General features: G+C 44.8%; 4 protein-coding genes and 1 long non-coding RNA gene across 12 annotated transcripts; 3 read left to right on the top strand and 2 right to left on the bottom strand.

The window, feature by feature from the left end:
- The first annotated feature begins 214 nt into the window (after window positions 1-214).
- Window positions 215-555, top strand: LOC117649849. Its single transcript, XR_004588009.1, has 3 exons — window positions 215-261; window positions 336-419; window positions 492-555. It is a non-coding gene; the product is annotated as an uncharacterized LOC117649849 (long non-coding RNA).
- A 2,276-nt stretch (window positions 556-2,831) lies between these two features.
- LOC117649706 lies at window positions 2,832-16,045 on the top strand. 2 transcript variants are annotated; one of them, XM_034392678.1, is made up of 9 exons: window positions 2,832-3,280; window positions 3,350-3,515; window positions 3,924-4,109; window positions 5,914-6,041; window positions 6,989-7,139; window positions 7,350-7,471; window positions 8,563-8,733; window positions 13,761-13,917; window positions 14,894-16,045. In XM_034392678.1, the coding sequence occupies exons 1-9, from the start codon at window positions 3,230-3,232 to the stop codon at window positions 15,418-15,420; spliced, it is 1,659 nt and encodes a 552-aa protein (XP_034248569.1). In that variant the 5' UTR covers window positions 2,832-3,229; the 3' UTR covers window positions 15,421-16,045. The 2 variants fall into 2 exon arrangements, with proteins under 2 accessions (XP_034248569.1, XP_034248568.1); XM_034392677.1 differs by having other exon boundaries at window positions 2,833-3,280; window positions 6,980-7,139.
- An 11,363-nt stretch (window positions 16,046-27,408) lies between these two features.
- Window positions 27,409-116,212, top strand: LOC117649170. 6 transcript variants are annotated; one of them, XM_034391657.1, is made up of 28 exons: window positions 27,409-27,528; window positions 48,183-48,401; window positions 48,988-49,149; window positions 49,866-49,996; window positions 61,081-61,248; window positions 63,923-64,076; window positions 64,143-64,318; window positions 64,549-64,723; window positions 65,579-65,877; window positions 74,346-74,460; window positions 76,484-76,683; window positions 89,610-89,751; window positions 89,932-90,050; window positions 91,597-91,761; window positions 92,195-92,348; window positions 92,423-92,596; window positions 92,992-93,059; window positions 93,935-94,112; window positions 102,950-103,068; window positions 104,017-104,178; window positions 105,867-106,032; window positions 106,835-107,020; window positions 107,537-107,664; window positions 108,966-109,125; window positions 109,584-109,705; window positions 109,780-109,950; window positions 114,332-114,482; window positions 114,556-116,211. In XM_034391657.1, the coding sequence occupies exons 1-28, from the start codon at window positions 27,456-27,458 to the stop codon at window positions 115,077-115,079; spliced, it is 4,761 nt and encodes a 1,586-aa protein (XP_034247548.1). In that variant the 5' UTR covers window positions 27,409-27,455; the 3' UTR covers window positions 115,080-116,211. The 6 variants fall into 6 exon arrangements, 5 of the variants coding, with proteins under 5 accessions (XP_034247548.1, XP_034247547.1, XP_034247546.1 ...); XM_034391656.1 differs by lacking the exon at window positions 27,409-27,528 and adding an exon at window positions 47,512-47,656 and having other exon boundaries at window positions 107,540-107,664; XM_034391655.1 differs by lacking the exon at window positions 27,409-27,528 and adding an exon at window positions 47,512-47,656.
- On the bottom strand, window positions 55,347-56,487 carry LOC117649172. Its single transcript, XM_034391663.1, has one exon. The coding sequence runs from the start codon at window positions 56,335-56,337 to the stop codon at window positions 55,606-55,608; it is 732 nt and encodes a 243-aa protein (XP_034247554.1). The 5' UTR covers window positions 56,338-56,487; the 3' UTR covers window positions 55,347-55,605.
- A 114-nt stretch (window positions 116,213-116,326) lies between the features above and the next one.
- On the bottom strand, window positions 116,327-123,483 carry LOC117649171. 2 transcript variants are annotated; one of them, XM_034391662.1, is made up of 8 exons: window positions 123,332-123,480; window positions 122,387-122,429; window positions 119,286-119,423; window positions 118,759-119,037; window positions 118,539-118,676; window positions 117,768-118,046; window positions 116,808-116,999; window positions 116,327-116,540 (listed from the first exon to the last, which is right to left on the bottom strand). In XM_034391662.1, the coding sequence occupies exons 1-8, from the start codon at window positions 123,350-123,352 to the stop codon at window positions 116,380-116,382; spliced, it is 1,251 nt and encodes a 416-aa protein (XP_034247553.1). In that variant the 5' UTR covers window positions 123,353-123,480; the 3' UTR covers window positions 116,327-116,379. The 2 variants fall into 2 exon arrangements, with proteins under 2 accessions (XP_034247553.1, XP_034247552.1); XM_034391661.1 differs by lacking the exon at window positions 122,387-122,429 and having other exon boundaries at window positions 123,332-123,483.
- Window positions 123,484-127,075: the final 3,592 nt, after the last annotated feature.

Here is a 127,075-nt window from a genome sequence, read left to right as displayed (position 1 = left end):
ACAAATACCTAGTACAAAGTTTTTCTTTATATATCCATGTATATTTCTTTTGCAGTGAGTCAAATGAACCAGAAGCAGAAGCCGAGCCAAAGAGGAAACGGGCGAAGAAAAACCAAAGCAGGTAAGAAATGTCTTTTTTCATTTCCCAAATGCATATAGTTTTTCTTCTTTAATGCATATGTATTTCTTTTGCAGTGAGTCAAATGAACCAGAATCAGAAGCCAAGCCAAAGAGGAAAAGAGCGAAGAAAAACCAAAGCGGGTAAGAAATATCTTTTCTCATTTCCAAAATGCATTTAGTTTTTCTTCATTTATGCATATGCATTTCTTTTGCAGTGAGTCAGATGAACTGCCACCCAAAACTACCAACTCCTGCAAGCTCCAGAAAACAAAGAGCTGCCCAAGAATCAGCAGAGACTAGTAAGATGCTTTTGTATTTAACAAAATTATAACAAGGACTTCTTTGTCTTGACAATCTTTTCTTCTGTTCAGGTCAGCCCAAAAAGTCAAGAGGCAGCAAGAAGAAGTAAAACTGTTCAAAATCATTGAATTTAAGGGGGCAGTAGCGTCTTTTGCACGTGTTTTGACGATTTTCGAACCTCCTGTTTAGACGTTAATATAAAGATAAGTATGAATGCCAGAGGCAAACGGCAGGCACCATTTGAAAGATAAAAGTTTTTACAACATTTTCAAAAAAAAATATTTTGTTTTAGCATTGAATTAGGATGTTTTGTGTTATATGCAAAAATGGTCTGCAAAATTACATGGTTTCACTGCGCGCACGATTGCAGCCAAAGTTTTTAACTTTTTACCAATCGGTAAAATGCATCTGAAAAAGCATGAAATTGCCCATAAAATGACCCTTGGGTTTTAATATTGGGCCAGAAAAAATGTGGTTCGTTTCCATCTTAAGTTGAAGATGAGCGTTTCAATAGTTTTTCTTGCCCAATGTTGAAACCCAAGGGTCATTTTATGGGCAATTTCATGCTTTTTCAGATGCAGTTTACCGATTGGTAAAAAGTTAAAAACTTTGGCTGCAATCGTGCGCGCAGTGACACCATGTAATTTTGCAGACCATTTTTGCATAGAACACAAAACATCCTAATTCAATGCTAAAACAAAATATTTTTTTTTGAAAATGTTGTAAAAACTTTTATCTTTCAAATGGTTCCTGCCGTTTGTCTCTGGCATTCATACTTATCTTTATATTAACGTCTAAACAGGAGGTTCGAAAATCGTCAAAACACGTGCAAATGACGCTACTGCCCCCTTAAACTCAAAATAAAAAATTATTTGCATGCTAGTATTTTTTTGAAGTTCTTCTGCTGTGTACTAGTTGACATCACTCTTGAATGTTTGAGTGAGCTGCAGAGTAATTTGAATGGCTGTATGTATCTAAGAAATTGAGTGATTTAGGCTATAAAATAACATTTGAGAGTGATCTACAGATATATCTGTTGAACAGAGTTCTTAAAATACTTCAGCTTTGATGTTAAGTGAGTAATAACATACAAAGATGATTTGGTTTGACTCATTGAACCATCCTGCAGTGCCTGGGGGGGGGGGGGGGGGGGGGGGCACGGCCTGGACGTACCCCCGTCGGGACGTTCCCCCCTGTTTTATTAGTATTTCCTACAATATATTTATTGAATATTTTTATTCGATGGATATTGTTATTAATTCTTTTCGAGTTGACAGAAATAATTACCCGTCGTCCCAGGAATATTTTTTACCTATGTTTATAATAATCATAATATTCTCTTCTCTCCTCGAGCTGCATGCGGAATTTCTAATGGTGGTGCGGGGTAGATGCGCATGCGGACCGACGGATGGCTTCCCTAAAACTCTGACACTAAAGGGTCCAACCTGTCTTAACCAAACCTAACGGGCTAGCGACAGATCTTACGCTACTCGCAACAGATCTTACGTCGTGACGGATCTTACTCTACTCGCGACAGATCTTAATCTATTCGTGATAGATCTCATCTCGCGATTGATTTTAGTCTACTTACAACAGATCTGAAGTCGTGACAGGTCCTTCTCTACTCGCGACAGATCTTCTCGTCGAGTAGACTAGTCTACTCGTCTATACTCTTAGTCTACTCGTAACAGATCTTACACTGCTCGCGCCAGCTCTTCGTCTACTTGTGGCAGACCTTTCGAGAAACTCCGCATGTAGCTCATAAGAGAGAGGAAAATATTTTTACTTTCTAAAAAATATTCTTAAATATTTTTGGGACGACGGACGATTATTTCTGTTTATTCCAGAGTGAATTAAAATAATATCCACCCAATATATTTATTCATTAAATATATTGCAAGAAATACTATAAAACAGGGGGGGGGGGGGGGAACGTCCCGACGTTTCCCCCTGGGGGTACACTTTAGTCGAAAAGCGAAGACTGAAAATAGGTTTTGGGCTGCGGTATTTAGAATGAGTTTCATCCGTAAACTTTTTATTTTTCCCAAAATTAGGGACCATAAAAAGACACCGTTTAAGGCTCAGAGAAGTGAAAAAAAAATATACGTATTAGTTTTTCTCAAATAAATCCACTTTTTTAAATTTTAAAACTTTGTAAAAAATTGGAAAAATTGTTTGAAAATTCCGTTCTGGTATGGAAAAAACTCAACTTTTTATGCTCTTTTCAAAAAAATTTAGACGGGGAAGTTTCGATGAAAAATTAAAAATGTGGAATTTTTCCTAGGTTTGAAACATAAAAACCCCAAAATCTCGGCTCCTATCAGACATAAAAGTCTGAAAATTTTTTTGGGGACTCTCTACTACTAGGGCATCTTAAAAAACCATCGGAAGCAGGATCTGAGACATTAAGGTTTTGGGCCTGGTTGCCTTGGGAAAGAATTGCTCATGGGGGAGTTTCCAGAATATGCTTCATTTCAAGCGTTACGTCTACAAGCGTAACTCAATGCTTGACTCAAGCAAAGAGTAGTTACGCTTTACTTTTACCAGAGCGGCAATATCAGTATAGTTAGCAAGTGCTAAGTGACACTGACAAAAAATACTAAGAATTATGGTAGATTACAGAAATGCGTCTGCTAATGAGAATCAGTCAGTAGAAGGCTGAGAGTGTGAGGTGTTACTTTATGCCTAACCCCAGGTGCACCGAATCCACGTACGAGCGCGCCCTGGAGCCAGGCGGCAGGACTTCGCGTACGACCTAGCCCTGCTCGTGCTGAAGACCGCCGTCCACCTTACGCCCGTGTGCTTGCCCATGCCGGGTGGCGGCGCGCTGCAGCGGCTGGCACCGGGATCGATTGGCCTGGTGGGTTCTATTGCCGGCAGAGCGAGCGGCTCTATGTGAAACGTATTCTGACTATTTTGATATCACCAGGTTGAGTACAATGGCAAGATCATCGATCCGGCGAGCACAAACTTCTTGGTGCCTGTCCATTACCGCACCACCAGCGAGTGCGAGGGGCTCGTCAGTGGCACCAGCTCGACTCAATGGGCCGAGGATGAGTTCTGCGCTGAGACCACGGTCATGGACTTGGAGGAAGGTTAGGGTGCCTCACTGCCTCAGGCTATTCCCGAAAAGCAGATGACGAAAATAACATTCCTTTTGACCCAGATCCGTTAAAATTCACACTGCAAAGCCAGTGGTAAGTTTGCTTGCCACAAAATTTGTCACCCGTTTTGAATGCCACAAATTGGCAAGCTTGGCCCATAAATGGTCCTCAGCTTGCCAAAATTAGGCAAGCTTATGAAGATTGCAGGTCAAAGCTCGCCAAATTTATGAATTCGAAATGGCTTGCCAAAATGTTGGCGAGCAAACTTACCGCTGCTTTTGCAGTGCAACTGGCGAGATTCCTGAATTTCTAAATGTTCGGGAACGGGGCAATGTTGCCGGTGTATGTATCGCCACTTTTCCTGTAATGTGAGTCGTAACAGCGCAAGCCGTGATTCAGGTGGCGCAGCCGGGACCGCGCCAATGGGCTACGCGCTTTCCGTCATGACTGACGGCCTGTGGTATCTCCGCGGCGTGTTGAGCGGCTCGCGGCAGAGCGACGTCCTTACCTTCGCCAGCCTGGACGACCCCGAAGCGCTCGAGTGGGTGGTCAACATGACTCGCCTCGACACCCAGGGCGACAAAGGTATTACAGCAGACTGAAAATAGAAAGGTCAGACTTTTGACTGTGTAAGGGGGCGGGGGGATACTGAAACGTATGACCAAAAAAGGATCATATTTTTTATCGTACCACTGATAGAGGTTAGTAGGGTAAAGTACACTGTCAAAAAAATTAAGTACAATCGACCAATTGGTTTTGGTCATTCGAACTAAAACTAATTCTTAGTCGAGTCAACTAAAATTTAGTTGAGTGTAGTCGCTGCCCACCCTGCGAGGTCCGTCAAGATGCTGCGCTCGGCCAGACAGCCTCCATCAAGTCGGTGGCGCAGTGGTTAGCGTTGTCGCACGACGTGTCAGGGTATGCGTGTTCGACACCCGCCAGAGGCTCCGATTTTTCGACACTTTAATTAAGTGTCAGTGCCTCTGGGACGCTGACGTCACATTTAGAAGGAGGTCGTGTGGTCACGTGATTCTCTCCAACCAATAGGAGAGGAGGCAGTTCTTAGTAATCTCAAAAGGATCTCGAGGAGATCGAATCAACTAAAACTAAGAAAATCGTCATCAAGTCTCCAAATCGTGTGACGTCACCGCTGCTTACATCACAAGAGCCGACTAAAGGGAACTGACTAAATATTTTGGTCAAAATTTCGACTAAGTTTTGTTTGATTCGACTAATATTTGGTCGTTTTTATCGTCCACTCATGCTCGATTGGCGTGTTCTTAATTCTACTAATTCTTAGTCGCCCTGAAAAACGACTAAATTTCTTAGTACAATCCACTAAATTTTAGTCGATTGAACTTTATTTTTTTGACAGTGTATACAGTTACCGTCAGTTGAAGAGCATCGCTTTCTTTTCGAGGGCCGCTAGGGTAGGTTATTACCTTTATTACCCGCGCGACTAGTTCCAGACACCTCAGAAGGATCTAGACAACGGAGTGGCTGACAAAGATTTCACGAAAAACTTTTTGTGTCGCTCTTATGTAACCTGAGAAAATGGTTACCAAAAACACAATTATCGGCAGTCAAAAGACAGTTATCGGCACCCAGTTAAAAAGGCAACACATGACCGAAAGTGAAGAAAATTTCTAACAGTCGCCCCTCGACATGTCACGAACCCCCTCCTGTCAAGCCTCTAAAAGAACTAGAACCATGAACATCGAGCAACCGCAAGTACAAAATTTCGTCCAAAAGCAATTTTGGAGGGTTTTGCCAAAATGATCAAAACAGTTTTTTTCGTAAAATGTTGTACTTTCGATTGCTCGATGTTCATGGTTTTAGTTCACGCGATAGCCGCTTCAATTACCTACATTTTGGCGCACATGGGGTTGAGATATCTTCATTTTTGTGGAATGAGAGACTTCCACCAGTTCGATTTTTGACGAAAATTTGATTGGTAGCTGCTCCGCTCCCTGACGTTCGATCGACGCCATTCTGGGCTGAAAATGCTTCTTTTCGTAGGGCCTTGGCACATGAAAAATCTCAATTACGTACCACAGCGCGTATGGAAGCAATCGCAAAGTCAGTTTTGGGACATTTTCAGTGTATTGCCCCCTTAAGCCCGTGCTTGCGGCATTTGAAGTGAAATATGGGGTGTTCAGCCCCCCCCCCCCCGACCAGTTTTCCCCCGCACTCCCAGACGGTTCAGAATTTTCTTGTTATTCATCGCCAATGACCTGCAACCAAGATTCAACATCCCCTCTCCCTCTCTAGGAGCCGCCCTAGTGAACTGGTGTGCATATCCATTTGGGAGCTTCTTAGAAAGTTTTTGTGACACTTGTGTCGCTTGCCCACACCCCATTTTCACCCAATGCCTTTTGTATCATTGTAGCAGGTTGGAGACCGGCCCAAGAGACGTCTGGCACAAGCCCGACTACTCCATCTGCAACGAAAATGAGTATCACGACGCCAGCGGCCAACCTGCCCACCACACTGCCCACCGATTCACCGCTACAAAAGGTACACCCGTTGGTACATCCAGGCAAAAATATTCTTGTGACAGTGTGTGTCTTCTGGAAATAAGGAGAGATGCTTTCACTGAAGTACTCTGTACTCTGCGAACACTGCAAATGCAAAGGCGATACTTAAGTACATTTTTTGGTGATACAATTGAGTATTGCCAACAAACAGCATTACGGAAAAGTATTGCCCTCAGAACGGCGATACACGGAAGTATCGCCAAAATTTGGCGATACTTTCGCCAAAACCGCGTCATTAAGCTTAGGACTTGTCCCCTGGATTTGTTCAACGTTTAATGCCAAATCGTGGCAATACTCCGAAGTATCGCCAAATTTTGGCGATACTTTTGTGTATTGCCGTTTTAAAGGCAATACTTTTCCGTAAGGCCGTTTATTGGCGATACTCAATTGTACCGCCAAAAAAGGTACCATAAGTATTGCCTTTGGATTTGCAGTTAACTCAAGTGTCGACATAGTAAACTCCACCTGGAGTCAACCTGGCATGTACATTCATTCCACCTGGAGTCAACCGGGCATGTACACTCCACCTGGCATCAACATGGCATGTACACTGTTGCTGAAGTCCCCTACCCTTTGAACGTAAAGCAGAGCAACAGTGTACTTGCAGGTAAACGCCACCCGGCCTGGCGTGTACTTGGCAAGCATGCTCCAGCCTGGAGTGTATACATGCCAGGCTGAGTCCAGGTGGAGTGTACATGCTAGGTTGACTCCAGGCGGAGTGTACTATGTCGACACTTGAGTTTGTAGAGTAGGTTTTTGCGAGATTAACCACGCATATACATTTCTGCGCGACATCGCACGATTTTGTGCGCTACAAATGTTCTCTACGTGTTCTCCAAATAAAGGCTTTGTAAGCCTTCGCACGTTGCCCTAGGCAACCTTCGCGATATTTTTCTGTTATTTGCTTCGTTGCCGCAGTGCGGCCAGACGACGCTGCCACTGGCCTCCCTGAGCGCCAATCAGAGCCTGCCTGGCCACCTACCCTGGACCGTGGGCGTGTACGTCCAATCGGATCGGAGTGACAACGACTACGATGTGTACGCTGGGGCCCTGGTGGCAGACAACGTTGTGATGACTGGTCAGTGCCGGACTTACACCACCGTCATGGAGGGGGAGGGAGAGATGAGGCACTGAGGTCAAATTACCTCAATTTGAGGGTCATTAGTACAAAATGAAGTCTGCGCGCTGAAAGCTTAACCATTCCGCAATAACAGAAACTAAGTGCCTTTTAGGGTTTTCTCGAAAGTCGGTGCTCCACGGCGGGCCCTAACTCTGATCTCATTTGCAGACGGTAACGGTGTGGTGGTTCCTTATGGGCGGAGGAACGACACTGGAGATGTCCGTCTTGTGGCCCCAGGAAAGCTGCATGTGGTGTGGATGAGCCCCAACGGAAAGAAGAGACGGGTTGAGGTAAGAGCGACCTCGTAGCGACCACGAGGGAAACTTTTCAGAAGATCCGATCGGGTCATTTCCATGTAAAGAAACTTATCGTGAACGAAAGGGAATTAGTCCAAGTTGGATCATTTGGGCGGGATAGGCAATGTTGGTGAAATTCACGTGTGCATTGAATATAAGATTCTATGTAGGTGATTTGCATCGAAACATACATTTTTGGGCCCTGAATTCCGTGAAAATATGAAGTTTGTCCAAACTACCTTTTTTTGGTAAATTTATGTTTTAGTCCGCCTAAAAAAGAAATCCTTAAGCCTGCAACGCTTAGTCTAAGGAAGTCACCAACATATCAAGAGCATTTTTGATCGGAGTCAATTAACCTCTCCTGTGGCTCTGCTGAGCCACGTAAAGAGAGGAACAAAAGATGCACGTTTTGACAGTGGCGGATCCAGAGGCGGTCTATTGGTGGTGGTGGTGGTGGTGGTGGCAAAGTAGCGCCTTTTGCCTACTTACAGGGGCAAAGTAGCACTTTTTGCCTACCTTTCAGGCGGCTATCTAGGGCAAAAAACCCTTTGCGCTCCCCCCCCCCCAAAAAAAAAAAAAAAAAAAAAAACAATCCGCGCCTGCGCTTTGATGCAAACCGCACCCACGAAAACGGACAAGGTACACTGTGGCAAAAAGCTACGGAGAATTCTGTAAACAGCTTGTGGTAATTCTCCGTAGCCCCCTTATCAATATTCTCCATAGGCTCTTACAGTATTTTCCGTAGAACCGCACAGTATTCTCCGTAGGACCTTACAGTGATCTCCGTAAGACTATACAGTCTTCTAGGTCCTACGGAGAAGACTGTGCGGACTTACAGAGAATACTGTGCGGCCCTACGGAGAATACTGTAAGAGCCTACGGAGAATATTGATAGAGGGCTACGGAGAATCCTGGCAAAAAAATTAACAGAATTTTCCGTACCTTTTTGCCACAGTGTACGACCTTCTGATTCGGACCACGGTGATTATGACCGTAGGTTGTCATTTGTTTTTCCCCCGAGTATTGACCCACACGTAGGACTTGAGGTTCCATGCGCTTTAATATTTGCCTCGCTTTGCTACTAGGTGGCCTCCCTGCACGTGCATGAGCGCGACCGCGGAGCGGCCCGCGACCATGCCTGGAACGTGGCGCTGCTGGTGCTCAAGACCCCCATCAAGAATGGAACCTTGGCCTGCCTCGACCTGGCCGGCCGCGCACCAGCTCAGCCACCTCTTGTCCCAGAAAACGTAGGCGTGGTCAGTATTCCTACATCTGAAGAGCGCAATTTTCAACATACACTCTACCAAAAATGTCCTGTAAATGCCGTTAATTTATTACCAGTTTTCACTGTAGGTCAATTCACAGCGTTTACTGTGAACTGCTCACGGGATTCACTGTGATCTTGTTCGCGGTGTTCACTGTGATCTGGTCCCCAGTAAACACTGTGAGTTTGACGCCGCTGAGCACCGAAGGACTGCAAATCAGGCTCCAATTCACGGCGTTTTCTGTGGCCAGATCACAGTGAACACTGTAACCGAGATCACAGTGAACGCCGTGAACTAGTTCACAGCAAACGCCGTGAATTGCATAACAGCAAACATTGGTAATAAATTAACGGCGTTGACCGGACATTTTTTGTAGAGTGTAGTGTAGGGTAACGGCACCCTGGACATTTTCAAAATAGTTTCTACGTCCTAAACACCGTTAGAAATGAGCTCGGAACTTTTATGGAGAAAAACTCTATAATCACGTTCATGGAGACTCCGTTCCAATTCCATCATTTTTTCGGAGAGATTTTCTTAGGGCTTAAGGGAGGACCCTGGTGAAAAAATGGCCAAAATTGCCAAAAATAGTATTTTTAAAGTTCATAGATAAAAATGTGCATAGACGGTTTCAGATTCAACTGGTTGAACACCTTTAAGCTAAGTGGGTAGTTTTTGGAAAGAAATAACATTAAGATCAGTTGTCGTTGGCTTATACGCTCAACTTCACAGCTTTGCTCAGCCGACAAAAAATTTTGTCGTAGAAAGACTTCCTGCGTTCCTGGTTGACACCTACATGAGTCGTCTTGCATGGACTCTATTCATTGATGAATTGTCGACAAATTTTAAAGACGGAATCTTGATATAAGCCCAACTTTATTTTACAAACCCAGAAAAGTTAAAAGAATAGGAGAAAACCTCACCTTTTTGAAATGTTAAAACTAGAAACTTTGTATCTCAGGACAGAAGTTGAATTAGAAAATTCCGTAACTAAAATCTGTTCTATACATCTTTAGGACAACCCAAGAACAATTTCAAGACTTTCCGCCCCAATAAAAGACACAGGAAGATTTTTAACCAACGCTCTAACAAACATCAAAGTGGCACTTTTTTTAGAGACCGTTGAACATTTTGGATTGAATTTTGTTTTGGGAACTCACCATAATGTACCTAATAATGTAAGCAAAGTTGCAGCTTTCTTATCTAATCCAGGCTACACGTTTTGATCAACAATGTAGATTTTTTTACGGAAATAACTGTGCACTGCAAGAAAAAGTGTGAATAGTACAACAAAAACTGTATAAGAAAAGTACACCATGGATTGTGATTGTTTAAAGTAAAACGAGAATTGTACAAGGTTGAAATTCAAGGGGATTGACACGACCTGAACCTCATGTCGTCAGAACTTGATGAAAGTTGGCTCAAATGTTACCCCCATAGGGGTAAGTAAGCCCACAAAATTTGAACCCTCTAGCTCAACTAACATGGGCGCAGTGAGCAATCTAATTTTCGCCTGAAATTCATTTTCACCTTTTTCAGCAAAATGCACATTTTTGGAAAAGTCGTCGCGCTGGCCGCCTCGACGGCCTTTCTTCCGCCTGATCGACGTTCCTAGACTCAAAGTTGTCTGGGGAATCCGAATCTGGCGTCGGTTTTCCGCTAGCGTTCCGATAAAATTCCGAAAATGGCACTTTTTTACGGAAATTTAGTTATTTCAGGGGTTTACGCGACAGGCCGTATCCACTAGCCCCCAATCCAAACATGCCCGTTTCAACTTTTTTTCAGTTAGGGGACACCATAAGCTTAATTTTAAGTTGGGCCCCGATATTGTGTATGGGTCTCGTTTAGGAGCTAGCCCTATGCCCAACTTTTGACTTTTTCCCTAAAATTTGTTTTTCTGTGAAACCTTTAAAAAGGCATGGCATCCTCAAAAATCGTCCTAGGCGGCCAATAAAGTAGTCTAACGGACGCAGAATTTCCCGAGGATCACGATGCTGCACGTGCATTTGAGTTTTGGGGCCTCAAACACAGTCAAAACTCCAAAAAAAAAAAAACAAATTTATGTCAAATGCCACAAAATGTTAAATGGCAATTTCGACCCTTTTCCCCGTCGCAAGGCCGCTTTGCCGTTGCCTAATCGGACTCCTTGGAGTTTCCACTTTGAGAATAAGCAGGAAAGGGTCAGCAGCCCAGCGGCGGCCAACGTGTGGCCGCCGCTAGAGAGACCAAATGAGCGGACACTGCTGTCGGTGGCTGTTGGGACGTGTTGCGAGCCGAAGCTTTTTTCGGCTTCCGAAGATACCCGAACTCGTTGCCGAACGCTCGTTGAAACCTCTCTTTCCGAGTCGACGCCCGCCTGTTTCGGAAGCAGACCAACAGAAACCACCGCCTCACCCCTCGCCCGCTATCTGTCACAAACCGTCCCGACAGGTGCTGCCCTCTGGTAGGCAAGGGTTCAATCAAGCGGCTGTCGTTCAGCTCCGAGCGACCCGTCGGCTGCTCTTCGGGTCGCTTCGGCATCCGAGCCTGGCGAGCTTTGCCGGATCCGCCCGCCCGGCTCGGCGCTGAACGGAGCCGAAGCTCGCACCTTCGTTTGTTTCCGGACAAACGGACAGCCAAGTCCACTCGTTTGGTCTCTCTAGCCACCGCCACACTGGAAACTGCGGACTTCCCCGTAAGGACGAGGCACCGCGCCGCCCAGGTAGGCAACCAGTTTGACGCACCCCTCGGCCACGGGCGGTGGAGGTCGCACGCGCCGCCCGGGTAGGCAACCAGTCTGACGCGCTAGGCCCGAGATTAAGTGGGGGTGGGGAGGGGGAGGGGAAGGGACGGTAGCGGGGGGGTGGAGGGTGAGACAACCGTCGACTGCACTGTTAAAAAAAGTGCTGTAAATTAACAGCACTTATGCTGTTAAGTTTGATAGCAGCACAACTTGTTTTATTACAAGCATGTTGTAGCCCTCGGTGCTGTTTTCTGACAGTCCGATTGTAATAAAACAATACTTCTTAGGAGTCTTCGACGATGTCTTCCCAACATTTGTAGTGATTTCATCGTGCTGTTATTAAACAAGACACTTGTAACCTGACAACAAAATATGTTTTAAGATTGCAAAAGGCTGTTTCTAAACATGAAACCTGTTCAACGACAACACAACTATTTTGAATGACGATTACATTCTTGTTACTTGACAAGGAAATTGTTATGAAACGAAAGTGCTGTTTCTGGATGGGTTTCCCGTTCAGACACAAAACAATACTGTTGTTTTATAACAGCATTACTGTAGGTGATTGTGTTGTAATATTACAGTGGATTTTTGACGGTGTGTTAGTGTTGTTAGTGTGTTGTTGTTGTTGGTGGTGGTGTATTGTGTTTTTGTGGCTGCTGCTATGTAGGTTATCACTTTTCGGCTTGAGGCCATAAGAAAGGAGCTCTCTCTGTGTGCGTTCGGGCTCGCCTGAAAAGAAACATGAGGATTTAACTTCAGTTGAGGTTAAAAGAACTAGTACATTTATCAAGGTGGAACAACATACCCCCTACCGGCTTCCGCATCCTGAACCGATATGTAGATAAAACCTTCAACGGGATTAACAGGCGAGCCCGAACGCACACAGAGAGAGTTCCTTTCTTATGGCCTCAAGCCGAAAAGCGATCAACTACAAAGCAGCAGCCACAAAAACACAATACACCACCACCAACAACAACACACTAACAACACTAACAGTCCACGGTTGTCTCACCCTCCACCCCCACCCCCCGCTACCGTCCCTTCCCCTCCCCCACCCTACCCCCACTTAATCTCGGGCCTAGCGCGTCAGACTGGTTGCCTACCCGTGCGGCGCGTACGACCTCCACCGCCCGTGGCCGAGGGGTGCGTCAAACTGGTTGCCTACCTGGGCGGCGCGGTGCCTCGTCCTTACGGGGAAGTCCGCAGTTTCCAGTGTGGCGGCGGCCACACGTTGGCCGCCGCTGGGCTGCTGACCCTTTCCTGCTTATTCTCAAAGTGGAAACTCCAAGGAGTCCGATTAGGCAACGGCAAAGCGGCCTTGCGAGGGGGAAAAAGGGTCGAAATTGCCGTTCAACATTTTGTGGCATTTGACATAAATTTTGTTGTTTTTTGGAGTTTTGACTGTGTTTGAGGCCCCAAAACTCAAATGCACGTGCAGCATCGTGATCCTCGGGAAATTCTGCGTCCGTTAGACTACTTTATTGGCCGCCTAGGACGATTTTTGAGGATGCCATGCCTTTTTAAAGGTTTCACAGAAAAACAAATTTTAGGGAAAAAGTCAAAAGTTGGGCATAGGGCTAGCTCCTAAACGAGACCCATACACAATATCGGGGCCCAACTTAAAATTAAGCTTATGGTGTCCCCTAACTGAAAAAAAGTTGAAACGGGCATGTTTGGATTGGGGGCTAGTGGATACGGCCTGTCGCGTAAACCCCTAAAATAACTAAATTTCCGTAAAAAAGTGCCATTTTCGGAATTTTATCGGAACGCTAGCGGAAAACCGACGCCAGATTCGGATTCCCCAGACAATTTTGAGTCTAGGAACGTCGATCAGGCGGAAGAAAGGCCGTCGGGGCGGCCAGCGCGACGACTTTTCCAAAAATGTGCATTTTGCTGAAAAAGGTGAAAATGAATTTCAGGCGAAAATTAGATTGCTCACTGCGCCCATGTTAGTTGAGCTAGAGGGTTCAAATTTTGTGGGCTTACTTACCCCTATGGGGGTAACATTTGAGCCAACTTTCATCAAGTTCTGACGACATGAGGTTCAGGTCGTGTCAATCCCCTTGAATTTTACCCACAAACCACAACGAGGCCTGGACTGCCCAGCACTCGTCATGCCGGTTCCATTGTACAATAATTGTTGTACTTTGGAAGTACAGTAAATTCCTGATAAAAAATTGTCAATAATTTGCGTACTTTTGTTGTGGTTTTTTCATGCAGTGTACCGCCCCAAATAGCAGGGTTACTGCAAACTGTTCCTTGTTTGGAGGGGTAAGGTTGGCCTGGCCGTTTGCAGACGGAGACATGGCGCGGAAACTTCGTCTCAGACCGCCGCGTCCTGGTCGCGCTGTCCACCCTCGGCTTGGAGGACTGTCATGCCAGACTGCTTGGTCGGTGGGAGTCAGAAGGGCGCTCCCTCACGGACGACAGAATCTGCACGGCGAAGGCCAGCGGTACGCCTGGTTTCACTACAAACTGAAGTGTGTACTGTACTCAGTATCAGTATGAGCAGGGGGTGGCAACGCTGTACACGCATTCTGAGGCCATGTTTGACCCCCCCCCCCCCAAAAATCGTGCATTGCAAGAAAAAGTGTGCATAGTACAACAAAAGTGCAACAAAAACTGTACAATTCAAGTACAACAAGGATTGTACAAAGTACAACTAGAATTGTACAAACCACAACCAGCCCTGCACTGCCTAGCACTCGTCATGCCGGTTCCGTTGTACTTTGTACAACAATTGTTGTACTTGAAAAGTACACTAAATTCCTGATAAAAAATTTGCCAGAAATTTGTGTACTTTTGTTATGGTTATTTTCTGCAGTGTGGCACTTTTCAAGGAGATTCTCTCTGAGCCCCGCAAAGGAATCGGATGAAACTTGAGTGCAGCATCTAGTTAAAAGGTCATTTTAAAGTAATAATTAAACATAAGCGCACATACAATCAATTCACCCCTCAAAACCGCATCACAAAAACAAGAGAAAAGTGGGGTTTCACTAAAAACGCTGCAAGAAAACTGTCTACTTATATTTTCAAAACGTTAATCTTGGAAAGTTTTGGAGTCTTTGAGTTGAAACCGGGCCTAAACACTTTATCAATTCACATGTTATCGTAATAACAAAATAGCTCAGCTTTACTGGACTTGGTACTTTAGACTCGTCGAAGTAGACTTATGTTCCGGCGGGAGGGGAAGGGGGGGGGGGTCCGACATGGCGTCAAGAAAGATGGAGGGCGTTGCCACCCCCTACAGATGTATACTCAGCTAAGTACGCAGATGCATACTTGGAAGAGTTAGGTATTCGTTTGTAGATGTGTAAGCTGAGAATGCACTGCACTTGTACAAGTTTAACTTGGTACCCACTTTAGTTTGTAGAGTTCCTGACCGTATTCCGGCCGAGTCGCATAGCTTGTGACTCCTGTTGCTTGCAGAGGAGGTGTGGAAAGGTGCGGCCTTGCTGGCGCGTCGGGGCGACTCTTGGTTCCTGCGCGGCATCCTTTGCTTCAGTTTCGCGGACGGACACGTCTTCACGGACTTGAATGGAGACAGCGTCAGGAACTGGCTGCGCGAGAAGCTACACTCCTCGTGGAACAATGACCTACCGGAAGTCAAAACAATCTCGCCACTGCCCGGCGCAAGGCACTTCTTCTTCGATGGCCTCGCGCTGGACCTGGGGCTCATCTCGCTCTTCGTGGTCATTGCTGCAGCGGGGGCTTACTTCTTGCTGATCACGTTCTGGCCGAACAGAAGCCATCATGTCATGGCTTCACGCTGCCAATGCTTCGCAGCCTGCAAGCGCCTGGTGCCAACGCCTGCTGCGAGGCACGCGAACACGGTCGCCACGGACCAGGACAGTTACGTCGACCAGCATGGCAACAGCGACGACGAAGAGACCAGACCAGCTCTCGCCGTAATCTTCAACAACGAGGCGGGTGCGCAAATCCAAGCACGCGAGTGATGTTAGACCGGCGACGCGGTTGGGATACTGCCACGGCTACCTACACTTAGAATCTAAACGTTATGAATATAGCGTCAATGAAAAAGCATTGCACATAAAGTGCATAATGCATTCCCATCCCCATGCATTAGCATAGGGCATTTTCGGGACGCATTGCACGAAAGGTGCAGTATGGTTGAGGCATCGCACGCATAGGGGTCATTCTACAGAAATGTTACAATTTGATGTCCCTGCCCCTTTGTGACGAAACGGTTCGTCCTAGAAAGACGCGGTTTGCGCGGTGAGATGGTGCTTTTTCTGCTTCAAAATGATCCACTATTGGGTTTGAAAGTTTCTGAGGTTTTCAGATGGCTGTGGCCTCCGGAAGGTGCAAAATGTAAACACTGAAAAAAGTTGTCGTAATTTTATGACATATTGGCGATGAATGCTTCATAATTTTAAGAATGGCTCGTTTTATGCTCACTATGAAAAAATCATAAATGAACAATTATGAACCTTTCATATTTTGGTTGAAAAAAGTGCCTGAAAATGCCCGAAAGGTATTCAGATTTTACGAACCATTCATAAAATAATGAACCATTCATCGTTCAATTGTTCCTAAATTTACGATTTTTTAATGGGAAAATAGTGTACAAGAATGGCTCATATAAAACTTTACGAAACATTCATAATTTTATGAACGATTCGTAAAATTATGAATTATTCATACAACATTATGAAGCATTCGTACAATTACGAATGGCTGGTGATGCTGTTACGTTAAAATTGGGGAATGAAACATTCATTTTGGGGTGTTTATGAATTATTCATTTTTTGAATGAAGCATTCATAAAATAATGAGTGTTTCATAAAAATAATGAATCATTCGTCGTGAAATTATTCGTAAAATTATGAATTTTATGTGGGAAAATACTATACAAGAATGGTTCGTAATATTACGACTTTTTTTCTCTCAGTGAACTCCGTGGCTGTCCCGATGCGTAGTTAACTAAGTTTGCGCCTCTCGTACGTCTAAACGAGACGCAGGACAATCATTCCCGACGGCTCTATTTGCTAAGGCACTTTCATACTTTAACTTAATCCCACTGACTTTAGTAAAAAGTTTGAAGCTTTGTGCCTGCACAGAATTAACTTTCGTCCCGAAGTTTTTACTTCCCTAAAATCCACATGTGCACTGTAACGAGTATGGCACTACAGGAGACAAACGGGAAGTCGCAGCTTCAATCTGAAGACTGCAATGGATTCCGGATGAAAAAACACATCTAGCCACCAAGTTTGAAGGATGTGAGTCCAATGGCTAGCATCTGATTGGTACCCAAATTTCAAAAAGGGGGTCGCGTATTTTTTTTTTTTGTATGTAAACTCCGTACCCGATTTGCCACGGATCCCCTGTGCGTCAAACTTTCGAAATGTGGATAAAAACAATGCTTTGGTGGTCCTTTAGTCAGCTGTGTATGCGCGTTCTACTGTTCCAACTCATACGGCTGCAATCGAGGGGTTACCCACTCGGTACTTGGGCGTACACACGATTCCGGATTCCCGCGATTCCTGAACAAATCTTGCATAAAAGCAGAGGTTTTTGAAGTTTTTTCTTAGCTTTTGAGTGTTTTGTGTAGGTTTTGAGTGTTTTGTGTCTATTACATATCCCTCTCCATTGAAAGTTTTAAGATTTTCGATAAAATTTTGAGCAAATAACGAACGATTCCCGGACTGAGTGTACACACGATTCCCGGAGTGGGTAACCCCTCGGCTGCAATCCAGGTACTTGCTTCAAATTGTAAACTCCGTAGGCGTCAATTTATGTAAACTCCGTAGACAGTTCCTCTATGATTTCTGGGGGGAAAATTTTTTTTCTCGAAAAGTGTGACGCTTGAAATCGTTTCGCATTCTGCATGCCGAAACAAGAAAAACAAGCCCAATATGAATGAAATCGGACAACTTTTATTTTTTTTCGCGGTTCTAACTGCGAAATTGTAACATTTCTGTAGAATGACCCATAGTGCATTATCTCAATGCATTGCACCATACGTGCTACTCATAGCGTTTGGAATCTCAGTGTAATCTACTAAAAAAAAAAGAAGAACGCCCTGTTTCCAGAGATGGCAACCCAAAAACGAAGTTCATTCCCATATTTTCTGAAATATCTCCGGAATGCGCTGTCCAATCTAAATATTTAATGCCTTGAGGTTGATGATCAGTAATGCTTGTCCGACAATCGCATCGGTCAGGCTCTTCGTCAAATTTTAACTCTTTGCCATTTTTATCAAAGTTTTCCGTTTAGTTGTCAAAATTTCAATTCCGTTATTGCTATTGTGACCAAACTGAAAAAACGTGGTGAGGAGTCCGCATACGCTAAGCAGTCACTTAACAACCCATTTTGGGAAAGGACTGTTCCACCTTGTGCTTTAAACAGGACCTGATCCGACACGCGTTCTGGAGATGAAGACAAAATTTCGAAAGCACTTTCGTTAGTTCCAAATATTTTTTGCCAAGGGAAGTAAAATTATTTGTTAACATATCTCCCAGAAACCGCTCACTTAACTTCTTACGGATACATCTATATGCATTCCGGACATTTTTGTGCAATCGTAATGATGGACGGATTTTGCTTGTAATACGGATGATTTCATCCCTGCATGGTGTCCGTTAGGAGTTTTGAGTGGCGGGCTCGCTTGCTACTGCCTTTCTTCCCGGCGTCCGGTTTTGTTCTTTCCTCTTGTTCTTCGATCGCCAGAATGCTCTATTAACGACAGCCTGTTTGTTAATTTGGTTGGTGACATAATCGGTCTGATACGATTTTTTCGCAATTAAATGAACGGCTTAGTATGAGAATATCGTAAAAATATAATATTTACTTCTATCAGAATTTTTTTAACTCAATCAATGGACACGTTTTCTCACGCACAATACAACAGTTTTTAAACCCATTTTTTATGTTTTAAAACGCAGTTTCTATCGCAGCAACCAAAAGGACATGACGTACTTTACTCATAGGAAAAGGAGAATTATCACTCCTAAAAGTATCATACACGAGAAATAAATAGTTAGAGAGAAAAATAATGGTTTTGCAGCACTCCAGGGTTTGTACTCTCCTGAACACTCTTTGAGTGAGGTAAATATACAGTGTTGTAGAAATTTATCGATTTTTACTAAGTTTTAACTTTTGGGAATCTTAACAGATCAGCTTTGTTTTTATATCCAAAACGTTCCTTCTCTGTAGAAGGAGCGCCCCTTGGGAAAGGACGGGTGTGCTTTGTTGCAATAAAGTCCTGTTCCACTGCAACAGTTCCCTCGCGTGCCGTCAACTCCAGTACACTCGCCGTCGAAAGGTCTGCCGCACTGCTAGTTGGCGAGCGATAGCGAGCCCTTGCCGTGTTTGGGCGCTCCAAAAAGTGACTGGTCGTGCGTCTGTCTGTCTGTCTGTAGCGTACACGCTCACGTTTCTCAGCAACAACAACACTATTAGTTCCCAAATTTTGCACCGAACATCTCCTAAAGCTCCCACAGGGGGAGTTTATCTTCTATTTACGATTACTACCGTTTGAAATATTCAAAACATCTTTTTGAATTAGGTTCTTAGCGTGGTCAGGTTGGCAGCATTTATGAATTTTTCATACTTGCGGCCGCGGCTCTCAAATACGGGACTGGCAGAACATTGGCAAATAAAACAAAATAGAGAGCAGAAGGGCTTAGAAGTGAGTTCGGTCATAGTTTTTCGATATTCTAGAATGATTGAAACCCCTCCGGAGTGTCAACACAGTGAAATACGGAAAATGAAAGTGTCAATTATTACGCGTTTCGTCGGTCTGTCCGCCCCTTCCCCTCCCCCGCTACAGGGGAAATGTTTTGTATACTATATGGGGAGTGAGTGTAGCGCATACAAGGTTTGACATTGACATCTGATTCAATGAGACGATTCAGTGTCTTGGTCATATGATTTCATGAGACGATTCTTCTAACTTCATCATATATTGTCTGCGACAACTGGTAATTTGTGTCGGTCATGGTTTTAGTTTTTAATTTACTCAGAATGTTAAGTAAATACTTATGCTATACTGTTTCAGAAATTAAATATCACATCATGACTATCATTATGAATAAGATTAACTTGCGTTTAGCAATAAGTGGGCTCGACATTGGATTCTATGAAACGATCCATTGGATCTGACAGAAGGTCTTCTCCGCAAAGTAGTTGCAATCAGCCTGCCTGTAAATGTGTCTCTTTTTAATTAATTGAGATAAATCAATATATTTTCATCCACTAGTTTAACATAAAAGGGAGATAAAAGGCTTTTTTGGTATTACAAATAACATTGCGTATTCATAAGTTCAATAACAAGGAGATATCGAAGGTAATTGAAGCATTTGTGAATCGTACTAAGTAATTCAATGCTGGCTGTTTAATGTTACTCGACTGCGTAACAGTGTCAGGGTTCATGTTACAACACCATGAACCGGAAACACAATTAGAAATTGCGTTCATGTTAACAGCTGCAGACCCATACTTTCAACTAGAATTACATGATTTCCTTAGTACCAAAATTTCCTCAGTGAGTCATTGTTTCCTGCAGTATTTGGTGTGCTGATCACAAAAATGACTTTTATTTTCACCCCAGGCCTTTACTTTTCCAAATATTTACCAATTTTGGACCAAAATTTTTAAGTCGAGTTTTACATAGTTCCCTGCAGTTTTTGGTGTGCTGATCACGAAAATGACTTCCAATTTCATCCCAGACCTTTACTTCTCCCAAAATTTACCAATTTCAGACCAAAATTTTCAAGTCGAGTTTTACATAGTTTCCTGCAGTTTTTGGTGTGCTGATCACGAAAATGACTTCGAATTTCACCCCAGACCTTTACTTTTCCAAATATTTAGCAATTTTGGACCAAAATTTTTAAGTCGAGATTTACATAGTTTCCTGCAGTTTTTGGTGTGCTGACCACGAAAATGACTTCCAATTTCATCCCAGACCTTTACTTTTCCCGGAATTTACCAATTTGTGACCAAAATTACAAAGTTGAGTTCCTCATTGTTTCCCGCAGTTTTCAGTAAGATAATCACGAACACTTTTATCCAAGTTGCAATACTTTCAACACAAAAACGTGCGATAATATCCAAAATGTGATTCCCTCGATTCATTGCTCCCCAGATGCAATGACTTTTGTACAACGAAATTTTTGCAATGATCATCGCACATTTCTGCAATGAAATTAGGAATTATTGCATAAAAATGCGATGATGGCAACACAAAATCTGCATTCAATACAGTTTTTTGCAATGATCATTGCAAAATTCTGCGATGCAGCAGCTCATCTCTCCTTTTTGCAATGACCATCACAGAAAAGAGCGATGAAATTTGTATCGCGCTAAAAGTGCGGTCTGCATCGCAAGTGAAATAACCGTGAAAATGACATGAATTCCGGCCCTTTCGTTACGTAAGACACTGCATTGGCCTTATTCTGCACATATTCTTCGCCATCTCCTATAAGAATGTGTTCAGACGCATCGCTCGCCTACTACGCGCCCAAACTAAACGGCGCGTACCCCTAGTTACTTGCCCGCATTAAAAAGAAGCGCCTCAACGTTAGTACTTCGTTAGTAGATGTTAGTACTGCAGCAAACGTTCAATAGTACCAAATGCATACCAATTTTTTTTTCTTCAAAAAAACATATACAATGCACATTTGCAAACTAGTCTAGTTTGCGAATGTGCATTGTATATGTTTTAAGACGGTGTGATATTCAGCAATTTCACCCAAAACAACTCTGACACAATAAAACACGTAAGAACAGGTAAGTACCGAGCTAAAATCGAAGCTGCCGCACTGTCACGTACCGTAATCGATCTAAGGTAAACACTTGACGGTGCAGCTATCGTTTTATTTAAAAAACGGACCCAGCCAAATCATACTTCTACAATTTGGATGAACTTTGTTAGTAGACGTTAGAACCGAGCATAAGACAGAGCTGCGACACCGTCACCGTATTGTTATCAAACCTCAAGTAGACAAGTGACAGTGCAGCTATCGTTTCGTCTAAAAAACGTCCGCAGCCCAATCAAACTTCTATTTTCGTATGAACTTTGTTAGTAGACATTAGTACCGGGCAGCATGGAGTGCTGCGACAGCGTCACCGTATCGTTATCAAGCGTCACGCAGACAAGTGACAGTGCAGTTATCGTTTCATCTCAAAAACAGACCCAGCCCAATCAAACTTCTATTTTCGGATGAACAATGTAAGTAGACATTAGTACCGATCAAAAGGGAGGGCTACGACACCGTCACCTTATTGTTATCAAGCGTGACGCAAACAAGTGACAGTGCAGCTATTGTTTCATTTCAAAAACAGACCCAGCCCAATCTAACTTTTTTTTTCGGATGAACTTTTGTTAGTACACGTTAGTACCGTGCAGAATGCAAAGCTGCGATACCGTCACTGTATCGTTACCAAGCGTGACGCAAACGAGTGACAGTGCAGCTATTGTTTCATTTCAAAAACAGACCCAGCCCAATCAAACTTTTTTTTTCGGATAAACTTTTGTTAGTAGATGTTAGTACCGTGCAGAAGGCAGAGCTGCGATACCGTCACCGTATCGTTCTCAAGCGTCACGCTGACAAGTGACAGTGCAGTTATCGTTTCATCTCAAAAACAGACCCAGCCCAAACAAACTTCTATTTTCGGATGAACAATGTAAGTAGACATTAGTACCAATCAAAATGGAGAGCTACGACACCGTCACCGTATTGTTACCATGCGTGACGCAAACAAGTGACAGTGCAGCTATCATTTCGTCTAAGAATCGTACTGGGCAAAATCATACCTCTATTTTTTGGATTTTCTTTGTTAGTAGACGTTAGTACCGAGCATGGAGACGGAGCTGCAACAACGTCACCGTATTGTTTTCAAGCGTCAGGTCGGCAAGTAACAGTGCAGCTTTCGATTTATTTCAAAAACAGACCCAGCTCAATCAAGAACCTATATAGCCCCAATCCGACTGACTGACTCACTGACTGACTGACTCACTCACTCATAGAAATGTTTGGGGTCAAGGAGTGGTCGTAGAGACTTGCGGTTTTTTCCATTCGATTCCAAATTTTATGGGAAAATGGGGGAAAATCCCAAAAGTTCAAAATTCCTCACCGTTTCCGAGCAAACCTACTTAATCTTCAAAAAAGGGGACCAAATTCGTCACTGTTTCCGAGCAAACCCACTCAATCTTCGAAAAAGGGGACCGACCGACTAAAATTTTTTATTCGCCCTATCGGTAGGTCTGGTCGAGACATTTCCAAAACTGTGCCGCAATCGGGTCCCCGTCACCGGCAACGTCCTCAAAACGATTAAATAGGCCTAAATTTAACAAAATCCACTCAATCTTCAAAAAAGGGGACCGACCGACTAAAAATTTTTTTTCGCTCCATCGGTAGGTCTGGTTGAGACATGTCCAAAACTGTGCCGCAATCGGGTCCCCGTCACCGGCCACATCATCAAAATCTATCGTCAATCATCATCAAGAATCTATATAGCCCCAATCCGACTGACTGACTGACTGACTCACTCACTCACTCACTCACTCATAGAAATGTTTGGGGTAAGGAGTGGTCGTAGAGACTTGCGGTTTTTTCCATTCACCTCTATCCTTGTCAAAGCAGTCTTCAATATTTTCCGGACCTTGTATGCACCCATTGACTGCCACAATAGCCAATGCAATACAAGCTATCTAAAAGTATCCTTATTACATGGTCAAAAGCGGATGAATGGACCTTTCAAAGGAGCAGGACATTTACTTCCTTAGAAAATTTGCCTTTGGTCACCACGGACTTACAGAAAATACTTCGGCACGCGCTCCACACATGCCGGTGTCTGGGGGCGGAGCCCCCAGCGAGCAGCGCGAGTTAAACTTCTATTTTTCGGATTAACTTTGTTATTAGACGTTAGTACCGAGCATGAGACGGAGCTGCGACAACGTCACCCACTGTTAAAAAAATTCTTAAATCTAATGCGTAATGACATTTTAATTTTAATAACCTTTTGAGGGGATGTGAAAAGTCATAAGGGTTTGTGAAGTTCAAGATAATTTCTTACATTTAAGGGAGTATGGGGCGATTTGTAACAGGGGCGATTCTTAACAAATGCGTTTATTAATGTAAGTGGAGGGAGTAGAGGAAAATCTGAGTATGGCCCCTCTTTCGCTTCAAGTACAGGGTCCTTGAACAATCGAAGCGGATGTGATCGGTGCTCAGGTATAGTTTTGGAGGGCGTCTGAAATATAGGGTACACCGAAATTTCGGCAAACAGGCAAATCTTTTATTTTGAGTTCTAGGAAGTTTCTGTCTGAGGCTATCCAGGTATGAATCACCATCGAAGTACCGTTGGGGCCTTGAAGCGTGACCCCTTTACAATGTAAACACGTGGCATAAGTTGCTTTTACTTTGTCCAGTGATAGTTAGGGACGGATTTCTTGCGTAACAGGCATTTGGGGTGATTCGTAACAGACCCGTATAAAAACAAGAATTTAAGTAGTTTTTGCTGTTAAATGCTTGAATTATTTCTCAAATCATCTGCTGTTTTATTCCAATACATTTTCACAGCTCGAAATGCATTTTAAAGCGAGTTATTCTACCCTTTCCTCTAAAATTGAAAAAAGTGAGGTTAGGATTGACATAGCTTATCAGTTAATGCTGAGTCGGTCAACGTCAGCTTGTAATGTAGATTTTTAGACGTCTGCACACTGTGGCAAAAAGCTACGGAGAATTCTGTAAACAGCTTGTGGTAATTCTCCGTAGCCCCCTTATCAATATTCTCCGTAGGCTCTTACAGTATTTTCCGTAGAACCGCACAGTATTCTCCGTAGGACCTTACAGTGATCTCCGTAAGACTATACAGTCTTCTAGGTCCTACGGAGAAGACTGTGCGGACTTACAGAGAATACTGTGCGGCCCTACGGAGAATACTGTAAGAGCCTACGCAGAATATTGATAGAGGGCTACGGAGAATCCTGGCAAAAAAATTAACAGAATTTTCCGTACCTTTTTGCCACAGTGCAGGACACCCGAAGAACAACTGGTGGAGGAGATAACATTCCCGACGATGTTTCATTTAATGTGTAGGATGTTATGAAAAGCCCCATGGCTGTTACAAATCACCCCATGCTAGGGCGATTCGTAACAGCATGCAAGGGTTTCGAAAACGTCTCAGATTTCAAAGATTACGGACTCCAGATTGGTCCAATGGAGCCGCACAGTCTAGATGAAGGGCCAGACTGCTCAACTGGCACACGTTTGACACCGATATGCAGAATGCTCTTAATTTTGCATAGAGAATTCCGAAATCTGTTACAAGTCGCCCCATACTCCCTTACCAAAACATTTCTGACGTTATGAAAATATTGGTAACTTTCAAAAACTTTATTAAAATTAAAAAAAAAACAGGATTATAAAATTTGAGATTGTTTGACAAATGCAATAATTTGTTTCTTAAAATTCAAAATTTATATATTCTCATCCTGCTCGTTGAAATTGTGATCATTGGACGCTTCACTACCAGTGTCCGTACTTAAAGTACAAATTCGGATGATCTTCGTCATGTGAAGTCGTGTTTGGAGGCCCTTAGATGAGCGCTTCCGCTGCCTAGCGGAGTCTCCGCCGAGAGGCTTGGTGTCATCCACATCCTAGAGCCCGCCTCGCAGAGCTCACTCGTGGCGCAGTTGGTAGCGTCGCGGTGCAGCAATTCGGGAATCATGAATCATACCCTGCAGGGTCCGAGACCGAGTCCCAACCACACTTCCAAGCAATTTCGGCAGTGATATCGATGTCTACTAACAAAAGTTCATCCGAAAAAAAAAAGTTTGATTGGGCTGGGTCTGTTTTTAAAATGAACCTATAGCTGCACTGTAACTTGTTTGCGTCACGCTTGGTAACAATACGGTGACGGTATCGCAGCTCTGCATTCTGCACGGTAGCGTCTACTAACAAAAGTTTATCCGAAAAAAAAAAGTTAGATTGGGCTGGGTCTGTTTTGAAAATGAAACTATAGCTGCACTGTTACTTGTTTGCGTCACGCTTGGTAACAATACGTTGACGGTATCGCAGCTCTGCCTTCTTCACGGTACTAACGTCTACGAACAAAAGTTCATCCGAAAAAAATTTTTTAATTGGGCTGGGTCTGTTTTTGAAATGAAACGATAACTGCACTGTCACTTGTCTGCGTGACGCTTGATAACGATACGGTGACGGTGTCGCAGGTCTCCCATCTGATCGGTACTAACGTCTACTAACAAAAGTTCATCCGAAAAAAAAAGTTTGATTGGGCTGGGTTTGTTTTGAGATAAAAATATAGCTGCACTGTCACATGTTTGCGTCACGCTTGTTAACAATACGGTAACTGTGTCGCAGCTCTCCCTTTTGATCGGTACTAACCTCTACTAACAAAAGTTCATCCGAAAAAAGAAGTTTAATTTGGCTGGGTCCGTTTTTTAGATGAAACTGTTGCTGCACTGTCACTGCACTGTCACTTGCGTCACGCTTGATAACGATACGGTGACGCTGTCGCAGCACTCCATGCTGCTCGGTACTAACGTCTACTAACAAAGTTCATACGAAAATAGAAGTTTGATTGGGCTGCGGACGTTTTTTAGACGAAACGATAGCTGCACTGTCACTTGCCTACTTGAGGTTTGATAACAATACGGTGACGGTGTCGCAGCTCCGTCTTATGCTCGGTTCTAACGTCTACTAACAAAGTTCATCCAAATTGTTAAGTATGATCTGGCTGGGTCCGTTTTTTAAATAAAACGATAGCTGCACCGTCAAGTGTTTACCTTAGATCGATTACGGTACGTGACAGTGCGGCAGCTTCGATTTTAGCTCGGTACTTACCTGTTCTTACGTGTTTTATTGTGTCAGAGTTGTTTTGGGTGAAATTGCTGAATATCACAGTGTCTAGTTTGCAAATATGCACTGTATATGTTTTTTGAAAAAAAAAAAAAAATGGAATGCATTTGGTACTATTGAACGTTTGCTGCAGTACTAACATCTACTAACGAAGTACTAACGTTGAGGCGCTTCTTTTTAATGCGGGCAAGTAACTAGCTGTGCCGCGGTTGAGACCTGTTCTTAGGGTCACCCAAGGTGGCCAAATTTGGTCAAGATCGGACCACGGGAAGTCCTCGGACGGACGCACGCACAGCTTCCATCTTACTATATGCCCGTCCCTCCAATATTTATTTTTTTTTACAAAAAGTACACGGTACGGGCCAAAAACTGCGCTAGGTAATTGAAATACCGCGTGTCACCTGAGCCAAGAACATACCTAATGAGCCTGCAAAATCTTAGCCAGATCGGCCGAGTCGTGAAGGAGGAGTAGTGCACCACGCGCAGACAGACGAAACTTTTCAACCCCGCTGGAGTAACGGGCTTCGTTATCGCTCAGCCAATTATATGTTGTGAATTTACGACGGAATAATTTCCAATCGTTTTTGGGATTGTATTGGTAAAATTAACAGAGCTGCTCCAATAAATTTACGAAGGTTTTATAAATATACGACGAGCTTCGTTCATTAACGAAAGAACCGTCGGCAACTTTTTTTGCCGAAGGATCCGTTGTTCATTCCGAGCATTAATTTTTACAGTGCACCACTTAAGAGGGCCGCATAAACTCTTCTCGATCGCCACAGGATTTTGGCACACAATTAAACAGAACAGTAGACTGTAACAGCTACAGTGCGGATAGTAACCGATCATGTTCACACACTGTCCCAAGAACCGGTTCAGTCAAACACCTTCAATCACAAAATGCTCGCACCAAAAAGAAACGCGTCACTCCTCCATGAGAGAGAAAAAGGGGGGGGAGAGGCGTTTGCCTCATGACGTCAGGCGTGTTGTTTGTACCTGCGGAGGAGGGGGACTTGGCTGGACAGATGGTTCCACGGGGAAGTGGGCAGGAGGGGGGGTTAGTGCTCTGTCGCACACTCACGGCCACGGCGAGACTTCTCTGGGTTGTCTTGCCGGTCCGGTTTAGTCGACGATCTTGTCTCAACATGGTCGGATTGGCAGCCCTCTTGGGCGTGTTGGTCGCCACTCTTGCCGTCCCGTCACTACAGCAAGAAGCAGGTAAGAGCGTGTCTGCTGCAAACTCAACACGGCTGGACTTCGCGAATCCTCAGGGCCTTAGGGTACGTTTTATGTGCCGAGGGGTCTGATTTTTCACTTCTGCAACCCGGAGATAAACAAATTTTGACTCATGGGTCAGATCGTAATGGCCACGGACCCGTGATGGATGCAACATTTTGTGTGCCCGTGGATTCGGTACTATTGATGCCAAACCTTCATGTCGCTGTTTTCTACGGCCCTCGACGCAACATTTTCAAACCCATGTGAACTAAACTTCGGCCCCTAGGGCGTGCGCGTGGGTAGAGAAATCACAGACCACAGACCCCTCTGCGGCGCGGCTGCTCTGTGGCCCATCCCGGAGATTTGCACACCCACGACGGGTCACAAACTTCCTTTCGTGTAGGGGGGGGGGGGGGGGGGGGCAGTCGGCAGGAGCGCGTCGGGCGAGGCCAAATTGGCCAAGTTGCAGACAGCGCATTACACTTTTTCTGTATGCATACAGTCAAGAAATTTATAAAACCAATCTGAAAGTTTAAACGAATACAGCACAAACATATGAGTAACAGCCAGGTCATTTCCTAAGAGAAAGTTTACTTACATCATTGTAAAATTCTGATAGATGCCAAATGTTACTTTTGGACGAATCTTCAGCACTGCGTTGGGGTGCTCCTTGGCTACCGGGAACCCGTCAGGGGTCGCCGTCGGACCACCGGTGTTCCCAGGATGCCGACGAACGTCAGGCTCGCCGGAACGCCGTGTGCCTGTACGATTGATTGGTAAAATGGAAAAAAAAATGAGAAAGCTCAATTGAATAGCACTTAACAAGTTGCAAGTGAATAAATATAGTAAACAAATTTTGGTGAAAATATCAAACGGCTGGCTTAGTAGTAGGTTCCTTGTACGAATCAATTGATTCTGAGTCCGAGGCCTCCGCAGACGTGATTCTGTTGCATGGCTCATTCCTCAGTTCGTAGCCAATGTTGACAAGATCTGGAAAAAAAAGGAAAAACAGATATGTTTAAACCATGATTTTTTTTAGCAGATGATACCTTTAGTAACGACTTAAACATTAACGTACCTAGAACACTACAAGACACTTAAAGGTGTCAGCTAGCTTTTACTCGAGAGTCCAGAAACCAAGGCTGTATCCTAACAATAATAGGGGCTGGCTGGTGGGGCGGGCTGGTGAGTGAATGCGTGAAGCTCAGCCTTCGCGACGCATCGACAAGCCCTTCCCCGGGTACAGCGGCACCGGGCGTAAACAATGGCACTTCCTTCTCGCGCGCGACGGAACATTGACAATCCCTCCCCGGTACAGCACCAGCGGCACCGCGCCTAAACAATGACACCCCCTCACGGTCTATCTACACGATACGCCAGCCACACCGCCTTCCTCGCGAGGCGAAGGAGGAAGGGAGAGGGGCCAAAACTAGACACACGACACCACCAGACAAGTGTCATCTGCTTTCATTAACGTTCGTTGAATGAGATTTTTGTTGCAAAAGTGATAAGAATAAGAATGCTACGAGGGGGTATTCACTGCTGTAATAGTCTGTTCACCTTGGCCGTAATAATGCCTGTAATAATGGGTAATAACGCGTAATAATGTGTAATAATGTAAAATAATGTAAAATAATGTAGAATAATGTAAAATAATGTGTAATAATGTGCAATAACGTGTAATAACACGTAATAATGCGTAATGTACGCATTTTGTACTGAAATTTTGGCACATATTGGCTACAAAATGGAAGTGGTCTTAATTTGCTACTCTGTGCAGCAATATTTTCTACCCTTCCGGTGGTCCCGCCATCCTTTCTGTCTTCCCCCGTCTTCCCCTACCCTTCCCTACCCCTTCCCCCCACTCCCCGATGTTCATGTTGGCGGGAAACGGCACGGTGGAGTGGCTGATTTCATGAGGCTGCGCACACTTGGATCAGAGCAAGAAAGGTTGCCAAGAATATTTGCCGCTGCGGGAAAGCTAAAAAAAAAAAAAAAAAAAAAAAACTTCTCAAGGAAACAAAGAGAAAGCTCATAGAAAAGCTGAGTGAGGGGTTTACTGGGCATGGCTCACATGATATACGCACACTTGGCCGAAATTACCCCACAATTACTAATTCCTCATTTTTCTACCAAATGTGCCAAAATAGACGTATTTTCAGCTGATTTAACACGCTTGACCGAAATATTTCGATGAACTGTGCACAATAGGCTCAGAGCTAGATGAAATTTGCGCTCGTTTGACCGAAAATGAACCTGCTTCACACTTTCGTACTTAGAGTTTCTTTTAAATTCCAATTACATGTCGATGAGACGTGCAAAACTACCAAGTTAATATCAGTGTTTAATTTTAAATGAAAAATGTTACTTTATGTTCATTGTGTCAGACATGTAAAAAGCCAGGGACTATCCTGCTCGATTGACCGAAATTAAATCATTTAATAAATAAATAAAATAGAGAATTTAAAAAAATGTATTTTAAAATATTGTATTTTATTAAATATTTTATTTTGGAATGCGTGCTATTTTATCCAGGAGCACACCTAGAGTGCTTGGAGTGGCTCTCTAGGCACACCCCACTGGAAGTACCTCTGCAGGATGCTCATTTTCGCATACCACCGTGTGGGGTGTATGAGAAGTTTACTGCACCGCTACACGGTGCGCGTAATCTCTCGTAGAAGCCACCGTAGCCTCGCTAAAGGTGAGCCACTTCAATTCTACAATTTGGCATAGACTATTAACTGTGAAACCGTCCACCTTGCGGGGGCTGAGGGGGTTGGTGCGGGTGTAGTGGGACAGAGCACAGTTTCAGAAGCAGCAAAACGTTAGGAGAAAACGCCTCTACTTTTTTAGTCGCTTCATTGCCTCCAAAGAATTCACGTCCAAACTTGGAGGTAGTTCCAAACCGTGCAAACGGCGCCGCCCTTCTCGGGGAGAGTCGGCGGGTGGTGGCCGACGGCCGGCAGTTGGCAGCGAATGGCATGGGTGCCCCATGGCATAGCTTTTACGCCGAGGCAAAGGGACTTGGCAAAAGTGTGACGGAAATCCAGTGCGACGGAGTGCGACAGCCGAGAAACCCAAGAAAGATGACCGCGCGCGGGGGAAGTCCGGCAGTAAGGCAGCGCGGCTTGCCGTCCGCCCGAGGACGCGCACGTGGTAAAGTCGCAAAGCCCGAGTGCACTCCAAATCCAGTGGCAAGTTTCCTCGCCACTGGAGTGGCGTCTTTTCCAAAGCGCCAAGATTTGGCGTTCCCATCCCTGGTTTCCGGATTCCACGCCAAATTTTGGCGCTCCACAGAGAGCGCCAAAATTTGGCGTTCCATTCCCCAGGGCACCACAGACCAGAACGCCAAAATTTGGCGCTGCAAAAGAAATGGAATAATTTGGCTTGGAAAGCAATACCCGTTCACAGAAAAATAAATGTGCATACAATAGTTTTCAGTGCTTAGGATCCCTAGTTCAAATCACAGCAATTATACTATGAAAAGTAGAACTGGACCAGTAAAATACAAGACCTGCATCTGTATTTTCAGGTTACGTGTCAATGCCGCTGACCAATTATTGAATCACTTTGGTTTGGCCAGCGATTCCTGAGACACTGGGAAAATGGTACTCACATCAACACAAAACGCTGGATATCACTGAGTCACTCTCTCTTGATAAGGGGTTGACACAGCAAGGGGTCTCAGTCCATTCTCAAACCAGGAAGACTTGAGCTAGCCTCAGAGCCCTAGCCTGGCCCTGGCCCTGCCTCGCCACGCCGCTCCCTCTTCAAGATCTTCCACAGCACAACACTTGAATAGTTTTGAAATGGCCCGAGAGCACTCAGGCCTTTTGAAAGTACTGCGACACGATAAAACATGACAGACATAGACTATCGTTGACCGTAGCGAACGAAATGCACACAAAAGTAACAATTTGAATGTTTCGTTTGTCTAAGAGGAGTAGCCATGTTTACTGTTTTTATTGTTAAGCTTTTGTTGATTGCATATGCGCACCAACCTGTTGAGTGCGAATAACATTGGAGTGCAAATAACATTTCGAGTGCAAATAACATGTTATTCGCACCGTCGAGTGCAAATAACATATTGAGTGCGAATAACATGTTATTCGCACTCAACAGGTTGGTGCGCATAAGCAATCAACAAAAGCTTAACAATAAAAACAGTAAACATGGCTACTCCTCTTAGACAAACGAAACATTCAAATTGTTACTTTTGTGTGCATTTCGTTCGCTACGGTCAACGATAGTCTATGTCTGTCATGTTTTATCGTGTCGCAGTACTTTCAAAAGGCCTGAGTGCTCTCGGGCCATTTCAAAACTATTCAAGTGTTGTGCTGTGGAAGATCTTGAAGAGGGAGCGGCGTGGCGAGGCAGGGCCAGGGCCAGGCTAGGGCTCTGAGGCTAGCTCAAGTCTTCCTGGTTTGAGAATGGACTGAGACCCCTTGCTGTGTCAACCCCTTATCAAGAGAGAGTGACTCAGTGATATCCAGCGTTTTGTGTTGATGTGAGTACCATTTTCCCAGTGTCTCAGGAATCGCTGGCCAAACCAAAGTGATTCAATAATTGGTCAGCGGCATTGACACGTAACCTGAAAATACAGATGCAGGTCTTGTATTTTACTGGTCCAGTTCTACTTTTCATAGTATAATTGCTGTGATTTGATCTAGGGATCCTAAGCACTGAAAACTATTGTATGCACATTTATTTTTCTGTGAACGGGTATTGCTTTCCAAGCCAAATTATTCCATTTCTTTTGCAGCGCCAAATTTTGGCGTTCTGGTCTGTGGTGCTCTGGGGAATGGAACGCCAAATTTTGGCGCTCTCTGTGGAGCGCCAAAATTTGGCGTGGAATCCGGAAACCAGGGATGGGAACGCCAAATCTTGGCGCTTTGGAAAAGACGCCACTCCAGTGGCGAGGAAACTTGCCACTGGATTTGGAGTGTGTCTCGACGTGGTCCTTGCTTTAGGCATCCACGCAGCTCGCCCCGCCAAGGCCGTGTCGTCGAGGGGTACCTCACTTCGTCTAGTCAGTGTACACCCCTGACTCCAGTCACTGCCTTGTTTCAGTCTAGTCACTGAAAAAGTCGGCAAAACCACGTAAATTTGTCCCAATTTTAGTATTTTTGCAACGCATTTCGTGATATTTTCAGTCTAGTCAAAGTGGAAATTGTGTATAGTCACCAGTCAGTGTACACCTGTTTTCGAAGTGAGGTACCCCTCGCGTGTCGTGCACCTCGGTGTCGGAGAACCGATGCGACACGCACTAGGCACCTCTCGAGGGAAACTCCGCGGCCCGGCGGCGGGAGGGTCGCCGTCGTGGACTCCGAGGCCGGGTAGCCAGGACACTCCACGTAGATTCACTTTGGCCGCACTGGGTCCCGACTGTGCCCTTGCCTCTGAGACTTTGCTGCTCTGACGTGGTGGCCGTCGGAATCTTCTGTCACCCCAGCTTTGGCTTCATGCCTTACCGATATCCTTGCAGGCGTCCGGGACGCGGCACATCAAGGCGTCGTCGCCGAGGCCACGGTGTGGCTGTCGGCGGCGGCGGCGTCTGGTGCGCGCTCTACCATCCTCTTAGCAACCATGCGTCGACTTTTTAGCAGATGATACGTTCACGTATCAGCGTGCTTGTACTCTCGTGCAGAGAGTACCGAGTTTCCAGCTAGCCAGGCAGGACTTGCCTCGTTGCCTGACTAGCAAGCCTAGAAGAGGCCGAGCGCCTCGCTGGCAAGGCAGCGGCTGGCTGGCCTGCCTAGAAGATTATGAGTGGAGGGCCCGCAGCGTGCCGCGCCCGCGCCGTCGCGCCGCACCGTCGCGCACCGCACCGTCGCGCGCCGCACCATGAATCGGGGCGCCTGCGGGGGGCTCGGGTTGCGCGCGCGGCGTATAACCTCGACACCCAGCTCTCTAGTACTCATGAAGTGCGTCCCTCGCGTTGCGCGTCGTCACGAGACGCTGCTAGCACGCATCGCGTAGCTGCCCCCCTCGCCCATTCCCTTGCCGAGACGCCACGTCCCGCCGCACCCCGCCACACCCCGCAGCAGTCTACACACACACGCACTTGAGCCTTGAGTGCGTAGAACGCATAGTGCAGCGCACCCCCGAACCCCTGCCCCTCTCGAGAAGCGGCGCGTCGGCAGTCGGCAGTGTGCGCCACTCTTGCTTATCTATCTTGAGGTCGGGTTCGGGTGGCGCGCCGGCCGGCTGGCCCCGCTTGGAGATGTGGCTGACACGCCGCGTGCCGCAAGGCGCCTTGCCCTTGGAGTAATACTGTTAGGGAGTCCTAACTAGAGCTGCACCTTTCTGTTTGCCAACGCCCTGAAGGCTTGATTTTCAACTTAGAGACTTTCCCAATAGCTCATCTTGTCACAAAAAGAGTGAGGATTTACGGGATGCAAACAGATTGGAGCTAACCCATACCGTTCCGGAGTTCAGGGCGTTTCTGTGCGTGGTACTAGGTGTCCGGCGAATCGTAGAGAGAGAAAGAGATAGTTTCTGAACTTTGCCACCATATAGCTCCTGACTGGGGCAACTTAGAAAGATCTGGTTTTGAAAAATGGATTTAGAAGGCGAAGGAGATGGACGGGATGTAATCAGCATCGATGAATTCGGTCGGTTTCATGGAGTGCCTTTCCGACCGGGTGGTTTTCTCTCTCTAGCATTCGTCAGGACAGCTCGGCCCACCGCCGCGCCAGTTAGGACTCCCCACAGTATTACTCCAAGCCTTGCCCTAGTACCGAGCACAACTTTTACGGGTATTGAGTATTTATGTGATTAGCCACCAAATTGTGCATCCTCGCGTTGAAACAACGAAAATGATACCCAACACAAGTGGTATCGGACATATGAGTGCCCCACCGTCATTGCGAACATGTTTAACACAAAACAATGGCACGTTAGGATATTCAAAAGTTATACTAAGATTGACATTTCCATGAATTACCATGTGTAACAAATTTGTCTAAAAAAGAGTTCCGAGTGTTTACTCTTTGAAATAAATTGACAAAATGTCACATTCATACATTGAAATAAACATTCTCATAAGTATCATCTGCTTTCACGTTAGCGTTAGCGTTAACGTTTTTAGCAGATGATACGTTCACGTATCAGCGTGCTTGTACTCTCGTGCAGAGAGTACCGAGTTTCCGGCTAGCCAGGCAGCAGTTGCCTCGTTGCCTGCCTAGCAAGCCTAGAAGAGACCGCGCGCCTCGCCGGCAAGGCAGCGGCTGGCTGGCCTGCCTAGAAGATTATGAGCGGAGGGCCCTCAGCGTGCCGCGCCGTCGTGCCGTCGCGCGCCGCACCATGAATCGGGGCGCCTGCGGGGGCTCGGGTTGCGCGCGCGGCGTATAACCTCGACACCCAGCTCTCTAGTACTCATGAAGTGCGTCCCTCGCGTTGCGCTGTGCCGCTCCCCTTCCTCTCGTCACGAGACACTGCTATAGCACGCATCGCGCAGCTGGCCCCCGCGCCCCATCCTCTGCCGAGACGCCACGTCCCGACGCGCCCCGCCACACCCCGCAGCAGTCTACACACACACGCACTTGAGCCTTGAGTGCATAGAACGCATAGTGCAGCCCCCCCCCCCCCCCCCCGAACTCCTCGAACCCCTGCCCCTCTCGAGAAGCGGCGCGTCGGCAGTCGGCAGTGTGCGCCACTCTTGCTTATCTATCTTGAGGTCGGGTTCGGGTGGCGCGCCTGCAGGCCGGTCCCGCTTGGAGATGTGGCTGACACGCCGCGTGCCGCAAGGCGCCTTGCCCTAGTACCGAACACAACTTTTACGGGTATTGAGTATTTATGTGATTAGCCACCAAATTGTGCATCCTCGCGTTGAAACAACGAAAATGATACCCAACACAAGTGGTATCGGAGTGTCCCACCGTCATTGCGAACATGTTTAACACAAAACAATGGCACGTTAGGATATTCAAAAGTTATACTAAAACTGACATTTTCATGAATTACCATGTGTAAGAAATTAAAAAAAAAAAGAGTTCCGAGTGTTTACTCTTTGAAAGAAATTGACAAAATGTCACATTCATACATTTCAATAAACATACTCATAAGTATCATCTGCTTTCACGTTAGCGTTAGCGTTAACGTTTTTTTAGCAGATGATACGTTCACGTATCAGCGTGCTTGTACTCTCGTGCAGAGAGTACCGAGTTTCCGGCTAGCCAGGCAGCAGTTGCCTCGTTGCCTGACTAGCAAGCCTAGAAGAGGCCGAGCGCCTCGCTGGCAAGGCAGCGGCTGGCTGGCCTGCCTAGAAGATTATGAGCGGAGGGCCCGCAGTCTGCCGCGCCGCGCCGTGCCGCGCGCCGCACCATGAATCGGGGCGCCTGCGGGGGCTCAGGTTGCGCGCGCGGCATATAACCTCGGGCGTATAAACCCAGCTATCTAGTACTCATGAAGTGCCTCCCTCACGTTGCGCGGTGCCGCTCCCCTTCCTCTCGTCACGAGACGCTGCTACGCATCGCGCAGCTGCCCCCCGCGCCTCTTCCTCTGCCGAGACGCCACGTCCCGCCGCGCCCCGCCACACCCCGCAACTGTCCACACACACACACACACACACACACACACACACACTTGAACCTTGAGTGCGTAGAACGCATAGTGCAGCGCCCCCTCGAACCCCTGCCCCTCTCGAGAAGCGGCGCGCCGGCTGTCGGCTGTGTGCACCACTCTTGCTTATCTATCTTGAGGTCGGGTTCGGGTGGCGCGCCGGCCCACAGTGTGACGGATGCCCCAAAACGGGGACAAAATTCATTTTTTCAAGTATGAGGTGCAGAGAAAGTGACTAGCGCATGTTGTAGACAAGAGACTAATCTGCAAAACGCCGTTTGAATTTTGTCGATGCTCCCAACAGGAGAGCGTAGCCGTGGCTTCGAAATCAGCGCTTTGAGAGCGCTGCCGGGGCGAGCTCGCCAGCAGTGTAACATTGCTCGTATTTGAGACTGCGTACAGGGAAAACGAATCAAGCTAGCAGCAAACTGGGTAGTGTACCGGAAAGGGTGTTTCATTCTCTTCAATTTGGCTGTATAGAACAGCCATCATTGCCTCAACATCGCTTGAAAATCGCGTCCATACAATATGATAGAAAAACGACAAAAGTTATAAGAAGTTGCAATTTCTCTTTGAGTTTCAAACCGAGTCCCGCCGAGTCCCGCGGTAATTTTGGTGTTTACTTGAAGATTAGACCTTCCTCTACAGGAACAAGTTGAGTTTGGGCGCTAATATGCGCTACCCGACGCTCCGGGAGCATTTAAATATAGGACATGGCAGCGTGTCGCTGTCTAAGGTGAGGCGTTCTAACGCTATCAGACACGTTCACCACACCCCTGGCGCCATGAAATAAATGTTTGACTTTTCTAAACTAATAGCCACGCCCAAAAGCAAGGGAATTCTCCGAAAAATATCAATTTTTCGAGATTCCTTACCTCAAATTTATCTAGATCTAACGACTACAGCAAGTAAAAGTGTACGTCGTGCTATGTCAAAACTGTGTGCTCCTGATGAAAACTACTTTTATATTCGACTTCAGTGACCTCAATATTGTGTGTAGACTAAATTTTGAAAATATACACTCAAAAATATTTTTTTTAAGTGTGATATTTAGAAAATAACACTTTGTACAGCAATATTGATTCTTAATTCTTGTTCAGCGCTCTTCAAAACCCTGGTATACAAATTTGGGTGTAAATTGATCAAACGGTTTCATGTTTATTAATTTTGTCCTCTTTTTGGGGAATCCGTCACACTGTGCGGCCGGCCGGCCCCGCTTGGAGATGTGGCTGACACGCCGCGTGCCGCAAGGCGCCTTGGCCTAGTACCGAACACAACTTTTACGGGTATTGAGTATTTTATGTGATTAGCCACCAAATTGTGCATCCTCGCGTTGAAACAACGAAAATGATACCCAACACAAGTGGTATCGGACATGAGTGTCCCACCGTCATTGCGAACATGTTTAACACAAAACAATGGCACGTTAGGATATTCAAAAGTTATACTAAAATTGACATTTTCATGAATTACCTTGTGTAAGAAATTTGTCAAAAAAGGAGTTCCGAGTGTTTACTCTTTGAAAGAAATTGACAAAATGTCACATTCATACATTTCAATAAACATTCTCTTAAGTATCATCTGCTTTCACGTTAGCGTTAGCGTTAACGTTTTTTTCTTTGGCTGAAACGGCCCATCGTATCGGACATCCAAAACAGCTTTTGTGTCACTTGGACCACCGAGGTAAAATCGGCTTTCTCCATACGGTCCATCGTATCGGGTACTCTAAATGTCTTACAATGAAATTTGACCTATGTTATTCGTATGTTACAGTGAATTCGGCGCAAGCATAATACGAAGCAATATTCCTTCGTAATAGGGTAAGGTGCCCAGTGATGGCCACTTTTAGCGCACTGATGCGCCTTTAACCCCTTTACTAAGCGTCCCGCACGTCGTACCGGTATGAAAATTTCCAGAAACATAAAAGAAGGATAGAGTAAAGGTTCCCAAGGGTAGAAACCAGCAAAATAAAATTTATTCTTTGAGAAAAAATTAACCAAACTATCAGTACAGTTTGCCCAGTAATGGCCACCTTTTGCCCAGTGATAGCCAGGGTCCCGGCCCAGTGATGGCCACACTAGGGTTTGAGCGCTTTGTTTTCGTTTTTGACAGTTATTGAACCCAATTTCAGCTGGTTTGCACCTTGTTCGAAGCTACAGGGGTCACTGTGTCTTAGGAAACGGAAATCAGTGTAACCCTGGGAACCTACCCTGGGAATCTACTTGTGTTTATACCATAAATATAGAATTAAAGTTAAAATTTCAAGTTTGCGATAGAAAAGATTTGGTTTCCGAAATGATTTGATCTCGAGAAGGTGAACATGTAATGTTAAGCATGTTATAGGTACAGACTTCAAATTCAAAGGTTTATCGGTGTCCAAAGTGGAAAAAGGTACAAAATGCATCTTTTTTCCTGTTTCAAGGCCGATAACTTCTGAAAATCAAGCCTGAACCTAAAACATGCTTAACATTTTTTGTTCATCTTGTTGAGGTGAACGCGTTTCTGAAATCGAATTGTTTCTATCGCATATTTAAAATTTTGACTTAAAAACAAAACTTATTGTACGTACGGAGTCTAAACAGTTTCCATGGTACCGTGAATTCAGGTCCCCATGAGGCAGGCGGAGTGAGATGCCAGGTCAAAACCAAGATATTTCAGGCAACAAACTAGATGGACATGCACGGCGTCGCATCGCTCGTTGCAAAGTCTGCCTCAAAACACTAGTGTGGCCATCACTGGCTGTGCACTGTTTTGCCTGCCCAGTACTGGCCACCACCCCTTTTCCCTCAAATGTAACGAAATTTCAAAAAAACTTGCATGTTATGGTTAACTTGCCCTCTTTCGATTCTTCTGACGTGATGTTTCTCTTGCACGGACCTCGTATTCACAAATGACAAGCGACGCCGTTAAAGCCTGCGCTAATCTGGGCCGGTAAGGAAAGCAACGTTCGACCGGCCGAGAACGCAGTGTTCAGCGCGCTGCGCCCGTGCGGCCGTCCCTAACACTAAAAAGCTGAAATTTTTTCGGCGTTGTGTTGTCAATATGTGACAGTACAAAACCTCAAAAGCTCAATTCTTTAACTAATCTCGCCTGGTGGGAAAGTCAGCGCAAAGTGTGAAGTGGCCATCACTGGTACCCTGGCCATCACTGGGCACGTTACCCTACGAATCTTTTTAGCTATTTATTGCAAGATACAAAGAAAAACCTTCGTAATACGAAGAAAAACCGCCTTCGTATTATGCTTGCGCCATTTCCTTCGTATTATAGGAAATTCCCTCGTAAGATATTTAGAGTGTACCGCGCATTCACAGCAAGTTTCCAAGGTCACGGTGCGCCTGGTGGCCGCGGCGGTGTCGTTGTGCACCTTGCCGAGACCTCGGCGTCGGCACGGGTCCCCGGCGCTTGGGCACTCGCTCGCGGACTACGGCGCGTTGACGCGCACTCTAGGCGGGAACCGCGCTCTCCTTGACGGGGCGGTGAAGGTTGGTAGTGACACACAGCCGGACACGTCAAAACGAACACGTCCGGGGGTTGTGCTTGCTGTCGTTCCGCGTGCGCGGCGTGGAGCTGTGCGCCCGGAGGACCAGCGTCGTTGCGGTCCTCGCTGCACGATGCTCGACGATCCGACCAAAGCCGTGCTCTAGGTGGGACACCGTCGTGGTCCCCGCTGCAGGGAGCCAGCTAGTGCGACATCGCTTCGCAGTAAGCCTTATGTGGGGCGTGCATAGCGGAGCGAGCAATGGGCGCATCGGGGGCGGTTTACCTTGGTTACAGCACAGACGGATCGAGTGTGGTCGGGAGCGGAGGCCGCGTGCGAAGTAGCGACACGACACAAAGTGTGACGTGCACGCGGTGGGACTCACCTGGACTCCGATTCATCAACGCACCGCGAACCCCCGAGGCGACCAGCCCTCCGGTGTGTCGAAGGGCTGGCGTAGCCCAGGCGCTCGAAGTCAGAGCGCAGCGAGAGGAGTGTCCCTACCTGTGCCACTTCTACCATGCTCCCCACTGACGCACAAGGGAGGAGAAGGGCTGTACTCAACAACTCAGTCATGGCAAGGCTACAATAATGAAAACTGATGCGCGCACCGCACGCACGCTGCTGCACAGAATTAACCTCGCCGCCAGAGTGGTTGGCGATGATGGTCTACTGCGTCAGCGCCAAGCTCATCTCTGGTTGCACTCGCGATACTGCTGGACACCCCACTCTCCGCGACAAAGCCCTACGCGGTCCACGTCACAGACCAGGACGGGTCCAGCGGAGCGTTGACGGTCACCCATTCACAATGTGGTGCTTATTCTTGGTTAAAACATTATAAGTGTGGCAAACAGTCCCCAAGATGCGCCGGAACCTGCACCATACAAAGGGATCGAACCCTTATAATGACCAGAACGGGCGCAGTTGGCACTCAGACAATGAGACCCCCTGAAAAGAGTCGGCTGTTACAGGTTTTCTTTGATCCTAGTCCCGCCAACTTTGACTGAACCAACTATACTCTGCGTCCTGAGGCTGCGACCTTTACAATTATTCACAACTCAGTTTCACTTTTCGACTCAAAGAGTGTACCCACGGCAAGGCTTGTTTGCAGGGACAAGGGACGTGATGAGAAATTTCGCTTTCTGTAGAGTTGGGTAGGGAGGGTAGGGAAGGGTGGGGCAACCCCTAGAGTGTTAGATATCGTGGAGCCAAATTGTCATACGAGACCACAATACACAGCGTGCTATGAAAAAGTTAACATTCTTTTAAAAAACGTGATTTATTTAATTGTTTGAATATTAAATTACTTATTTTAATTTTTAAGGGGGCTCATACATGTTAAAAGCACTTTTCTAAAAAAAAATTTTGATGTAGACGGATGAAGATTTTACAATTTCTGTGTTAAAATCCTTTTAGATAATTGAGTAAGCTTCATTTTGGCTCAAGGGAAAGTGACTTTGGACATTTTTTAGAGATTTAGTCGAAACGTTTAAAATTTTGCTTCTCGTAAGATTTTGTTCGCATACTTGCTCAGATCTGTGGGGAAAAAATCAGGGAGACTCATCCCCAGTAGTGTCATAGAATTGACTACAATGGGCTTTATATCTGCAATAGTTTTCAAGAAAAAAAATAAAAACAATTTTTTGTTCAAAAATTTGTTTAAAAAATTGTTTAAAAAATTGTTTTTATTTTTTTTCTCGAAAACTATTGCAGATATAAAGCCCATTGTAGTCAATTCTATGACACTACTGGGGATGAGTCTCCCTGATTTTTTCCCCACAGATCTGAGCAAGTATGCGAACAAAATCTTACGAGAAGCAAAATTTTAAACGTTTCGACTAAATCTCTAAAAAATGTCCAAAGTCACTTTCCCTTAAGCCAAAATGAAGCTTACTCAATTATCTAAAAGGATTTTAACACAGAAATTGTAAAATCTTAGTCCGTCTACATCAAAATTTTTTTTTAGAAAAGTGCTTTTAACATGTATGAGCCCCCTTAATTTTTGAATTTTCAATTAGGTGATGGATGTGTTGCACTCTTCATCGAAATAGTTAATCAATTATCGGCTAAGCGTGCATAAATCACAAAACATGGCCCGTTTCGGAACGGGATGACGAAATTAATTGATTCCATGTAATTGAAATAACGCGCATAAATCAATCATTCTCGCATCCATTTCAGGCAATCGTGCTAACTTACGATCTCATTAAAACAGAGTTACGCACGCTCTACCGAAAAATAAAATAGCTTATTTTAATTTTATTGCGCTATTTCGGTGATAATTATGCACGTTTAATCGAAAAGCCAGAATAACGTGAAAAATACGTTTCGGCCAAGTGTGCGTATATCATGTGAGCCCATCCCGGTTTACTATCCGTACGCAGCTTTTTCATTGAAACTCACTGTTCTTGGTTACACCCTTACAACAAATATGAAACAAAATTTAGAATAAAATAAATTTTGGTTAAAATTCCTCTGCTGATTATTGGACAAAATAGTAAAATCATGCTCTCCTGAAAATCTTTAGAAATCCTATCGGTAAGGTGGGGTATTGGAAAAACAATCCATCGGAATCTCTCTGCCCATTCAAACAAACTTAAAATTTTAGTAGCATGTAAGTAACAGCATTCTGTAATATGAAAAACTACAGTTGAATGGCGAACACGGGAGGGGGGCAAGGTGGTGCTGGGCTTCCCTTTCGGTCAAAAACGACCGTAATAATGACTGTAATAATCCTGTAATAATCCTGTAATAATGTGTAATAATGTAAAATAATGCAAAATAATGTGTAACAATGTAAAATAATGTGTAATAACGCGTAATAATTGTAATAAGCGTAATAGGGACTACTCTGTGCGCCAGTTTTCGAAGTGAATACCCCCTCGGAATGCTAACTCACTAGTCAGGGCTATTCGGGCGTCTTCTGGAAACAATTTTCTCGTTGAGCAGCTTCCAACTACGCGCAGGCAGTAGTTGGAAAGATCAGTGGACAATATTATGATTAAACATATAATTCATGCCCGCGAGCGTCTCTATCCGTTCTCGTACACTGAGAATGAAAGAGTCATGATCATGACTAAAATTTTGGGCGAGGAATTCCTTATTACCTAAATTTGGTCGAGGAAACCTTCCTCGCCCGAATTTGGGTGAGAAAGGTTTCCTCACCCAAATTTGGGTCATAATACTATGGAGCCATATAGGCAGCTGATACACGCTTCCTCACCCAATTTTGGGCGAGGAAGCCTTCCTCACCCAAATTTGGGCGAGGAAACAATCCTCGCCCAAATTTGGGTCATTAAGTATACCTCGCCCAAAACGGGGCATTGATCATGACTCTTTCATTCTCAGTGTAGTCCGCAAAACGAACGTTAACCCGAACTTCAGACCGAGAACGTACTCAAGCACGAAAGTCACGCTAGGTTCATGCCATACCAGGACATTTTCGTTGGCACGTTGAAGTTTGCCGGGTCCATCAAGGCTCCAATTTTGCCAACTTGACGTACGGTCCATTTGGACGCTTTCAGAGTCTTTACCAGAGTCGTCCAACTTCAAACCCCAGTAACTCAATACGAAAAGTCGTACGCCGAACCCATGCTTTCACTTTTGCGGGCTCGAACGTGAGTTCCGGGTTTGAAAGGGTTTCGCTGCGTACCGGGTCGGCGTTCGGGCCGGTCAACGCCAGATTCAGGTATGAAAACTTTTGTACGCCACACCAGGTTCTTCCTTTGGTATCAACGTACGCCGTGCATTTCTTATGAGACGCCATACTCGGGAATTTGAACCACGGGCGCTGAAGGCTGGCGCGCGTCGCAAGTCGCTTAGAAGCGACACTGAACAGTGTTCCACGACGAACTCGACTCAGTGAAGCGAACGCGACACTGTGGGACGAGCTCAACTCAGTGAGGCGAACGCGACTGAGTGGCGAACGAGACACTCTGGGACGAACCCGACTCAGTGAGGCGAACGCGACACTGTGGGACGAACTCGACTCAGTGAGGCGAACGCGACACTGTGGGACGAACTCGACTCAGTGAGGCGAACGCGACACTGTGGGACCAACTCGACTCAGTGAGGCGAACGCGACACTGTGGGACGAACTCGACACAAGACAAACGCGACACTGTGGGACCAACTCGACTCAGTGAGGCGAACGCGACACTGTGGGACGAGCTCAACTCAGTGACGCGAACGCGACACTGTGGGACGAACTCGACTCAGTGAGGCGAACGCGACACTGTGGGACCAACTCGACTCAGTGAGGCGAACGCGACACTGTGGGACGAGCTCGACTCAGTGAGGCGAACGCGACACTGTGGGACGAGCTCGACTCAGTGAGGCGAACGCGACACTGTGGGACGAACTCGACTCAGTGAGGCGAACGCGACACTGTGGGACGAACGCGACACTGTGGGACGAACTCGACTCAGTGAGGCGAACGAGACACTGTGGGACGAACTCGACTCAGTGAGGCGAACGCGACACTGTGGGACCAACTCGACTCAGTGAGGCGAACGCGACACTGTGGGACGAACTCGACACAACAAGACAAACGCGACACTGTGGGACCAACTCGACTCAGTGAGGCGAACGCGACACTGTGGGACGAGCTCAACTCAGTGACGCGAACGCGACACTGTGGGACGAACTCGACTCAGTGAGGCGAACGCGACACTGTGGGACCAACTCGACTCAGTGAGGCGAACGCGACACTGTGGGACGAGCTCGACTCAGTGAGGTGAACGCGACACTGTGGGACGAGCTCGACTCAGTGAGGCGAACGCGACACTGTGGGACGAACTCGACTCAGTGAGGCGAACGCGACACTGTGGGACGAACTCGACTCAGTGAGGCGAACGCGACACTGTGGGACGAGCTCAACTCAGTGAGGCGAACGCGACACTGTGGGACGAGCTCAACTCAGTGAGGCGAACGCGACTGAGTGGCGAACGAGACACTCTGGGACGAACCCGACTCAGTGAGGCGAACGCGACACTGTGGGACGAACTCGACTCAGTGAGGCGAACGCGACTGAGGGGCGAACGCGACACTGTGGGACGAACCCGACTCAGTGAGGCGAACGCGACACTGTGGGACGAGCTCAACTCAGTGACGCGAACGCGACACTGTGGGACGAACTCGACTCAGTGAGGCGAACGCGACACTGTGGGAAGGACACGACTCAGTGGGGCGAATGCGGCACTGTGGGACGAACCCGACACAACAAGACCAACACGACACGGTAGAAATACAGTCCGCTCGCCTACACGGAAAAAAATCCGTGGTCGTGGCGACCGAATCTCGATCGCCACGACCATCTTTTTTGATAGCTTGGGGGACTACCGGATTTCTGATCGTGAGAACCATGTCACCGAGCTGAGGCAAGCTGGCCATCAGAACGACTGTGTTGATTGTGACAACCAAGAATAAGGTATCCTAGAACCGTCGTCCATCAGTTGCAGGGAAGGTATGATTTTAGTGCCTCTTCGAGACGACCAGAAAGTTGGTTGAGAGAACCAACTCATCTGACACTTCAGCCGATATCTCGTTCGTGGGGAATTTCTATGCAACGCTCAGCAGACTCTGTTTCAACTTGGTCTGTGGTCCTCGCAAATCAGCGTTGCCAGATGCCGAACAGCGCTCGGTGGTACGGGGAGGGGGAAAAGGTGGTACTTCGGGGCTCTTCGGTGGTACGCGAGGGGTGGGGGAAAGGTGGTACATTGGAGCCGTATGGTGGTACGGAAAGGGGGGGGGCTAAAAATTTACGCTAGGCGTAAACATCGGGAATTTAGAATTTGGCCAAATTGAGAATTCTGAAGAAGTCAGCGGCGGCTCCTCCAACTGGTGTACAAGCAAGCAGGCCCGTTTTGTTGCCCGCGTGCCTCGGGCGGGGCCCAAAAGTGGCACTGCACTTTCAGTTTCCCGCGCCCGACCTGTCCGACCAGAGTCCCTTTCCTTGGAATAGGTCACGAACGCAGGCAAAGGATTACCTGTTCGACTTCTGGGGGACGACAACCCGACCCAGGCGCCCGAAAAGTTCCATTTGCCTGCGTGCGGACCTAATCCGGTGTTTTCCCGGAAAAGGTGGTACGGAATCGCTCGGTGGTGGTACGGTGGTACGGGGCTCGTAATAGTGGTACATGTATCACCAAGGTGGTACGTCTGGCAACACTGTCGCAAATGTAGTGTTTCTTACACTGTGATCCGAAACTGGCATCACAATCAAAAATGAATGAGTCGGCACGGCGAAGACGCCGCACCGTCGCTCTCTGCCCGATTGAGCAGAAGACAAGTGGTTGGGGATCATGCCTGAACCTAACCTATTGACCGAACGTAGACGCCAGCGAGAGGCAACATGAAAATGCGTTCTTCTCGACTTCAGTGTAATATTTTGTTCAGAACTTTTAGCTGACGGCTAGAGAACATATTTACCGAGGCAACAGACAACATTATTTGCGAAAATTATTTACTTGAGTAACATAAATCGGAAATACTAATAGGCGAACGGGGACGCCGCCACCAAGCGGCAGGTCCGTGAAACCTCGACTCTCAGAACCGAACTTCCTTGAGGAGAGCGGTCGGTTGTGACGATCGGCTCGGGCCGACCAAGTGACTTGTAAGAGGATAAATACGCTAGTTGGTTGTCTGAATCAAGCCGTTCGATGCCCACAATCACTGTAACGACAACTGAGTACATCCGATCGTGACGACCAACAGCTTTTTTTCCGTGTAAGGCTCCTACTCTAAAAGGGCGAACGAGGCACCGTGGTTACAATGCGTTACTGCAGCAGTCATTAGGGGACGAAAACGACATAATGTAACAACGGTCACACTGTGGGGCGAAGACGACATTGTGGGATGGACGAGACACTTTGGTAACATCGCGGCACCGTGGCAACAACGCGACACTGTGGGACGAACACGACATAGGGTGTATCAAGTCAAGGCCGACGATAGATGACTGAAAACAGATAATGGGAGCAGCAGACTCAGTGTGAAGTCAATTTATCACACTTTTAACGAATTCCACGCATTTTAATCAATTGATAAGCTTTTGATGCTTTCGATTGCTCACAGCGTCGGTTTGAACTACCAGTTGTGAGTCCTTATCCGCAGTGACCTGTGGCGGTGGTAGTTTGTTTATGTTTTTCGATTCAATGCGAGGGAAAAGTACGGAAAATGTCTAGTCAATCAGCCTAGCCTGGACCTTCCGTACCTTTCCAACTAAGGAACTTCTGTCCTCGTTTTTCAGTACTTACCTGAGTTCATATGGAACAGGTACGGACGTTCCGTACTTTTTCCGCACTACATTTGTGTGTACATGTTCCGTGCAAAAGTACTTACGGATTTTTTTTTTTGCTGTGTTCCTAGTTATATTATGGCTCATCGTGCTTAATAACGATTTGATGGTTTTCAACGCCGCAATTGCAAGCATTCGTCGCCTGGGAGGCGAGGGGTGAATAACTCAGCGTTCTGGTGTACATGTACATGAGTGCGGGTGAGCACACCCTCTAATAATCATAAACTTCGCACATTTAAAGGTGTTTGGTTTTATTTAGCTGTTAAGACGACACACCAAATCGTTTAAAAAAATGAGCAAATTATGCTCTTTTTAATCTTGTGAGTACACCGAGTACGGTCCAATGTGTACCCGCGAGTACACTAGTGATTCGCCCCTAGCTGAGAGGTGAGACTGACCACCACAACGGGGTGGCACCTACAGTTGTTCCTGGCGACCGTACGAGATCAAGGGCGCAGATCGGCCCAGCCGTTCTGCCGGCACGCACACACACGCACGTAGGCCTACAATCAAAACCCAGCCAATTAAACATCCGGTCCGACCCACTCGGCGTTTTCCCTGTTTCGGCTGTCAATGAGAGGGCGTGTGTTTGCCCGTGTTGCCAGGCAACGCCACAGGTGGGCTGAGGAGGTGAAACAGTTTCGGGTCTGGCGGGTGGCGCCTACACTGCGGTCACAGTTGAGAGGCGAAGACCTGAGTGCGCGTTTCCAACATGGTTTTCGTCGCATTACAAAACATCCTCACCGCCATCTGGGCACTTGGTCGCGTCGTCAGCATCGCTGCTGAGGCAGGTGGGAAAGCCTCGCACTGCTTGCTACAAATCACTGCAATCAATTTTTTCGACCCTCAAGATAAATCTTGATCTTGTGGTGCAGTCTCAAAGAACCATGGATGGCGTGGGGTGACTTATTTAGCTGAGCGAAAGGGTTTAAAGATTACACACTAAATGTTTTATGTACTTTATTGTCCATAGCTATGACCGTTTTTGTGCATACAGAACTTATGTACAAATTTGTACATAAATTAATAACAATATTTCCATATTGTGCTGAAGTATGTAAAACATTGTACCTAATTTATGTACATAACTTCATGCACAAATACGGCTTTAGTTATGGACTTAACGTCCATAAGCATTTAGTGTGTACATTGCTCGTAAGATACGTTAGTAATTTTGTGACTAACGTTAAGTTACCTTTTTTGTTTGGTTTGACTACCTTCAAGGCGCAAAAAATGCCCAATTTCTTGGCCTGTCCTCCAGGAACTGAATTTCCGCTCCGTAAAGCAGTCACGGTAGTGCTTTTCATTCTGTTCCAGTGTGCCCGCCACTGCGGTCTCTCACGGTGCGGGTGGAGTGCGTCCGGGGCTCCGAGCGCGTCAACTGCACGGAGCAGCCCTCCGCTCCAGGAACGGTGGCCAACTTCAAGTGCAAGGACTTACACCAGCTGGTGTTCGACTTCCAGCCTCCCGCCGGCTTCGAGTCTCACTGTGGCTCGGATGGCGAGTGGAGCGTCCTGCCGTTTCGCTGCGCGCCAAGTTAGTGCCTTTCGCAAACTTGCTTGTATCCTTAAATATCCTTAATTCTAGCACTGAGAAAACCTTACAAACTATTTTGGGCCTTACAAAGAAAAGTAGTTTGTATAACAAATATTTTGAGCATACATAAGCTTACAGAGAAAATACTTCGTAATTTACGAACTATTTCTTCGTATAACAAAGTATTTTAGTTTGTTATATGTATGCTCAAAATACTTCGTAAGGTTTAAATAGTGAGGGGTCCTATTCAATAGATCTTATCCGGGCGTTCCTCCCAAGAGAATCTTATCTTAAACGCAGGCGAATTTCACTCATTTTGATCATTTGGGATGAATGCGACAGTAAGCGGAATATATTTCTACATGCACTTCCTAATCTTTGTTCTCAGTGCGGCTTTTTTGCGTTAAAAATGTCTCATCTTAAAAATAGGACGTCAGGACTCGCTACTGTTTCTCTCGGTTTGAATCACCCTTTGAACGCGCCTCCCACCGCTCTCGCGGCATTATCTAAGGGAAGGCCCCTATTCCCCTCAGTTTCCCTAAGATTCCTCAGGATAAGATGATACGAAATTTCTTCTTCTTTCTAGTTTGCGGTCGTCCAACGGGGAAGCTGACGGCGCTGGTGCGTGATGGAGAAGTTGTAACTTCCGCCGCGGACTTCCCATGGCACGTGACGGTGTACGACAAGGAGCAGAACATGAGGCAAATCTGTGGCGGCTCCCTCGTCTCGCCTAAGTTCTTCGTGTCCGGTAAACATAGAACAATAGGACGAAACGCGAAAAAAAAATCGATAATCAGTTCAATAGGGTACTCCAATGAATCTTGAAGCGGAGGAAGGAGATCAAAAGTAAGGGAAGGTGGGTGGGGCACCATGGCACAGTTTTTGCTTACAAACCTGTCATTCAAACGCTCCCAACACACTTCATCTTTAAATTCCCTCTGAGATTTTTGATGTATCTCCATTGGTTGGTGAGTAATCTCTACTTGAAAGCTGGATCTTAAAGTGTGGCGGCGCACCGAAAGAATCGGTCGAAGTGCCACATCGTACCCCTGGCAGTACACCGTGACAGCGAATGTTACATGGTAACCTTGCCACACACTGCCCCCCCCCCCTTTTGTCCTTAGGCCCTAACACCTTCGTTTCCCTTCGTTCCATATCCCGATTTAAATAAAATATATCCCTTTATTCCTTCTTTTTTTTCGCTCTTTGATTTTGCCTCTGAATTTTAAGGTCTTTCTTTGCTGCCCGATAGGTCATGTTGTGCACGTCGCTCAGACATCCACGCTGCTTCAGGTTACAGAGGAAGGTTGATGGCAAACCCATACCGGCATTGAAACCGATTCTCGTATATGGATTTTCAGCAGCCCGTTAAAAAAATGTCACATAACTGACCCGTGACCTTATTTTTTCCCCCCGCTGCGAAGAACCAACAAGTCGACTTGTGCTCGCTTTCTCGTTTTGCAGCGGCCCACTGCTTCTACTTCGAGAACCCCACCACCGAACCCCAACGCCTACCCGCCGAACGGTTCATGGCAGGCTTCGCAAAGACAAATATCAACGCTAACGTGACCGAGCTAGGGGCGCAGTTCCGGGCGGTGAGTCATCCAACGGTTCTAAATTGCAGAGGGAAGGAACTTGGAACAAAATTTCTGAAGCCGAGCCGGACCCGACCAATAGCAGACCTCCTTTTCGCGTCTGCACAGCTTACCCAAGAATACGCTTGCTTCCCAGAAGAGATGCAACTGATTTGAACGTCGGTCAGTAGGGGCAGTTTTTATGCGCGACTAATCGTGTTTTCAGGTTGGCGATTTTCGAAAGGGCGCAGACGCCCAGAAAATTGTTGCCAACCAGCGAAAATTAATTTACTGCCTTCTTTCTGCTACCAACATTTTAATCATGATGGACTTCAAAGATGTTCCAATGCCAGAATACCGTCAACGGGGGTAACTTGGGACAGTCTGCCCTGTACAGCTTGTTGGTGCCGCCATTCAGCGACGGGGGTCCCTGGCGTCAAACCCGCGGCAGAGTTTTGTTTCGGAGGCCTCAGGGCACGCGCCGAAAGGTGGAAAAGGTGCATAACATCACAATTAGTATTTGAGAAACGGGAAACTACATAATAGGGTTTTTGACAAAATATGTCAAACATTGACAAGTTGACCTTAGGGCAAGGAGTGAAATGCAGATTTGGCCGATCAGTCTCTCTGGGTTGTTAAATCATACACAGACAACTCGCGCTGCTCGCTGCACTGTGCCAAAAAACAACAGTTAATCCCGTTAATTTTTTTGCCGGCATTTCCTGTAGTTCAGAACACAGGATTTACTGTGCCTGGCTACAGTATTTACTGTACCTGGTACAGGATATTCCGTACTCCACTTCTGTGGTACAGTAAATCCCGTACAAAGTACAGTAGATCCCGTAAAAAAGTACAGTGAATCCTGTAATCTGAACTACAGTGACAGCTGTACTTATCACTACAAGATTTACTGTAGTTTTTTCCCACAGTGTGGGGGCTCCGCCCCCAGACCCCCGCATGTGTGGGGGAGTATCTTCAGTAAGTCCGTGGTGACCAAAGGCAAATTTTCTAAGGAAGTAAATGTACTGCTTCTTTGAGGTCTATTTAACCGCTTTTGACCATTAAATTAAGCTACTTTTACTGCCCAAATAGATAGCTTGTATTGCATTGGCTACTGTGGCAGTCAATGGGTGCATACAAGGTCCGGAAAATATTGAAGACTGCTTTGACAAGGATAGAGGTGAATGGAAAAAAACACAGGTCTCTGCGACCACTCCTTGACCCCAAACATTTCTATGAGTGAGTGAGTCAGTGAGTCAGTCAGTGAGTCAGTCAGTCGGATTGGGGCTATATAGGTTCTTGATAAAATTAGGCCTAAATTTAGGCCTATTTAATCGTTTTGTGGATGTTGCCGGTGACGGGGACCCGATATCGGCACAGTTTCAGAAATGTCTCGACCAGACCTACCGATGGGGCGAATAAAAATTTTCAGTCGGTCGGTCCCCTTTTTTGAAGATTGAGAAGATTTTGTTGAATTTAGGCCTATTTTATCGTTTTGAGGATGTTGCCGGCGACGGGGACCCGATTGCGGCACAGTTTCGGAAATGTCTCGACCAGACCTACCGATAGGGCGAATAAAAATTTTTAGTCGGTCGGTCCCCTTTTTTGAAGATTGAGTGGATTTTCTTGAATTTAGGCCTATTTTTATATCGTTTTTAGGATGTTGCCGGCGACGGAGACCCGATTGTGGCATAGTTTCGGAAATGTCTCGACCAGACCTACCGATGGGGTGAATAAAAATTTTTAGTCGGTCGGTCCCCTTTTTTGAAGATTGAGTGGGTTTTGTTAAAATTAAGGCCTATTTTTATATCGTTTTTAGGATGTTGCCGGTGACGGGGACCAGATTGCGGCACAGTTTTGGAAATGTCTCGACCACACCTACCGAAAGGGCGAATAAAAATTTTTAGTCGGTCGGTCCCCTTTTCCGAAGATTGAGTGGGTTTGCTCGGAAACAGTGAGGAATTTGGTCCCCTTTTTTGAAGATTAAGTAGGTTTACTCGGAAACGGTGAGGAATTTTGAACTTCTGCGATTTTTCCCAATTTTCCCATAAAATTTGGAATCGAATGGAAAAAACCGCAAGTCTCTACGACCACTCCTTGCCAGGCGCGTAGGAACGTCAAAAAATTTGGGGGGTCAATGTATTGCATGTTGCCTACTTCACAGGGGATTAGCTCGGGGCAGCTCCAAAAACTGGGGGGTCAGCTGACCCTCTGACCCGGTGCCTAATACGCCGCTGCCTTGACCTTAAACATTTCTATGAGTCAGTCAGTCAGTCGGATTGGGGCTATATAGGTTCTTGACTCGCGCTGCTCGCTGGGGGCTCCGCCCCCAGACCCCCGCATGTGTGGGGCGCGTGCCGAAGTATTTTCAGTACGTCGAAGGTGACCAAAGGCAAATTTTCCAAGGAAGTAAATGTACTGCTTCTTTGAAAGGTCTACTAACAACTTTTGACCATATAATTAAGCTTCTTTTACTGCCCAAACGGATAGCTTGTATTGCATTAGCTACTGTGGCAGTCAATGACTGCATACAACGTCCGGAAAATATTGAAGACTGCTTTGAGAAGGATAGAGGTAAATGGACAAAACCGCAAGTCTCAAAGACCACCCCATGACCCGAAACATTTCTATGAGTGAGTGAGTCAGTGAGTGAGTCAGTCGGATTGGGGCTATATTGGTTCTTGATTGATGATTTTGAGGACGTTGCCGGTGACGGGGCCTGATTGCGGCATAGTTTCGGAAATGTCTCGACCAGCCCTACCGATGAGGCGAATAAAAATTTTCAGTCGGTCGGTCCCCTTTTATGAAGATTGAGTGGATTTTGTTGAATTTAGGCCTATTTTATCGTTTTGAGGATGTTGCCGGTGACGGGGACCCGATTGCGGCACAGTTTCGGAAATGTCTCGACCAGACCTACCGATGGGGCGAATAAAAATTTTCAGTCGGTCGGTCCCCTTTTTTGAAGATTGAGTGGATTTTGTTGAATTTAGGCCTATTTAATCATTTTGAGGATGTTGCCGGTGACGGGGACCCGATTGCGGCACAGTTTCGGAAATGTCTCGACCAGACCTACCGATGGGGCGAATAAAAATTTTAAGTCAGTCGGTCCCCTTTTTTGAAGATTGAGTGGATTTTGTTAAAATTAGGCCTACTTTTATATCGTTTTAAGGGTGTTGCCGGTGACGGGGACCAGATTGCGGCATAGTTTCGGAAATGTCTTGACCAGACCTACGGATAGGGCGAATAAAAATTTTCAGTCGGTCGGTCCCCTTTTTTGAAGATTGAGTAGATTTTGTTGAATTTAGGCCTATTTAATCGTTTTGAGGACGTTGCCGGTGACGGAGACCCGATTGCGGCACACTTTCGGGAATGTTTCGCCGGGGTCGGAAACGGCCTAGGGAGCGCGTGAGCCCGTGCGCCCCACCGCTGCCGACGCGCCGCACCTCCGTGAAGATGGCCTCACCCATTTGAGCACAGTTTAAAAAACTACGCTCAAGAAACTGTGCTCGAACTGTGCTCTCAGAATATGCCACAGATTTCATTTGTGCTTGAACGAGTCGGTGGAAATCAAGTGTAACGTTTTGGGTGAGGCTCACGTAACGCTGCCCTCACCCAAGTAAGCACAACTGATAAGACTATGCTCAAAAAACTGTGCTATAATTGTGCTCTCAATTGCGCGTAGAGACAAGGGCTGTGCTCAGATAGAAAAAAATAGAAAATCAGAAAACACGGGTGAGGCTCACTTCACACTCGCCTCACCCATAAACACAACACCCTCCAAAACAACGTTATCAAATCAGAAATTAATTGTGCTCTCCAAATTAACCCTCCAAAATAACTGTGCACAAATAGGGACGCCGCTGCATAAGACTGCAGGCCAGGGGATTTGCGTTTTGTGTCCATGTTGTTGGCCGAACTTACCAAGCCGAGCACAAAAACTGGGACCACTACCAAAAAACTGTGCTCGAATTGTGCTCTCGAATGCACGTATCGAGAGCGTTTTTCCCCCTGGGGAAAGCTTGGAAACGCCACAAATGCGAAAGTGGAGCTTCGACACCTCAAAAGGCGTGCACAGTTGGGGGGAAAATTACCAAGCCGAGCACAAAAATTAGGACCACTGCCAAAAAACTGTGCTCGAATTGTGCTCTCGAATGAACCCCTCCGAAGTGCTCTTGCTCCTCGGGAAAGCTGGAAAATCTCCGGAAAAGCGTGTAGCGAGGCCTGCGCACTAACACGCGCCCCTCGAGCACAAAAAATGGGAACCCTGCCAAAGATCTGTGCTCGAATTGTGCTCTCGAATGCACCCCTCAGAAATGCTCTTGCTCCTCGGGAAAGCTGGAAAATCTCCGGAAAAGCGTGTAGGGAGGCCTGCGCACTAACACGTGCCCCTCGAGCACAAAAAATGGGAACCCTGCCAAAAATCTGTGCTCGAATTGTGCTCTCGAATGCTCCCCTCAGAAGTGCTCTTACTCCTCGGGAAAGCTGGAAATTCTCCGGAAAAGCGTGTAGCGAGGCCTGCGCACTAACACGTTCCCCTCGAGCACAAAAAATGGGAACCCTGCCAAAAATCTGTGCTCGAATTGTGCTCTCGAATGCTCCCCTCAGAAGTGCTCTTGCTCCTCGGGAAAGCTGGAAAATCTCCGGAAAAGCGTGTAGCGAGGCCTGCGCACTAACGCGCGCCCCTCGAGCACAATAAATGGGAACCCTGCCAAAGATCTGTGCTCGAATTGTGCTCTCGAATGCACCCCTCAGAAGTGCTCTTGCTCCTCGGGAAAGCTGGAAAATCTCCGGAAAAGCGTGTAGCGAGGCCTGCGCACTAACACGCGCCCCTCGAGCACAAAAAATGGGAACCCTGCCTAACATCTGTGCTCATATTGTGCTCTCGAATGCTCCCCTCAGAAGTGCTCTTGCTCCTCGGGAAAGCTGGAAAATCTCCGGAAAAGCGTGTAGCGAGGCCTGCGCACTAACACGTTCCCCTCGAGCACAAAAAATGGGAACCCTGCCAAAAATCTGTGCTCGAATTGTGCTCTCGAATGCTCCCCTCAGAAGTGCTCTTGCTCCTCGGGAAAGCTGGAAAATCTCCGGAGTAGCGTGTAGCGAGGCCTGCGCACTAACAAGCGCCCCTCGAGCACAAAAAACGGGAACCCTGCAAAAAATCTGTGCTCGAATTGTGCTCTTGAATGCACCCCTCAGAAGTGCTCTTGCTCCTCGGGAAAGCTGGAAAATCTCCGGAAAAGCGTGTGGCAAGGCGTTCATCATCTGAAGGCACATGATTTGACTGTCTGATAACTTTTTGTGTTTTATGTTCGACAGGTTTAAGGACATAGGACGTTGATTTATCTTCTATATTTTTATTGGCTGAAAGTTTTTCAGTTTGATTAACAAATACAGTGTTTTTTGATTTTTTTAAAGATTATTATTTAATTATTTACCGACTGAAATTGTTCTTAATTCAATGCTTCGTTATGATGCTTACACTCTTAGGTCTTCAATTCGGGTTTATTAATTTGAATGCACATGGGTTATATGACCTATAATTGAATGGAACACTTATGTATAAAAAACCTCGTTTAAGAAAAAAAGCTTATGAATTGTAATACAATTGTTAGTTACAAATATGTCAATAATGATTACATCGTGTAGAGTAGCATGCAAACCGAAATGACCTTGTCGGTTTTAAGATTTTCGTGCTTCGTTCTTAGATCATCAAATATCTGCCAACTTCCTCCAATCCGTCGAGAGAATGTGACATAATGACCTAACTCTCCCTCCTTCTTGAAGTTGTATCGCCTTGATGCTACATAAGGTGCATTGAATCCAATTGCTCCTCGGAGAGTGTAAGTAGTACCCAAAAGGTCAAGCGATATTGGTATCTGACTTAAACGACACTTATATGTTGTTTCAAAGGTAGCCGTTCCTTTGCCCTGACTCTCATACTCATACCCACATCTTTCATTTCCAACACCAGGAATGGAAATAAGAACGGTCTGCTGCATTGTGTATACGTGCTCGACAACGCCAGAGCACAGTACATATTTGGAGAACGTGGGGTCCGGTGGAAAGTTTGTAACATAATCCGGGTCACCACAGATGTCGTTCAATCCATCCTTGAACGGCTGCATACATTGGGAAGTACTAAATACCATGTTGTCGTGAATGCACCTTTCAAGTTGTTCTATGCCATCCCTCAAAAGAGTTTGCGTGTTGGCAGTAAGTACAATCAGATTTGATCCACAACGATCACGGGGACAGACCTGAGAAGAGCATGTTTCTGCATCTAACATGGAAACTGGTCCGTTCAGTTTTACTGCTAAAAACTCAGGCGTCATGGCGCAATCAAGTGTCACGAGCTTTTTTGACATAGTTCCGTGAGGAAGATGTTCGTATAGCAATTGGGCCCTGGCTTGGTATGCTGCATCGTTTACACCTTTGGTAACAATTTGCGAAGCTAGCTTCAAAATTGGGGACTCGCTTGCAGTAGCCAATTCTCTAAAGGCTGGGCTATCACAATAGGCAGTGCCAAACACGTGTACGAGGGAATCAAAACCCGAGGGGGCAAAAACTCGGGATTTTCGTGTTCGGGTTTCGGGTTCGGAAAACGCAATGATTGCGCATGGTTTTAATTGATTTCATGGCTGATTTTGCCTTATTTCGCGACGCACCAGGGTGATGTTGAGCGTGATTGCGTGTGATTGTGTTCGGAAAGAAATGATTTCGGACTGATTTGGCCTGGTTTCGTGTGATTCTGCCTAATTTCGGTCGATTTTAGTGATTTTGGCTGATTTCGGATTGCATGATTTCGCGTGATTCTCAATGATTCGGGTGTGATTTCGGGGGCCGTGTACACATGATTGCGCGAGTTTTTGCCCCCTCGTCAAAACCACATGTGTTGGTTAGGGACACAGTCACCTTCCCACACTTTCGCGCTCGTAGGCTCATGTTGCCACCATTTTGAAGCGGCTTAAGCTTTGACTGCATATTGTTGTCTGCACGCAGCTTTAAATCCGGTTGTGGACTGCCGTAGTAACTGCCTTTTTTCACAGGCTTGCCATATCCCTTCCAGTTTTCAAACGACCAATATTCATCGGTACCTACAAATATTTCAAAGTAATTATCCCGAAACAAAATAAAAACATTTAACGAATAAAATTGCGTCCACAAAGATAATATTACCTGGGCAACTCTTTTTGCAAGAAGTGCACAAGCGTTTCGGGTTTGTCGAGTCCTGACTCCCAGGAACTGGAACCGAACAGCTGTCAATTGCGTGAACTGGCTTTAAACATTTTACGCAGTTTACGCTGCCATCTGGCTTTGATTTTGAGCATAAAACACAGAATGAATCAGTAGCATCTGCATAAAACCAGTAAAAAAAATAATTTTACGCTAGAATGACAATTAGCGAAGAATAGTTAAAGTTAAATTGATTGAATTGCACTTTTCAAATTCTTGCCTTTAGTATGCTGCCTAGCTTGAGTGGATTTAACAACCTGCGTCTTTTTGAAAGGCCGACGTGGACCAGAAGAGCCTAAAATTGGACTGGTTGCCCTACTTGCTTGGTAATTTTCCCCCCAACTGTGCACGCCTTTTGAGGTGTCGAAGCTCCACTTTCGCATTTGTGGCGTTTCCAAGCTTTCCCCAGGGGAAAAACGCTCTCGATACGTGCATTCGAGAGCACAATTCGAGCACAGTTTTTTTTGGTAGTGGTCCCAGTTTTTGTGCTCGGCTTGGTAAGTTCGGCCAACAACATGGACACAAAATGCAAATCCCCTGGCCTGCAGTCTTATGCAGCGGCGTCCCTATTTGTGCACAGTTATTTTGGAGGGTTAATTTGGAGAGCACAATTAATTTCTGATTTGATAACGTTGTTTTGGAGGGTGTTGTCTTTATGGGTGAGGCGAGTGTGAAGTGAGCCTCACCCGTGTTTTCTGATTTTCTATTTTTTTTTCTATCTGAGCACAGCCCTTGTCTCTACGCGCAATTGAGAGCACAATTATAGCACAGTTTTTTGAGCATAGTCTTATCAGTTGTGCTTACTTGGGTGGGGGCAGCGTTACGTGAGCCTCACCCAAAACGTTGCACTCGATTTCCACCGACTCGTTCGAGCACAAATGAAATCTGTGGCATATTCTGAGAGCACAGTTCGAGCACAGTTTCTTGAGCGTAGTTTTTTAAACTGTGCTCAAATGGGTGAGGCTATCTTCACGGAGGTACGCGCCGCGCGCGGCGGACCGCCCTGCACGGCGGTACTAAAATCGACAGAACTTTGTCAAAACTTCATCAAATCGATCAAACGAGGTCATTTTTGGATTCTGCACAAAATTTCCTATCGATTACGAACAATGGTTTAGCGTTTCAAGTGTTTAAAACACGTTATTTTTCAATTATAAGTCAATTTTACCGGCAACCGACAGCCGACTTGATATTTCTCATTCGCTTAAAAAGTGATTTCTGTTTGTTTTAGGTCCATACATGCAGCGAGCCGATTGTTGGCAATAGTTTACTCTGTGGCGTGGTGTGTTTGGAATGTTGATACGACCTCTGGGGCGACCACAGTGATCCAAAACGTAACTTGGACATTTGGTACAAAATTGGTTTTTGCAACTTTGGAGGTTAAAAGCACAGCTTGTAAAATCACGTTTGTCATGTTATATACGCCTAAGCCACCCAGAATTTTATTCTCTATCGCCCTGTGGTAAGCGTTTTGCGAAAGGAGATCACACTTCAGATATCTCGCAAAAGTTCCGAAACACTACGAAAACGCCGTAACAGTACAAGCAAACGGGGGAGCTTAATGTAAACAAACTATAGCTCGGATTGAAAATCTGACACCACCACGTTGTAGCGCGGACAATTTTACAAGCCATAGTCTAAGCTCATCGCAATCGGACCATCGGTTCGAAAACAGCAGTATATATTCTAAAAGACAGATTTAACGTCGGGTTTGGTCAGGCGGCGGCAGTATGAGAAATTACTGTGGCGGCGCACTGAACAGGGGTTAAGAGATTTGCTCGCTACGTTCAAACCGATGGTCTGATTGCGATGAGCTTAGACTTTAGCTTGTAAAATTGTCCGCGCTACAACGTGGTGGTGTCAGATTTTCAATCCGAGCTATAGTTTGTTTACATTAAGCTCCCCCGTTTGCTTGTACTGTTACGGCGTTTTCGTAGTGTTTCGGAACTTTTGCGAGATATCTGAAGTGTGATCTCCTTTCGCAAAACGCTTACCACAGGGCGATAGAGAATAAAATTCTGGGTGGCTTAGACGTATAGAACATGACAAACGTGATTTTACAAGCTGTGCTTTTAACCTCCAAAGTTGCAAAAACCAATTTTGTACCAAATGTCCAAGTTACGTTTTGGATCACTGTGGTCGCCCCAGAGGTCGTATCAACATTCCAAACACACCACGCCACAGAGTAAACTATGGCCAACAATCGGCTCGCTGCATGTATAGACCTAAAACAAACAGAAATCACTTTTTAAGCGAATGAGAAATATCAAGTCGGCTGTCGGTTGCCGGTAAAATTGACTTATAATTGAAAAATAACGTGTTTTAAACACTTGAAACGCTAAACCATTGTTAGTAATCGATAGGAAATTTTGTGTAGAATCCAAAAATGACCTCGTTTGATCGATTTGATGAAGTTTTGACAAAGTTCTGTCGATTTTAGTACCGCCGTGCAGGGCGGTCCGCCGCGCTCGGCGCGTCGGCATCGGTGGGGCGCACGGGCTCACGCGCTCCCTAGGCCGTTTCCGACCCCTGGTTTCGACCAGACCTACCGATCGGGCGAACAAAAATTTTTAGTCGGTCGGTCCCCTTTTTGGCCCGTCCCGTTTATTTTTTGTAAAAAAATGACGGAGGGACGGGCGTCCGAGGACTTCCCGTGATCCGATCTTGACCAAATTTGGTATGCAGCCTCCTTGGGTGACCCTAAGAACCGCCCGGTGGCAGCAAATCCGATCCGAGCCCCGGGGGCGCTGCTGCAGGTGCATTATGGTCTACATGGGGTCGAGGAGGATTTCGGCAACGGATGCAGCTAGGAGGGCATGTAGGGGTATTTTTGGAATCGGGGCGACGAGAAAAAACCAATGATGCCAGTTTCGAGCGAATCGGAGAAGTTTGGACCCGGGTTCAAATCCCAGTGGGGTATATTTTGAACATTCTTTTTATTCCAGTTTTTGCATTGTTTCTGATGTTTTTAAGGGTGCCGATGACGAAAACGACATTTATTTTAATCCCAGACTCAGGTTTGAATCCCATCAGGGTCAAACATGGGCGAAATTCGTACGTTTCTTAATGTACGGGACGGGCCAAAGTTGCCGATGTATATCGCTACTTTTCCTGTTATTTGAAAACTGAGTAGATTTTGTTGAATTTAGGCCTATTTTTATCGTTTTGAGGATGTTGCCGGTGACGGAGACCCGATTGTGGCATAGTTTCGGAAATGTCTCGTCCAGACCTACCGATGGGGCGAATAAAAATTTTTAGTCGGTCGGTCCCCTTTGATCCAATGGTCTGGGTTGAGAATCTTGCCTCTGGCGTTCAAAAAACGTGAAAAAGTGTCCTAAGTTACCCCCGTTGACGGTACCATGGAATGACCGGAACACAATCCGGTATGGAATGCATTAGCATTCCGGCATTTTTATTTCTATTTATAGTTATGACTAAATAGAAATCTTTGAATTTTGACGGGTGCCACATCGACCACATTGGTACCACTGCCATTAGTAGCCACCCCTGAGCCACACTTCTATCCCTTTTTCTTTCTCAGCACTCCTTCACAATAACCCAATTGACTTCCACTGAGATTCCAAACGCTATGAGTATAGCACGTATGGTGCAATACAGCTGAGATATCGCACCATATGTGCAATGCCTCAGCCGTATTGCACCTTACGTGCAATGCATCCCAAAAATGCCCTATGCTAATGCATGGGAATGGGGAGGCATTGCACTTCATGTGCAATGCTTTCGCATTGCACCAATCGACGCTATACTCATAGCGTTTGGATTCTGAGTGTCGTTACTCCTACGATTTCTTGGGGTTGTATTTTTTGTTCCTCCTGTCTACCAAGGGTCCGTGAACACGTGCTATTATTTTTCAGGTGTCGCATATTCACACTAAGAACTACGGCGGCGTGAAGCTCCACTACGCTAACGACATCGCGCTGCTGGAGCTGGAGAGCGAGGTGGCCGTGACTGCCTGGACGTTACCTGTGTGCGTCGACTGGAATGGGGACCTGCCGGACCTACGCGGTGGCGAGGAGGGCACAGTAAGGAAGGATGAACGTTACAATCCTGCGATGACATGCCTGTAGTAGTTGCAGCGTGATTATCACTATTGCTCTCCAAACTCAAGAGTTCCAGTTTTTTGTAAACACGGCAGAAAAGTGCAAAAAATGAAGTATTGACTCTCTATTTTCACTTTTCAGACTTATTCACAAAAAAACTGGAACCCACTTTCAAAAAAGGGCGACGGTGTGAACTAGATATATGTGTCAAGTATCCTGTACAGAATACCTGGACCTGGAGATCAACTACTTTTCGAGAAAACGTGCGCACCGAAGGTTGGCAGCGTTGTTTTTTGGCCGAAGTTTTCTACACTCATAGGGTACTTGGGTTAAATGTCTGGCTGAATTCGGAATCTATAAGGAACACATTACAAGACAAAATTAAACTCCTTAGGGTAGGAAAGAGTTTTCAATGAAAACTAGGCACTTTAAAAAAAGGGGCTTCAATGGGTATTTCCCACCTTAAATCTGTGGGCATGTCAATATAATTAGGAAAAAAATTGGTTCCGTTATGCCTACTCCCGGGCCGCCTGTTTCAGAAGGAATACAAATTTGTTACCTTGCAGGGAAAATCGAGACACCTTTTGTTCGCTTGAAACATGAGGACAACATACTCCACTGATAATAATTTCAAGTTATAACAATTTTAAGACGAATTTGATTTACTACACGACCGGTATCTATGCTCTTCGTTTAGTATTTTCATGTGACAGGTTAAACCAGGGGGCAACTCATGACTTCTTTTACATTTTTTCAGCTCTCTTCAGTGACACCCATTTTTCTTCCCTCCAGATTTTATATCTTCTTCATTATTGTCCCCAATCATTTTTAAAATGAATGAAAAGAACTAAAAAAGCTCCAAGCCCGCCTAAATGAGCCAATTTTCCAGACTTCTTCACCATTTTCCTCTCTTGTCTCATAGTATTACACTCCGAATTTCCTACTGAGAAATGCCGTGCTGTCATAATACTAAGCTAATTCTCAGTACTCTACGACACAAATCTATCATAATACAAAGAAATTTGTTTGTAATACTAAGAAACTGGTCATAAGTTACTGAGAACCCCTCACCATACGTTACTACCTTCGCTGTGCTGTCATAATACTAAGCTTTTTGTTCGTATTACGAAGAAAAAGCTCAATAGGATCTTGGGAGTGTACTCCACATTGCAGGGAAATTTAGGACGGCATTTCGAGGATTATTGAAAGGTCCACTCTTAAAAGCCTACGAAGAATTTGCTTCATAACTACGAAGAAAATGAAGGCATTGTAGAATTACTTCATATTATGAAGAAATGCTTCGTATTACGAAGTATTTTGCTTCATAATACGAAGGATTTTGCTTCATGGGTCATTCTACAGAAATGTTACAATTTGATGTCCCTGCCCCTTTGTGACGAAACGGTTCGTCCTAGAAAGACGCGGTTTGCGCGGTGAGATGGTGCTTTTTGTGCTTCAAAATGATCCACTATTGGGTTTGAAAGTTTCTGAGGTTTTCAGATGGCTGTGGCCTCCGGAAGGTGCAAAATGTAAACTCCGTGGCTGTCCCGATGCGTAGTTCACTAAGTTTGCGCCTCTCGTATGTCTAAACGAGACGCAGGACAATCATTCCCGACGGCTCTATTTGCTAAGGCACTTTTATACTTTAACTTAATCCCACTGACTTTAGTAAAAAGTTTGAAGCTTTGTGCCTGCACAGAATTAACTTTTGTCCCGAAGTTTTTACTTCCCTAAAATCCACATGTGCACTGTAACGAGTTTGGCACTACAGGAGACAAACGGGAAGTCACAGCCTCAATCTGAAGACTGCAATGGATTCCGGATGAAAAAACACATCTAGCCACCAAGTTTGAAGGATGTGAGTCCAATGGCTAGCATCTAATTGGTACCCAAATTTCAAATAGGGGGTCGCGTATTTTTTTTGTATGTAAACTCCGTACCCGATTTGCCACGGATCCCCTGTGCGTCAAACTTTCGAATTGTGGATAAAAACAATGCTTTGGTGGTCCTTTAGTCAGCTGTGTATGCGCGTTCTACTGTTCCAACTCATACGGCTGCAATCCAGGTATTTGCTTCAAAATGTAAACTCCGTAGGCGTCAATTTATGTAAACTCCGTAGACATTTCCCCTATGATTTCAGTGGAGAAAAATTTTTTTTCTCGAAAAGTGTGACGCTTGATATCGTTTCGCATTCTGCATGCCAAAACAAGAAAAACAAGCCCAATATGAATGAAATCGGACAACTTTTATTTTTTCACGGTTCTAACTGCGAAATTGTAACATTTCTGTAGAATGACCCTCATAATACGAAGCATTTTGCTTCATAATACGAAGCATTTCTTCGTAGATTTTACAATGCCTTCATTTTCTTCGTATTACGAAGCGATTCTTCGTAGAGTTTTTACTGTGTCCCTACTGCATCTTAAAATCCGAAATTTGGTAGAAGTGTAGCCAAAGGGTCAATAAACAATTGATGAACACTTCAGCACCTCCAATTGAAATTGAAAGATGGAAATTCGCTAAAAGAACCCACGAAATTTGTCTTAGTGTACCCCGTTTTACGGTATGCGTAGGTTGAGAATCTGGTGTGTTCCTGAGTTCGGCACATTGACCTTAAAGGCGTACAGTCTAGTTATTCATAGTCATCTGGTCGCAGGTTGTCGGGTTCGGCCAAACTTTGCTGCGAAGTGAAAACCTGTGCTACGCCAGGTTGCCGTACATGGAAAGGGAAGTGTGCCAGCAACTCGTCGGCAAAAGTTTTGAAATCTACAACACTATGCCCGACAAGTTCTGCGTGGGATACGTCAACAGTAAGCACTTCTGCGGAAAAATGTTGCCAGACGCGAGGTTGGTCCAGTCACGCCGTTTTGTTGCAGACACAACCGTGGCCAAAGGTGACAGTGGGGGAGGTATGGCCTTCCCCTACAGGGACCGCGCGTGGTACCTTCGCGGTGTGGTGTCCGTCGGGAGCGTCTCGAAGATTACGCTCTCCTTTTTCACCAACGTGACGACCTTCTTGCCGTGGATGTCCGGCTTCGTCCAAAAGGGCGTGGTAGGTGGGGCAGGATACGGGGCCACTCTCAGACTTGCTATTGACTTTAAGCACAGTATTGACATTTTGTCAGCACCTCTAGTAATTTGAGCAACCATAATACGCACTTTTCGCTTATGTAATTATTTTTTACATAGTTGTTAGCACTTCTTTACGTTTAAGATGAGATTCTCTCGGGGGGAACGCCCAGAAAAGATCTTTTGAATAGGACCCCTCGGTTTGGCCTGCAGCTGAGTGCGCGCCACTGCGGCGTGGACGTGGCCGAGTCCGACGTCGTGGACGGCGCCACAGCGGGCCGCCAGGACTTCCCCTGGGAGGTGGACGTGTACTTGAAGCAAACCTCGGGCCATGCTTTCGAGAGGCTGTGGTCTGGCGTCCTAATCAAGCCAAACTTGGTCATCACCTGTGAGTAAGGCTGCACTGTCATTCAACGAGTGTGACGTCATATTCGTTGGAAAGTGAATTTTGTCACACTGTAAAAATTAATGTTCGGAATAAACGACGGATCCTTCCGCAAAAAAATTGCCGACGGTTCCTTAGTTAATTTACGAAGGTATATTTACAAGAACCTTCGTAAGTTTTTGGAAGGACCTCAGTCGATTTTACAATCACAATGGAAATTTACGAAGCACCTTCGTAAATCTACAAAGATTCTTCGTAAATTTACAGGGAATCTTCGTTTACTAACAAAGAACCTTCGTTGATATACAGAGAAGCTCCGTAATCACAGGTCTGGAATTAACGACGGATTGCAACAGTCCTTGCCAACAGTTCCTTCGTCTATTTACGAAGGTCCGTCGGAGATTTACGAAGGCCCGTCGTAGATTAACGAAGCCCGTCGTAAATTTACGATTTTCCTTCGTAAATTTACTATGAACCTTCGTAAATTAACGGCGAACTTCCGTTGATTTACGAAAGTTCCTGTAGGAAAGAAACATTTTCAGTGCACTTTTGGACATTCCCAAAAACCTTCGTAAAATAATCCGTCGTAAATTCACAACATAATATTTACAGTGCACGTTCGTTTGAATATGATGTCACATTCGTTCGAATGTTGATCCCGGTTGAACCACGTTTCAACAAATGTGAGATCCAAATTAAATGGCCGTGTCACGTTCAAACGAATGTGACATCGTTTTCAAACGAACGTGACAATAGTCACATTCTTACGAATATGACGTCACATTCGTTCAATAACAGTGTGCAAGGCACTGCCCTGGGCCTGATCCAGCTGACCGGTTGCATGTTTCTTTCCCGCAGCGAAAAAGCAGAACCTGGGTAGGAGTGATAACCTTCTATTGCGCTTGATTTTCCTGACTGAATACCCGGCGTCCGCATTCCGAGTTGCTTCGCGCCGAAACGCCCATTCCTCTCTGACTCTGGACGGCACTTCGGGTTATGTGAGTGAGGTTCTGCGCCTGATCGAACCGAAGGACGTGCAAACCTACGCCGGCCGCTACGACTTCATCGTCCTGGAGCTGAAGCAGCCCCTGAACCTGATGCCGGTGTGCGTGGACTGGACGGGCAGCGCCCAACTACAAAAGCAACGTGTGGGAACGGTAAGTTCGGAACGGGGCATCTTAACAGGGAGGGGGATTCAGAGACAAATATTCGCAGAGAGCAAGACTTCACAGAGAGCGGGTGGTTAAATTGGGTGTAAAACGTCTTTTACAATGGCAGCTACACTGATGAAACAAACGTGGTCAACTCCGCGCCAGTTGACGCGGTCAAACTGGTGTCGTCTACACGGAAAAAAACCGTTGGTCCTCACGATCGGATTTACCCAGTTGTCGTTACAGTGGTTGTAGGCATCGAACGGCTTGATTCAGGCAACCAACTAGCGTATCTGTCCTCTTACAAGTCACTTGGTTGGCCCGAGCCGATCGTCACAACCGACCGCTCTGCTCAAGGAAGTTCGGTTCTGAGAGTCGAGGTTTCACGGGCTGCCGCTTGGTGACGGTGTGTCCGTTCGCCTATTAGTATTTCCGATTTATGTTACTCAAGTAAATAATTTTCGCAAATAATGCTGTCTGTTGCCTAGGTAAATATCTTCTCTAGCTGTCAGCTAAAAGTTCTGAACAAAATATTACACTGAAGGGGGCACACCAGTGAAAATCGTCAAATTTTTGCCTTTTCTTTTATTTTATCTTATTTTTCTGCTATTCATCCCGAGTCGAATGCCGCAAACCCCACCCCGAAATTCCGATTACTTTGGCTTGTGCACATTTTTAAGGTTGCTAAAAAGGTAATTATTTTTGCATATTTTTGACCCATTTTTAACGTTCAGGTTTTTCACTTGAACTTCAATCACAAAACTCTTGAACCACCCAAACGCAGTTGAAAAGAGGAACATTTTGGCGCAAACTGAACTCAAATACGTCAAAAGACGCATTTCTAATCCGAAAAAACACGTCAAATCTATGTTTCCACTTTAAGGGCTTTTACTCAAAACACCTTTTTTGTACCTTTGTGCCACTCTCACGGGCGCAAAAATTAAGATAATTTAATGCGGTTTGCGGCAAAATGTTCGTTACACTTGCGTCTATGGTCTGAACCTCGGAAATGGCCATCCCATACATAGGACGTGAGCTACAGCCATGAAAGCGCGAAAAAATTGGTTAAAAAATTTATTTCTATTTTTGCCTTCTGAAAAAACAAATTCAATATCATTCTATTGGCATGCCCGTGGTTCAGACCATAGCCACATGTGTCCTGTTGAGAAATTTTCAAATCCCGTGCGCGAAGCTCAATCCAGAGAGGCGGAATCGTGGCAGGAGTGAAGCAAGGTCGCAGAAAAATGAAATGCACTGGCGCTTCATCTTGCCATCGCCACCTCGCTCTCCCATACTGATTTTCCTTTTCTTTGACATAATTTTGAGCCAAGAATAAAATATCAATCGAATACATCGGTTACTTTTCTCAGAATGATTGTTTTTCAAAACCTCTGCATTTTCACTGGTGTGCCCCCTGAAGTCGAGAAGAACGCATTTTCATGTTGCCTCTCGCTGGCGTCTACGTTCGGCCATTAGGTTAGGTGCCGGCATGATCCCCCCTACAGACGGTGGTGTTCCGCATGTGGAGCGGATCCAGAGGATCTAGCCTTCGAGTCGGGAAGAGTGGTGCGACTTCGTGGTCTCTTCACCACCTACATTTTTAATTTTCATCCCATTGAAGGTGCTAGACGCACTACGAATTCGAGGACCACAATGTTACAAGTTCTGACCAATCCTGCTGAGCGCAACGTCGGGGGAAAATTCCCCCAAAACGAGATCCGTCGGCTAAAGAGTCAAATGAGTTGGTCCTCTCGACCAACTCTCTGGTCGTCTCGAAGCGTTCCAAAATCATACCTGTCCCTGCAACTCATGGACGACGGTTCTAGGATGCCCTATTCTTGGTTGTCACAATCAACACAGTCGTTCTGATGGCCAGCTTGCCTCAGCTCGGCGACATGGTTCTCACAATCGGAAATCCGGTAGTCCCACCAGCTATCGAAGAAGATGGTCGTGGCGATCGACTTTCGGTCGCCACGACCAAGGAGTTTTTTCCGTGTAAGGTAGGGTGGGGAACCATGACCACTTTTTTTTTGTGCCTCCCTCTACTCCACCGTGTGGTTCGAAAAGTTAAGTTTCCAGCATGAGGGGATTCTTTGGACCTCCAAGGACCTCTTCCACCCATTGGAACTTGTCTGCAATGCACGGCAGGCTCACAGAACACTTTGGAAAATAAAACGCAAAGTGGTCATGGCGCCCCACCTATGGGGTACCATGACCACCCCGTGGGGCACCATGACCATAGAAATTTTTTGGCCCAAAAAAGTGTACTTTCTACCAGCATTCTCATTGAAATTGTTGATATCGCTGTCCTTACCATCAGGCCAGTCAACTTAACTAAAAAAACACTGTAAAAACCTTCGAAGTATCAAACGTTCTAAGATGCCTTTGGACGGTTTAAAACAGTTAACGCTCTAAGGCTTTCAAATTTCACATCCAAAGCTATGACATGTGTTAACATTTTATTATTGTCTTGCTAAGACGAATCCAAATTCGTATGCAGACTTCAATTAGGTAAATTTTAAGAAAATTATCGCGGTTACTACACTGCAAACATGTGAATTAAATGCTGTTTCTCATACTGCCAGAGAGGCCACGGATCGCCTTCGCGGCCAACTTTTGCGGTTTGGAGCTCATTCAGTGCAAGAGAAACTACCATTTCAAGTCTCAGTTTCAGAACCATTCTTAATCATCCTGGTGATTCACGATTTGTGATAAAACTATCTATTCTGCAGCAGTTATTCAACCTTTATACATTTTCAGAAGCAAAAAGCAAATTTTCGACGAAAATAAATCACTATCAGGCCAAAATATGAGAAAAAACACTCAAATATGTACCGTGAAACGGGGTAATTTCGGACACTCGGTGTAATTTCGGACAACTCTGCCCGGAAGCATTGCGATGATGCTCCCATCTAACGGCCAACTTGGAGGCTTGTCCCGTTGCGCGCATCGCAAAGGCCACACTTAAAACCATCTGAACAATCACCCGGAGGCCAAATGAGGGGCAAACTCCAGGAGAAATAGTGGTTTTTGTATTTAACCATTTTTACCTAAATTCGCTTTATGCGTAAAAACTTTGACCGGCAGGCCGAAACTGTTCATGGCCGGTTCATGAGGGGATTGTTTGTCGATTCAATCATATTAAGAGTATTCTGTGTCAAATTTTCAATCACCTGGGTCAAATAGTATGGTTTATATGGGCTCAAAACTAAAAAAATGTTACTTTACGGGGTAATTTCGGACATACAAACGTCACGACAGGGAGAGTGGGTATGTCCTGAACACTTCCAATTTTGCAGGGTTTGAGTGGTGGAAGCTGAAAAGCTCTTCTGAAAGTTGAAGATAATCCAATAACAACGATAATCCCCAATTGTTACAGTGGTTGCTTTGTAAACTTCGAATTTCATGAAAATGGGGCAAAGCTACATCTTTGATACTTAGTTTTATGAGCATGTCCTACCTTAGTGTCAACGACTGTTTTGTGATTAATTTTCTTTCATGTTACATGAGAGTAGGACTTGGCGAATGGCTGCATAGCTCGCCGGTTTACTATGCAAAGCTTTCCACTGAGCCCCTGTATCTTCCTAACCGTACACTGATTTTCCGAATGTAATAAAGAACTCATTTAAAAAGCAATAACATTTTTATTGCATTAGTAGCGCCATGAAAAAGTTATTGCATTAAAAGTGCAATAATTATTGTATTGCATTAGCGCATTCATCGCATTATTTGTGTAGTTATCATTTTATCACGCCGAAACTGTGATAATCTGGGCCCAGACCGGCCAAAACCTAAGGGACTTATTGCAATTTTAGTGCGATAATTTTTTATGGCTGCCACAGATGCGATAATTTGAGGGAATCACACTAGCCTTTTTATCGCAGCAAATTGTATGAAAGTTATCACATTAGAAATACCAGTGTACATACGACACGACTACTTGCCTTTCATATTCATGTATGTGATCATATGTAATCTTGTAGAGGGAGATTTAAGATTCACTTTCGCGTAATAAAGTATGGCCCGAGTTGCCTATGAAAGCTAATCGGTCAAAAACTAACAAATAGAAGCGTTCTAAATGGCTCTACTAGTTCCACCCACTATTCCTGAAATCAAACTACATATGAGTGCAAAACATGACTTAAAATTATGTATGAATGACCACCTCTACCTTACTTGTACATCCAGGGGGCGGCAACGGCCTAGGAGGCGCGTGAAGCCATGCGCGAGTAAGGTGCAGAGGTTACTTATTTTGCTTCGATTGTAAGATCTAGGCCGTTGATTGCAAAACGCTTTGCACAGATCGAAAGAGCACAAAATTTGGGGTGCATTAGGCTAATTGCCCTTCTCGAAACTCCTCCCTTACCTAGTATTAAGGTGCAGTAAAAACACCGAAAAACACAAAAATCGTAAAATTTAGGAAAAAACTCGAATGCGCCATGTTGATGTAAATGATTTCGCCCTTGAGTTCGGTTGAATTGGAAGTATCGGGCAGTCTTTTAGGCCTAATGCACCCCAAATTTTGTGCTCTTTTGATCTGTGCAAAGCGTTTTGCAATCAACGGCCTAGATCTTACAATCGAAGGAAAATAAGTAAACCATGCACCTTACTCGCGCATGGCTTCACGCGCCTCCTAGGCCGTTGCCGCCCCCTGGTACATCTAAACCCTTTTGAATTTATCACATAATCATATTAGCACTTTAGAAAGAGACAGTGATCGATTTTGGGACCAAAATCAGCACGAAAAGACGTTTTTTCCAGGGGTGTCCGAAACTACCCCAAAACACGGGGTAATTTCGGACACTGCTTCGGACCCTCCACTGTTAACACGGTGAGGTGCAGATATTTGAAATAAGGGCCAAAACGAAGCTAAAGGTGGGTAGATAATAAATTTAAACCCTCAAGTCCATGACAGCACCACAACTTTCACAATTTCAAAAAAACCTATCAAAAGTGTCCGAAGTTACCCCGTTTCACGGTATGGTCATGGTGCCCCACTAAAAAGTGGTCATGGCTCCCCACAATGCAGTTTACGACTCTAAGGCTCCCCGAGCAAGCAAACAGTTACTTAGAATTAAATGTGATGTTGGATATTTTGCCGGAGAGCCGACATTTTGAGAAAAACCTAAGACATCGAACTTATCTCCTCAAAGGTGAGAGTGAGAAAAAATATCTCAGATTTGAAAAACGCCCAATTAAGCCAAAACGCTGTAACAAAAATTTTGGCGAGGTGCTATGGTCGTACCCCTGAAGCTAGAAGGTAGGGCTCTGGCTGAAAATAGTTAGAATTCTATTCTCTCGAAAGTCCGATCGACCGGTTTCCGTCGGCAAAGTAGTTCCCGAGAGCGAGGGGGGTGGTTATGGTACCCCAGTGGTCATGGTGCCCCACCCTCCCTTACCGCAGCAAATGCTTTGGTCAGGTCACCTTCCCGAGTAAAAATAGAAGGCTGCAGAAAGGCTGACGCACGGCTGACGCATGGCTGTATGGACCGTTTTTTGGCTGTATGCATGGCTGCCGTGGCTGCGTTGCAGCCATGTCGCAGCCATAGCGACGTCCTGGACTTGCAGCCATGCACGCTGCAGTGGCTGGTCTGGCTGTTTCACGGAGCGCTTTGGCTGTGAAACGCTTCAGAAGCTGCGCACAGAAGCCTTTTGGCTGCCCTAAGCAGCCTACAAACGCTGCCACGCACAGCCAACTTAGCTGCAGTGGCTGCAGGCTGTGCGTCGCAGCGTGTTGGCTGCTAGCGCCAGCCCTGCCGCGGCTAGACGTTACAGCCATGTAGGCTGCAATGGCTGTAGGCTGCGCGTCGCAGCGTGTTGGCTGCTGGCGCCAGCCCTGCCGCGTAGACGTTACAGCCATGTAGGCTGCAATGGCTGTGGGCTGCGCGTCGCAGCGTGTTGGCTTCTGGCGCCAGCCGGGCCCCGGCTGCACTTTACAGCCACGTAGGCTGCCATGGCTGTAGGCTGCGCGTCGCAGCGTGTTGGCTGCTGGTGCCAGCCGGGCCTTGGCTGGACTTTACAGCTATGTAGGCTGCCATGGCTGTAGGCTGAGCGTCGCAGGTGTTGGCTGCTGGCGGCAGCCAGGCCGCGGCTGGACTTTGCAGCCAGGCGGGCTGCAATGGCTGTAGGCTGCACGCTGCGCGTCGCAGCGTGCTGGCTGCCAGCGACAGCCTGGCCGCGGCTGCACTTTCCAGCCACGTAGGCTGCAATGGCTGTAGGCTGCGCGTCGCAGCGTGTTGGCTGCCGGATGCAGCCGGGCTACGGCAGGACTATACAGCCATATGGGCTGCAATGGCTGCAGGCTACGGATGCAGCATGGTGGATGCTGGCGGTATTCAGGCGCACTCCTTGATTAAAGGGTTATAAAAAATAGAAAAAAATAGAATGGGTGCGTGGTATGCTGATATTTGAGTTGAATACGTTAACACACATAAGCCATGCAAGTTTCGTAAAAATCGGGACACTTTTTGTTATCTTTGATATCTCGGGAACGGTAAGTCCTAGATGAAATTACTTACCAGATTTGGATCTGGAACGGTGTTGGGACCCTAGAAAATCTACTAAGGGCTCCATAGAACTTCAAAGGGCGTAACAGGCACCCTCAAAGGTCGTCATGGGGACCTTCATGTACTAAGGAGTGAAGCCTAGTAGCGATATGGGTGCTGCCGATGGCATCCACGAAGCTGCAGGATGCGGCCGAGATGTGGCTGTGATCCGCAGCTTCATAGCTGCCGGGTGCAGCGTGGCCCGGGCGAAAGAAGGCTGCCTGGAGCATCCTGAAGGCTGCGGGGTGCAGCCTACAGCAGCGCCTCACAGCCTCCAGGCTTCCGGAGGCAGCGTGGCCCGGGAAAGGAAAGCTGCCTGGGGCATCCTGAAGGCTGCGGGGTGCAGCTTAGAGCAGTGCCTCGCAGCCTCGTGGCTGCTGGGGGCAGCGTGGCTCGCGAAGGAAGGCTGTCTGGCGCATCCTGCAGGCTGCGGGGTGCAGCCTAGAGCAGCGGGGGCAGCGCTGACTGGGCTCTAAAGGGACACTTCAGTGGCTGGCAGGTGCAGCCTGAGACGCTGCACCGGCTGCGGATGGCTGTATTTTGGCTGACGTATGTCCGAATACAGCCAATGTCTGCAGCCATCCGAGTTCCATCCACGCGTTGTCAGCCACCTGGAGGGAGCCAGCCTGCAGCCAATCTGCAGCCTATAATTTTCTCTCGGGTTACTTCGCATGAGGAACGCGGTCGAGCTTGCCGAGCTTTGTCAAAGCATAGGAAAAACACTGGAAAAAAGAGGTAGTGATATACACTTTAATTCTGAGTTTTATATAGTTTCCAATGTTTTCGAAGGTGCTGAGCCGAAAATGGAATCCATTATGAACTCCGACCAAGGTCTAAGTCCCGGTTAGGGATATTTGAACCAGAAATTCAATGCCGTTTTATGTTTTTCCTTATTAAGGTAGTAGGAGCGATGCTTGCTAGTCAAGCGAGAGTCGAATTTTTAAAAATGTAGTAGTGGCCTCCAAAAAAATTGCTTTGCTTTGTAAAACAGTTCTAACTTCCGAAAAAGACGTTAGTTGTGCACTTGACTTCGGTCTCGTCTGCTAAATCACATATTTTGTAGTTTTGCGCAGAAAATCGGACGGGAAGGCGCGGTTTTCTTTGTTTTAGCTAATAGTGTGCCTAAAAACACAGGTTTTGTCGAACAAATCTATAACTTATCTTTACTAAAAGTATTGAAAACAAGTATTTATACTCCGCAACCGTGGGCAACATAACCTCAATCACATAAGACCACATGCTAATTTCAATTACTCCAAACTCGTGATTTTCGCCGGTGACGTATTATTTTCTCTGCGGATCTGGACTCAGGGGATTTAAATGCATAGGCTGTATGATTTTCATGGTAAAATCTTAACTTTTGAGCAACGCTCCTACTACCTTAAGAGCACTGATAATCAAAATGAGGTACTTTCAACCCAATTATCTGAGGTGAAACTCAACCTGCGGTGTCCCAAAAGTACCGCAGCTGCAGTGTAGGTTTGACCTCACATTTCTGCGTTGTCTTCAACGTAAATTTACGAATATTGCCATTTTAGCGATAGAATCCGTGTTGAATTAACCGCAGTTAAATTGGGGTGAGGTTACTCAACACACATTGTGTCGGAGTCGGGACCATCATGTTATGACGAATTGCGGTGCACAATACAGTTTTCATGAAGGTCAGGAATTCACCACAGGTCATTTGCGGTGTACAATACATTTTTCATAGGGGTGTGGAGTTCGCCACAGATTATTTGAGGTGTACAACCCATTTTGGATTACAGTGAGTGCTTAGCCCAAAGACATCATGCAGTTTCACAGTGAACCCACTGACTCCGTAGGTCAATGGAAGGAGTTAGAAATAAATTCTTCGAGATTGAGCTTAAGAGTTGGACTACTAGCAAAGGCGCATCCTGTCGGCGCATTTTACCAAACTCGTTATTCCAGACCTTTTTCGAGACGCCGTCGAAGAACAGTCGCATGTGGAAACGATTATCACTCCTGAAGGGCAACGGTACCCAGTGCAACTTTGCTAGCTTCTACTTTTGCACTTTCCATCAAGGTAGGTAACAATGGCGCTATTCTTAAAACATCGAGGTACAACCAAACTCTTGCATGAAATGATTATTCCAATTTGTGGACGGAAAACGAACAAAGTGGAAAGCGTTTACTACTTCTAAGCGCAGACTTCTCTCGTCCGGCCATTCAAAGGAATCCTAAGGTTATTTTTAAGTGCACAAAGTGACTATAGTACAGTCTTCATCGGCAAAGAGTCGACGTGTCGGGACCGGATTTCGACTCTTTGCCGACACGAAAACCGAACAGCACATGGTGGTAGACAATAGCTCCGGTAGTGCCCCGAGCTCGGGAGGGCCATAAAACTATTGTGGCTCGAGCTCAGCCCCTCTGCGTAAGCGGGGACCGTCGCATGAAGTCGACTCTTTGCCGGTCGACTCTTTGCCGATGAAGACTGTATTTCATAGTAAACACTTGCGTGAGTGCTCTCAAGTTCATTTCGATTGCATGCACTCATTTACTACTTCCCCACTTCATTTAAGTTTTTGAGTTATGGATGTGTACACTGAAAAAAGCCAGTTGCATTTTGATGTCATATACCAGACTGCCTAGTTAGTCTCTGTCTAGAAAGCATAACCAGATTCAGTTAAATCAGGCAGGTCAGCTCTTGCTGTACTATCCCTAGCCACCATGAGATCGATGAACTTGACCTCCCCAATAATTCGGTCATTGATGGGGACATAATTTTCATTTCCTTTGCCCGCGATGTCTTGCTCGCCTCTTTCCCCGCGCTTCATGAGTCATGTCCGGGGGTCACGCAGGGGCAGGGCATCCAGTGACTCTTTGACACCGGGTCCAGGAAAATGTCTTGAAGCCGCTTCTGCAAATAAAAACTAGTTTCCATCGAGTTTCCTTGTGTGAGGTCGTACATTTCTTGGGATGAAATGCACAGTCCTGCGGACATCACTGTGAGGTCCTACGGAGAATACTGTGCGGTCATACGGAAAATGCTGTAAGACCCTACGGAGAATACTGAGAACCCCATGGGAACAACCACGTATCATCCACGTGGAATCCACGTGAGATAGGTGGATTAGGTGGATAGCATTTTTCTACCTTAAATCCACGTGACTTTCACGTTGATTTAACATCGATTTGGGCGTCTATAGTGGTCCATTGTAAATCAACGTTGACTCTACGTGGATAGTCCAACGGATTTGAGGGACGTTGTGTCTACGTCGATAATGCGGTGACCTTGTGACGAGTATCCAGAGCGGTCCTATCGATATCAATGGAATGAGGATTGAGCGCCTTAACTTTTCTACACGATCTCAATGTCGATCACACGTATTCAAATTCATTGTAGCATGGTCGTCTGTCTGAGCCGGATTCATCGCAGAGGATTCGGACTTCCACGTGGATTCAACGAAGATTGTGCGAGGACTTTGGAACTCGATTAGTTTTGAAAGCTACCGACAGAGGGCCTGCTGATATTCCTGTCTTTCCTTACCCTCTCGACCTGCAAGTAGGATGCCAATTCACCATATCCCAGAGCCATAATACAATGCCCGTCGGACAACCTAAGTGGACTTGACGTGGTCCTCATAGGACATGTCTCGATCGTATGAATTTTTGGACGTCCTCACGGTGATCAACCGCGAGAGGACTTTCTAACATAAATGCCGGGTCGGTTAAGTCATAGATTTCACATCGATTATCGACTCAATCGAATTATGCTTCACCAAGCTCAGAATGACCGGTACGCACCTCGATGTAACATCGATGGTAGGTGGATAGGGCGAGTTGCTGAATCCACGTTGCATCCACGTAGTTTGACTTGGACGTTTCTACTCGATTGTCGAATCGACCATCCACGTCGATTCCACGTGAAAATTAACGTTGCGTCCACGTCTCATCCACGTGGATGTTCCCATGGGGAAGGAGGCTACGGAAAATTACCACAAGCTGTTTAAAGAATTTTCCGTAGCTTTTTGCCACAGTGTAGGCCGTGAGTTGTTTTGAGTGAGCACCTTTAACTTTAACTTAATCTCCTTTTCTGTGGCTCTCAGGAATGGAACCAGCCCATCGATCGCGCAGCATCTTGGTCAATGTTTACGACTCGTGGTACTTGAGGGGCGTTTGGGGCATAAGCTCAGATACAAGCACTCCTCGGGACGGAAACGGTTCTCTGGCATTGTTCACGGAGATGTCTGACCCGGATGTGTTGCGGTTTCTGGTTGAAATCAAGGACAGGTTAGGCAAGCCCACGGTGAGTCTGAGTCTAGTGACTTAATTACCGAAGTCCTACTTTAAGGGATGCCTACCTACAGGCACTCTGTTTGAAACAGTCTGCATGGAGGCACACACTTTGTAACTGTGTGCCTAGGACCCATGCAGTCTCAGTCAGGCACGCTGTTCTAAAGTGTGTGCCTCACAAGCACACTGTTTAGATCAGTGTGCCTACAGGCACACAGTTTAAAATAGTGTGCATACAGGCACACATTTCAAAACAGTGTGCTATGCACACTCTTGCGTTTCCAGAGCAAGCACACTCTTTTTTACAGCATACCCGCTAGGCACACGCTTAAATAGAGTGTGCGTGGCTTGTACACGCTAAACTAGGGGTACGCGCCGTTTTGTTTGGGCGCGTAGTAGGCGAGCGATGCGTCTGTATTCTTGTAGAAGATGGTGAAGAATATATGCAAAGTAAGGCCAATACAGGGTCAATGTGAAACTCAATTTTAAAAGTTTGGTCACAAATTGGTAAATTTTGGGGAAAGTAAAGGTCTGGGATGAAATTGGAAGTCATTTTCGTGATCAGCACACCAAAAAGCAGGAAACTATGTAAAACTCGATGTAAAAATTTTTGGGCCAAATTTGGGAAAATTTGGAAAAGTAAAGGTCTGAGATGAAATTGGAAGTCATTTTCGTGATCAGCATACCAAAAACTGCAGGAAACTATGTAAAACTCGATGTAAAAATTTTGGTCCGAAATTGGTAAATCTTTGGAAAAGTAAAGGTCTGACATGAAATTGGAAGTCATTTTTGTGATCAGCACACCAAAAACTGCAGGAAACTATGTAAAACTCGATGTAAAAATTTTGGTCCAAAATTGGTAAATATTTGGAAAAGTAAAGGTCTCGGATGAAATTGGAAGTCATTTTTGTGATCGGCACACCAAATACTGCAGGAAGCAATGAAACACCGAGGAAATTTTGGTCCTTAATCATGTAATTCTAGTTGAAAGTATGGGTCTTCAGTTGTTGGCGAGCGATAGCGAGCCCATGCCGTGTTTGGGGGTACCAAAAAGTGACTGGTCGTGCGTCTGTCTGTCTGTCTGTCTGTAACTCACTCACGTTTCTCAGCAACTACCGCACAAATATTTTTCAAAATTTCGCACCGGAAGGCTCCTAAATCCCCCCAGGGGGAGTTTATCTTATATTCACGATTACTATTGTTTGAAATATTCAAAACATCTTTTTGAATTAGGTTCTTAGCGTGGTTAGGTTGGCAGTGGTTGGCAGCTCGTAGCAATTTTTCATACTTGCGGCCGCGACTCTCAAATACGGGACCTCGCAAAACATTGGCAAATAAAACAAACTAAAGAGCAGAAGGGCTTAGAAGTGAGTACGGTCATAGTTTTTCGATATATTTAGAATGATTGAAACCCCTCCGGAGTGTCAACTCAGTGAAATACGGAAAATGAAAGTGACAATTATTACGCGTTTCGTCCGTCCGTCCGCCCCCTCCCCTCCCCCGCTACACCGCTACAGGGGAAATGTTTTAGTCAGTGGAGTGTGTGTGTGTGTTTGATAATTGCAAGAATGATTTGGTCTTTGTAAGCTTTGAGAGTGTATTTCCATTTTTATTCTCAGACATTATACTTTTTAGTTGTTTGCTTTGCTCAATAACAGTTTGAAAATATATTAATACATTCTATAAGTACAAACCTGATACTAATCTTGCCAAAATAAATAGTCTTTGCTGACTCTTGGCACTGATTCTGGGAAAAGGCTTCATTGCAATGCTGTGAGTTTACTATAGTACTAACCTTAAAGAAAACCATATGATGAGTGAGTGTAGCGCATTCAAGGTTTGACATTGACATCAGATTCAATGAGACGATTCACTGACTTGGTCATATGATTTCATGAGACGATTCTTTTAACTTAATCATACATTGTCTGCGACAACTGGTAATTTGTTTTTGGTTTGGTTTGAGGTTTTTTTTTTTTAAATTTACTCAGAATGTTAGGTAAATACTTTTGCTAAACTGTTTCAAAGATTAAATAACACATCATGACTATCATTATGAATAAGCTAAACTTGCGTTTAGCAATAAGTGGCCTCGACATTGGATTCTATGAAACGATTCATTGGATCTGACAGAAGGTCTTCTCCGTAAAGTAGTTGAAATCAGCCTGCCTGTAAATATGTCTCTTTTTAATTAATGCAGATAAATCAATATAGTTTAATCCACTAGTTTAAACTAAAAGGGAGAAAGGCTTTTTAGGTATTACTAATATTATTGCGTATTCATAAGTTCAGTAACAAGGAGATATCGAATGGTAATTGAAGTATTTGTGAATCGTATTAAGCAATTCAATGCTGGCTGTTAAATGTTACTCGACTGAGTAACAGGGTCAGGGTTCATGGCATGACACCATGAACAGGAAACACTATTAAAAAAACCTAACAACTGAAGACCCATACTTTCAACTAGAATTACATGATTTAGGACCAAAATTTCCTCAGTGTTTCATTGCTTCCTGCAGTATTTGGTGTGCTGATCACAAAAATGACTTCCAATTTCATCCCAGCCCTTTTACTTTTCAAATATTTCCCAAATTTTCGGACCAAAATTTTTACATCGAGTTTTACATAGTTTCCTGCATTTTTTGGGTGTGCTGATCACGAAAATGACTTCCAATTTCATCTCAGACCTTTACTTTTCCAAATATTTCCCAAATTTTCCGCCCAAAAATTTTTACATCGAGTTTTACATAGTTTCCTGCAGTTTTTGGTGTGCTGATCACGAAAATGACTTCCAATTTCATCTCAGACCTTTACTTTTCCAAATATTTACTAATTTCCGACCAAAATTTTTACATCGAGTTTTACATAGTTTCCTGCAGTTTTTGGTGTGCTGATCACGAAAATGACTTCCAATTTCATCCCAGACCTTTACTTTCCCCAAAATTTACCAATTTGTGACCAAACTTTTAAAATTGAGTTTCACATTGACCCTGTATTGGCCTTACTTTGCATATATTCTTCACCATCTTCTACAAGAATACAGACGCATCGCTCGCCTACTACGCGCCCAAACAAAACGGCGCGCACCCCTAGTTAGATTTTTCAAGAGCGTTTCCTGTTCATGGTGTCATGCCATGAACCCTGACCCTGTTACTCAGTCGAGTAACATTTAGCAGCCAGCATTGAATTGCTTAATACGATTCACAAATACTTCAATTACCATTCGATATCTCCTTGTTACTGAACTTATGAATACGCAATGTTATTAGTAATACCTAAAAAGCCTTTCTCCCTTTTAGTTTAAACTAGTTTAAACTTCATAAGGGGTATTTGCTGATAGGAAGTCCGTGCAAGTGGTAATTGAGCTAAACATCTTTGATTTTAAAATTTCCACATTTTGACGAACCAACCCAGGTCCATGTATATTATTGGGCTATCTATTTATTTCATACACAGTTATAAAAAAGCCCGAACTACTACCTTGAAGAAAACCTAACGAGTATCATCTGCTTTCATTAACGTTTGTTGAATGAGATTTTTTATTCTACAGATACCTTACGCGGAACACACGGGTGATTCCGTGCGTAGGGGGTCATTTTGGATGTACCAAATGTTCTTTTTTTAAAGTTCAACTTTAGGGGCTAAATTTGGTGTAGGTGGCATACATAGTGCCCCACAGTACTCTGAGCGTGGCAGCGCTACAAGTTGACTTTTAATTTCACCCCCTACGTAATACGGCGGAATTTACAGAAAAAATGACGGAATTTCCAGATTACGGAATTTACAAAGCGAAGTGTTTAGTCTTCTGACCCGCTGGGATACAAGATAAGCAAAAACTGTTGACGTTGTCATTTTGAGCATCCAAAATAGCGTTTTTCAGCGCAGGTTGTGGGAACTTTCTCCCTCAGATGGAGGAGCTACGGCCCGAAACTGAATTTACATCTATTTGTACACCCTTACCGTTTTGAACAATTCTGACGGCCTGGAAGCGTCGTTTGATCGCCCCAGGTCCCGCGGTCATGGGTTTCTGGAAGCGTTTTTTATGTTCTTTCGATCCCAAGTGGTCGCGAGGTTCTAAAACGAAAAGGAACCCCAGTAGACCGTCAGTTGTAAAAGCAGCATAGGTCACATGGTCACACGGTGGACATTTTCCCAAAGGCTGTTTCGGGTTCAACCAGTGATGATACACAGATCATCTTCCGTAATTTTGCGAAGAATAAGTCAGGGAAGAGAGTGAAATAGCCTGTTTTCTTTTGATGTGGCTGAGTCATATAGTACAGCATGGCAATGTTGTCTTATAGGTGTTGGTGACCATGACGGAACTTACAAAACGACACTTTAGCAGCTTACGAAACCTAGAAAAACAAAAGTTAGATCGACTCATCCACATGAGGACATGGTCTTTGTTTAGTAAAACAAATTTTAATTGCCTAAGCTAACAAATCAACCTCAGTTCAGGCGCAAGGCCCCGGTGACCTGAAATGACCCCCTACGCACGGAATCACCCACACGCATCTTGCATACATTTAGGCGTTTGCTCGGCGGGTCGCCTATGCTGTTGGCCAAGTTAGGTCTCCCAGGGCAGTCCATAGCACTCCCAAATGATTCACCACTAAAATTGACGCTTGTGACGCTTTTTTATTGCTAAAATTCGAACTTCCAGAGTGCAAACAATACAGGGGTCAAAATGACCCCTGCCGCGGTTCTAGGTATATTGTTGTTTTACGCCCACAAAAATGGTACGACAGCGCCGAAATTTCACTCAAATGTTCTTTTCTGGTATTTATAAAAAGTCAAAAAGCCCCAAATCCGAGAAGAAAAAATACGATTTCAAGAAATCCTAGGAGTCACGAAGTCAATTTGATTATTGTGTAAGAGTGTGGAGAAAGAAAAGAAGTGGTGTTGTGAAATTGTGGCTCAGGGGACTACCAATGGCAGTAATACCAATGTGGTCGATGTGCCACCCGTCGAAATTTAAACTTGACAAAATAGAAATCAAAATGCTGGTAAATTAAAAAAATTCCAATGCTAATGTATTCCACAGTATTCTGACAATGGAACATCTTTAAAGTCCATCATTATTAAAATGTTCTTGGCAGAAAGAAGGCAGTAAATTAATTTTCCCGGGGTTTGGGAACTAGTTTCTCGGCGTCTGCGCCCTTGCGAAAATCGCGAAGCTGAAAGCACCAGCAGTCGCGCATTAAAACTGCCCATCCATTGTTGCTGACGTTGAATTGTTTGGCTTGTTTCAAAAGGCTATGGTTCTCTAGTCATGTTTTTTTCAATTTTGTAATAGTTCTCCCTTACAACGTATCAACACCACGACGGTTGGTTTGACAAACTTCATAAACTCGGGAGGGATGGTTTCGAAACGCGGGTGAGTCTTGTTCGAGGAACATGAGCACTGCAAGTCGCGAGGTGGAGCAAAGTGGTCCGTCCTAGTGCTAACTGAATCACAACAACAACAAAATTTTTTTATTGACAGAAAAAAAAAAGGGAAAATTTGAGAAACTGTATGCCAGAAAAATAGAACTTTTGTTTTGCTAATTTTCTGTTAATATTTTTTTAGAAAGTCATCACAAAAAAATTTAAAATTTGTTTTATATGAATTTTCATAAGCAGGAAACAAAGAAAAAACAAGAAAGAGAGCATAATTAATACAGGTTTCAAATGCTACTGTTGGTTAAACTGTTAACAGGTTGCAAACCTACTGCGCATGTCCAAAAACACTCCAACCAAGAAGTATTATTGGATAGTTCTACCCGAAAAACTGCGTTCGAACCGACACCAATTCTATTGTTGCATCTTGTCTACCTGCAGTCCAAGAAATTTTTCATTTCGAACGTGCTGATTTCAGCTTTTGGAGTAAGCTGTACAGACCCAAAAAGAAGCTCGGCTATTGGTCCGCCCCGGCTCGGCTCCCCCCACTCCCTTTTTTTTTCCCTTTTACGAGTCGAGTTTTGCCATGGAAACGGCGATTTTGACAGCAAATTTCTCAAAATTTGGGCCCCCAACTTTTTTAAACCCGATTTCAGCATGAGAATCAGCGTTCAAAGTTCTACAAGTCTGCAAAGTCTCATAAAAATCGTATAGAAACTTTCCGAAATGCATAAAGGGCCACACAAATTGAATCTCGGGCCGGCTGAATCCTGGGTATACTATAAGGCTACTTCGTGCCTAAAAATAAGTCAGAAAAATTTAAGACGAAAATTTAAAGGGGTCAAATTGACCCCCTCCGCGGTTCTAGTGTTTTAATAACGAGGAGATGTCGACTGGTATTTGAAGCATTTGTGAATCGTACTAAGCAATTCAATGCTGACTGTTGGATGTTACTCGACTGAGTAACAGTGCCAGGGTTCATGTTACGACACCATGAACAGGAAACACACTCAGAAATTGTGTTCATGTTAACAACTGCAGACCCATACTTTCAACTAGAATTATATGATTTTGGACCAAAATTTCCTCAGTGAGTCAGTCATTGTTTCCTGCAGTATTTGGTGTGCTGATCACAAAAATGACTTTTATTTTCACCCCAGACCAATTTTACCAATTTTGGACCTAAATTTTCAAGTCAAGTTATACATAGTTTCCTGCAGTTTTCGGTGTGCTGATCACGAAAATGACTTCCAATTTCATCCCAGACCCTTATTTTTCCCAAAAATTTAAACCCAAATTTTCGGCCCAAAAATTTTAAAGGGTTGAGTTTTACATAGTTTTCTGCAGTTTTTGGTGTGTGATCACGAAAATGATTTCCCAAATTTCATCCCGACTTTTATTTTTCCCAAAATTAACCAATTTCGGCCCAAAAAATTTGAAGTTGAGTTTTACATATTTCCTGCATTTTGTTGGTGGCTGATCATGAAAATGACTTCCAATTTCATCCCAGAATTTACTTTTCCCAAAATTTAAACCCAAATTTTGTGAAAAAAACCTCTAAAGTTGAGTTTCCCATCATTTCCTGCAGTTTTCAGTAAGATAATCACGAAAATGACATCAATTCCGGCCCTTTCGTTACGGAAGACACTGAATTGGCCTTATTCTGCACATATTCTTCGCCATCTCCTAAAAGAATGTGTTCAGACGCATCGCTCGCCTACTACGCGCCCAAACTAAACGGCGCGTACCCCTAGTAGGTACACTCTTATTTAGCGTGTACATGCTAACCCACACTCCCAGGGGGGCCCACCGCCCGGGGAAAAACCCGGGGAAAAAACCGGGAAAAACCCGGGAAAAAAAAAATCCCCTTTAAAAAACCCGGGGAAAAAAACCCCGGGAATTTCGTTTTAAAACCCGGGGAAAAAAAGGCAAAAAAAGCCCTGCGGCTGTTTTTTCTGAATTTCTTCTAAAGGTTCAGTCTTAGTCGTGGGGTTGCCGCAGCAAGGGGACCCAACTCCAGAAATCATTGCACGTCTATTTAGAAATAAGTAAAACAATCAACATCACCCAAATAAAATGACAATCATACTTTCGGGGATTCAATCACTTTTTGACCATTTTTGCAAGACCACTGCTCCCAAACTATCAGCGGTCAAAGCCTTCCCGAGGTGGGCCATGAAAGAGTAGGGTCCTCAGAATAGTAAGGCATCGAGGGGGGCCCTTTGACCGCAACTTAATGGATGCAGTGGACCGCTCAAAGTCAGCAAAAACGGTTTTTCTGAAACATTCAGTTTGCCCTTTTTTGCAAGCCCCACTGCTCCCAAACATCAGGGTAAAAAGCCTTCCCGAGGTGGGACATGAAAGAGTAGGGTCTTAAAAATAGAAGGCGTCGAGGGAGGCCTTTGACCGCAACTAAATTGGATGCAGTGACCCCCAAAGTCAGCAAAAAGGTGATTTTCTAAAATTCATTCACTGTTGACTTTTTTTGCGAGACCACTGCTCCCACATTCAGCGGTCAAACCCTTCCGAGGCGCTGCCGCGCCCAAAAAAAGCCCCTTTTGGAACCACTAAAAAAACCCAAGAAAACCCTTTAAATTTTGACCGGTAAAAAGGGGAAAAAAAACCGGGAATTTTTTTTTGGAAATTTGAGTGGCCACCCTGCACTCCATATAAGCGTGTGCCTAGCAGGTATGCTGTGAAAAAATCTCATTCAACGAACGTTAATGAAAGCAGATGATACTCGTTTGGTTTTCTTTCGATGATATTTTTTTGGTATTGTGTGGGGTGCTAGTTGTAGCAGGTGCCTCATGACTGTTTTGTTTTTAAAACTGCAAAAAAGAGTGAGAACATGTATGAATAAAAATTATATTCTTTAGGATGTGTCATTGTAGAAATATTAAAAGTATTTACATTTCCCCTCCTCCTTCGCCTCGCGAGGAAGGCGGAGCCTCGTCGTCCGCATGGGTCTGCCGGCGCTGTACCGGGGGAGTGAGTGGCCAGTGAGCAGGCCGTCGCGCGCGAGGAGGGGTGCCATTGTCGATGTTTCGCGCAGACTGCGACACCATCCCGCCCCGGCCGCCCCGCCAGCCCCTATTATTGTTAGGATTCACACTTTGGTTTCTGGACTCTCGAGTACTAGGGGTACGCGCCGTTTAGTTTGGGCGCGTAGTAGGCGAGCGATGCGTCTGAACACATTCTTATAGGAGATAGCGAAATGTGCAGAAAAAGGGCCCAAATATAGTGTTTTCCCGTAAAAAAGGGGCCCGGGAAATTCTTCATTTTCGTGATTATCTTACTGAGAACGCAGGAAACAATGGGAAACTCAACTTTAAAATTTTTGGGTCACAGTTTGGAAAAATTTGGGGAAAGTAAAGGTCTGGGATGAAATTGAAAGTCATTTCGTGGTCAGCCCCCAAAAAACTGCGGGAAAACTATGTAAAACTCGACTTACAAATTTTGGTCCAAAATTGCTAAATATTTGGAAAAGTAAAGGTCTGGGATGAAATTGGAAGTCATTTTCGTGATCAGCACACCAAAAACTGCAGGAAACTATGTAAAACTCAACTTAAAAATTTTGGTCCGAAATTGCTAAATATTTGGAAAAGTAAAGGTCTGGGATGAAATTGGAAGTCATTTTCGTGTTCAGCACACCAAAAACTGCAGGAAACTATGTAAAACTCGATTTAAAAAATTTTGGTCCGAAATCGGAAAATTTTTGGGAAAAGTAAAAGTCTGGGATGAAATTGGAAGTCATTTTCGTGATCAGCACACCAAAAACTGCAGGAAACTATGCAAAACTCGATTTAAAAAATTTTTGGCCCAAAATTGGTAAATATTTGGAAAAGTAAAGGTCTGGGGTGAAAATAAAAGTCTTTTTTGTGATCAGCACACCAAATAGTGCAGGGAGCAATGACTCACTGAGGAAATTCTGGTCCAAAATCATGTAATTCTAGGTGAAAGTATGGGTCTGCAGTTGTTAACATGAACACAATTTCTAAGTGTGTTTCCTGTTCATGGTGTCGTAACATGAACCCTGACACTGTTACTCAGTCGAGTAACATTCAACAGTCAGCATTGAATTGCTTAGTACGATTCACAAATGCTTCAATTACCATTCGATATCTCATTGTTATTGAACTTATGAATACGCAATGTTATTTGTAATACCTAAAAAGCCTTTTATCTCCCTTTTATTTTAAACTAGTGGTTGAAACTATATTGATTTATCTCAATTAATTAAAAAGAGACACATTTACAGGCAGGCTGATTGCAACTAGTTTACGGAGAAGACCTTCTGTCAGATCCAATGAATCGTTTCATAGAATCCAATGTCGAGCCCACTTATTGCTAAACGCAAGTTAATCTTATTCATAATGATAGTCATGATGTGATATTTAATTTTTGAAACAGTATAGCATAAGTATTTACCTAACATTCTGAGTAAATTAAAAGCTCAAACCATGACCGACACAAATTACCAGTTGTCGCAGACAATATATAATGAAGTTCGAAGAATCGTCTCATGAAATTATATGACCAAGTCACTGAATCGTCTCAATGAATCAGATGTCAATGTCAAACCTTGTATGTGTTACACTCACTCACCATATAGTTATCTTTAAGGTTACTACTATAGTAAACTTACAGCATTGCAATGAAGCCTTTTCCCAGAGTCAGTGCCAAGAGTCAGCAAAGACTATTTATTTTGGCAAGATTAGAATCTGGTTTGTACTTTTAGATTTTATTAATCTATTTTCTAACTGTTATTGAGCCAAGCAAACTACTAAAAAGTATAATGTCTGAGAATAAAAATGGAAATACACTCTCAAAGCTTACAAAGACCAAATCATTCTTGCAATTATCAAACACACACACACTCCACTGACTAAAACATTTTCCCTGTAGCGGGGGAGGAGAGGGGGCGGACGGACGGACGAAACGCGTAATATTTGTCACTTTCATTTTCCGTATTTCACAGCGTTGACACTCCGGAGGGGTTTCAATCATTCTAGAATGTTGAAAAACTAAGGTCGATCTCATTTCCAAACCGTTCTGCTATTTATTTTGTTTTATTTGTTGATTTGCTTGTGTCCCGTATTTGAGAGCCGCGGCCGCAGGTATGAGAAATTGGTAACTGCTGCCAACCTAACCATGCTAATAAACTGATTCAAAAACATGTTTTGAATATTTCAAACGATACTAAACAACGATTTGAAACAAACTCGTTTTGGGCGGAAGTAAGACGACGCTAAATGCGAAGTATGGAAACTATACCTGTTGTAGTCGCTGAGAAACGTGAGCGTGTACGAACAGACGGACAGACAGACGCACGACCAGTCACTTTTTGGAGCGCCCAAACACGGCAAGGGCTCGCTATCGCTCGCCAAAAAGCTAGCTGACACCTTTATGTGTCTTGTATTGTTCTAGGTAGCAATAAAGGTAGCAGTAAAGGTATCCTCTGCTAAAAAGTGTGCTTGGAAGCATGCTGTAATTAGAGTGTATTATGTACACGGGTGATTCCGCGCGTAGGGGGTCATTTCAGGTCACCGGGGCCTTGCGCCTGAACTGAGGTTGATTTGGTAGCTTGGGCAACTCAAATTTGTTTTACTAAACGAAGACCATGTCCTCATGTGGAAAATCAATCTAACTTTTTTTTTCTAGGGTTTTGTAAGCTGCTAAAGTGTCGTTTTTTAAGTTCCGTCATGGTCACCAACACCTATAAGACAACATTGCCATGCTGTAGTTTTGACTCAGCCACATCAAAAGAAAACAGGCTATTTCACTCTCTTCCCTGACTTTTTCTTCGCAAAATTACGGAAGATGACCCTTTTTATTATCACTGGTTGAACCCCAAACAGCCTATGGGAAAATGTCCACCGCGTGCCATGTCACCTATGCTGCTTTTACAACTGACGGTCTACTGGGGTTCCTTTTCGTTTTAGAACCTCGCGACCACTTGGTATCGGAAGAACATAAAAAATTCCAATGCTTACGCATTGCACGGTGTTCCGGTTGTGGAAATCATTTTGAAATCTGTCATTTAAACGTTAATTACGTTAATTTTACCGTTATTTACGTAACTTTGAATCCTACCGATATTTTTACATTCCCAAAAGTGATTCAGTTAAACAATGACCATCTCAGTCCATCTCGCGATCTCGCGATTTTCAGTGCTCGCTCATGTTCGTCAACCGAAAGTCATCCCCGGTTTGAAAGCACCCCTCCCGAGTTTAAAAAAATTTTTCAAACCAACCGTCGTGCTGGTTATAGAATTGAGGAAAACATGAGACGAGAACCGCAGCCTTTTAAAAACAAGCCAAACAATCCCAAACCCCAGCAACAATGGAGGGGCAGTTTCAATGCGCGACTACTCGTTTTTTCAGCCTCGCGATTTTTGAAAGGGCGCAGACGCCGAGAAAAAATTTTTGCCCAAATGCGGAAAAAACTATTTTTTCTGTCTTTTTGGGTGTGAAGTTTTTACTAATGACAGATTTTAATTATGTGTAAAGTTTTATCAGTGTACAATGAGTGAACATTGGCATTTGTGAATTTTTCGGCGTTTTAATTTCTTTTTTTCATGGACTTTAAAATTTTTACAGTTGGTATAATGGCAGTGGGACGTTTTCATCGAGAAATTTTTTTTCATGTTTTTATTATTTTTTTAGAACAGTGATTAGTTTTTGTCACTTTGATGAGGAGGAAGTTTAGTTTTTAGGAGTGGCACATTTTTCTTCGAAAAGTTTCTGGAAAATGTGAACGGATAAGGGTGCTTGATTGTTGCAAATTTATGTTTTAGTCGTTTACGGAAAATTTCCACGATAAATTTTTAAGATTTTCTGGACTTTTTTTTGTATTATTAAAAGGGTTTAAAATGGCGGGAGCGAAATGTCCATCCTGGGGGGTCCGTAGAAGAAGAATTCTGAGCGGCCCCCGGGGAATAGGGGCCCCCTTCGTCGGAACCCCTAAAAAAAGCTTCCAGAAACCCATGCCCGCGGGACTGGGGGGGGTCAAACGACGCTTCCAGGCCGTCAGAATTGTTCAAAAAGGTAAGGGTGTACAAATAGATGTAAATTCCGTTTCGAGCCGTGCTCCTCCATCTGAGGGAGACAGTTCCCACAACCTGCGCTGAAAAAAAAAGATTTTGGATGCTCAAAATAACACCGTCAACAGTTTTTGCCTATCTTGTAACCCAGCGGGTCAGGAGACTAAACACTTCGCTTTGTAAATTCCGAAATCTGTAAATTCCGTCATTTTTTCTGTAAATTCCGTCATTTTTTCTGTAAATTCCGTCATTTTTTCTGTAAATTCCGCCGTATTTCATAGGGGGTGAAATTAAAAGTCAACTTGTAGCGCTGCCACGCTCAGAGGGGTACGGGGGGGTACTATGTATGCCTCTACCCCAAAATTTTAGCCCCTAAAGTTGAACTTTAAAAAAGGACATTTGGTACATCCAAAATGACCCCCTACGCACGGAATCACACACACACTTCAGTTAGCAGAGTAGGGTTTGGGGTTTCGATGACGCTGAGCGCTGATGCGTGTGACTGGTCGCTGTTGCAGTGCGGAAACGTCAACCTCTGCGAGCCGCTACTGGGGCTGAAGCAACGGCCCGGGCACATGCCGTGGAACGTGGCGGTGGCAGGCAGGGGAGGCGAAGTCGTCGGGTCAGGGCTGCTACTGCATCCAAAGCTCGTGGTCACAGGTTTGTCAATAACAACCCAAGGTGCATGTACTGTAAACAGGGGAAATATGAGACACTTTTGGGTTATTAGAGACACATCGTTTTAATCTTTAGAATTGTTGGCTGAGCGATCAGCGAACCAGTACTCCAGGGGGGCTTTAAAGTTTTCGGTGTTGCGAAATAACCTTACCGGTTCGGCAGCTCGCGTGATCCTGAAAGCAGCCCCGGGTGGGACGACGGTCAACAATTTCTCCCCCAACACTCAGAGAAAAATTATGGTGTACAGTACAGAACAGGACGGCACAACAAAAGCAGCATCGGTGAGTAAAGATGGAAATCCCACAAGTAACTTACACTCAGAAACAGGGATGATACCCAAAACGAAAGAAAACCAGCACTCTTATATGAATGAACCATTTCCGATGATAACCTACGCTTGGCCAATCGCAATGAGGTATTTTGCGATAGTGAAGAAGAGCAAGAAGAAGATGCGGCGGTAGGGGTAGAACATCACAAACCCTCATTTGTTTGGCGGCCATGAGGCCCCCACCCGCCCCACCCCCAAACAGACAAACTGCCTAAACAAAAGAGGGTTTGTTCTGTTCTACCCCCACCGCCGCATCTTCTTCTTTCTCTTCTTCACTATCGCAAAATACCTCATTTATGGAGAAAAGCGACGGATTCTCAGTGAGAATAGACTTTGAGTGAGACCTTGATCCAACCATATTGGTCCCAAATCACTACTTCGGAAGTAATTTGACAAGACAAGAAGATTTTACTTCGCACTTTTTTGTCTTGGACCTATTATTACTGAGCTACGATCTGTACCAAGAGACATTTTCGCTGTTAATCTGTAGCTTTTCACCATAAATCGAGATAGGCCAAGCGTAGGATATTGTCGGAAATGGTTTATTCTTATACCAATCACTTCGTTATGAAATTCCGAATCGACTTGACTTGAGACGTCTCCGGAATTATGCCTGATTCGGCCGCTACGAGGCAAAAAGTACCTATTTTGCCTCATAGATCAAACTTTGGCTCACATCAGGGGGTGGAAGGGGGTTCGATGGGTCAAATTGGGCATTGCAGCTAGTCTTAGGATGTCTTGAAGTATTTCAGCCCGACTCTAGTTTCACTATCCCAGACTTTCACTTCACCCTAGCAGGGGTTGCGCACTTCTTTAAGATTGTGAAAACTGGGCCTTTCTTTTCAAAACGGTTTGCACAGATGAGAAGATCATGAAACGAAGGGTGCATAAGGCTAATTGCCTTCCTCGATACCTTCTGGTTAACCCAAAATAAATTGATGGGTTTGGAATAAAAAAGCGCGAAAACTCGAAAATTTTGAAAGCTTATCGGCCGTGCCAACTCAATGTACAAATTGCCTTCCTTGTGTGGGCTAAATTGAGGGCACTCAGGCAGGCCACTGGGCCTAATGCACCCTTAATTTCATGCTCTTTGATCCTGTACTACGTGTTTTGCAAACACCGGCCTAGTTTTCATATTCTCGAAGACGTGCGTCACCGCTGCACCCCGCCCCGCTTGAGCATGGCTTCACGCGCTTCCGAGGGGGAAATCACTTTTAAAAACTGTGACCCAACTACTCCCTATTACGCTCTATTACGCTATTACAGAAGGCTTATTACGCTCAAAAATATCCAGATTTAGGCTAAAATCGGACCCTAAGGGAAATTTTTTAAAAATTTGGCTATTACGCTTTTACTATTACGCGTAATACTAAGATCGGTGACCCAAACTATTACGTGAGTGATTTCCCCCTCGCGCGCTTCCTTGGCCATTTCCACCCTCCTGGCCATCCCTTTGGTCCAGTCCATGTTTATTTTAGCCTGGGATTTTGTGGATGCAGGTGGTTCGGGTGGCCATGTACGGGGAGAGCACTTGGAGCATAGGCAGTAGTCGCAACCCCGTGCTCTTGGAGCTGGCTGCCGAGGACGCCATCTTCTCCACGCCGGTGTGCCTGGACCTCAGCGGTAACGTGCTGCAACCGCTTGTTCCAGGACTGGTAGGGTTGGTAAGTCATAAGTGTACCGAAAAGACGCTTTGAAAGTCATTTTTATGGACTTTTAGGCCCCTTGCAGCTAGGGAAACCGCCCGATCGCAAATCCTAGGACTGTAATGGAAGGTACTTGAGCCGGTCTAACGGTCCGAAAAACACGATCCGATAACTAGAGCCTCCTTAATACTGCATGATAAGTTCAAAACACAACGAAACAGTTGATTTTGGGGCCCCTGGAACGTAGACAGAACGTTGTTGATAGTTCCACTCAACAACATTTGATTGTGCACAGTGTAACGAAGAAATGTGTGTGTACGTGCTATACTCATGGCGTTTGGAATCTCAGTGAGGGACCGGGCCAGAAATTGTTGCGCAGTTTTCCTTTTTTTTGCATTTTGGTGTTGCCTTTTTGTTTTCAGATTGTTTGCTAACCCAGCTTAATGTACAGGTAGAGCGGTGGGGCGAGACGCAGCCAGCGAACCACAGTATGATTGGCGTGCCATATCTGGGTCTGGATGAGTGCGTCAGAAAACAGGCTGACTACGACAGAGACGTGGCAGCGAGCGATCTGTTCTGTACGGAAGGACCAAATGGCTCCATCGGTACGGCGGAGAAATTCGGCTTTGCAAACTAAACCACAAACTTCGTCCTGATGTTAAAAACACTTTGCTCTTAGGTAACAAGACGCAAGGTGGCGGTTTCCTGGTGAACACCAACTCCCTGTGGTACTTGCAGGGACTGTATGTGGATTATGTGGTGCAGCGTTCATCCGACCTGCTACTGGCCGCAGACATGAGCAACGAGAAGTTGCGGTCCTGGTTGGGTCAGGAGATGAAGAAACTGGAGAACCGTGAGTGCTGTGTCCCCGTTTAGTCTCACAAACGCACCAAATAGAAGCATTATGAGTTGGGAGGTCACAAGTTTTAAAACGGGAGGAGGGTTGTTCCTTGCGCACCCAAGCCTTCTCACGATTCGGGCCACAATCTAAAATGTCACCCAATGAACCCTAAATGGTAACTTTTGCAGGACGCTTCCTCAAGTTTGAAGGCTAATAATTTAGCTGTTGGCTAGCGACGCGTTTGGAAGAAACATCTACAGTCTCATGGTGATAGCCCTGTCACATAAAGCCCCACGCTTTCTTAAAAATATATGTATTTTTAGAACAGAGGGCTTTAACGGTTTAAATAAGGTTGTGGACCACTATGACTCACGCCGGAACTATACCAAAAATTATTTTTGTTGCAGCAAAAGAGGAGCGCATTGCCGACCAGGGACCAAAGAACTGCCAGTACGGGCGGCCTGACATATCTCATGTAAGCACAAATAGCTCTAGCAAAGAACGTAGTCAAATCATACATAGCTCGTAAGAAAGGTAATTGAATTCTGCATCTTATGAAACCCCACGCGTTTTTATATCTTATTTAGTTCGAAGGCAACACTTAAAAAACCACCATTTTTTACATGTGTAACCTAACTTTGAGCAACCCCCTGAGCCCCTTACACTTTTTTCCTGTTCAAATGCGACTAGTTAATGGTCTTCTAGCATCCTTAGGTCCCATTTTGGCCACAAAAAGAGAGGGTCAGAAATTAAGCTCCACCCTACTTTTCATCTGTGGAAAGCATTTTGAAAACAACGGCCTGGTTTTCATTGTCTCGAAGAGCTGCGTAACCCCTGCCTGCACCTGCACCGAAGGCGCGAGCATGGCTTCGATGCCCTTGGCCATTGCCACACCCTGATATGTCACGGGATGTGTCCGACCATTCAACTTTCAGTGATTTTAGCGCGAAGTCTTTCCATGTTCCTTTGGGTGATGGGCCCGCAGTGCGGGCATGCAGGACATGAGCCCCGTCCCGTTTGAGCCCCGATGGTCTGAGCCCCGACCTGAGCCCCAACCTGAGCCCGGGTTGAGCCCCGACCCAAGCCCCAATTTCCAGAGTCCGGATTGAGCCCCGACCTGAGCCCCGTTTGAGCCCCAATTGAGCCCCTTGGCAATAAATCATGCAAAAATGCTTGATTTCAGGTCGCGGGGCTGAAATGGGGCTCAAGTGGGGCTCAAACGGGGCTCAATCCGGGCTCTGGAAATTGGGGCTTGGGTGGGGGCTTAAGTCGGGACTCAACCCTGGCTCAGGTTGGGGCCCAGACCATCGGGGCTCAAACGGGACGGGGCTCATGCCCTGTATGCCGCAGTGCGGCGTGTTCGTGTCCGTGAACGAGCACCCCGAGGACGATGGCTTCGACCTCTACAGCAGGGCGTCGTCCGACCACATGCGGTGGAACGTCCACGTGCTCGTGGACTACGATGCCAACGGCTGGATCTGGAGCATGCATGGAGGCGCCTTGATCAAGCCCAACATGGTTCTCACGAGTGAGTACGCTACACCGGTGAAACAAAGGCATCATGGTGTGCGAAGTGGCATTTTTCAAAGTCGATGCAAAGCGTAGGGTAAGAAGCCCAGTAATAGCCACTTTTAGCGCACATCGGCGCCTTGAACCCCTTTACTAAGTCTCTCGTGCGTGGCACCGGGACGAAAAATTTTAGGAACGTACACAAAGGATAAAGCAAAGGTTCTCAACTTTGAGAAACAGCGAGCAAAACCTAATTCATTCTTGGAGAAAAAAATTCCTAAAATATTACAGTTTACCCAGTGATGGTCAGCTTTTGCCCAGAGATGGCCAGTGCACTGGCCCAGTGATGGCCACAATTCAAAAGTTATCGGTGTCCGAAGTGGAAAAAAGGTTCAAAATGCATCTTTCTGGCACTTTTGACGCCGATAACTTCTGAAAATCCAGTCTGAACCAGTTGCACGCTTTACATTTTTTGTTCACCATGATGAGGTGAACACGTTCCCGAAATCGAATAGTTTCTATCGTATCTTGGAGATTTTGACTTAAAGTCAAAACTTATTGGCTGAGCGATAGCGAAGCCCTTGCCGTGTTTGGGCGCGCTGAAAAGTGACTGGTCGTGAGTCTGTCTGTCTGTGTGTTTGTACTCACCAACGATTCTCAGCAACTGCAGTGGCTATAGTTTCAAGATTTCGTATTTAACGTCACCTTAGTACCCCCCAACACGAGTTTGTTTCAAATCGTTGTTTAGTATCGTTTGAAATATTCAAAACATACTTTTGAATCAGGTTATTTGGCTGAGCGTTAGCGAAGCCCTTGCCGTGTTTGGGCGCGCTGAAAAGTGACTGGTCGTGCGTCTGTCTGTCTGTGACTTTGTACTCACCAACGATTCTCAGCAACTACAGTGGCTATAGTTTCAAGATTTCGTATTTAACGTCGCCTTAGTACCCCCCAACACGAGTTTGTTTCAAATCGTTGTTTAGTATCGTTTGAAATATTCAAAACACATTTTTGAATCAGGTCATTAGCGTGGTTAGGTTGGCAGCGCGGCAGCGCTCACCAATTTCTCATACCTGCGGGTCCGCGGCTCTCAAATACGGGACTTAAGCAAATAAGCAAATAAAACGAAATAAAGAGCAGAAGGGTTTAGAAATGAGATCGGCCTTAGTTTTTCAACATTCTTGAATGATTAAAACCCTTTTGGAACACCAACACAGCGAAATATGGAGAATGGATTCGAAAATGATTTACGTGTTTCGTTCCCCTCTTACCCCTCCCCTGTCGAGGGAAATCATCTTTAGGTCAGTGCACTTTGACAAAGCATTGTAAAAAGGATGTTTTTATTTTGACCTTTTGTATTGTGTGCATCTTCTTATTTCATTCTAGTGTCATCCTCTTTTTAAAATTTCCAAACTAGAGGAAATCAGGGAAATGCATAAATAACTTGTGTAGAGATTGGCAGGCATACTTAGTTTGGACTCGAGAAATTCATTCTATTGCAATGCTGCAAGCTGACAAGAGTGCAAAAGTACTAACATGAGTTTATTGGCGAGCGATAGCGAGCCCATGCCGTGTTTGGGGGCACCAAAAAGTGACTGGTCGTGCGTCTGTCTGTCTGTCTGTCTGTGTGTCCGTAACTCACTCACGTTTCTCAGCAACTACCGCACAAATAGTTTCAAAATTTCGCACCGGAGGGCTCCTAAATCTCCCCCAGGGGGAGTTTATCTTATATTCACGATTACTATTGTTTGAAATATTCAAAACATCTTTTTGAATTAGGTTCTTAGCGTGGTTAGGTTGGCAGTGCTTGACAGCTCGTAGCAATTTTTCATACTTGCGGCCGCGACTCTCAAATACGGGACCTATCAAAACATTGGCAAATAAAACAAACTAAAGAGCAGAAGGGCTTAGAAGTGAGTACGGTCATAGTTTTTCGATATTTAAGAATGATTGAAACCCCTCCGGAGTGTCAACTGAGTGAAATTCGGAAAATGAAAGTGACAATTATTACGCGTTTCGTCCGTCCGTCCGCCCCCTCCCCTCCCCCGCTACACCGCGACAGGGCAAATGTTTTAGTCAGTGGAGTGTGTGTGATAATTGCAAGAATGTTTTGGTCTTTTTAACCTTTGTGAGTGTATTTCCATTTATATTCTCAGACACTATATTTTTTAGTTGTTTGCTTTGCTCAATAACAGTTAGAAAATATATTAATACATTCTATAAGTACAAACCAGATACTAATCTTGCCAAAATAAATAGTCTTTGCGGACTCTTGGCACTGATTCTGGGAAAAGGCTTCATTGCAATGCTGTGAGTTTACTATAGTACTAACCTTAAAGAAAACCATATGATGAGTGAGTGTAGCGCATTCAAGGTTTGACATTGACATCAGATTCAATGAGACGATTCACTGACTTGGTCATATGATTTCATGAGACGATTCTTTTAACTTAATCATACATTGTCTGCGACAACTAGTAATTTGTGTTGGTCATGGTTTGAGTTGGCTCTCTTTTTAATTTACTCAGAATGTTAGGTAAATACTTTTGCTAAACTGTTTCAAAGATTAAATAACACATCATGACTATCATTATGAATTAAGATAAACTTGCGTTTAGCAATAAGTGGCCTCGACATTGGATTCTATGAAACGATTCATTGGATCTGACAGAAGGTCTTCTCCGTAAAGTAGTTGAAATCAGCCTGCCTGTAAATATGTCTCTTTTTAATTAATGCAGATAAATCAATATAGTTTAATCCACTAGTTTAAACTAAAAGGGAGAAAGGCTTTTTAGGTATTACTAATATTATTGCGTATTCATAAGTTCAGTAACAAGGAGATATCGAATGGTAATTGAAGTATTTGTGAATCGTATTAAGCAATTCAATGCTGGCTGTTAAATGTTACTCGACTGAGTAATAGGGTCAGGGTTCATGGCATGACACCATGAACAGGAAACGCTCTTAAAAAACCTAACAACTGAAGACCCATACTTTCAACTAGAATTACATGATTTAGGACCAAAATTTCCTCGGTGTTTCATTGCTTCCTGCAGTATTTGGTGTGCTGATCACAAAAATGACTTCCAATTTCATCCCAGACCTTTACTTTCCCAAATATTTACCAATTTTGGACCAAAATTTTGGCATCGAGTTTTACATAGTTTCCTGCAGTTTTTGGTGTGCTGATCACGAAAATGACTTCCAATTTCATCTCAGACCTTTACTTTTCCAAATATTTACCAATTTTGGACCAAAATTTTTGCATCGAGTTTTACATAGTTTCCTGCAGTTTTTGGTGTGCTGATGACGAAAATGACTTCCAATTTCATCTCAGACCTTTACTTTTCCAAATATTTACCAATTTCGGACCAAAATTTTTACATCGAGTTTTACATAGTTTCCTGCAGTTTTTGGTGTGCTGATCACGAAAATGACTTCCAATTTCATCTCAGACCTTTACTTTTCCAAATATTTACCAATTTCCGACCAAAATATTCACATCGAGTTTTACATAGTTTCCTGCAGTTTTTGGTGTGCTGATCACGAAAATGACTTTCAATTTCATCTCAGACCTTTACTTTTCCAAATATTTACCAATTTCCGACCAAAATTTTCACATCGAGTTTTACATAGTTTCCTGCAGTTTTTGGTGTGCTGATCACGAAAATGACTTCCAATTTCATCCCAGACCTTTACTTTCCCCCAAAAATTTTCCCAAATTTTTGACCAAACTTTTAAAATTGAGTTTCACATTGACCCTGTATTGGCCTTACTTTGCATATATTCTTCACCATCTTCTACAAGAATACAGACGCATCGCTCGCCTACTACGCGCCCAAACAAAACGGCGCGTACCCCTAGTTAATAGAATCAATATATGGCTGTGTAATCCTAATGGAGTTTGAATTGATATTGGTTTCAAAGAGACAACTCAGGTTTTGAGCGGTGAGTGAATTGGTGATTAGATTTAGTGAGGCGATTCCTTTAACTTCACCGAAGTTAATATAACTGTTACTACTCAGTATTGTTTACATGAGTAATAAATTATGTTGGTTCATTAAGCCTTGGGTAGCCTTGGCATTGGACTCTATGTGACGAATCACTGGATTTGACAATAATTGGTCCCCGTTAACTGGTTCAGATAAGCCTACCCTAAACTGACTCTCTTAATATTAACTGTGATAATATGTTCCAATCAATATTGTTTCATTCACTGGTTCACAATGAAAGAATGACAAATTGTTTCATAAATATAACTTATAAAATTGTGAGTTCATTAGTTAAGAAAAAAGAGTTATCGAATAGTGACCCAAGCATACGAGTAGCCAATTAAGCGATTCAATGCTGGCAATTGAATTTTACTCGACTGAGGGATTCGCTTTGGTGTGGCATCAGGAATTGGTGACGACAGAGGGTGCTTCATGAAGACAAATAGGAACAATATACAGAAATTGAGTCTAAAGTATTGTATGTAGTTTGCAGTGTACTGGTCACAAAAACTACATTTATTTCAATGCCAATCCTACATTTTCATCTAAAGCTACGCAATTTGGGGCAAAACTTTTCAAGTTGAGATTTATGTATTTCCCTGCAGTTTCCAGTGCGCTGACCTCAATATTGACATCTTAATTATCCCCTAACCCAAAATTTAACCGATTTTTCGTTCAATTTTTTGAAATGAATTGTACAGTGATTCTTGCAGTTTTTTGAGTGCTGATAACGAAAATAACTCCCATTTTAACACCAGACCTATATTTTCATCCCATATTAGGTCATTTTGGACCAAAAATTTCAAGTCAAGTTTTATATTGTTTCCTGCAGTTTTTGGCGTGCTGAACTCAAAAATGACCTCCAAACTTTTCCCAGACTCACATTTAACCGAATTTTGACCAATTTTGGACCAAAATTTTTAAATCGAGTTTGACGTTGATCCCAGCAGTTTTTGGTGTGCTGTTAACGAAAATCACTTCCATTTCGACTCCAGACTTAAATTTTCATCCCAAATCAGGTCATTTTTGACCAAAATTTTCAAATCGAGTTTTATATTGTTTCCTGCAGTTTTTGGTGTGCTGAACCCAAAAATGACCTCCAAACTTTTCCCAGACTCACATTTAACCGAATTTTGACCAATTTTGGACCAAAATTTTTAAATCGAGTTTGACATTGATCCCAGCAGTTTTTGGTGTTTTGATAACGAAAATCAATTCCTTTTGTACCCCTGGTCTCAAGTTCACTCAATATAAGCCCATAAGATGCACATTTCGTCTACTCAAAAGTCCAAAGTGCACAAACTACGTCAATTCGCATCGCTCAGCCACACTACGCGCCCAGACTAAACGGCGCGTACCCCTAGTTAGCATGGTTAGGTTGGCAGCACTCAGCACTCACGAATTTCTCATACCTGCGGCCGCGGCTCTCAAATACGGGACAGAAGCAAATAAAACGAATTAAAGAGCAGAAGGGTTTGGAAATGAGATCGGCCATTGTTTTTCCACATTCTAGAATGATTAAAACCCTTTTAGAGTATCAACACAGCGAAATATGGAGAATGGCAGTGAAAATGATTTACGTGTTTCGTTCCCCTCTCCCCCCTCCCCCTTTCGAGGGGAATCTTCTTCAGGTCAGTGCACTTTGACAGAGCAGTGTAAAAAGAATGTTTTTATTTTGACCTTTTGTATTGTGGGCATCTACTTGTTTCATTTTCTATAGTGTCATCCTCTTTTTTAAATTTTCATAGTAGAGGAAATCAGGGAAATGCATAAATAACTTGTGTTGAAATTAGCAGGCATACTTAGTTTGGACTCGAGAAATACATTCTATTGCAATGCTGCAAGCTGACAAGAGTGCAAAAGTACTAACATGTGTTTATTAAAAGAATCAATGTATGGTTGTGTATATTTAATCCTAATAGAGTTTGAATTGATATTGGGTTCAAAGAGACGACTCAGGTTTTGAGCGGTGAGTGAATTAGTGAATGGATTTAATGAGACGATTCCTTTCACTTCACTGAAGTTAATATAACTGGTACTACTCAGTATTGCATACCTGAGTAAGATAAATTGTGTCGGTTCATAAAGCCTTGGGTAGCCTTGGCATTGGACACTATATGACAAATCACTGGATTTGACAATAATTGGTCCCCGTTAACTGGTTCAGATCAGCCTACCCTAAACTGACTCTCTTAATATTAACTGTGATAACGTATGCCAATCAATATTGTTTTATTCACTGGTTCACAATGAAAGAATGGCAAAATGTTTCATAGATATTACTTATAAAATTGAGAATTCATTAGTTAAAAAAAAAGAGATATCGAATAGTGACCCAATCATACGAGTAACCAATTAAGCGATTCAATGCTGGCAATAGAATGTTACTCGACTGAGGGATTCACATTGGTGTGGCATCAGGGAATTGGTGATGACAGAGGGTGCTTCATGAAGACAGTGTAGGCATGTACAGAAATTGAGTCTAGATAGTTGTTTGTAGATTTCAGTGTACTAGTCACAAAAGCTACATTTATTTCAATGCCAAACCTACACTTTCACCTAGAGCTACGCAATTTGGGGTGAAACTTTCTAATTTGAGAGTCATGCGTTTCCCTGCAGTTTTCAGTGCGCTGACTTCAATATTGACTTCTAAATAGTCCCCAGACCCAAAATTTAACCGATTTTGGGTCAAATTTTTTAAATTGAATTGCACATTGATTCTTGCAGTTTTTTGAGTGCTGATAGCAAAAATCACTTCCATTTTGACATCAGACTTATATTTTCATCCGAAACAAGGTCATTTTGGACCAAAATTTTCGAGTCGAGTTTTATATTGTTTCCTGCAGTTTTTGGTGTGCTGAACTCAAAAATGACCTTCAAACTTTTCCCAGACTCACATTTAACCGAATTTTAACCAATTTTGGACCAAAATTTTTAAATCGAGTTTGGCATTGATCCCAGCAGTTTTTGATGTTCTGATAACGAAAATCACTTCCATTTGTACCCCTGGTCTAAAGTTCACTCAATATGAGTCCTTAAGATGCACATTTCGTCTTCTCAAGCAAAGTCCAAAGTGCACAAACCATGTCAATTCGCATCGCTCAGCCACACTACGCGCCCAGACTAAACGGCGCGTACCCCTAGTAATAAATACGGTGTTTAGGCAGTTTCTATGGTACAGTGCAATCAGGTTTTCCATGAGGTACGGGAAGTAGAACCGAGGGGTCCTATTCAAAGAATCTTATCTGGGCGTTCCCTCCAAGACAATCTTATCTTAAACGCAGGCGAATTTCACTCATTTTGACCATTTGTGACGGCTACGAGAGTAAGCGGAATATATTTCTACGCGCACTTTTCGTTTCTTTGATCATTCATCTTCACATTTCAGTGAATTAAATCAGAAATTATTTTGATTTGTAGCTGTATCAAATGGTCAAACTGAGTGAAATTTGCCTGCGTTTAAGATAAGATTCTCTTGGGGGGAACGCGCAGATAAGATCTTTTGAATAGGACCCCTCGAAACGTCTGATCCAAAACAAGTTATTGCAGGCAACGAGGACATGCACCGCGTCACATTGTTCGCAGCAAAGTCCGCTTCAAAACACTGTGACCATATCTCAGGCCGGGCGCAGGTTTGCTGTCCCAGAAGTGGCCACTTTCCCTTTACCCTCAAACGCAACGAAATTTCAAGAAAACTTGCATGCTATGGTTAATTTGCCATCGCTTGACTTTGAAGTAATTCTTTGTAGAATTAGCAAGTTCCAAAACGCGACTGCCACCGATCCGGGTGAAACTTACGGTTTTCGAGTTACAGGCGAATTTGTAAGCAATTTCGGAGTCATCGGCTCAAATGGATATTGTACGATATTTCGATAACGAGAGATGTTAGGCCCAAAACCAAATGTCTATTCTTGGCAAGGGTCAAGTCGGTAATCATCCATGTAAGTTTCATGCGGACCGGTGGCAGTCGCGTTTTGGAACTTGCTGATCCTACAAAGAATTACCCTTTACTGACGTGATGTTTATTTCGCACGGACATCGTATACAAAACTGATAAGCGGCGGCGCCGGTGTGCGCTTATCTGGGCCGGTAAGAATGAAAACGCAGTGTTCGGCGCGTTGGGCCCGTGCGGTCGTCCACGACACTAACAGGACGACATGTTTTCGGCGTTGTGTTGCTAATACGTGACAGTACAAAACCCCCAAAAGCTCAATTGTTCCACTTATCTCGCCTGGATGCACTGTGGCAAAAAGCTACGGAATATTCTGTTAACAGCTTGTGGGAATTCTCCGTAGCCCCCTTATCAATACTCTCCGTAGGCTCGAACAGTATTTTCTGTAGGACCGCACAGTACTCTCCGTAGGACCTTACAGTGATCTCCGTAGGACTATACAGTCTTCTAGGTCCTACGGAGAAGACTGTGCGGACTTACAGAGAATACTGTGCGGCCCTACGGAGAATACTGTAAGAGCCTACGGAGAATATTGATAATAGGGCTACGGAGAATCCTGGCAAAAAAATTAACAGAATTTTCCGTACCTTTTTGCCACAGTGTGGAAAGTCAGCGCAATGTGTAAAGTGGCCATCACTGGGCACTTTACCTCATAGGGTTAGGGCGGGGAAGAACAGGACAGGGAGAGAACTGGACACCCCATATTTAACTTCGAATACCGTAGGCACAGGCATAACAAGCATCAAAAGTTGCTCCGTGGCATCAGCGGGTTCCGCATGATAGTTGTTAAATCTGTGCATACGGCATTTGAAGTAAAATATGGGGCGTCCAATTATTCCCCTGTCCAGTTTTTCCCCGCCCTGACCCTGCAGTGAGCACTGAACGTTTACATTTTATTTGTTGACCAACCAACAGCTGCCAGGCACCTCGTCGTCGCGAGCGCGGCTTCAAACAACACCGTGGAGCCGATTCCTACCAGCGCTGTGCTCGTCAAGTACACTCCCGTGGACCGCAGGGAACGGCGCACCGCAGAGGTCGAGTACCACTCCATGCCATCCGAGGGGTACCTCCCCTCTATTTGAGCGCATTTACTCAGGGGAAATAGTCGACAAGGTCGTGGAACAACTGTTTTTTAACGAATGTGACGTCACATTCGTTAAAATTTGAATTTTGTCACGTTCGTAACATGAAGCAACAATGTTTAAACATCAATTTTGTTTGCGTGCCAAAGAACATTGGAGCAGAACTGGAACCAATTGAGGATCCGGGACAGGCAGTGCAGTTTTTGGCCCGTCCCGTTTATTTTTTGTAAAAAAATGACGGAGGGACGGGCATATAGTATGATGCATGCTGTGCGTCCGTTCGTTCGTTCGTTCGTTCGTTCGTTCGTCCGTTCGTTCGTCCGAGGACTTCCCGAGGTCCGATCTTGACCAAATTTGGTATGCAGCCTCCTTGGGTGACCCTAAGAACCGCCTGGTGGCAGCAAATCCGATCCGAGCCCCGGGGGCGCTGCTGCAGGTGCATCATGGTCTACATGGGGTCCAGGAGGATCTCGGCAACGGATGCAGCTGTAGGGGTATTTTTGGAATCGGGGCGACGAGAGAAAACCAATGGTGCCAGTTTCGAGCAAATCGGAGAAGTTCGGACCCGGGTTCAAATCCCAGCGGGGTATTTTTGGAACATTCTTTTTATTCGAGTTTTTGCATTGTTTCTGATGTTTTGGAGGGTGCTGATGACGAAAACGACATTTATTTTAACCCCAGACTCAGATTTAATTCCTGTCAGGGTCAAACATAGGAGAAATTCGTACGTTTCTTAATGTACGGGACGGGCCAAAGTTGCCGATGTATATCGCTACTTTTCCTGTTATTCAGACCTGGGTTCATGTTAAATTTTCTGCATTTCATTGCTTGTTTTTTTAAATCGAAATTCATTGCCATTAATCTGTGTCTCTGGAGGTGTTACTGTATTCCTTACTTCAGGTGCAGCGAATCCACATCCGAGCGCGACCCAGGGCCCAGCCTCAGGACTCCACCCACGACCTCGCCGTGCTTGTGCTCAAGACCGCCGTGCCCCTCACGCCCGTGTGCTTGCCGTTGCCGGCTGGCAGCGTGCCGCGGCTCGCAGCGGGTTCGGTTGGCCTGGTGCGATTGATCAAAAATAATCGCGATAAATTTGTTGATGGAACGATGTTCTCAACCTCACATGAAAGCGAAATGTTCCGAAAACTGTTTGAAATCGGTCTGAAGCAGTCTGAACACCCGCAGACTGCTCCACAGAGCGCCCGAGACTAGACCGGACCGTCCGCTACGAGTCCGCGTCGGGACTAGGACTGCCTGCACTGTGGCAAAAAGGTACGGAAAATTCTGTTAATTTTTTTGCCAGGATTCTCCGTAGCCCTATTATCAATATTCTCCGTGGGCTCTTACAGTATTCTCCGTAGGGCCGCACAGTATTCTCTGTAAGTCCGCACAGTCTTCTCCGTAGGACCTAGAAGACTGTATAGTCCTACGGAGATCACTGTAAGGTCCTACGGAGAGTACTGCGCGGTCCTACAGAAAATACTGTTCGAGCCTACGGAGAATATTGATAAGGGGGCTACGGAGAATTCCCACAAGCTGTTTACAGAATATTCCGTAGCTTTTTGCCACAGTGTGATAGCTTTCCGATCCGAAGATGCCTCAATCGCACTGCCCCGTCTAGAGCCCGTAGACTCGCTGTATTCCCAAAAGAGCAATTCCAGACAAAAAAAAAAAAAAAAAAAAAACCTCGGCCGGGGATTCCCTCAGATCTGGCTACAACAGGTTGTTTTTTATCCAGCGAATTCTAATTGCCGAAACACAAATTGGGCCGGATCGGACACCGATTGTGGATTTGGTAGGGGTGCCAAACCCGGCAAAACCTCCAAAAAGGTCTGTTTTTGAGGGTTTGGGGCTTTCTGGGATCTTGGAACCTGCCAACCAAAATTACTGTCAAAGTGGTCTTCCCAAAAATCATCCAGGCCAGGGGGTAGCAACACGGCACTTTTGAGCGCTCCGTGCCGTAGCGAGGCTCGGCCCCCCACAACCGAGGGGGTAACCACTCCAAGAAATCGTGTACAGAGTACTCGGTATTACGCTGTATTACAGGGATATTACACGTGTATTACGGCACCAAAATGCCAAAATTTGGCACATTTGGTCCAAAAATGGTATTACAATTACGTGTATTACGCGTAATACACGGTTTTTCTGTACAGGGTATTACGTGAGTGTTTACCCCCTTGCCCACAACCGCCCTAGCCGGTCGGTGCCGGCCTGATGTGAACCGAGCTCACCACTTCGAAAATCACTGCTTTGGGACGTTCTATAGTGGCAAATCAGTCTCGTTTGCAGTCAGTTCCCTCGTAAATATTGTTTTCTTTCGACAAAGCACAGATGATATTTGATTTGAGTAAAAAAGGGGAGAATTTTTACCAAAGCGGGACGTCGACGAGCCGCGGCCAGGTGCTGCGACTTTGCTTTGGTAAAAATTCTCCGTGATTTTGATACAAATCAAATACTTTTTGTGCTTTATCGAAAGAAAACAATATTTTCAAGGGAACTGGGAACAAGGGAAACGAGACTGATTGGCCTCCAATTAAAGAACGTCCGGAAACAGTGATTTTCGAAGCAGTGAGCTCGGCTCACAACAGGCCTGCCCGGCTGGGCGAGTGGTGGGGGGCCGAGCCTCGCTATGGCACGGAGAGCTCAAAAGTGCCGTGTTGCTACCCCCTGCTCAGGCCTAGGTCTAGTTCCAACATAGCGAGCAGTTCTTCCTGCTTAACATTCATTGACCGCTTCCATCCAAACAGGTTGAGTACAATGCCGACAGCATCGACTCTGCAAGCATCAACTCGTTGGTGCCCGTCCACTACCGCACCACGGACGAGTGCAATGGCCTCCTCAATTCCACCAACGCGGTTTCATGGGCTGAGGACGAATTCTGCGCTGAGACTTATTTCGTGGACATGAATGAGGGTGGGCCTTTTCCGGCATTTGGATCACTACATTTGGTTCTGTTGAGCAGGCGATAGGGAGACACGGGGCATAAGCATTTAAGGTGGGAAATACCCATTGAAGCCCCTTTTTTTAAAGTGCCTAGTTTTCATTGAAAACTCTTTCCTACCTTAAGGAGTTTAATTTTGTCTTGTAATGTGTTCCTTATAGATTCCGAATTCAGCCAGACATTTAACCCAAGTACCCTATGAGTGTAGAAAACTTCGGCCAAAAAACAACGCCGCCAACCTTCGGTGCGCACGTTTTCTCGAAAAGTAATTGATCTCCAGGTCCAGGTATTCTGTACAGGATATTTGACACATATATCTAGCTCACACCGTCGCCCTTTTTTGAAAATGACTTCCAGTTTTTTTGTAAATAAGGCTGAAAAGTGAAAATAGATAGTCAATACTTCATTTTTTGCACTTTTCTGCCGTGTTTACAAAAAACTAGAACTCACTTACAAAAAAGGGCCACGGTGTGAACTAGATATATGTGTCAAGTATCCTGTACAGAATACCTGGACCCGGAGATCAATTACTTTTCGAGAAAACGTGCGCACCGAAGGTTGGCAGCGTTGTTTTTTGGCCGAAGTTTTCTACACTCATAGGGTACTTGGGTTAAATGTCTGGCTGAATTCGGAATCTATAAGGAACACATTACAAGACAAAATTAAACTCCTTAAGGTAGGAAAGAGTTTTCAATGAAAACTAGGCACTTTAAAAAAAGGGGCTTCAATGGGTATTTCCCACCTTAAGTCCTAACAGCGCAAGCCGTGTTGTAGGTGACGCAGCTGGGATCGCGCCAATGGGCTACGCGCTTTCCGTCATGACCAACGGCCGGTGGTATCTCCGCGGCGTGTTGAGCAGCTCACGGCGGGGAGACATTCACTTATTTGCTAGCCTGGATGACCCCGACGTTCTCGAGTGGCTGGTCGCCGTCGGTCACTTCGCCATTCCGGAGGGCGAAGGTACGGCTAATTACTTCTAGCCGGGGGTACACTGTGGCAAAAAGCTACGGAATATTCTGTAAACAGCTTGTGGTAATTCTCCGTAGCCCCCTTATCAATATTCGTAGGCTCTTACAGTATTTTCTGTAGGACCGCACAGTATTCTCCGTAGGACCTTACAGTGATCTCCGTAGGACTATACAGTCTTCCAGGTCCTACGGAGAAGACTGTGCGGACTTACAGAGAATACTGTGCGGCCCTACGGAGAATATTGATAAGAGGGCCACGGAGAATCCTGGCAAAAAAAAATAACAGAATTTTTCCTTCCCTTTTTGCCACAGTGTAGGCCCTCGGCCTTGATGCTGACCTGCATCTTATGTTCCACTTTTCTTATATGCTTTTGTCAGAGGCGTGCTCATAAAGGAAAGGTATTCTTTCTTTAGGTTATTGTGATCAATTATAACACTGTGTCCAGCTTCTCCGGATGCCTTGTTTCCTTTGCCACAATTTTCCTTCAAGGTGTTTGCGTAATTCCAGCAGGTGGGAAGCTGGGCCAAGGGACCTCCAGGACCAGCGCGAGCACTCCGTCCGCGACGGAAATGACCATTTTGGCGCCGAGGAACGACGTGCCTACAACGCCGCGCACTGATGCGCCTCGACGCGAGGTACATGTTTCTGCAAACATATAACATTGATACGGTTGGGCAGGAAAGACCTCTTCAGATAAGATCCAGAGATGCCAGTGCATACACATTCACAATTCGGCTGACGATCTAGAAGAATACAGGGCTCGCCCTTCCGTCGAAACGAGTTGCCAGCTCCGCTTCGCTGCGCCAGATTATTTGTGGGGACGGTACTCCTGAAGTACCCTCCAAATCTGGTAACTCAAGTGCGACTACTTTCTTGCACACAGACGCCAACAACAACACAAAGGCAAATGCATACCCCCGCTCCCCCTTATTTGCTGAATAGAATCTACTCACAGTTAACCCGTCGGGACAAAAGTTATTTCTATGCAGGCGCGAAGCTGCTTACATTTTATGAAAGTCAGGATGGTTAAGTTCAAGTATCAGAGTTCCTCAGTAATAAGAGTCCTCGCGAACGGTTATCCTGTGTCACGTTAAGCAGGGGTTGGCAACAGCCCGGGGAGAGCGTAAAGCCATGCTCGCGCCATCAGTGCAGATATTACGGCCTTGCAGAACCACCGAAAAACACGAGAAATCATAAAATGTACACTGAGAAAACCTTACATACTGTTTTTGGCCTTACAGAGAAAAGTAGTTTGTATAACAAAGTATTTTGAGCATACGTAAGCTTACAAAGGACATACTTTGTAATTTACGAACTATTTCTTCGTATAACAAAGTATTTTAGTTTGTTATACGTATGCTCAAAATACTTCGTAAGGTTTTAAAAGAGTGTAGGAAAAACCTCGTTTGCGCCATGAAAATGTTTTCGCCCTTGGGGTAGGTTGAATTGGAAGTATCGGGCAGGCTACTAGGTCTAATGCACCTTAATTTAACGCTCTTTTGATCTGTGCAAGGCGTTTTGCAAACAACGGCCTCGATTCTACAAGCGAAGTAAAGGCCGTAACCCCTGCACCTCGCTCGAGCATGGCTTCCCGCGCTCCCTAGGCCGTTTCCGCACCCTGCGTTAAGACAAACGAGACGGGCAAACTAAGTAATGTGAGTAAACTGTCCATAAAGACCCCTACGGAGTTTTCATTTTGCACCCTCTCGGATGCCGCAGTCACCTAAAAACCTCACAGATTTCCTTACCCAACTGTGGATCATTTCGACGCACTAGCAGCACTATGTCACAGCGCAAACCGCGTATCTCTAGGTGGAACCGTTCGGTCGCAAAGAGGGAGGCACATCAAATTGTTTTATTTCTGGAGAATGACTCATGTCCAGGACGAGACAAAGCACCAGCTGCTTTTCAGTTATTTTCTATTCGTTTGCCACAGTGCGGCCAGACAACGCTGCCACTGGCTTCCCTGAGCGCCAATCAGAGCATAGTTGGCCACCTGTCCTGGACCGTCGGCGTGTTTGTCAGAATAGAGGGAGATGTCGACTTCTACGATGTAAACGAGGGGGTCCTTGTGGCAGACAACCTTGTAATCACTGGTCAGTACTTGCCTTCAACCGTCATTCGCACTTTTTTTAAACGAATGTGACGTCATATTCGGTAGAATGTGACTTTGGTCACGTTCTTTATGATACGATGTTATTACACGTAGATTAGATTTGTTTTGAAGGAGATTGATTAAAAACTGAATGAAAACCAAATCAGTATCGACATCTTCTGAATTGAAAAAGTGGTAACTTAAGATGGATAAGAGTGGGCGACGTCGAGCCTAACACAACGCACCAAACCGCATCTCAATACGTTGAAAAGAAACGATTATAGAGCAAAAAGACACGAAAGATACCCTTATTTTGGCAACTGCTCATAAATTGGCCATGCTGTCACGTTCTAACGACTGCGGCATCGTATTCAAACGAAAGTGACAACATTTACCCATTCCAGCAAAGGGGACGTCACATTCGTTGAATAACAGTATTGACTTTGGCCTCATTGGCAGATGCCAACATCCTGGTGGTTCCCAATGGGCGGAGGAACGACTCCGGCGACGTCCGGCTAAAGACCGCAGATATGCTGTACGTGGTGTGGGTTAGCCCCAAAGGAAAGAAGACGAAGGTTGAGGTGAGTGAGCTGTTCCCCGGTCGATGGTGACTTGGGGTCATTGCACTTTCATGTTTGGCCCACTTTGCCACCAGGTGACCTCCCTGCAAGTGCACGAGAGCGACCACGCACCAGCCCGCGACCGTGCTTGGGACCTGGGCCTGTTGGTGCTCAAGACCCCCATCAAGAATGGTGTCTTCCCCTGCCTCGACCTGGACGGCTCCGCGCCAAATCAGCCGCCCCTTGTCACGTCAAAAGTTGGCGTGGTCGGTAACCCTTTAAAGCGTTCCAGACAAAAAAAAACGATTTCAAGAAATCCTAGGAGTCACGAAGTCAATTCGGGTAGGAGTGTGGGGAAAGCAAAAAAAAGTTATGTAAAAGGCAGGGTGTGCAAACTTTACATTATCATTACCTTAACGTTAACTAAGGAATTAACGTTATTACTATGACTTTTATTTTGTTAGTTAATGTTAGTATCACAACTATAATATGTTGAGTTTATTAACGTTAATTCTTTAGGGCGGCCATTAACGTTATTGAATTATCGATAATAGGTTATACCGAAAAAACCACGTCGTAAAACATTGTTGTTAAGGTTTATAACAGTTATGAAGAAATAACGTTAATATTTTATAACGTTAATGTGCACATAACAATTGTGGACTTTAACACAAAATTCGAGGTTAGCAAATAACGTTAATTATTTTAACTAAAATCATTCGTGGATTTCGTGGCACGCAAATAACGTTAATTGCTACAGTTACAATCGAGAATGTGATTGCCACCCCGCACTTTGCAAACGCAATTGTGCATGGCACGCTGTTCTGAACACTGTGCTTGTCAGGTACACAACAACAGTGTGTCTGACTAGGTCCTGCATGGGTCCTAGGTAGGTCCTAGGCACAATAAAACCCCCCGTCTCATGTCGCGAGGCACGGCCGGCACGGGAAATGGCTTCCACTGAATTAACGTTAATAATCGTTATGGTTCCTAACATTTAATATTGGTACATCTACCAATAGTTACAACTAATTAACGTTATGACACGATATCATAAGATTAAAAATAAACAATAAAATGCTACAAATAAAAACCCCTATTCTTTTAACATAAATTGCTCTGAAACTGGATTACCGTTATTCTTTTACCGAAAAGTAATTTGATAAACTTAAATTCGGTATAAAAAATAACCAGATAAAAATTAACGTAAAATTTATGAGTGAAGTGAATAACGTTAAAGGACGAGCAAACACTTAAAGGTTACTAGTTATAACTTTTAACAAATAACTTAACGCTAACTATAATGATAATGTTATGTTATTACACCCTGGTAAAAGGTAGGGGGTGGCTCAAGGGTGGCTACGAATGGCAGTGGTGCCAATGTGGTCGATGTGCCACCCGTCAAAATTTAACCATGGCAATAAAGAGAAATCAAAATGCCGGGAAATTCGAAAAATTCCAATGCTAATGTACAGGGTGAGTTTCCTCAATGTGTCAATAATTTGCAGGCAGTTTGGGCATCCCTAGGGGACCATTTTTCACCAATGAACTAGTGGGCGCAAACGTCTAGGTACGGAGATAATTGGTGTTTTGTAATTGGATTTTGCGCGTACGAGGTAGGCACCCGGTGCCACTGAGGGCGGCAGGACCTGTCGAGGGGGTGTCGCGGGACTAGCAGTACTCGCGGGAGTGCCACTGACCTCGCGGAAGTATCCGAGGAATCCCGCCACCCTCGCAAAGACAGCCGTGAGATCCACTGTAACGGGGTCCACCATGACAGCCTCTTGAGACCCGCGGCAATCCCTCCCAAAAGACATTTGCAAGGTCCGCCGCACCCCTACGAGACTCGAAGCACCCCTCCTAGACCCGCGACACCCACACGTGAGGTCCTGCGACCAGCAGTGGCAGCGGGTGCCTACCTTGCAGGCGCGAAGGCCAATTACAAAACACCAATTATCTCCGTACCTAGACGTTTGCGCCCACTAGTTCATTGGTAGAAAATGATTGCCTTGGGGTGATCAAACTACCTACAAATTATTGACACATTGAGAAAACTCACCCTGTATTCCACAGTGATCCGACAAAGGAACATCTTTGAAGTCCATCATTATGAAAATTTTGGTTGCAGAAAGAAGGCAGTAAATTAATTTTCGCGGGTTGGCAACAATTTTGTCGGCGCCTGCGCCCTTGCGAAAATCGCGAAGCTGAAAACACGAGTATAGTCGCGCATTAAAACTGCCCCTCCATTGTTGCTGACGTTGAATTGTTTGGCTTGTTTCAAAAGGCTACGGTTCTCTAGTCATGTTTTCTTCAACTCTGTGTAATAGTTCTCACTCACAACGTAGCAACACCACGACGGTTGGCTTGACAAACTTTATAAACTCGAGAGGGATGGTCTCGAAACGCGGGTGAGTCTTGTTCGAAGAACATGAGCACTGAAAGTCGCGAGGTGGAGCTAAGTGATCATGGTGCTAACTGAATTAGAAGTACCATCAAACCTGGTTAAAAGGAGCAGCTATATGACCAGCTTATTCAAAAAGAGACTAAAAGTCTTAAAGCGACTCTTAAACTACATTAAGGAAAGACAATTCACAGATGCATGAGCACAGGTACGCAGTTAAATGGCTCAATTCACTCCGATTTGAAGAGTAACAAAAATTTTCAACAAAACAACAGCAAAAGCAACAACGCAGCGGTGCGGGATTGGTGCGGGACACTCTCATAAAAAGTCACTGGCCGGCCGGCCGATCCAAATGGCCACGTTCGAAACGACACCAATTCTATTGTTGCATCTTGTCTACCTGCAGTCAAAGAAATTTTTCATTTCGAACGTGCTATTTCAGCTTTTGGAGTACGCTGTACAGACCCAAAAAGAAGCTCCGCTATTGGTCCGGCTCGGCTCCCCCCACTCCCTTTTTTTTTCCTGTGACGAGTCGAGTTTTGCCATGGAAACGGCGATTTTGACAGCAAATTTCTCAAAATTGGCCGTTGACTTTTTAACCAGATTTCAGCATCAGAATCAGCGTTCAAAGTTCTACAAGTCTGCAAAATCTCATTAAAATCGTATAGAAAATTTCCGAAATGCATAAAGGGCCACACAAATCGAATCTCGGGCCGGCTGAATCCTGGGTATACTATAAGGCTACTTCGTGCCTAAAAAAACAAAACGATTTCTTTCAATTATGTTTTGGTTCAACAAATATAGCTGAGTCCAGGACTGCGTTGGGCGGAGTTCTGTTTAAATTGGCAGACCACTATGAATTAAACTAACATAAGTAATAAAGACAAAGGTAACATACATTTGCATCTGCAAAAAAAAGTCTGCTCAGCGTCAATGCCGAAGCGAGCCGACACTGCAAGAAAAAACTACAACAAAAGTACAACATATCCTGGCAAATTTTCAGTCAGTTTTATTACTTTCAAAGTAAAACAATTGTGGACAGTACAAGATTGTACTGTCCACAATCCTCGTTTTACCCTTTTTGTAATCCCCGTTGTACTTCTTTTGTACTATCCACACTTTTTCCTGCAGTGGAAAGTAAGGGAGTATGGGGCGATTTGTAACAGGGGCGATTCGTAACAAATGCGTTTATTAATTTAAGCTGAGGGAGCAGAGGAAAATCTGAGTATGGCCCCTCTTTCGCTTCAAGTACAGGGTCCTTCAACAATCGAAGCGGATGTGATCGGTGCTCAGGTATAGTTTTGGAGGGCGTCTGAAATATAGGGTACACCGAAATTTCGGCAAACAGGCAAATCTTTTATTTTTAGTTCTAGGAAGTTTCTGTCTGAGGCTCCCCAGGTATGAATCACCATCGAAGTACCGTTGGGGCCTTGAAGCGTGACCCCTTTACAGTGTAACCACGTGGCATAAGTTGCTTTTACTTTGTCCAGTAATAGTTAGGGACGGATTTCTTGCGTAACCGACATTTGGGGTGATTCGTAACAGACCTGTATAAAAACAAGAATTTAAGTAGTTTTTGCTGTTAAATGCTTGAATTATTTCTCGAATCATCTGCTGTTTTATTCCAATACATTAACACAGCTCGAAATGCATTTTAAAGCGAGTTATTCTATGCTTTCCTCTAAGATTGACAAAAGTGAGGTTAGGATTGACATAGCCTATCAGTTAATGCTGAGGCGGTCAACGGCAGCTTGAAATGAGGATTTTTCGACGTCTGCAGGACACCCGAAGAACAACTGGTGGAGGAGATAACATTCCCGACGATGTTTCATTTAATGTGTAGGATGTTATGAAAAGCCCCATGGCTGTTACAAATCACCCCTTGCTGGGGCGATTCGTAACAGCATGCAAGAGTTTGGAAAACGTCTTAGATTTCAAAGATTACGGACTCCAGATTGATCCAATGGAGCTGCACAGTCTAGATGAAGGGCCAGACTGCTCAACTGGCACAAGTTTGACACCGATATGCAGAATGTTCTTACTTTTGTATAGAGAATTCCGAAATCTGTTACAAATCGCCCCATACTCCCTTACTACAAATATCTTCGTGAATTGCCATGCATAAGATATTAACTATTTAAAACACCTGTGATATCCGTCAGGAACATTTCATGCAGAAGATCACGATTTCATGAGAACCGTTCTTGGTTTCAGGGTTACGCTTATGGTTGTTTCACCGTTTGCAGGTGGAGACATGGCGAGGACTTTTCATCTCGAACCACCACATCCTGTTCGCACTGTCCACCCTCAGCCTGGAGGAATGCCGCGCGTGGCTGCATGGGCACAAGAGAGTGCCCTCCTCCACGGACGACGTTTTCTGCACGATATATGCCAGTGGTACACTTTGTTTCCCGTGAGTCTATTTGACGAGAAGGACTGACGCTCACTTTCTAACCCTTTTTGCTTGCAGAGATGGTGATGCAAGGGACTGCCTTGCTGGTGCAGGAGGGCGGCTCTTGGTTCCTGCGCGGCATCATTTGCCACGGGGCTGCGGGCGTATACGTCTTCACAGACTTAAATGGAGACAGCGTCAGGAACTGGCTGCGCGAGAAGCTACACCTCACGTCAAACAATGACCTACCGGAAGTCAAAACAATCTCGCCACTGCCCGGCGCAAGGCACTTCTTCTTCGATGGCCTAGCGCTGGACCTGGGGCTCATCTCGCTCTTCGTGGTCATTGCTGCAGCGGGGGCTTACTTCTTGCTGATCACGTTCTGGCCGAACAGAAGCCATCATGTCGTGGCTTCCCGTTGCCAATGCTTCGCAGCCTTCAAGCGCCTGGTGCCAACGCCTGCAGCGAGGCACGCGAACACGGTCGCCACGGACCAGGACAGTTACGTCGACCAAGGCAACAGCGACGACGAAGAGACCAGACCAGCTCTCGCCGTAATCTTCAACAACGAGGCGGGCGCGCAAATCCAAGCACGCGAGTGATGTTAGACCGGCGACGCGGTTGGGATACTGCTACGGCTACCTACACTGAGAATCTAAACGCTATGAATATAGCGTCAATTAATGCAAATGCAAAAGCATTTTCAGCAAGATGAAGAGAAAATTTCCAATGCACTTTCGTCAGTTTCAAATACTTTTTGCCAAGGGAAATAAAAGTATTTGTTAACATATCTCCCTGAAACCGCTCACTAAACTTCTTACGGATACATCTATATGTATGTATTCCGGACATTTTTGTGCAATCGTAATGATGGACGGATTTTGCTTGTGATACGGATGATTCCATCCATGCATGGTGTCCGTTAGGAGTTTTGAGTGGGGTGCTCGCTTCCTACTGCCTTTCTTCCCAGCGTCCGGTTTTGTTCTTTCCTCTTGTTCTTCGATCGCCAGAATGCTCTTTTAACGACAATCTGTTTCTTAATTTGGTTAGTGACATAATCGGTCTGATACGATTTTTTCGCAATTAAATGAACGGTTTTGTATGAGAATATCGTAAAATTTTTGATGTCAAATTCCTATACATGTATATGAAACAATTCACATATACATGTATAGGAATATTACCACACAGTGTGTGATCCACACACTTGTATGGCAATTTTCCTGTACATCGGTATACCATTATGACTATACGTGTATAGGGGTTGTCCTATCTGTTGTACAGGATTTTTCCCATGCATCGGTATAGCAAAATTGCAATACATTAATAGAATTTCTCCAATTTAAGAAAAATTGCAAACTCTGCAGGCCGCAAGACTGAGTTAATCGTGGCAGATATTTTACTCAACGGGCATGGTTCTCGCCGGTTTGACATGATGCGTGTCGTCCGGTGAGTCGGTTCACCACTTGGACGAAGTCCGACATCACCAACTGTCCTCTCCAAGATAGAAAGGAAATGTCCTAGTCAAAAATTGTGGAAGAAGTTGTATACTATTTACTTCAATCAGAATTTTTTTTTACCTCAATCAATGGACACGTTTTCTCAATAAAATAACGCACAACACAACAGTTTTTAAACTAATTTTTGATGTTTAAAAACGCAGTTTCTATCGCACCAACCAAAAGGATATGACGTACTTTGCTCATAGGAAAAGGAGAATTATCACCCCTGAAAGTATCAAACACGACAAATAAATAGGGAGAAAAATTATGGTTTTGCAGTAGTCCAGGGTTTATACCCTCCTCAACACACTTTGAGTGAGGTAAATATAAAATGTTGTAGAAGTTCATCGATTTTGACTAAATTTTTACTTTTGGGAATCTTAACAGATCAGCTTGGTTTTTATATCCAAAACGTTCCTTCTCTGTAGAAGCAGCGGCCCTTGGGAAAGGACGGGTGCGCTTTGTTACAATAAAGTCCTGTTCCACTGCAACAGTTCCCTCGCGTGCCGTCAACTCCAGTACACTCGCCGTCGAATGGGACGCAGTCAGTCGCACCGTCATCTGCAAACGTGGAGCACTTGAGCAGGCACTCTTCACAAAAAGGCATTTTGAAAAAAGCCTGTGACACCCTAGTGGTGCAATTTCTCTAATGACCAGGCGAATAAGCGTTTGAGAAAAAGTTTGAGAAAGCTCGACGATCATTTAAATGGATGCTTCGACTCTAGGTTGGGAACGTGGAGACGATACTTTTAAACCTAACAAACGATGCAACAGTTAAAGAACGATCCAAAAGCTTCATTTGTGGGACATAGCTCATTCAATTCTCACCACTACTCTGCCCGGGAAGGTCATGCTGGGTTGTTTCTTCAGGTAGGTCGAGGATAGGCCTGACGAAGCAGCGCCCCGTCAGAGAGTGCGGCTGTTCCTTGTGGCAGTAAAGCCCTTGGTCAGCGCAGCAGTTGCCATCTGAATCGTTGGCCCCAGTACACACGCCGCGGTGGGGTATGCAGTCGTCCTGGCCTGCATCACACAGCATCAAAGATTCGTGAGTTAAGATGAAGGAAAAAGAAACCAGAAGCAAAGAAGGAAGTCCTCGATCAACAATGCAGGGGCTGTTTTGATGCGCAACTCGTCTCCCCACGGCACCTTGCTACTTCCTCGGTGGCTCAGACGCCAACCACATTGTCCCCAACCTACACTGTGGCAAAAACGTACGGAAAATTCTGTTAATTTTTTTTTGCCAAGATTTTCCGTAGCCCATTTATCAATATTCTCCGTAGGCTCTAACAGTATCCTCCGTAGGACCGTACAGTATTCTCCGTAGAACCTGGAAGACTGTATAGTCCTACGGAGATTACTGTACGGTCCTACGGATAATATTGACCAGGGGGCTACGGAGAATTGCCACAAGCTGTTTACAGAATTTTCCGTAGCTTTTTGCCACAGTGAAAGAGCAAATGTTACCCCTTTCTTTGTACCAACTACATACCTCTTTCAGTAGGAAAATGATAAATCCTAGCGTGCTGTACTAAAATTCCGACAAAAAATACTGTATTCTGAGTATTTTCTTTAAAGGAGAAGGGGGGGGGGCTCAAATTCATTCCTTTAGACCCCTTGATCACTATTACGGAAGTTTACTTGACAGCTCAATGACAGAAAATGACGCAACGCTTCACCAGGGCGCCCCCTTTACTGAGAAAATTTGGTTTGTCAACGCTAGACCGATAATAGGAGTTTTTTAGGAACCCATGCATAAAAATATCCCCGAGTAACGGTATTTCTTTTTACCTGTGGGGATAAAACTGCTGTTGGCTCCCTCAACGACTTCTTGACCTGTGAGAGGTGGCCGTGCTGCAGCAACCGGTGCCTGTGCAGGCGGTCTGCCGGCTGCGACTTGATCGAATCCCGGCAAAGTCGTTCCTGGGGCGACGAAATAGCACCGTCCCAGGGGCCACGACGGGTCGCCCTTGTGGCAGTACAAGCCTTGGCCCGTGCAGCAGTTGCCTTGGGTGCCGTGCTCTCCGGCACACACGCCATCGTGTGGGATGCACCGTAGTTCATTCGGACCTGTAACACCCCAAGCATACACTACAATACAAACCTAACGGTCTACTAAGTACACACTAACAAATGCATGCTTTTGTTAGTGTGTACTTAGTAGACAGTTATGTTTGCATCAGCCCTTGGGGCTTGGTGTTCTCTGCTCCAGGTCAGTATCATTTATCGCCTCTCTTTCCCACACAGAGAACTCAATCAAGAGGCCTGCCATTCCAAGGCTTGATTGATGTTTAAGGAAAACGTACTTGAATATTATTCAACTTTTTTAGGGAAGAAATTAACCTCGATGGTAAAGAATTCACCTGAATTAAAGACCTGTATTTAAAACAAATCAGAAGAAATCGCAATTTTTAGGGATGACTAGGAAGTTAGCTTTCACATCGGTTGTAAGTGCTTGTGACCATTAAAGCCAACATCTCACGGTCTCAAGAATTAAATGTGGAAAATTTTACATCCCAAACTACCGCACGCATTTGTAGTCATTCATAGTGGAATGCTCACCATTTCCATAGTAACATCGTCCTTCGCTCCACTGTGGGTTACTCTTGTGACAATACAGATTATCCTTGCTGCAACAGTTGCCTACTGTACCGTGCTCCCCAGTGCAAACGCCGTCATGACTTACGCACCGCAATGAACCTGAGATGAAGAAAAACGTATTCAATATAGCATTAAATTGGGTCTCCTAAAAATATCCTTGTTCAACTGCATTTCGTTTTACCCGGGGGGACAAAACTGCTGTTGACTCCCTCTGCCACTTGTTGACCGGTGACAGTTGGTCGTCCTCCAGCAGGTGGTGCCTGTGCGGGCGGTCTGCCGGCTGCCCCTTGCCCGGCTCCCGGCAGAGTTGCTCCTGGGGCGACGAAATAGCACCGTCCCAGGGGCCACGACGGGTCGCCCTTGTGGCAGTACAAGCCTTGGCCCGTGCAGCAATTGCCTTGGGTGCCATGCTCTCCGGTACACACGCCATCGTGTGGGATGCACCGTAGGTCATTCGGACCTGTAACACCCCAAGAACATCAAGCGTCAACAGTATTCTCTGCACCAGATCAGAATTTACTCAGGATTACTAACACTTTGATACAAAGGTAGGCAGTAAAAAGTCGAATTTTATTTCTGCTTTTTTGTCACAACTTCTCATTTGAGTGGTCATCTCATCTGACATAAAAACGTATGTTCATAGGGAATCCCACAGCACATACGCTGTTATGTCCGACAGCTACAGAGTTTAGATTGAGCAATGCTCACCATTTCCATAGTAGCATCGTCCTTCTTTCCACGAAGGATTAGTCTTGTGACAATACAGATTGTCCAAGTTGCAGCAGTTGCCTACTGTACCGTGCTCCCCTGTGCAAACGCCGTCATGATGAACGCACTGCGGCAAACCTGAAGTAAAGGAAAAAATCAATTTAGAAGTTCATTATGTCCCTGCATTGTGTAATTGGGTAACAGAGTAACTCCACCCCAAGGCGGACCGAAATCTGGGATTGGGTCACGGATTCGGTTCAAACTTTGTGGGTTCAATAGGTACCACTAGGACCTATCAACCCTAAAAGGAAAGTTGGCTAGCTCAAATAGAACCTGAGATATTTGCATTTTTCTAAATTTGACTAATTTGCGTAAAAATGTCGCTTTCTGTTTTTTTCATGGTAAAAGTTGTTCGCTTAGTTCTGGCTTACATTTCTTCTTTCTAGTGATAAAAAAAGGAGAAAAATGGTGGTAGGCCAAGTTTTGTACGTTGCTTGGTTTGGCCTACTCGAGCAATTTTGTCGAATTCATCGAAACTCTCATACCCAAAATACTCCACCTTGGATTTGACCCTGGTACGTCTCATTTCACTTCTTTTACTCTAATTAACAATTGCTATAAAGTCCCTAGCACCAACAATTCCATATAAGCCAGAAAAATCCAAAACACATTTTTTCAATTTTCTACTTTGACCTATTTTGGGCCCTTTTGTCAAGATTAGGGCTTCTACATGATCTTGGGTGACAGGAAAGATCCTCCCTGCCCTCAATTTAGATAGTATCAACACAAACAAACAGACCCAAACTCAAGGTGCACTAAAAATTTATAAGGAAACTGTTTTGAGCAAATCTTTCAAGTTTACAAGGGGTGTGAAGAATTTAAATCGGAGGAAAATGTAATGCTTCAGCCAAAAGTGGATTTGTGGTTCATTAGTAAGCTTTCTCAAGTAGGTTTGGTGCTCTTTTAACCCTGAGATTGTTCCTCCTAGATAATCAGTGTTAAAACCCTGTTTTGGTATAGGGTTGTTGTACTTACGATTTCAACGCATTAACAAAGTAATGATCCATTTATTTAGGTTATTTGCAACGTGTAAGCTGAACCCCTTAGTCTTAAGTCATCTGGCTGGTCTAAAAAATTTACAAACCAAATGAAACCAGGCTCAGTCATTGAGACTAAGCGGTTGAACTTACACGTTGCAAACAACCTAAATAAATGGACCATTACTTTGTCAATGCGTTGAAATCGTAAGTCCAACAACCCAATACCAAAACAGGGTTTTAACACTGATTATCAAGGAGGAACATTCTCAGGGTTAAAAGGGCACCAAACTTACTTGAGAAAGCTTACTAATGAACCACAAATCCACTTTTGGCTGAAGCATTACATTTTCCTCCGATTTAAATTCTTCACACCCCTTGTAAACTTGAAAGATTTGCTCAAAACAGTTTCCTTATAAATTTTTAGTGCACCTTGAGTTTGGGTCTCTTTGTTTGTGTTGATACTATCTAAATTGAGGGCAGGGAGGATCTTTCCTGTCACCCAAGATCATGTAGAAGCCCTAATCTTGACAAAAAGGCCCAAAATAGGTCAAAGTAGAAAATTGAAAAATTGTGTTTTGGATTTTTCTGGCTTATATGGAATTGTTGGTGCTAGGGACTATATAGCAATTGTTTATTAGAGTAAAAGAAGTGGAATGAGACGTACCAGGGTCAAATCCAAGGTGGAGTATTTTGGGTATGAGAGTTTCGATGAATTCGACAAAATTGCTCGAGTAGGCCAAACTAAGCAACGTACAAAACTTGGCCTACCACCATTTTTCTCCTTTTTTATGACTAGAAAGAAGAAATGTAAGCCAGAACTAAGCAAAGAACTTTTATCATGAAAAAATCAGAAAGCGACATTTTTACGCTAAATTAGTCAAATTCAGAAAAATGCAAATATCTCAGGTTCTATTTGAGCTAGCGAACTTTCCTTTTAGGGTTGATAGGTCCTAGTGGTACCTATTGAACCCACAAAGTTTGAACCGAATCCGTGACCCAATCCCAGATTTCGGTCCGCCTTGGGGTGGAGTTACTCAACAACGGCATGACGTCCCATCGACCTTCTCGGATTCTGACGAAATCTGGTGGGCACGGTGGGTCCCTAGACGAGGACTTTTAAGCGAAAATTTCAGAACGAGGCTTCGCTTTTGCTCAGCCCGTAATTGCCAGAGTCTGAAGACTGGGTAGCAATCCTTCGTCGTGAGGAAAATTAGAGAAAAACGACTAAAAATTATCCTATTTCAGAAACTAAAATGACCCTGTAGACCCCAAAAAAGCCCTTCAATCGGTGTATGAGTTAATGCAATAGGAGTAAGGAACTTTTGCCTATAAATTGACCTATCTAATACAAGTGTTAAAAAATGGTAAAGTGTCACTTTTTTAAGCTTTACAATAACCTTGAACGGTGTTTCTTTTTTAAATAAATCGTGTGCGTTTCCGATTACCTAACGGGTAAGCTTAAGTGTCACTTTGTCGTTATTATTTTATTCGTCGACCGATTTCTGGGGTGGCCAACGGGGTCAAAAGAATTTCGATATGGAAGAGCGCCGCACAGAATCTCAATGTCGGTCGTAAATAATCCGCTTTTTTTTTTAAGGATTTGCCTATTATTGGGGTTTCAATCAATTGTTCAAAGTTTAGTGAGTTGTTTTAACTTCACTTCAACCTTTTATAGTATGAATTCAAATAAATCGTGTTGCGTTTCCAATTACCTAAGGGTAAGCTTAAGTGTCACTTGGTCGTTTTATTTTATTCGTCGTACCGATTTCTGGGGTGGCCAATGGGGTCAAAAGAATTCGATATGGAAGGGCCGCACAGAATTCAATTGTCGGTCGAAAAATAATCCGCATTTTTTTCCAAGTATTTGGGCCTATTTTGGGTTTCTCAACTCAACTTGTTCAAGTTAGTGAGTTGCTGAGTAAATTCACTTCCTAACCTTTTGATCTGAAATAAAATCAAACGCAGAAACCGTTTATTAACACAACGAATTAGAAGCACATGCACACTCCTGGGTTCCAGGGGTTGGTTTTTTGCTAACACTGTCAAGGACGCTCAACTTACTTGCATTCAGCAGCGTGCAGAAAATAGCAACTGTTTGAAGAACCTGAAAACGTTCACAAAGCCAACACATCCTTATCATTCTTCTGTGAGTTTCTAGGCTGGTTCTTCCGTGAATGCTCAATGACAATCAGGAAACCAACTTTTTTCTGCTTTTTAAACCTCTACTGAAACGGCAATAAGCAGACTACCAATTGCCAGACATTTGAAATATATGACTCCATAAAATAAGTGCATTAGAGTATGTTTAGATAAGCAAGCAGGTCAATCTTGTTCACTGCGCCCCAAACCCAAGTGTGGCTGACCATAGCGTCGACGCGCCCTTATGGAATAATCCTAACTGCCAGAGCAGAACCAAGACAATCCTAACTTTTCGTGTCAGTTCAGAACTATCCTAACTGCACATCACGTGAAAGGCGGTGTTTTCTCAAAGTCCGTGACGCCAACATACTTCATAAAATTACTCGCCGGAGGGTTTGTTACAAAGTTTCATCCTTATTGTATTTCATTGTATTGTATTGTATTTCAGATATATGTATTTCATTGTATTTCAGATATATCGATTCTCTGATTTGCAGTGGTGAAGATACTTCATGAACGCTGTTGGGTACCTCCGCAGTTAGGATAGTTCTAAATCTGCACTGACAGTTAGGATTGTCTTGGATCAGCTCTGGCACTTAGGATTGTCTTGGATCTGCTCTGACAGTTCGAGGGGTCCTATTCAAAAGATCTTATCTGCGAGTTCCCCCCAAGACAACCTTACCTTAAACGCAGGCAAATTTCACTCAGTTTGATCATTTGATACAGCTACAATAATATATTTGTGATTAAATTGTAAATGAATTTGTCAAAAACGCGGAAAAGAATGTGACAAAATATCCTACAACCTGCCGACAAGCCCTGTTCCTACGTTCGGAATTATTAGTTCGGCATTGTGTCCCCTCCTACCTTGATGCCGATGATGTCCATTGTGCGTTGGAGACTGCAACACAGCACGCACACTTTTCTCTCTGGCTATTTCGGCCACCTCTTTCCGCATCCACAGATAGGTTGAAACTCACACAAGCTTGCCTTTCGACTCCCGCCCAGTCCGTAAGATCAACGTTTTTGATTGTCGCACAGCCCAGCGCCGACTTCACGTCACTGCGTGACGCCGTGCCACGCTTGGCCACGCTCTGAAGCAGGGCATGACCTTCTTGTGGCTTCATGCCGTAATTGGGATCGATAGGGCTTCAAATCGGTGCGTTTAATTTGATTATTTTTAAGGCGTAACTTGAATTAAGTGCTACGTCCTTAATGATAAATTTTGGTTCCTCAGCTTTCAAAATGGGATCTGCCCCAAGGGTTGCGCAATGGCCGCAAGAACTCAGCTCAGTGGTTCTACCCCTTGGCACAGGAAGCTAAATTCATCATCAGCATTTAGCAAAACTGTTTTCAATATGAAGACTTAGTTTCTTAATTACGAAGTATTTAAATTTCAAGCTTTTGTTTCCTCAGACTACTTTGTTAAAGTAAGTTGTTATTGTTTGCAAAGCGAAAAATAGTTTGTAAGGTTTTCAGGGTGAAGGCTCTCGCAAAGGTTTTATCTGAAGATCAATTTCATTGGGAGCAGAGGACCGATAAAAGGTCTGACCACTCCGCAAACTCACGAGAACACTCTTTTTATTACTCACGAGCACACTCTCTTCAGCATGTACTCACGAGTACACTCCCACGAACGTGTACTCAGCCGCATATATTTCCATGGAAACTAAGGTATGTGTACCAATCTGAGCAGACTCTCGTTGAAGTGTATACTCAGCTAAGCACACTTTTGCTTGCACTTTCGTTAGAGTGTGCAAACTCTGCTGAGCACACTCGCAGTAAAGTAGGTTACTTGTGAGTACACGCCGGATTGAGTGTGCAGAGTTTGCAGAGCACGAGTCGACACACTCAACATCTTATGATCGTTTTTATACGTATTACGATGGTTTTTGATCGGAAGGTACGCATAAATTTGCACATACGTAATATGCTTAATTGTTCATCGTCATACGCATGAATTTCATCGTAATACGTATGAATTTCATCGTATTACGCTTGAATTTCATCGTATGACGCATGAATTTTATTGTAGTACGTATGTTCTCATTTCAACGTATGTTACGACGGCCCTTTCATCATAAGAATCTGAGGGTGGAGCTAGTGCAGGTTTCTCTGGCCTTTGGCCCACCCTGAGGCTGCAGGCACAGCGGGTCGCAGGGGAATCCCCGGGCGCCAGTTTGGCAAAGCCGCGATAAGCCGGAGCCCGCGAGATCTCCCTGAAGAGGGGCGGGGGCGGGCAATAACAAGACGACACCGCCGCGGGAGCGGAGCAAGCCCCGTGCCCCCAGCCGCTGGCCGGCCTTGGTCGACCGGGGTCACCAGGGAGTCCCCGGCTGCCACTTTATCAAGGCCACATCGACGGACCCTATTCAAAAGATCTTATCTAGGCGTTCCCCCCAAGAGAATCTTATCTTAAACACAGTTGGCGGCGTAAGGCCGAAATTTAACCAGCGCGGCGGTGGCGGCGGGACACGGGCGGCGTGGTCGACCTGAATTCGAGCTATTTTTCAACTTAAAGCTGCGACCATTTCTTCAAGTCGGACTGAACAGTTTCGTCACAAACGCAAAAATTTAGCAGTTTAAACACGACAATAAGTTCAGTTGTTCGCGGCGGACAACGTGCCTGTTGGATTGCCCATCCCTGGGCGCTCGCTGCAGATTAAATGTGGATATTTGAGATAGTTCAAGTCGGGTTATCGGTAAGATCATCGGCGGCGGCGCGCCGTAAATTTTCGCCGGCGGCGGCGCGGCCACTTTTCGTAGCTCATTAACATTTGTTTATCGTTCTGCACTAGCACAACATTGGCAACGCAAAATTTAATTTGTATCGACCCGTGAAAAAAGTGTTCTACAAGGACGTTTCAATTTGCATTTCCCACTAGTATTGAAATACTACAAACGAACCTAAAATGTGCGCGTATTTTGTAAAGCTTCGATTGATAAACTACACTGAGAAAACTTTACAAAGGAAAACAGCTTGTTATAACGAAGTATTTTGAGCATACATAAGATTACAAAGAACATAGAGGCATTTTTTTTAAGAAGTCCGATCGTGGAACACGACCGATGCCGATTTCCTCCATTTTTTGGTCAAAGGTAGTCCTTGTGGGTCTAAGAAAGGCCACAAATTTTTTGGGCCGAAATATGCACCGTTCAGATTCTATGGGCAATTTTCGTTTTCTCTGACAACTTTTCACATAATATGGCCAAAATTGAAAAATCACCTTTCTGAGGCCTCTATGCACTCGATTGAGCTCAAAATGTGGAATCTTATGTAAAATCACGCGAGGAACACGAATCCGGTGCCCGTTTGTTGATAGGACAACTCCAACAGATGTTATGACTGTTTTTCAGGTTTTGTAGTGGTTTTTACTTTTCTTGGGGTTTTGGTGTTCGGCATCGATTTTCACCAATCCGATGAGTGGATTTTATAGATAAAGGACCAATCTATCATACTACGAGATAAAAAGTTTGTGTACGCCGCGTGAAAAGCAGTGGCGCTGCAAAAATTGAGAAACCGTCATTTCTGGGTAGTTTTAGATCAGATAAGCCACCTTTCGCGTGACCGTCTCGGCCCCATAGTCAGTCTAAATATTGTCCCAAGTGATGTCAGAGTTGGTGTGAAATTTCACCGCTGTAGCTCAAGTAGTTTGGAAATGGCAGCTTTCTAAAGTTTTGCAATCACGTAAGGCATTTACTTTAAGTAGAATTGCGGTAAATGTGAAGACTTGTCACAGATCCGGTAATAAATGAGATAGATGAGTGCGTCAAAGTTCTCTAAGCGTAATTTTGGACAAGGAATCCGATTTTGCCGGTACGGAGACCCTAGGTGTACTCTAAAACTACGTTTTCGTGCAAACCACATAAAAATGGTCTTTTTTCCGACTTCAGAGTTTGCCTAGGGTCTCCGTACCGGCAAAATCGGATTCCTTGTCCAAAATTACGCTTAGAGAACTTTGACGCACTCATCTATCTCATTTATTACCCGATCTGTGACAAGTCTTCACATTTACCGCAATTCTACTTAAAGTAAATGCCTTACGTGATTGCAAAACTTTAGAAAGCTGCCATTTCCAAACTTCTTGAGCTACAGCGGTGAAATTTCACACCAACTCTGACATCACTTGGGACAATATTTAGACTGACTATGAGGCCGAGACGGTCACGCGAAAGGTGGCTTATCTGATCTAAAACTACCCAGAAATGACGGTTTTTCAATTTTTGCAGCGCCACTGCTTTTCACGCGGCGTACACAAACTTTTTATCTCGTAATATGATAGATTGGTCCTTTATCTATAAAATCCACTCATCGGATTGGCGAAAATCGATGCCGAACACCAAAACCCCAAGAAAAGTAAAAACCACTACAAAACCTGAAAAACAGTCATAACATCTGTTTGGGTTGTCCTATCAACAAACGGGCACCGGATTTGTGTTCCTCGCGTGATTTTACATACGATACCATATTTTGAGCTCAATCGAGTGCATAGAGGCCTCAGAAAGGTGATTTTTCAATTTTGGCCATATTATGTGAAAAGTTGTCAGAGAAAACGAAAATTGCTCATAGAATCTAAACGGTGCATATTTCGGCTCAAAAAATTTGTGGCC

This window comes from Thrips palmi, unplaced genomic scaffold (genome assembly GCF_012932325.1).
Source record: "Thrips palmi isolate BJ-2018 unplaced genomic scaffold, TpBJ-2018v1 HiC_scaffold_4, whole genome shotgun sequence".
NCBI classification, from domain to species: domain Eukaryota; kingdom Metazoa; phylum Arthropoda; class Insecta; order Thysanoptera; family Thripidae; genus Thrips; species Thrips palmi.
Note: the sequence above shows the minus strand (reverse complement) of the source record. Positions and strands in the feature narration are given on the sequence as shown.

Coding starts and splice junctions, on each gene's coding strand:
- LOC117649706 (XM_034392677.1), top strand. CDS start 3,230: ATGCCGGGTGGCGGCGCGCTGCAGCGGCTGGCACCGGGATCGATTGGC. Junction 3,516..3,923: donor GGTCATGGACTTGGAGGAAG/GTTAGGGTGCCT, acceptor GCCGTGATTCAG/GTGGCGCAGCCGGGACCGCG. Junction 7,140..7,349: donor AGACAACGTTGTGATGACTG/GTCAGTGCCGGA, acceptor TCTCATTTGCAG/ACGGTAACGGTGTGGTGGTT.
- LOC117649170 (XM_034391655.1), top strand. CDS start 47,578: ATGGTTTTCGTCGCATTACAAAACATCCTCACCGCCATCTGGGCACTT. Junction 89,752..89,931: donor TCCAAAGCTCGTGGTCACAG/GTTTGTCAATAA, acceptor CCGGTTCGGCAG/CTCGCGTGATCCTGAAAGCA. Junction 109,951..114,331: donor TCACGTCAAAAGTTGGCGTG/GTCGGTAACCCT, acceptor CACCGTTTGCAG/GTGGAGACATGGCGAGGACT.
- LOC117649172 (XM_034391663.1), bottom strand. CDS start 56,337: ATGTCAAAAAAGCTCGTGACACTTGATTGCGCCATGACGCCTGAGTTT.
- LOC117649171 (XM_034391661.1), bottom strand. CDS start 123,422: ATGCGGAAAGAGGTGGCCGAAATAGCCAGAGAGAAAAGTGTGCGTGCT. Junction 119,424..123,331: donor TGGACATCATCGGCATCAAG/GTAGGAGGGGAC, acceptor CCTTTACTTCAG/GTTTGCCGCAGTGCGTTCAT. Junction 118,047..118,538: donor ACGATGTTACTATGGAAATG/GTGAGCATTCCA, acceptor GGGGTGTTACAG/GTCCGAATGAACTACGGTGC.